The 130,649-nt window shown below is 41.9% G+C and overlaps 2 protein-coding genes across 2 annotated transcripts; one reads left to right on the top strand and one right to left on the bottom strand.

Moving 5' to 3' along the window:
- The first annotated feature begins 9,951 nt into the window (after positions 1 to 9,951).
- LOC124040337 (metal transporter CNNM1-like) lies at positions 9,952 to 79,003 on the top strand. The gene is made up of 7 exons (XM_046357447.1): positions 9,952 to 10,353; positions 10,457 to 10,559; positions 10,705 to 11,703; positions 18,600 to 18,743; positions 19,182 to 19,281; positions 19,925 to 20,073; positions 76,760 to 79,003. The coding sequence occupies exons 1-5, from the start codon at positions 9,952 to 9,954 to the stop codon at positions 19,184 to 19,186; spliced, it is 1,653 nt and encodes a 550-aa protein (XP_046213403.1). The 3' UTR covers positions 19,187 to 19,281; positions 19,925 to 20,073; positions 76,760 to 79,003.
- A 10,447-nt stretch (positions 79,004 to 89,450) lies between these two features.
- Positions 89,451 to 103,019, bottom strand: LOC124040336 (aspartate aminotransferase, cytoplasmic-like). The gene is made up of 9 exons (XM_046357446.1): positions 102,739 to 103,019; positions 97,066 to 97,247; positions 96,672 to 96,795; positions 94,846 to 94,958; positions 94,502 to 94,606; positions 94,241 to 94,391; positions 93,986 to 94,151; positions 93,477 to 93,619; positions 89,451 to 93,115 (listed from the first exon to the last, which is right to left on the bottom strand). Exons 1-9 carry the CDS (start codon positions 102,845 to 102,847, stop codon positions 92,976 to 92,978), a joined length of 1,233 nt encoding a protein of 410 aa, XP_046213402.1. The 5' UTR covers positions 102,848 to 103,019; the 3' UTR covers positions 89,451 to 92,975.
- Positions 103,020 to 130,649: the final 27,630 nt, after the last annotated feature.

The raw sequence follows: 130,649 nt of genomic DNA, 5'->3' as shown, positions 1-130,649 counted from the left end.
ACCGTAGCCACATTGTAATTTGTGCAGATCATTAAAAGTGGACCACCAAAAAAATAGTGGAGCAAATAAATCCCATGCAAGACATTTTCATATGCAGATTGCACTTGTTTTCTGTATTATTCAAGGAATGACATTCCATTGGCTTACTTTTTAAAATAACATTTGAAACGGGTCATTATTTGTTTACACAATCTCATTTGACTAAAAACATGGAGAAAATGAAAGTTTTATAGTAGGCGTATATGTATTATTTATGTCACATTCTTATAAATGAAAGGAATAGTTCCCATTAATTTAAATTACTGGAAATTGTACTGTAGCTTTAATGCAGTGTTCAATAATATTTTATGGGATTAGCATTTAGGCCTAACTTATTGTGTTGTTTTTGTAAACAGAATATAGCCCGACACATTCCATGTTGTGATTTTAGCCGAATTCATGCAGACTTGATAAAGTGCAATTTTGATGATAATTGTAGACTATTGTAGTAGTTAAATCACCTAGCTTTGTATTTTAATAATTGCCTTTTTATGTCTCTAAAATCCACCGACCGAGCAAAAAAAAAATGAATTTAGGCCATGGATTCAGGTTGCTTGAGCGGTAAAAGATCAGATATGACGATCACCAAAGTTTCCTCTAGGCCTGTTAATTCAAATATCGGTTCATATAAACGTCAACACTACATTTTAAGAAAGAAATCTGGGAGAAATGTTTTAGAAAAATGTGCATTGAAATAGTCAGTGAATACAGACAGAGGAAGGTAGTGAAAAGTATGAGCCAAAGTAAAACAAGAACTTGCTGGAAGGCTATAATTGTTTAATCACATGAGGGTGTTAATGATATTATGATTATTATGATTATGTTCATTATGCTAATCATTACCATTATTATTATTAAATTGATGCAGACAACATTTACTTGCTGAAGGTTGATACCATACAAATCAACCAGACAATACACAAACATTGAATTGACAGCATCGACTGAAGTTGTAGTTCCATATGATTGAAAGCGTTCTTCTATGAATATATGTTTTATCTAGTTAAACCCAGAATTCAATTTTTGCTAAAATCCTGACTGGTGAAAGTTCAATCTGGGAACGTTGCGCAATAGCTAAAGCTGATTGGAAGCTGAAAAGGTTTACTTCCAGGGCACCACATTCTGTGGCTCCAATAATATCTAGCCAATTCCAACTGTTTTTCAGGATCACAAACACGTCGATATAGAGTAATACAAACTGATACTCAATTGCATTTCTAACGAATCATTCTTAATTCATATAGCTACGTTAAAATGTCATGACCTCGTTCTCTCCTCCCAGACAATAACAGTGGACCTTTCTTTGGAAATAAGAAACCTATGTTTACGGAAAGTCTTTAGGGAGCCTCATATGCACCATGTAGACCTGCTACTCGCAATATAAACTATCCTCCTCCATACCCAACCTTTTGCGATGCAGTCGTGAACTATATATATATATATATAGTATTATTCCACTTCTAATCCTATTATTAACACCACCAGGTTAATAAAGAGATGTTTATAAGTTACATACTGTGTACCCACTTGGCACAGACTTGAATTCAACGTCTCTTCCACGTTTGTTCAACGTGATTTCATTTCAATGTCGTGGAAACAACGTTTATTTAACCAGTGTGTTCCCAGTGGGTCGGCTGATTCACTCATGCCACGGGAGAATGACGTCAAAAAGATGTTAAAATGTGTCTGAACTGAAATGAGAAAATAGGCGACTATACTATACAAACAAATTGGTAATGCCTCGATAACACCGACTGTGTCCTTGTGCAAAATGGTAAGCAGCTTCTTCTGGATATGTGTGCAACAGTAGTTCAACATTCACCTTCGGCTACCATTTCTGGCAAGCCGTCCTCGCATACAGTTTGATACCTACGTTCGATAAATTCAACATATGCACCACACAGAACGCCCTGCAACTGCCTCTGCAACGCAATGCTGCAGTTCAAACGCAGCGTTCCATTGGAAATGAATGTACTTCTGATGTACCAAAAGGCAAAACACTGTCGGTGTGATCGAGACGTAAAGCTCGACGACGTTATTAGGAAGTTAGGCCTGCTACAATCTCTAGCCCACTCCATATTTTCATATACCCCATATCGAATGTCACCTAAACAAAGGCCCGATGCACAAATCGACATCAACCAACTATCTGAAATGGTTTAAAGATTCCCCAAAATCATACTATAGTAATACAACTGAATCCGATCATTCTCAACCGAGACATCTAAACCAAAAACAATGCATTTGATCCAAACATGAGAAGCCGATGGTAAAGCCGATACAGCAGACAGAGTGATAAGGGAATCTACCTCAGGAAGTCCAGCCACCCGTCCTTTATAATGGACGGATCCAGCTGTAAAGAGAGGAAGTTGTCGTTAAGAACTTGTACTGGACTGCGGGTGTTGACGTCCAGCAGAATCAGCGTCCTCTCCATGAACCCCGTTCTCTTCCCCCCGCCGCCCGGTGCAGGTCTCCGGTAGGTCGACGAAGTGGAGATCACCGACTGCACCACCAGAGCAACGGATGCCAGCCACAGAGGGGAGCCTGGGAAGGGAAATGTCTTCGGTTTGGGCATCTTCCTGGCTTGGTACCACGGATGGAACACTGTTTTTAAAATGAAGGCCGTGCTCTACGGTTTGAGGGAAAGTGAGAGAAGCTATAGTTATACCGTATAGTCCGAATGCACTCTCCTTTTTCCTTTGAGGGAAGAGATCTGTCTTTCTTTCTGTCCGTCACCCGCTGCGCCCCCCCGCCCCTCCGTGTTTTTGAGATCTGGAATGGGTAGCGCACGCCCTGGGCCAGCCTTCCCGATAGAGAGGGCCATGAGCCGGAGAGGAAGCAGCACCGCCCCGCTCCAGGACACAGCAGTGTTTTTTTCTCTAAGGTACTGTATGAAGGCTCATACTAACCTTGAGGTGTAGGGGAGAAAACAGTGATGGGGGGGGGGGGGGGCTATTTATCAATATTCTAAGTGAGCTCAACAACAGGCTATTTCTTGTTTGTTTGACTTGTGAACTTGATGTGCCTGCCACAAAACATAAATTTTCATGTAAATTGAATTGTGTATAAAAACAAATGTATAATGAAATCATAACATTCATATGAATGTAGACCTATTTTGGATTTCAAAGTTATTTTTATGGTTTTCCCATGAGGGACTTGGCTTATACGCAGAACGTCAATAGAGGAAGAAACTAAATGGAAACACGTCAAATAACGGTGCTTATCAAAACAAACTGGGAGAGAGAGGGACGCCTTATTTGGCCCACCGTGCAGGCCAAATGACCATTTCCTCGTTTTACCAGTCAAATATAGGCCTCATTCCTTCTTGTAAATGGCAACAATATATTTTCATGTTTTGTCACTCTCGGACAAAACAATACCAACACATCCTTATAACAAATGAAATTATTAAAAACAAGCGTTATGAAAACCGTTTATTCAAAAGTATTCTCTAGAAATAGCCTACTTAGGCAAAAACTAGTGGACCATGGATCTTGAAAATAAGTGAGGATTTGGGTAAAAAAAAACAAATCGAATTAATCACGGAAATTACAATTGCAGGGCCACGTAGGAGCCTGATCATTTATATTTTCCAATTATCTGTGAATCACAAATCTCTTATGAAAGAAAGTTGAATGCCTAGGCCTTGTAAAACAAATACACGTCAAAGTAAATCAATTAAATATAGACCTATTGATGTTGTTAAACTTTTGAACGGAACGGTTTTTATACACTGTGATTGAAAAGTGAATTTATTTGGGGAACGGTCCTAGATCAGTAAGGCCAACAAGACAAGGCAAGTTACTAGTTGGCTATGCGATAACATATGTTGTTGTGTTGGTTCTACGCACAAGTAGGCTGTGTAATGACTAAATCTGTATTCAATTGTGTTTTATTCAAATAGAGCAGCTTCGATCACCAGGCTAATGTTTTATCATAGTGCTAATATGTTTACAGTTTAACCCGTGACTTCATCGCGCTTTACAGGCTTAACCATGATCAACCCTGAGCTTTGGAGAACACGACCAAACTGAGCCGTACTTGGTGCGCTTCCAAAAACATATTTAAAACCAATTTAGAACTCTACAGCCTACAGATTGAACATACATATAAAAAGGTTGTATAAAGTCTCTCTCCAGATGTTCTTTGATCAGAGGGCCTACACACAGCTTGGTCGCTGGTGGTTATCCCAACAACTTCGCCTCACCTCGGTCTGGCTCGTCTCAGCCTAATGGCTCTGGTCGTCTGAGGTCACTGATTGTAGGCTACTTCCGTGGAGAGAAAGTGCCCGATGCACTGTGATTTGGAAGACTAAGATATGGAAAGAACTTTGCGTAATCCCCTCTGTTAAAGTGAACAGGTTGTATTGTCTACTTAACCAACTTCATGTTGAACGCACCAACATTAATACATTCAAACAACTCTTAGAAATCTCGATATTACTTATTGAAAGTTCGTGAGGCCTGGTTCAACTCTATATGCTATTTAGCAGGCGCTTTTGAGCAAAGAAATGCACAGTCATACATGAATGTATAGGTGGCCCCGGAGATCGAACCCACTATCCTAGCGTTGAAAGCGCCATGCTCTACAAACTGACCGAAAGAGAACCATAGAAAAACAAAGGTAATGTGGAGACAAACATCGAAGGGACATGTACAACAACGTCTTTAGCAGCTAGGGCAACGGAGAGCAACGAGCCAGTTGCTGTTCATCGATCATGGGTCAGCAACTGTTCATAGATATGTGGTCCAGGATCAGACACGCACCCCAGGGTCCTATAAGACCCTGTCCATCTATTCCAAATATGCACCTCTAACAACGGGGAGCAAACCTCTGCCTCCCTTTCAGCCTCTCCAAACATCTCTACCTCTATATATCAATATCTTCATATCGCAGTGGGATCTTCGCTTGGATCATCACTTTACCAGGAAAAGGAATTAGTCGTTGATATGTCCCGCCACGGCTGTATCCGTCATATGGCAACCGAATAAAATCCCTCTTCAGGTTATGGTCTTTCACTGCATGTCTATGGCAGATAGACGTCATTTGGAGCCTTTTGATGTGCGTTTTAAGATGTCGAAGACATATTGTGTAAAGTGTTTGGGATTGAGAGGTATACACAGTATGTGATTTTCATAAAGGTTAGATTTGTTTCCCCATTAGTTGTTATTAAAATGTTAAATAGAACACAAAGGGATTTATAACAAGTATTTAGTGCCCCACTCCCTGGACAATATGGAGACGGATAGGCTATGGTGAATGCAATTTGTAAAAATAAAAAAAATAAAAAACATTGTTCTGATACTCAAATAGACGAGATAAAGCCACAGACTGTAAGATTTCCAGAAAGCACAACTAAATTAAATATAATATAAAGAGTACCTTACACGAAATAAGTAGCCTACAGCAAAACATTAAGGACCAATAAGGCTCGCTAAAGGCCTAGCCTACTTCATTGTTTATTTTCTCGTCATATAAGACTTGAATAACATTATAGAAACAAGTTGTTGCCTATGTGAAAATATATTTCAACTACATCAAACAATTGGAGTTCAATTGTGATAGCACATTATCAAAATTGAAGAACATTAAAGTTGTGTTTCTAAGATAGAAAAATCGTAGAAGATTGTTGTGCTAAAATCGATCTGCGGTGGGTGTGTTGGTGAACTCGCTACCTTCAGACAGACGTGCATTTCTTGACTTTATCGTGTTTCTCATCACTGCACGGAAAATTTGCCAAGTGTCAAATTCGTTTCGACATAGAAAATAACGTAGGCCAACCAACACTATTCTTCTGCTTTTAACACTTGTCGAATGTTTTCTCACGGAACCTTTTTCCTACTAACTTAAACTATTTACGCCAGTGGCATAAGCCATCGAAAGTGTGTGTAGCCTATCGTTGACTTTGAGTAATTACTTTCGGAAGGTTTTGACAAAATAATGACTAAATGTTAAATATTATGACTTTAGGAAAACTATAACTTTTCGACTCCATTCAACAAAAAATAAACGAAAGTAAGCCCTGGCCTTGTATCCAAGGTGAAAAAATCTATACAAACTGTAAACAACACCACCATCCTATACCCTAATAATAACATACTAATAATTATGACAATAATAATAACAACAACAACAGCTCTAATAGCCCAATAATATTATATTATAAACGAAAAATAGTAATTTACATGGAGGAAAGTGCAACAGACAGTAGAACAACGAACACATCTCTACATGTAAAAGCCATTTCGTCTGTGAAGCAATTATAGCCTATATGAAAAGGCATATTGTTGAAATGTATGTAGCTTTAAGATTTGAACATAATTTAAGAGATCAATAAGACCTTTACATTTTTGTGGTTATATGGCTTATTATTTCCTTAAAATGACTCATATCTGACTTCGATTATGCCTCCAAATGAAAATATATTTTGGCAAATAAAAGTGATTTTGGAGCATGGTAGCAGAGAGTGAGCGGGGACGAAGGAGTGAGAATAGGCTTTTTACGGACACACCACAAGCAGGATTTTAGACAAACTGTCTCAAACAGGTGAGGAAAGGGTCACGGCTTAAAAGGCACTGTTGACGCTCGCTCTTACGAATATTGACGAAGTGTGAGGACCTGAAGAGGGGAAGCGTGCTTTTGTGTGAAATCTGCTGGGTTAGGAGGAGAATAGCAGAGGCAGAGAGGTTGGCCTACCACTGGACGAAAGAGCAACCAAGGGCCGGCTCAGCAGGACACAACGTTTTGGAACAAGGAATATTGTCGTCTCTATGGTTTCTATTGTTTGATTCACTGTTAATCAAATGAACAGTCCCTCCGTGTTCTTATCTGTGTTTTGATTTATCATAGTATTAAACCAAATGAATGGCGTGCTTTGCTAAATCTGACCACATTTCTCGTTGTATGGCTTACATTAGTTACATTAGTTTAACCTTTAGGCTATACTAAAATCTGAAAATATATTTTAAATGGACTTTGGCACCAGGCCTACAATTAAGAAAATGTCGTTTGCCTAAATCTGATTGGTTCCTGAAAAGTCTAAATAATAAATCAATAATAATTGTGGTTATAAATAATTAGAACATTAGAAATAAGGCCCAAAACATTGACCCATAACCTATTATTGGCTTTAAAATGCAACTATGCATTTATTACTACACTAATTAAATCACTTTAATGTCTATAACCTATAATGTGAAATGAAATGACATTACTCACATCAGGAGGCTAAATGAACAGCTCTACTTCAGTTGACGTGCCCTTTCAGCGGAATTTGATTCCAGAGCTGGTGGAGAGTCTACACTGCCATCTCATGGAATACTCTTTAATAGTTTCTAGAACAAATCGACTGACCCAATGTGAAAATGACTTAAATGTAAATGTAAATGTAAAATGATGCTGATGATGATAATTATGATTAGGATGATAATTATTCTGGTAATTATGATGAGGATGATTGTGATGGTAATGACTCGGATGATGAGGAGGATGCCGATTGTGAAAAAAATAGTCTTTATAGACAAACAGGGATACAAAATGAACAAACGCACACGTACGCACTAGCCTGGCTGACGCACGACCCACGTGACTACAGAGCATGCTGTGCCTCAGTCTGGTGTTAGCGAGACTAGACATACAGCGGTGGAAAAAGTGCTCAATTGTCATACTTTAGTAAAAGTAAACATACCTTAATAGAAAATCACTCAAGTAAAAGTAAAGGTCACCCAGTAAAATAATAATTGAGTAAAAGTATCTGGTTTTAAATATACATTACATTACATTACATTATACATTATACAAATATACTTCAGTATATTGGAAAAAGTAGAGAAAAAAGTGGAAAAAGTACTCAACTGTAATATCAAATCAAATCAAATCAAATTTATTTATATAGCCCTTCGTACATCAGCTGATATCTCAAAGTGCTGTACAGAAACCCAGCCTAAAACCCCAAACAGCAAACAATGCAGGTGTAAAAGCACGGTGGCTAGGAAAAACTCCCTAGAAAGGCCAAAACCTAGGAAGAAACCTAGAGAGGAACCGGGCTATGTGGGGTGGCCAGTCCTCTTCTGGCTGTGCCGGGTAGAGATTATAACAGAACATGACCAAGATGTTCAAATGTTCATAAATGACCAGCATGGTCAAATAATAATAAGGCAGAACAGTTGAAACTGGAGCAGCAGCACAGTCAGATGGACTGGGGACAGCAAGGAGCCATCATGTCAGGTAGTCCTGGGGCACGGTCCTAGGGCTCAGGTCCTCCGAGAGAGAGAAAGAAAGAGAGAATTAGAGAGAGCATATGTGGGGTGGCCAGTCCTCTTCTGGCTGTGCCAGGTGGAGATTATAACAGAACGTGGCCAAGATGTTCAAATGTTCATAAATGACCAGCATGGTTGAATAATAGTAAGGCAGAACAGTTGAAACTGGAGCAGGAGCATGGCCAGGTGGACTGGGGACAGCAAGGAGTCCTCATGTCAGGTAGTCCTGGGACATGGTCCTAGGGCCCAGGCCAGTTGAAACTGGAGCAGCAGCATGGCCAGGTGGACTGGGGACAGCAAGGAGTCATCATGTCAGGTAGTCCTGGGGCATGGTTCTAGGGCTCAGGTCCTCCGAGAGAGAGAAAGAAAGAGAGAAGGAGAGAATTAGAGAACGCACACTTAGATTTACACAGGACACCGAATAGGACAGGAGAAGTACTCCAGATAAACAAACTGACCCTAGCCCCCCGACACATAAACTACTGCAGCATAAATACTGGAGGCTGAGACAGGAGGGGTCAGGAGACACTGTGGCCCCATCCGAGGATACTTGAGAAAAAGTACTGAACTGTAATACTTGAGAAAAAGTACTGAACTGTAATACTTGAGAAAAAGTACTCAACTGTAATACTTGAGAAAAAGTACTCAACTGTAATACTTGAGAAAAAGTACTCAACTGTAATACTTGAGAAAAAGTACTCAACTGTAATACTTGAGAAAAAGTACTCAACTGTAATACTTGAGAAAAAGTACTCAACTGTAATACTTGAGAAAAAGTACTCAACTGTAATACTTGAGAAAAAGTAAAAAGCACAAGTAAATGCGATACATCAAATTCATTATATTAAGCAAACTAGACAGCACCATTTACAGACAGACAGGGTCGAACTCCAACACTCAGACATAATTTACTAACACAGTATTTGTGTTAAGTGAGTCTGCCAGAACAGAGGCAGTAGGGATGACAAACGTTATATTGACAGGTGCGTGAATTTGACCATGTTGTTGTCCTACCTGAGCATTCGAAATGTTACAGTACTTTTGGGTTTCAGGGGAAATGATTGGGAGTAAAACGTACATCAATTTTTTTAGGAATGTAGTGGAGTAAAAGTAGTCAAAAATATCAACAGTAAAGTAAAGTAAATAACCCCCTAAAAACGACACACACACACACACACACACACACACACACACACACACACACACACACACACACACACACACACACACACACACACACACACACACACACACACACACACACACACACACACACACACACACACACACACACACACACACACACACACACACACACACACTAGAGTATACTATTTGGTGTGTTTCTATGATTGTGGTCTCTGCACGGAGCGACAGACAGTCACCCTGGGAAGTAGCTCTGATGATGGGGCATTTCCTGTCTTCTATTTTTAGATTGTAATGGCAAGGAAAATTACATTTCGTCATTGTACTGCATGGGATTTTGTAAGGCCCACACATGCCCGATCTCTCTCTCGCTCGCTCTCTCTCTCTCTCTCGCTCACGGCCAACCCTCTCTTCTCTCTTTCCTCGGTGTGTGGCTGTCCAGCTGTTATGCTGATTCAAGCAGAGCCAGCGTAAAAACCGTGACCACGTGACCCAACCTCCGCCAATGTCCCTCTGTAGTTTATTCAGCATGATGGCTGCTGATGCTGCGGTAGCTTCCTCCTCACCTCATCGCATCTCACCTCATCCCTACCGCCAGCTGTCGTTTCACCTCTTCACCCTTATCAGCCTCCTCTTCTTTCTCCCAGCCCAGGCGAAGGGATTGCTTGGCGTCCGCCCAGAGGACACTAAAGCCGGGGAGCTGTCAGTGCAGGACGGGCTGCTCCAGGCGACCGAGGGTACGCGCTTCATGCTGCGGGTTTACTACGCAGCATCCTCGGTTACACAGAGAGCCAACAACCACTCTGGGAGTAGGAGACCAGAAGCTGCCGCTGCCGCTGCCGCACCATGGATCGCCTTCATAGAAGAACCAGGTGGGGAGCGAAAGCGAGGGGAGGGGGAGAGACTGGTCAGTTTATTGAGTGTATTGACCATTTACCATTAAAGCTATGTATTAAATAGGTTTTATGAAATAACCTAAATATCGTGATAAAATATCTATTAGAATTTAGGTCCCTCCCAAACAGAACCCGTGCGTGGACGAGCATGCTCGGAGTTCTGACATCGAGCTCCTGGGTTCCTTCAGGTCTGCGTCCAGCCACAACTCTGTTCTAGGTCCGTTTATTTAGTCTATAGTTACGTTTTTATCGTTGTTCGATCTCAGTTTACATTAAAAAAAATAATAATAATCTTACATGTTATTGTGCGTTTTTCTTTTGTCTGATGATGACCTTCTTGGAATTTGATTCTGATTCTATAGTGGAGCTGCTCGCCAAAGACCTGCGCAAAGATGAGCGGATCAAATACTACACCATGTGCGCGTTTGACGGGGTGAAGTGGGAGCATTTCAGCACCAGAGACTTCTGGCTAGCCGTGGTGGAGCGACCCCCGCATGCGGATGTGTGGCTCCAGTTGGGGGTGTCGGTGATGCTACTGGGGCTCTCTGCGCTCTGCAGCGGGCTGAACATCAGTATGCTAGCCATGGATCCCGTCGAGCTCCGTGTTCTCCAAAACAGCGGCACCGAGAAGGAACAAAAATACGCACACAAGATCGAATCCGTGCGTAAACATGGCAACTACATCCTGTGTACTGTGGTACTCGGAAACGTGCTGACCAACACCTGTTTCGTGGTGTGGATGTGCCGGATTATAGGGATGACTCCCACCTCCCTTGCTACCTGCACTTTCGGGATTTTCTTCATAGGAGAGATTCTGCCTCACTCTGTGGCGTCCAGACACAGCCTAGCCATCGCCTCCAAAACCATCTGGGCCACCCGGCTTCTAATGCTGGTCTCCTTCCCCATCTCCTACCCCGTCTCCAAGCTCCTAGACATCATGCTTCACCAGGAGATCAGTAACTTCTACACCAGAGAGAAACTGGTGGCCATGCTGCGCGTCACAGACCCCTACCACGATCTGGTCAAAGAGGAACTCAACATCATCCAGGGCGCCCTGGAGTTACGCACCAAGACCGTAGAACAAGTTCACACCCCTCTGGCGGACTGTTATATGCTCTCCTCAGATGCTGTTCTAGACTTCTGTACTATGTCTGACGTCATGCAGAGTGGGTTCACCCGGATCCCGGTCTATGAGAACGACAGGTCCATCATCGTTGATATCCTGTTCGTCAAAGACCTGGCATTCGTGGACCCGGATGACTGCACCCCGCTGAAGACCATCACCCAGTTCTACAAACACCCCATGCACTGTGTGTTCAGAGACACCAAACTGGATGTAATGCTGGAGGAGTTCAAGAGAGGTAATAGGACGGGCTAGGGGCGGACGGGCCATCCGGCATTTCAGACCGGGCTAGGGGCAGACAGGCCATCTGGCATTTCAGACCGGGCTAGGGTCGGACGGGCCATCTGGCATTTCAGACCGGCTAGGGGCGGACGGGCCATCTGGCATTTCAGACCGGGCTAGGGGCGGACGGGCCACCTGGCATTTCAGACCGGGCTAGGGGCGAACGGGCCATCCGGCATTTCAGACCAGGCTAGGGGCAGACGGACCATCTGTCATTTCAGACAGGGCTAGGGGCGGACGGGCTACCTGGCATTTCAGACCGGGCTAGGGGCGGACGGGCCCCCTGGCATTTCAGACCAGGCTAGGGGCGGATGGGCTACCTGGCATTTCAGACCGGGCTAGGGGCGGACGAGCCCCCTGGCATTTCAGACCGGGCTAGGGGTGGACGGGCCATCTGGCATTTCAGACCGGGCTAGGGGCGGACGGGCCCCCTGGCATTTCAGACCAGGCTAGGGGCGGATGGGCTACCTGGCATTTCAGACCGGGCTAGGGGCGGACGAGCCCCCTGGCATTTCAGACCGGGCTAGGGGTGGACGGGCCATCTGGCATTTCAGACCGGGCTAGGGGCGGACGGGCCCCCTGGCATTTCAGACCGGGCTAGGGGTGGACGGGCCATCTGGCATTTCAGACCGGGCTAGGGGTGGACGGGCTGCCTGGCATTTCAGTCTGGGCTAGGGGCAGACGGACCATCTGGCATTTCAGACCGGGCTAGGGTCGGACGGGCCATCTGGCATTTCAGACCGGCTAGGGGCAGACGGGCCATCTGGCATTTCAGACCGGGCTAGGGTCGGACGGGCCATCTGGCATTTCAGACCGGCTAGGGGAGGACGGGCCATCTGTCATTTCAGACCGGGCTAGGGGCGGACGGGCCACCTGGCATTTCAGACCGGGCTAGGGGCGAACGGGCCATCCGGCATTTCAGACCAGGCTAGGGGCAGACGGACCATCTGGCATTTCAGACGGGGCTAGGGACAGATGGGCCATCTGGCATTTCAGACCGGGCTAGGGGCAGACGGACCATCTGGCATTTCAGACGGGGCTAGGGGCAGACGGGCCATCTGGCATTTCAGACCGGCTAGGGGCAGACGGGCCATCTGGCATTTCAGACAGGGCTAGGGGCGGACGGGCCACCTGGCATTTCAGACCGGGCTAGGGGCGGATGGGCCATCCGGCATTCCAGACCAGGCTAGGGGCGGATGGGCTACCTGGCATTTCAGACCCGGCTAGGGCCGGACGGGCCCCCTGGCATTTCAGACCAGGCTAGGGGCGGATGGGCTACCTGGCATTTCAGACCGGGCTAGGGGCGGATGGGCCATCTGGCATTTCTGACCGGGCTAGGGGCGGACGGGCCCCCTGGCATTTCAGACCGGGCTAGGGGTGGACGGGCCGTCTGGCATTTCAGACCGGGCTAGGGGAGGACGGGCTACCTGGCATTTCAGACCGGGCTAGGGGTGGACGGGCCATCTGGCATTTCTGACCGGGCTAGGGGCGGATGGGCCATCTGTCATTTCAGACCGGGCTAGGGGTGGACGGGCTGCCTGGCATTTCAGTCTGGGCTAGGGGCAGACGGACCATCTGGCATTTCAGACCGGGCTAGGGTCGGACGGGCCATCTGGCATTTCAGACCGGCTAGGGGCAGACGGGCCATCTGGCATTTCAGACCGGGCTAGGGTCGGACGGGCCATCTGGCATTTCAGACCGGCTAGGGGCGGACGGGCCATCTGTCATTTCAGACCGGGCTAGGGGCGGACGGGCCACCTGGCATTTCAGACCGGGCTAGGGGCGAACGGGCCATCCGGCATTTCAGACCAGGCTAGGGGCAGACGGACCATCTGGCATTTCAGACGGGGCTAGGGGCAGATGGGCCATCTGGCATTTCAGACCGGGCTAGGGGCAGACGGACCATCTGGCATTTCAGACGGGGCTAGGGGCAGACGGGCCATCTGGCATTTCAGACCGGCTAGGGGCAGACGGGCCATCTGGCATTTCAGACAGGGCTAGGGGCGGACGGGCCACCTGGCATTTCAGACCGGGCTAGGGGCGGATGGGCCATCCGGCATTCCAGACCAGGCTAGGGGCGGACGGGCTACCTGGCATTTCAGACCCGGCTAGGGGCGGACGGGCCCCCTGGCATTTCAGACTAGGCTAGGGGCGGAGGGGTACCTGGCATTTCAGACCGGGCTAGGGGCGGACGGGCCATCTGGCATTTCTGACCGGGCTAGGGGCGGACGGGCCCCCTGGCATTTCAGACCGGGCTAGGGGTGGACGGGCCGTCTGGCATTTCAGACCGGGCTAGGGGAGGACGGGCTACCTGGCATTTCAGACCGGGCTAGGGGTGGACGGGCCATCTGGCATTTCTGACCGGGCTAGGGGCGGACGGGCCCCCTGGCATTTCAGACCGGGCTAGGGGTGGACGGGCCGTCTGGCATTTCAGACCGGGCTAGGGGAGGACGGGCTGCCTGGCATTTCAGTCCGGGCTAGGGGCAGACGGGCCATCTGGTATTTCAGACCGGCTAGGGGTGGATGGGCCATCTGACATTTCAGACCGGCTAGGGGCAGACGGGCAATCTGGCATTTCAGACCGGGCTAGGGGCGGACGGGCAATCTGGCATTACAGACCGGGCTAGGGGCGGACGGGCCATCTGAAATTTCAGACCGGGCTAGGGGCAGACGGGCCATCTGGCATTTCAGACCGGGTTAGGGGCGGACGGGCCATCTGGCATTTCAGACCGGCTAGGGGCAGACGGGCCATCTGGCATTTCAGACCGGGCTAGGGGCGGACGGGCCATCTGGCATTTCAGACCGGGCTAGGGGTGGACGGGCCATCTGGCATTTCAGACCGGGCTAGGGGCGGATGGGCCATCTGTCATTTCAGACCGGGCTAGGGGCGGATGGGCCATCTGTCATTTCAGACCGGGCTAGGGGTGGACTGGCCATCTGTCATTTCAGACCGGGCTGGGGCGGACTGGCCATCTGGCATTTCAAGTCGGCCTAGGGGCGGACTGGCCATCTGGCATTTCAAGTCGGGCTAGGGGCGGACTGGCCATCTGGCATTTCAAGTCGGGCTAGGGGCGGACTGGCCATCTGGCATTTCATGTCGGGCTAGGGGCAGATGGGCCATCTGGCATTTCAGGCTGGTCCATTTTTGGGCCAGTGGGCCTGTCAATTGTTTTTTTTTTTTGCAAAATTATAATTATCTGGATAATAATGGGGTTAAAACAAAAAATGGGCCGATGTGGGGGCCTCAAGGAAAATATTTTTTCTGGTCCCAGTCTGCCCCTGGGCCAGGTAGATCCCACTCACACCTGAGCTCAGTATACACTGTTGTAAAGAGAAAAAATGTAATGCAAAATCAGATAAATATGTATGAAATGCACCACCATTTGGTAAGAAAATACATACATGTTACCAATCAGAGCATACAGACTAATGAGCTCACCGTTTATAAATCACATGATTACTGCCATTCAGTCACCTCCATGCTGTATCACATGGTCTATGAGAAAAAACAATGATATTGTTCAGCAGGTTTGACAGAATTGATCTATAGATAAGTGCAGTGGTCAAGTTAGCCTTTACCCGTTCCATTACACCACTTCCCTCGTCCTGAAAAGCAGAGACTCCAGGGTGTATATGAATCGAGTTATGCTCTGGACAGTCAGTCATATAAGATGACACAGGCTCAGCAGGTCCAAGTGGAGTTGAGTGGTATAGGCTTCTGTATGTCACAGAAAGTTATTATCCATATTCACAATCCATTAAACAACTTCCTTGAAGCTATAAAAATGTATAATAATATAGGTGCAGTGCATGTTGTTTTACAGGGTCAGCCATGGAAGAACGTCGCCCCTGGAGCAAATTAGGGTTAAGTGCCTTGCTGAAGGGCACATTGACAGATTTCTCACCTTGTCGGCTCGGGTATTCTAACCAGCGACCTTTCAGTTACTTGCCCTAGTGTTCTAACTGCTAGGCTACCAGAAGAGACATTTACATTACATTTAAGTCATTTAGCAGACGCTCTTATCCAGAGCGACTTACAAATTGGTGCATTCACCTTATGAGACATCACAAAGTGACTGGAAACGGTCCTTAGTGTCTCCATCCATGTAAGAATGTTGAAGGAAGCTGGAGGCTGGAATAATCTCTTCTAATTACCATGACAACCAGAATCATCGTGTTCCGCCGTCAGCCAGGGGAATGCGCAGGTGTGTGTGTGTGTGTGTGTGTGTGTGTGTGTGTGTGTGTGTGTGTGTGTGTGTGTGTGCGTGCGTGCGTGCGTGCGTGCGTGCGTGCGTGCGTGCGTGCGTGCGTGCGTGCGTGCGTGCGTGCGTGTGTGTGTGTATGTGAAAGGTTTGTGTTTATACTCAGTACATTCTTAGCAGCTAGGCATGGTTTCTCTCCTGTGTGTTTCATGGTAAACATAAGTAGATGTCATGTGCTCTGACAGTTAGCAGGAATCACACTGGAGGATTTGGGACGGAGACAGCAGTGTCCACTAGGACGAGAGCTTATTTAAAAGGACTAGGGCTTCTTTCATATGCTATTCAGATTGACACGGTTGGCTTGTCCGTGAGGGCTCAGAGATGGTCATCTGAACGGTTTAATTATGGAAATTAGTTGGATAAGAGGGCCTTATTCAATCAACATTCTTTTTGTGGAGTGACTCAAAGCAACAGTCACCATTTCAATGTAATGTATGTTTATCACATTCATCATCATCTATATATACAGGTTGTTAGCAGACGCTTTTATCCAAAGCGACTTACAGTCATGTATGCATACATTCTACGTATGGGTGGTCCCGGGGATCGAACCCACTACCCTGGCGTTACAAGCGCCATGCTCTACCAACTGAGCTACAGAAGGACCACACGGGGAGTGGTCCTTGTCTGTGGTCGATGGCAGTAGAAATGGAACTTCCAGAGCTGCCTGTCTCACCATTGCAGACGCAGTCTCCTCTTCCTCCAGGCCGGTGTCACATTTAAGCTGGTCCACACACATGATTACTGGGTTGCCCCTGCTGCTGGTTCCCTTCAGGTGGATGCCAGACGATCAGTTCACTGGCAGATATGTTCCATTGTCTGTAAGAGCATCTGAGGAGACCAGGGATGCTGGCCCATGTTGACTCCAATGCTTCACAAAGTTGAGTCAAGTTGGCTGGATGTCCTTTGGGTGGTAGACCATTCTTGGTGCAAACAGGAAACTGTTGAGTGTGAAAACCCAGCACTGTTGCAGTTCTTTACTCAAACCGGTGCGCCTGGCACCTACTACCATTCCCCGTTTCTCGTCTTCCCCATTCACCCTCTGAATGGCACACTGTACTGTCTGTACATGTCTCAACTGTCTCAAGGCTTAAACATCCTTCTTTAACCTGTCTCCTCTCCTTCATCTACACTGATTGAAGTGGATTTAACAAGTGACATCAATAAGGGATCATAGCTTTCACCTGGGTCCATCTGGTCATTCTATGTCATGGAAAGAGCATTTGTTCCACTTTTTTTTGTACACTCATTATATATTACTTTTGAGTTTCAGATTATTTGTATTTTTACAGGGACAGTGCACATTAATCAATGTTTTATTAAAAGTGCCAGTTTTAGCCATATAGCTCATTTTCAACCACAGTCCCTGGGCAGGTTGTTAAACACAATTCCAAATCCAATGCAGACCGACAATGAGCAGTGCGCACACGCAGAGAAACATCTCCTCCTCTCCCCCTCTCCCCTCTCCCCATCCCCTCCTCTCCTCTCCACTGCCCTCCCCCTCTCCCCTCTCCTCCTCCCACCTCTCCTCTCCTCTCCTCCCCTTCTCCCCCTCCCCCTTATCCCCCTCTCATCTCCTCCCCTTCTCCCCCTCTCCTCCTATCCTCCTCTCCTCTCCTCCCCCTCTCCTCTCTTCCCCTTCTCCCCCTCTCCTCCTCTCCCCTCTCCTCCCATTCTTCCCCTCTCCCCCTCTCCTCCCCTTCTCCCCCTCTCCTCCTCTCCCGCCCTCTCTCCCTTTCCCCCTCTCCCCCCTGTGATGGAGGCTGATTCAGGAAGGCAAGGGGGTTAGGAGGGAGTTGGGAGATGAGGAGTCTTACATGAAATGTAAGCAGGTAGCCTAGCTGTTAAGCGTTTGGCCAGTAACCGAAAGGCTGCTGGTTTGAATCTCCAAGACGACTAGGTGAAAAATCTTTTGATGTGCCCTTGAGCAAGGCACCTAAACCTAATTGCTCCTGTAAGTCACTCTGGATAAGAGCATCTGCTAAATTACTTAAATGAAACTGTAAAAATTATGAAATTTTTCACAAGCCATGGAAAGAAACCACAGTGTCTCCGATGTTTTAGCAGTGTAATTTATCAATTCTTAGCTAAGGTGCTGGCAAAGTCACTGCCTTTCATAGTGGACAGTTCTTAAAATATTCAGACAGACAGACAGACAGACAGACAGACAGACAGACAGACAGACAGACAGACAGACAGACAGACAGACAGACAGACAGACAGACAGACAGACAGACAGACAGACAGACAGACAGACAGACAGACAGACAGACAGACAGACAGACAGACAGACAGACAGACAGACAGACAGACAGACAGACAGACAGACAGACAGACAGACAGACAGACAGACAGACAGACAGACAGACAGACAGACAGACAGACAGACAGACAGACAGACAGACAGACAGACAGACGGCTACTTTCAGTAAGAATCTCCTGGATGGTGTTGATTTTTAATCTGCTTTGATAACAGCATAATCACGGAATGTAAATGCTGATTTCTATAACCTCTCACTCCTCCCCCCTCCTTCCCCGCTCCCTCCCTCCCTTCCCCTCCCTATTTCTCTCCTCCTAATCTCTCTCCCAGGTAAATCCCACCTGGCTATAGTCCACAGGGTGAACAGTGAGGGGGAGGGGGACCCCTTTTATGAGGTCCTGGGAATTGTTACTTTGGAGGACGTTATCGAAGAAATAATCAAGTCTGAGATTGTGGACGAGACAGACCTCTACAGTATGTATAACATCTCTCCTTCTCTCTTTATAGATACACTGCATGACCAAAAGTATATGGACACCTGCTCGTCCAACATCTCATTCCAAAATCATGGGCATTAATATGGAGTTGGTCCCCCCTTTGCTGTTATAACAGCCTCTTACTCTTCTGGGAAGGCTTTCCACTTCCCACTAGGCCTGGCTCGCAGTCGGCTGAAACAGGAAACAGCCTTCCCCAAATTGTTCCGCAAACTGTTGCCACAAAATTAGATGCACAGAATCGTCCAGAATATGCTGTAACGTTAAGATTTCCCTTCACTGGAACTAAGGGGCCCGGACCATGAAAAACAGCCCCAGACCATTATTCCTCCTCCACCAAACATTACAGTTGGCACTATGCATTCGGGCAGGTAGCGTTCCCTGTTTAATAGTCTGTCTGTGTGTTTTGTTATTGCAGGGTAAAGTTGAGGTGGAGATTGGTAAGGAGGCTCTTCGTTTTGAGAACGGAGCTTTCTCCTGTTATGGAATGTCAGCCCTCATACCACCATTGTCCATAGGTAAATACACTCCCGTCCCAACAACACACAATGGGATTTTATCAGCTGGTGTTAGTGATTATAATGTTGTTGATGATAATGGTGACGGTGATGACGTTGATGAAGAGGATTTATTGAATAGGACATTCTTACCCCAGCTTCCCCTGTTCTAAATGCTACAGTAGCACAGCGTTTCTATGTTATGTGTGTGCGTGAAATCCACTGTCGATTTCCCTGGAATCCGTGGGGTAAGATGGCTGCAGTGGAAACTATGTAACTGCAGTGATTAAAGCTGTTTAAGAAAATGGTTCTATAGAAAGACATGTCCTGACCTGGGTTATATAACACCCAGTTTACACTGATAAGCAGACACAAAAGGCCCAGCCTAGTGTGTGTGTGTGTGTGTGTGTGTGTGTGTGTGTGTGTGTGTGTGTGTGTGTGTGTGTGTGTGTGTGTGTGTGTGTGTGTGTGTGTGTGTGTGTGTGTGTGTGTGTGTGTGTGTGTGTGTGTGTGTGTGTGTGTGTGTGTGTGTGTGTGTGTGTGTGTGAACATGCATGTGCTGGTTCTGGTCTAATAGAGAGCAAGAGAGAGAGAGACAGAAAGAGCAAGAAGAGAGTGAGTAAGAGAAAAAAAAGGGACATAATCTAATCAAACTCATCTCCAGTCAACAGGTTTGGTTCTGGTAGCAGTGGGTTGAACCAGTCAGACTCTTTCCTATCAGGAGGCAGTGTGGGTCAGCTGAGTATAGGAGGGGGAGGAGTCTACCTACCTGACTTCTCTGTCAGACAACTCACTGACCTACAGATTATTAAGGTAACACACACCAGCAAAATCCACAAAATTACTCTAAATATATTAATGTGGCCATATAATTGAAACACACAGTTTTGTAATGAAGGTCTACAGTAGCCTCAACAGCACCCTGTGGGGTAGCACCATGGTGTAGCCGGAGGACAGCTAGTTTACATTCTCCTCCGGGTACACTGACTTCTCACCACCTTCCATAGACTTACATAGTAATTATGACAACTTCCAGAGGACGTCCTCCAACGTATCAGAGCTCTTGCAACATGAACTGACATGTTGTCCACCAAATCAAAGCATCAGAGAGTGAATTTAGTTCCAAAAGCATAAGCTACAGCTAGCTAGCACTGCAGTGCATGAAATGTGGTGAGTAGTTGACTCAGAGAAAGACAATAGTTGAACCGTTTTTAATAAATTAATCTCTTCCAGAATGAAGGAGAAGCAAGAGAGCGACAGTGCTAGCTATTTTTCAAAGCATTTTTTTTAGCTTTCACTTTCTTAGTTAGAGAATGAAGCTAGCTAGTTTAGCCTACTCAAAAACCTGGCTCAAACAGAGGGATGCTATGTTAGCTAGCTGGCAATGGCTATCCAATACTGGAACCCTTCCAAGTCAAGGTAAGCTTTTGGTTTTATAAATGTATTGCCACCAGGGCCTACGGGTGTAACTGCTAAACTGCTAGCTGTACACTGTACTGCATGATTGTAGCGGGTTTAGTAATGCGTTAGTTCTAGTAGCTATGTTGACTACTCTGACATTAGCTAATATGGTGACAAAGATGTAGGCTGTGCAGTGGTTAGTGGTTATGGTATAAAGGTTTGGCTCAGAAAGGGGTTTTCGCCTGGTCACAGACAGCTGTGGTGTTGTGGAGTCCACAAGCAATGGGAAAAGGGGAGAGGAGAAGCGCGAGTAAATGCGAGAAGGAATTATACAATGAGCAAAGTGATCATGCTGTTTGTATGTGGCTGCTATGCAAGTTATCTGTGTTTGCGGGTGATCAGGGGTGTATTCATTCCGCCGATTCTGTTGAAAAACATTTCTAAACGGAAGCAAATGGAACGAAATGGGGATGAACATACCTGAATTTGTCCAATAGAAACTCTCGTTTGCAACCATTCGACTAATGATTACACCCTATCAGCTAGATGCAGGCAAGAGTGTGCAAGGCTGTATTGAATGTGTCACTCTGTCACGTTGATTACTCAAATCTATCTCTCGACCTGTGTGCACCTACATTGTAAACTTTCATGGGTAGGCTAGGTTGTAGCAACCTCATGATGGGTATAGGGAAAATTAGAGTATCATGTTGTAGAAATAAGGCGTCCCTCATCTTTAACGTCACCGACCACCACTAACGTGCACGCACAACACCTAAAATAGACCTAAACTTCTAACTACCCAGAACCATACTGCTTCTCATTTTAATTTCCCTTTAAAACGTCTTAATCCCTGATTTTGACTCAACACAGACACATCCTCTCTCCCTCTATCCTTCCTTCCCTCTCTCCCTCCTTCCCTCGTTTTCCTTTTAATCTCTCTTAGTTTAACTTTAATCATTGGGGATAAATGACCTCCATTTTCAGTATGAATAATTTAGACTTAAAGTGATGGATGTACATCCTGAGAACACTCACACTCCCTCACCCCTCCCCCAGGTCATAAATATAGTTTGAGAAAGAAAGATCACTAGCACGCGCACACACACATACACACACACATAGAGAAACAGCTTGGTGGTGTGTGTGTGTGTCTATATATAGACATTTACTTATATTAGTTTATATTGTATGTTGATGATGATGTGTCAATACTGTATTTGTGGAGTGTGTTGATGATATATTGATACTATATTTGTGGAGTGTGTTGATGATGTGTCAATACTGTATTTGTGGAGTGTGTTGATGATATATTGATACTATATTTGTGGAGTGTGTTGATGATGTGTTAATACTGTATTTGTGGAGTGTGTTGATGATGTGTTAATACTGTATTTGTGGAGTGTGTTGATGATATATTGATAATGTATTTGTGGAGTGTGTTGATGATATATTGATACTATATTTGTGGAGTGTGTTGATGATGTGTTAATACTGTATTTGTGGAGTGTGTTGATGATGATATATTGATACTGTATTTGTGGAGTGTGATGATGATGTGTTGATACTGTATTTGTGGAGTGTGTTGATGATGTGGTGATACTGTATTTGTGCAGTGTGTTGATGATGTGTTAATACTGTATTTGTGGAGTTTGATGATGATGTGTTGATACTGTATATGTGGAGTGTGTTGATGATGTGTTAATACTGTATTTGTGGAGTGTGTTGATGATGTGTTGATGATGTGTTGATGATGTGTTGATACTGTATTTGTGGAGTGTGTTGATGATGTGTTGATACAGTATTTGTGGACTGTGTTGGTGATGTGTTGATACTATATTTGTGGCGTGTGTTGATGATGATATTGATACTGTATTTGTGGAGTGTGTTGATAATGTGTTGATACTATATTTGTGGAGTGTGTTGATGATGTGTTGATACTGTATTTGTGGAGTGTGATGATGATGTGTTAATACTGTATTTGTGGACTGTGTTGATGATGATGTGTTGATACTGTATTTGTGGAGTGTGTTGATGATGCTGTGTTGATACTGTATTTGTGGAGTGTGTTGATGATGTGTTAATACTGTATTTGTGGAGTTTGATGATGATGTGTTGATACTGTATATGTGGAGTGTGTTGATGATGTGTTAATACTGTATTTGTGGAGTGTGTTGATGATGTGTTGATACTGTATTTGTGCAGTGTGTTGATGATGTGTTAATACTGTATTTGTGGAGTTTGATGATGATGTGTTGATACTGTATATGTGGAGTGTGTTGATGATGTGTTAATACTGTATTTGTGGAGTGTGTTGATGATGTGTTGATGATGTGTTGATGATGTGTTGATACTGTATTTGTGGAGTGTGTTGATGATGTGTTGATACAGTATTTGTGGACTGTGTTGGTGATGTGTTGATACTATATTTGTGGCGTGTGTTGATGATGATATTGATACTGTATTTGTGGAGTGTGTTGATAATGTGTTGATACTATATTTGTGGAGTGTGTTGATGATGTGTTGATACTGTATTTGTGGAGTGTGATGATGATGTGTTAATACTGTATTTGTGGACTGTGTTGATGATGATGTGTTGATACTGTATTTGTGGAGTGTGTTGATGATGCTGTGTTGATACTGTATTTGTGGAGTGTGTTGATGATGTGTTAATACTGTATTTGTGGAGTTTGATGATGATGTGTTGATACTGTATATGTGGAGTGTGTTGATGATGTGTTAATACTGTATTTGTGGAGTGTGTTGATGATGTGTTGATGATGTGTTGATACTGTATTTGTGGAGTGTGTTGATGATGTGTTGATACTGTATTTGTGGAGTGTGTTGATGATGTGTTGATACTGTATTTGTGGAGTGTGTTGATGATGTGTTGATGATGTGTTGATGATGTGTTGATACTGTATTTGTATTTGTGATACTGAGTGTGTTGATGATGTGTTGATACTGTATTTGTGAACTGTGTTGATGATGTGTTGATACTGTATTTGTGATGTGTTGATGATGATTTGTGGAGTGTGATGATGATGTGTTAATACTGTATTTGTGGACTGTGTTGATGATGATTTGTTGATACTGTATTTGTGGAGTGTGTTGATGATGTGTTGATGATGTGTTGATAATGTATTTGTGGAGTGTGTTGATGATGTGTTGATGATGTGATGATACTGTATTTGTGGACTGTGTTGATGATGTGTTGATACTATATTTGTGGAGTGTGATGACAATGTGTTAATACTGTATTTGTGGACTTTGTTGATGATGATGTGTTGATACTGTATTTGTGGAGTGTGTTGATGATGATGTGTTGATACTGTATTTGTGGAGTGTGTTGATGATGTGTTAATAATGTATTTGTGGAGTGTGTTGATGATGTGTTGATACTGTATTTGTGCAGTGTGTTGATGATGTGTTTATACTGTATTTGTGGAGTGTGTTGATGATGTGTTGATGATGTGTTGATACTGTATTTGTGGACTGTGTTGATGATGTGTTGATACTATATTTGTGGAGTGTGATGATGATGTGTTAATACTGTATTTGTGGACTGTGTTGATGATGATGTGTTGATACTGTATTTGTGGAGTGTGTTGATGATGATGTGTTGATACTGTATTTGTGGAGTGTGTTGATGATGTGTTGATGATGTGTTGATACTGTATTTGTGGAGTGTGTTGATGATGTGTTGATACTGTATTTGTGGCGTGTGTTGATGATGATATTGATACTGTATTTGTGGAGTGTGTTGATAATGTGTTAATACTATATTTGTGGACTGTGTTGATGATGATATATTGATACTGTATTTGTGGAGTGTGTTGATGATGTGTTGATACTATATTTGTGGAGTGTGTTGATGATGTGTTGATACTGTATTTGTGGAGTGTGTTGATGTGTTAATACTATATTTGTGAACTGTGTTGATGATGATGATGTGTTGATACTGTATTTGTGGAGTGTGTTGATGATGATGTGTTGATACTGTATTTGTGGAGTGTGTTGATGATGATATATTGATACTGTATTTGTGGAGTGTGTTGATGATGTGTTGATACTATATTTGTGGAGTGTGTTGATGATGTGTTGATACTATATTTGTGGAGTGTTTTGATGATGATGTGTTGATACTGTATTTGTGGACTGTGTTGATGATGATGTGTTGATACTGTATTTGTGGACTGTGTTGATGATGATGTGTTGATACTCTATTTGTGGAGTGTGTTGATGATGTTGTGTTGATACTATATTTGTGGAGTGTGTTGATGATGATGATGTGTTGATACTGTATTTGTGGAGTGTGTTGATGTGTTGATACTGTATTTGTGGACTGTGTTGATGATTATATATTGATACTGTATTTGTGGAGTGTGTTGATGATGTGTTGATACTATATTTGTGGAGTGTGTTGATGATGTGTTGATACTATATTTGTGGAGTGTGATGATGATGTGTTAATACTGTATTTGTGGACTGTGTTGATGATGATGTGTTGATACTGTATTTTGTGGAGTGTGTTGATGATGATGTGTTGATACTGTATTTGTGGAGTGTGTTGATGATGTGTTGATGATGTGTTGATACTGTATTTGTGGACTGTGTTGATGATGTGTTGATACTATATTTGTGGAGTGTGATGATGATGTGTTAATACTGTATTTGTGGACTGTGTTGATGATGATGTGTTGATACTATATTTGTGGAGTGTGTTGATGATGATGTGTTGATACTGTATTTGTGGACTGTGTTGATGATGTGTTGATGATGTGTTGATACTATATTTGTGGAGTGTGTTGATGATGATGATGTGTTGATACTGTATTTGTGGAGTGTGTTGATGATGTGTTGATACTGTATTTGTGCAGTGTTTTGATGATGTGTTTATACTGTATTTGTGGAGTGTGTTGATGATGTGTTGATGATGTGTTGATACTGTATTTGTAGACTGTGTTGATGATGATGTGTTGATACTATATTTGTGGAGTGTGTTGATGATGATGATGATGATGATGTGTTGATACTGTATTTGTGGAGTGTGTTGATGATGTGTTGATACTGTATTTGTGCAGTGTGTTGATGATGTGTTATACTGTATTTGTGCAGTGTGTTGATGATGTGTTTATACTGTATTTGTGGAGTGTGTTGATGATGTGTTGATGATGTGTTGATACTGTATTTGTAGACTGTGTTGATGATGATGTGTTGATACTATATTTGTGGAGTGTGTTGATGATGATGTTGATGATGTGTTGATATTGTATTTGTAGACTGTGTTGATGATGATGTGTTGATACTATATTTGTGGAGTGTGTTGATGATGATGATGATGATGTGTTGATACTGTATTTGTGGAGTGTGTTGATGATGTGTTGATACTGTATTTGTGCAGTGTGTTGATGATGTGTTTATACTGTATTTGTGGAGTGTGTTGATGATGTGTTGATACTGTATTTGTGGAATGTGTTGATGATGTGTTTATACTGTATTTGTGGAGTGTGTTGATGATGTGTTGATACTGTATTTGTGGACTGTTTTGATGATGTGTTGATACTATATTTGTGGAGTGTGATGATGATGTGTTAATACTGTATTTGTGGACTGTGTTGATGATGATGTGTTGATACTGTATTTGTGGAGTGTGTTGATGATGATGTGTTGATACTGTATTTGTGGAGTGTGTTGATGATGTGTTGATACTGTATTTGTGGAGTGTGTTGATGATGTGTTGATACTGTATTTGTGGAGTTTGATGATGATGTGTTGATACTGTATTTGTGGACTGTGTTGATTATGTGTTGATACTATATTTGTGGAGTGTGTTGATGATGATGTATTGATACTGTATTTGTGGAGTGTGTTGATGATGTGTTGATACTATATTTGTGGACTGTGTTGATGATGATGTGTTGATACTGTATTTGTGGAGTGTGTTGATGATGTGTTGATACTGTATTTGTGGAGTGTGTTGATGATGATGTGTTGATACTGTATTTGTGGAGTGTGTTGATGATGATGTGTTGATACTGTATTTGTGGAGTGTGTTGATGATGTGTTGATGATGTGTTGATACTGTATTTGTGGAGTGTGTTGATGATGTGTTGATACTGTATTTGTGGAGTTTGATGATGATGTGTTGATACTGTATTTGTGGAGTGTGTTGATGATGATGTGTTGATACTATATTTGTGGAGTGTGTTGATGATGATGATGTGTTGATACTGTATTTGTGGAGTGTGTTGATGATGTGTTGATACTGTATTTGTGCAGTGTGTTGATGATGTGTTTATACTGTATTTGTGGAGTGTGTTGATGATGTGTTGATGATGTGTTGATACTGTATTTGTGGAGGGTGTTGATGATGTGTTTTTACTGTATTTGTGGAGTGTGTTGATGATGTGTTGATACTGTATTTGTGGAGTGTGTTGATGATGTGTTGATACTGTATTTGTGGAGTGTGTTGATGATGTGTTAATACTGTATTTGTGGACTGTGTTGATGATGATGTGTTGATACTGTATTTGTGGAGTGTGTTGATGATGTGTTGATACTGTATTTGTGGAGAGTGTTGATGATGTGTTGATGATGTGTTGATACTGTATTTGTGGAGTGTGTTGATGATGTGTTGATACTGTATTTGTGGAGTTTGATGATGATGTGTTGATACTGTATTTGTGGACTGTGTTGATGATGTGTTGATACTATATTTGTGGACTGTGTTGATGATGATATATTGATACTGTATTTGTGGAGTGTGTTGATGATGTGTTGATGATGTGTTGATACTGTATTTGTGGAGTGTGTTGATGATGATGTGTTGATACTGTATTTGTGGAGTGTGTTGATGATGTGTTGATACTATATTTGTGGAGTGTGTTGATGATGATGATGTGTTGATACTGTATTTGTGGACTGTGTTGATGATGTGTTGATACTATATTTGTGGAGTGTGTTGATGATGATGTGTTGATACTGTATTTGTGGAGTGTGTTGATGATGTGTTGATACTATATTTGTGGAGTGTGTTGATGATGATATATTGATAATGTATTTGTGGACTGTGTTGATGATGATGTGTTGATACTATATTTGTGGAGTGTGTTGATGATGATGATGTGTTGATACTGTATTTGTGGAGTGTGTTGATGTGTTGATACAGTATTTGTGGACTGTGTTGATGATGTGTTGATACTGTATTTGTGGAGTGTGTTGATGTGTTGATACAGTATTTGTGGACTGTGTTGATGATGATGTGTTGATACTGTATTTGTGGAGTGTGTTGATGATGATGTGTTGATACTGTATTTGTGGAGTGTGTTGATGATGTGTTGATGATGTGTTGATACTGTATTTTTGGAGTTTGATGATGATGTGTTGATACTGTATTTGTGGAGTGTGTTGATGATGATGTGTTGATACTGTATTTGTGGACTGTGTTGATGATGATGTGTTGATACTATATTTGTGGAGTGTGTTGATGATGTGTTGATACTGTATTTGGGGAGTGTGTTGATGATGTGTTGATACTGTATTTGTGGACTGTGTTGATGATGATGTGTTGATACTGTATTTGTGGAGTGTGTTGATGATGATGTGTTGATACTGTATTTGTGGAGTGTGTTGATGATGTGTTGATATTGTATTTGTGGAATGTGTTGATGATGTGTTGATACTGTATTTGTGGAGTTTGATGATGATGTGTTGATACTGTATTTGTGGACTGTGTTGATGATGTGTTGATACTATATTTGTGGAGTGTGTTGATGATGATATTGATACTGTATTTGTGGAGTGTGTTGATAATGTGTTAATACTATATTTGTGGACTGTGTTGATGATGATATATTGATACTGTATTTGTGGAGTTTGATGATGATGTGTTGATACTGTATTTGTGCAGTGTGTTGATGATGAGTTGATACTGTATTTGTGGAGTGTGTTGATGATGTGTTGATACTGTATTTGTGGAGTTTGATGATGATGTGTTGATACTGTATTTGTGGACTGTGTTGATGATGATGTGTTGATACTATATTTGTGGAGTGTGTTGATGATGTTGTGTTGATACTATATTTGTGGAGTGTGATGATGATGTGTTAATACTGTATTTGGGGACTGTGTTGATGATGATGTGTTGATACTGTATTTTGTGGAGTGTGTTGATGATGATGTGTTGATACTGTATATGTGGAGTGTGTTGATGATGTGTTGATGATGTGTTGATACTGTATTTGTGGAGTGTGATGATGATGTGTTAATACTATATTTGTGGACTGTGTTGATGATTATATATTGATACTGTATATGTGGATTGTGTTGATGATGTGTTGATGATGTGTTGATACTGTATTTGTGGACTGTGTTGATGATGTGTTGATACTATATTTGTGGAGTGTGATGATGATGTGTTGATACTATATTTGTGGACTGTGTTGATGATTATATATAGATACTGTATTTGTGGAGTGTGTTGATGATGTGTTGATACTGTATTTGTGCAGTGTGTTGATGATGAGTTGATACTGTATTTGTGGAGTGTGTTGATGATGTGTTGATGCTGTATTTGTGGAGTTTGATGATGATGTGTTGATACTGTATTTGTGGACTGTGTTGATGATGTGTTGATACTATATTTGTGGAGTGTGTTGATGATGTGTTGATACTATATTTGTGGAGTGTGATGATGATGATGTGTTGATAGTGTATATGTGGAGTGTGTTGATGATGTGTTGATGATGTGTTGATACTGTATTTGTGGACTGTGTTGATGATGTGTTGATACTATATTTGTGGAGTGTGATGATGATGTGTTAATACTGTATTTGTGGACTGTGTTGATGATGATGTGTTGATACTATATTTGTGGAGTGTGTTGATGATGATGATGTGTTGATACTGTATTTGTGGAGTGTGTTGATGATGTGTTGATACTGTATTTGTGCAGTGTGTTGATGATGTGTTTATACTGTATTTGTGGAGTGTGTTGATGATGTGTTGATGATGTGTTGATACTGTATTTGTGGAGTATGTTGATGATGTGTTGATACTGTATTTGTGGAGTGTGTTGATGATGTGTTGATACTGTATTTTTGGACTGTGTTGATGATGTGTTGATACTATATTTGTGGAGTGTGATGATGATGTGTTAATACTGTATTTGTGGACTGTGTTGATGATGATGTGTTGATACTGTATTTGTGGAGTGTGTTGATGATGATGTGTTGATACTGTATTTGTGGAGTGTGTTGATGATGTGTTGATGATGTGTTGATGCTGTATTTGTGGACTGTGTTGATGATGATATATTGATACTGTATTTGTGGAGTGTGTTGATGATGTGTTGATACTATATTTGTGGACTGTGTTGATGATGTGTTGATACTGTATTTGTGCAGTGTGTTGATGATGTGTTTATACTGTATTTGTGGAGTGTGTTGATGATGTGTTGATGATGTGTTGATACTGTATTTGTGGAGTATGTTGATGATGTGTTGATACTGTATTTGTGGAGTGTGTTGATGATGTGTTGATACTGTATTTTTGGACTGTGTTGATGATGTGTTGATACTATATTTGTGGAGTGTGATGATGATGTGTTAATACTGTATTTGTGGACTGTGTTGATGATGATGTGTTGATACTGTATTTGTGGAGTGTGTTGATGATGATGTGTTGATACTGTATTTGTGGACTGTGTTGATGATGATGTGTTGATACTATATTTGTGGAGTGTGTTGATGATGTGTTGATACTGTATTTGGGGAGTGTGTTGATGATGTGTTGATACTGTATTTGTGGACTGTGTTGATGATGTGTTGATACTGTATTTGTGGAGTGTGTTGATGATGATGTGTTGATACTGTATTTGTGGATGATGTGTTGATGATGTGTTGATATTGTATTTGTGGAATGTGTTGATGATGTGTTGATACTGTATTTGTGGAGTTTTGATGATGTGTTGATACTGTATTTGTGGACTGTGTTGATGATGTGTTGATACTATATTTGTGGAGTGTGTTGATGATGTGTTGATACTGTATTTGTGGACTGTGTTGATGATGATGTGTTGATACTATATTTGTGGACTGTGTTGATGATGATATGTTGATACTGTATTTGTGGAGTTTGATGATGATGTGTTGATACTGTATTTGTGGAGTGTGTTGATGATGTGTTGATACTGTATTTGTGGAGTGTGTTGATGATGTGTTGATACTGTATTTGTGGACTGTGTTGATGATGATGTGTTGATACTGTATTTGTGGACTGTGTTGATGATGATGTGTTGATACTGTATTTGTGGAGTGTGTTGATGATGTTGTGTTGATACTGTATTTGTGGAATGTGTTGATGATGTGTTGATACTATATTTGTGGAGTGTGATGATGATGTGTTAATACTGTATTTGTGGACTGTGTTGATGATGATGTGTTGATACTATATTTGTGGAGTGTGATGATGATGTGTTAATACTGTATTTGTGGACTGTGTTGATGATGATGTGTTGATACTGTATTTGTGGAGTGTGTTGATGATGATGTGTTGATACTGTATTTGTGGACTGTGTTGATGATGATGTGTTGATACTATATTTGTGGAGTGTGTTGATGATGTGTTGATACTGTATTTGATGTGTTGATGATGTGTTGATACTGTATTTGTGGACTGTGTTGATGATGATGTGTTGATACTGTATTTGTGGAGTGTGTTGATGATGATGTGTTGATACTGTATTTGTGGAGTGTGTTGATGATGTGTTGATATTGTATTTGTGGAATGTGTTGATGATGTGTTGATACTGTATTTGTGGAGTTTGATGATGATGTGTTGATACTGTATTTGTGGACTGTGTTGATGATGTGTTGATACTATATTTTTGGAGTGTGTTGATGATGATATTGATACTGTATTTGTGGAGTGTGTTGATAATGTGTTAATACTATATTTGTGGACTGTGTTGATGATGATATATTGATACTGTATTTGTGGAGTTTGATGATGATGTGTTGATACTGTATTTGTGGAGTGTGTTGATGATGTGTTGATACTGTATTTGTGGAGTGTGTTGATGATGATATGTTGATACTGTATTTGTGGACTGTGTTGATGATGATGTGTTGATGCTGTATTTGTGGACTGTGTTGATGATGATGTGTTGATACTATATTTGTGGAGTGTGTTGATGATGTTGTGTTGATACTATATTTGTGGAGTGTGTTGATGATGTGTTGATACTATATTTGTGGAGTGTGATGATGATGTGTTAATACTGTATTTGTGGACTGTGTTGATGATGATGTGTTGATACTATATTTGTGGAGTGTGTTGATGATGATGATGTGTTGATACTGTATTTGTGGAGTGTGTTGATGATGTGTTGATACTGTATTTGTGCAGTGTGTTGATGATGTGTTTATACTGTATTTGTGGAGTGTGTTGATGATGTGTTGATGATGTGTTGATACTGTATTTGTGGACTGTGTTGATGATGATGTGTTGATACTATATTTGTGGAGTGTGTTGATGATGATGATGTGTTGATACTGTATTTGTGGAGTGTGTTTATGATGTGTTGATACTGTATTTGTGCAGTGTGTTGATGATGTGTTTATACTGTATTTGTGGAGTGTGTTGATGATGTGTTGATGATGTGTTGATACTGTATTTGTGGAGTATGTTGATGATGTGTTGATACTGTATTTGTGGAGTGTGTTGATGATGTGTTGATACTGTATTTTTGGACTGTGTTGATGATGTGTTGATACTATATTTGTGGAGTGTGATGATGATGTGTTAATACTGTATTTGTGGACTGTGTTGATGATGATGTGTTGATACTGTATTTGTGGAGTGTGTTGATGATGATGTGTTGATACTGTATTTGTGGAGTGTGTTGATGATGTGTTGATGATGTGTTGATACTGTATTTGTGGAGTATGTTGATGATGTGTTGATACTGTATTTGTGGAGTGTGTTGATGATGTGTTGATACTGTATTTTTGGACTGTGTTGATGATGTGTTGATACTATATTTGTGGAGTGGGATGATGATGTGTTAATACTGTATTTGTGGACTGTGTTGATGATGATGTGTTGATACTGTATTTGTGGAGTGTGTTGATGATGATGTGTTGATACTGTATTTGTGGACTGTGTTGATGATGATGTGTTGATACTATATTTGTGGAGTGTGTTGATGATGTGTTGATACTGTATTTGGGGAGTGTGTTGATGATGTGTTGATACTGTATTTGTGGACTGTGTTGATGATGATGTGTTGATACTGTATTTGTGGAGTGTGTTGATGATGATGTGTTGATACTGTATTTGTGGAGTGTGTTGATGATGTGTTGATATTGTATTTGTGGAATGTGTTGATGATGTGTTGATACTGTATTTGTGGAGTTTGATGATGATGTGTTGATACTGTATTTGTGGACTGTGTTGATGATGTGTTGATACTATATTTTTGGAGTGTGTTGATGATGATATTGATACTGTATTTGTGGAGTGTGTTGATAATGTGTTAATACTATATTTGTGGACTGTGTTGATGATGATATATTGATACTGTATTTGTGGAGTTTGATGATGATGTGTTGATACTGTATTTGTGGAGTGTGTTGATGATGTGTTGATATTGTATTTGTGGAGTGTGTTGATGATGATATGTTGATACTGTATTTGTGGACTGTGTTGATGATGATGTGTTGATACTGTATTTGTGGACTGTGTTGATGATGATGTGTTGATACTATATTTGTGGAGTGTGTTGATGATGTTGTGTTGATACTATATTTGTGGAGTGTGTTGATGATGATGATGTGTTGATACTGTATTTGTGGAGTGTGTTGATGTGTTGATACTGTATTTGTGGAGTGTGTTGATGATGTGTTGATACTATATTTGTGGACTGTGTTGATGATTATATATTGATACTGTATTTGTGGAGTGTGTTGATGATGTGTTGATACTGTATTTGTGCAGTGTGTTGATGATGAGTTGATACTGTATTTGTGGAGTGTGTTGATGATGTGTTGATACTGTATTTGTGGAGTTTGATGATGATGTGTTGATACTGTATTTGTGGACTGTGTTGATGATGTGTTGATACTATATTTGTGGAGTGTGTTGATGATGTGTTGATACTATATTTGTGGAGTGTGATGATGATGTGTTAATACTGTATTTGTGGACTGTGTTGATGATGATGTGTTGATACTATATTTGTGGAGTGTGTTGATGATGATGATGTGTTGATACTGTATTTGTGGAGTGTGTTGATGATGTGTTGATACTGTATTTGTGCAGTGTGTTGATGATGTGTTTATACTGTATTTGTGGAGTGTGTTGATGATGTGTTGATGATGTGTTGATACTGTATTTGTGGACTGTGTTGATGATGATGTGTTGATACTATATTTGTGGAGTGTGTTGATGATGATGATGTGTTGATACTGTATTTGTGGAGTGTGTTTATGATGTGTTGATACTGTATTTGTGCAGTGTGTTGATGATGTGTTTATACTGTATTTGTGGAGTGTGTTGATGATGTGTTGATGATGTGTTGATACTGTATTTGTGGAGTATGTTGATGATGTGTTGATACTGTATTTGTGGAGTGTGTTGATGATGTGTTGATACTGTATTTTTGGACTGTGTTGATGATGTGTTGATACTATATTTGTGGAGTGTGATGATGATGTGTTAATACTGTATTTGTGGACTGTGTTGATGATGATGTGTTGATACTGTATTTGTGGAGTGTGTTGATGATGATGTGTTGATACTGTATTTGTGGTGTGTGTTGATGATGTGTTGATGATGTGTTGATGCTGTATTTGTGGACTGTGTTGATGATGATATATTGATACTGTATTTGTGGAGTGTGTTGATGATGTGTTGATACTATATTTGTGGACTGTGTTGATGATGTGTTGATACTGTATTTGTGGACTGTGTTGATGATGATATATTGATACTGTATTTGTGGACTGTGTTGATGATGATGTGTTGATACTATATTTGTGGAGTGTGTTGATGATGATGTGTTGATACTGTATTTGTGGAGTGTGTTGATGATGATATATTGATACTGTATTTGTGGACTGTGTTGATGATATATTGATACTGTATTTGTGGAGTGTGTTGATGACGATATATTGATACTGGATTTGTGGAGTGTGTTGATGATGTGTTGATACTATATTTGTGGAGTGTATTGATGATGTGTTGATACTATATTTGTGGAGTGTGATGATGATGTGTTAATACTGTATTTGTGGACTGTGTTGATGATGATGTGTTGATACTATATTTGTGGAGTGTGTTGATGATGATGTGTTGATACTGTATTTGTGGAGTGTGTTGATGATGAGTTGATACTGTATTTGTGGAGTGTGTTGATGATGTGTTGATACTGTATTTGTGGAGTTTGATGATGATGTGTTGATACTGTATTTGTGGAGTGTGTTGATGATGTGTTGATACTGTATTTGTGGAGTGTGTTGATGATGTGTTGATACTGTATTTGTGGAGTGTGTTGATGATGTGTTGATACTGTATTTGTGGAGTGTGTTGATGATGTGTTAATACTGTATTTGTGGACTGTGTTGATGCTGATGTGTTGATACTGTATTTGTGGAGTGTGTTGATGATGTGTTGATACTGTATTTGTGGAGTGTGTTGATGATGAGTTGATGATGTGTTGATACTGTATTTGTGGAGTGTGTTGATGATGTGTTGATACTGTATTTGTGGAGTTTGATGATGATGTGTTGATACTGTATTTGTGGACTGTGTTGATGATGTGTTGATACTATATTTGTGGACTGTGTTGATGATGATATATTGATACTGTATCTGTGGACTGTGTTGATGATGATATATTGATACTGTATTTGTGGAGTGTGTTGATGATGTGTTGATACTATATTTGTGGACTGTGTTGATGATGTGTTGATACTATATTTGTGGACTGTGTTGATGATGATATATTGATACTGTATTTGTGGAGTGTGTTGATGATGTGTTGATACTATATTTGTGGAGTGTGTTGATGATGTGTTGATACTATATTTGTGGAGTGTGATGATGATGTGTTAATACTGTATTTGTGGACTGTGTTGATGATGATATGTTGATACTGTATTTTGTTGAGTGTGTTGATGATGTGTTTATACTGTATTTGTGGAGTGTGTTGATGATGTGTTGATGATGTGTTGATACTGTATTTGTGGAGTGTGTTGATGATGTGTTGATACTGTATTTGTGGAGTGTGTTGATGATGTGTTGATACTGTATTTGTGGAGTGTGTTGATGATGTGTTGATACTGTATTTGTGGAGTGTGTTGATGATGTGTTGATACTATATTTGTGGAGTTTGATGATGATGTGTTGATACTGTATTTGTGGACTGTGTTGATGATGTGTTGATACTATATTTGTGGAGTGTGTTGATGATGATATATTGATACTGTATTTGTGGACTGTGTTGATGATGTGTTGATACTATATTTGTGGAGTGTGATGATGATGTGTTAATACTGTATTTGTGGAGTGTGATGATGATGTGTTAATACTGTATTTGTGGACTGTGTTGATGATGATGTGTTGATACTGTATTTGTGGACTGTGTTGATGATGATGTGTTGATACTGTATTTGTGGAGTGTGTTGATGATGTGTTGATGATGTGTTGATACTGTATTTGTGGAGTGTGTTGATGATGTGTTGATACTGTATTTGTGGAGTTTGATGATGATGTGTTGATACTGTATTTGTGGAGTGTGTTGATGATGATGTGTTGATACTATATTTGTGGAGTGTGTTGATGATGATGATGTGTTGATACTGTATTTGTGGAGTGTGTTGATGATGTGTTGATACTGTATTTGTGCAGTGTGTTGATGATGTGTTTATACTGTATTTGTGGAGTGTGTTGATGATGTGTTGATGATGTGTTGATACTGTATTTGTGGAGTGTGTTGATGATGTGTTGATACTGTATTTGTGGAGTGTGTTGATGATGTGTTGATACTGTATTTGTGGAGTGTGTTGATGATGTGTTAATACTTTATTTGTGGACTGTGTTGATGATGATGTGTGGATACTGTATTTGTGGAGTGTGTTGATGATGTGTTGATACTGTATTTGTGGAGTTTGATGATGATGTGTTGATACTGTATTTGTGGAGTGTGTTGATGATGATGTGTTGATACTATATTTGTGGAGTGTGTTGATGATGATGTGTTGATACTGTATTTGTGGAGTGTGTTGATGATGTGTTGATACTATATTTGTGGAGTGTGTTGATGATGATATATTGATACTGTATTTGTGGACTGTGTTGATGATGATATGTTGATACAGTATTTTGTGGAGTGTGTTGATGATTTGTTTATACTGTATTTGTGGAGTGTGTTGATGATGTGTTGATGATGTGTTGATACTGTATTTGTGGAGTGTGTTGATGATGTGTTGATACTGTATTTGTGGAGTGTGTTGATGATGTGTTGATACTGTATTTGTGGAGTGTGTTGATGATGTGTTGATACTGTATTTGTGGAGTGTGTTGATGATGTGTTAATACTGTATTTGTGGACTGTGTTGATGATGATGTGTTGATACTGTATTTGTGGAGTGTGTTGATGATGCGTTGATACTGTATTTGTGGAGTGTGTTGATGATGTGTTAATACTGTATTTGTGGAGTTTGATGATGATGTGTTGATACTGTATTTGTGGACTGTGTTGATGATGATGTGTTGATACTGTATTTGTGGAGTGTGTTGATGATGATGTGTTGATACTGTATTTGTGGAGTGTGTTGATGATGTGTTGATGATGTGTTGATACTGTATTTGTGGAGTGTGTTGATGATGTGTTGATACTGTATTTGTGGAGTTTGATGATGATGTGTTGATACTGTATTTGTGGAGTGTGTTGATGATGATGTGTTGATACTATATTTGTGGAGTGTGTTGATGATGATGATGTGTTGATACTGTATTTGTGGAGTGTGTTGATGATGTGTTGATACTATATTTGTGGAGTGTGTTGATGATGATATATTGATACTGTATTTGTGGACTGTGTTGATGATGATATGTTGATACTGTATTTTGTGGAGTGTGTTGATGATGTGTTTATACTGTATTTGTGGAGTGTGTTGATGATGTGTTGATGATGTGTTGATACTGTATTTGTGGAGTGTGTTGATGATGTGTTGATACTGTATTTGTGGAGTGTGTTGATGATGTGTTGATACTGTATTTGTGGAGTGTGTTGATGATGTGTTGATACTGTATTTGTGGAGTGTGTTGATGATGTGTTAATACTGTATTTGTGGACTGTGTTGATGATGATGTGTTGATACTGTATTTGTGGAGTGTGTTGATGATGCGTTGATACTGTATTTGTGGAGTGTGTTGATGATGTGTTAATACTGTATTTGTGGAGTTTGATGATGATGTGTTGATACTGTATTTGTGGAGTGTGTTGATGATGATGTGTTGATACTGTATTTGTGGAGTGTGTTGATGATGTGTTGATGATGTGTTGATACTGTATTTGTGGAGTGTGTTGATGATGTGTTGATACTGTATTTGTGGAGTTTGATGATGATGTGTTGATACTGTATTTGTGGAGTGTGTTGATGATGATGTGTTGATACTATATTTGTGGAGTGTGTTGATGATGATGATGTGTTGATACTGTATTTGTGGAGTGTGTTGATGATGTGTTGATACTGTATTTGTGCAGTGTGTTGATGATGTGTTTATACTGTATTTGTGGAGTGTGTTGATGATGTGTTGATGATGTGTTGATACTGTATTTGTGGAGTGTGTTGATGATGTGTTGATACTATATTTGTGGAGTGTGATGATGATGTGTTAATACTGTATTTGTGGAGTGTGATGATGATGTGTTAATACTGTATTTGTGGACTGTGTTGATGATGATGTGTTGATACTGTATTTGTGGAGTGTGTTGATGATGATGTGTTGATACTGTATTTGTGGAGTGTGTTGATGATGTGTTGATGATGTGTTGATACTGTATTTGTGGAGTGTGTTGATGATGTGTTGATACTGTATTTGTGGAGTTTGATGATGATGTGTTGATACTGTATTTGTGGAGTGTGTTGATGATGATGTGTTGATACTATATTTGTGGAGTGTGTTGATGATGATGATGTGTTGATACTGTATTTGTGGAGTGTGTTGATGATGTGTTGATACTGTATTTGTGCAGTGTGTTGATGATGTGTTTATACTGTATTTGTGGAGTGTGTTGATGATGTGTTGATGATGTGTTGATACTGTATTTGTGGAGTGTGTTGATGATGTGTTGATACTATATTTGTGGAGTGTGATGATGATGTGTTAATACTGTATTTGTGGAGTGTGATGATGATGTGTTAATACTGTATTTGTGGACTGTGTTGATGATGATGTGTTGATACTGTATTTGTGGAGTGTGTTGATGATGATGTGTTGATACTGTATTTGTGGAGTGTGTTGATGATGTGTTGATGATGTGTTGATACTGTATTTGTGGAGTGTGTTGATGATGTGTTGATACTGTATTTGTGGAGTTTGATGATGATGTGTTGATACTGTATTTGTGGAGTGTGTTGATGATGATGTGTTGATACTATATTTGTGGAGTGTGTTGATGATGATGATGTGTTGATACTGTATTTGTGGAGTGTGTTGATGATGTGTTGATACTGTATTTGTGCAGTGTGTTGATAATGTGTTTATACTGTATTTGTGGAGTGTGTTGATGATGTGTTGATGATGTGTTGATACTGTATTTGTGGAGTGTGTTGATGATGTGTTGATACTGTATTTGTGGAGTGTGTTGATGATGTGTTGATACTGTATTTGTGGAGTGTGTTGATGTGTTGATACTGTATTTGTGGAGTGTGTTGATGATGTGTTAATACTGTATTTGTGGACTGTGTTGATGATGATGTGTTGATACTGTATTTGTGGAGTGTGTTGATGATGCGTTGATACTGTATTTGTGGAGTGTGTTGATGATGTGTTAATACTGTATTTGTGGAGTTTGATGATGATGTGTTGATACTGTATTTGTGGACTGTGTTGATGATGTGTTGATACTATATTTGTGGAGTGTGTTGATGATGATATATTGATACTGTATTTGTGGACTGTGTTGATGATGTGTTGATACTATATTTGTGGAGTGTGATGATGATGTGTTAATACTGTATTTGTGGAGTGTGATGATGATGTGTTAATACTGTATTTGTGGACTGTGTTGATGATGATGTGTTGATACTGTATTTGTGGAGTGTGTTTATGATGATGTGTTGATGATGTGTTGATACTGTATTTGTGGAGTGTGTTGATGATGTGTTGATACTGTATTTGTGGAGTTTGATGATGATGTGTTGATACTGTATTTGTGGAGTGTGTTGATGATGATGTGTTGATACTATATTTGTGGAGTGTGTTGATGATGATGATGTGTTGATACTGTATTTGTGGAGTGTGTTGATGATGTGTTGATACTGTATTTGTGCAGTGTGTTGATGATGTGTTTATACTGTATTTGTGGAGTGTGTTGATGATGTGTTGATGATGTGTTGATACTGTATTTGTGGAGTGTGTTGATACTGTATTTGTGGAGTGTGTTGATGATGTGTTGATACTGTATTTGTGGAGTGTGTTGATGATGTGTTGATACTGTATTTGTGGAGTGTGTTGATGATGTGTTAATACTGTATTTGTGGACTGTGTTGATGATGATGTGTTGATACTGTATTTGTGGAGTGTGTTGATGATGTGTTGATACTGTATTTGTGGAGTGTGTTGATGATGAGTTGATGATGTGTTGATACTGTATTTGTGGAGTGTGTTGATGATGTGTTGATACTGTATTTGTGGAGTTTGATGATGATGTGTTGATACTGTATTTGTGGACTGTGTTGATGATGTGTTGATACTATATTTGTGGACTGTGTTGATGATGATATATTGATACTGTATCTGTGGACTGTGTTGATGATGATATATTGATACTGTATTTGTGGAGTGTGTTGATGATGTGTTGATACTATATTTGTGGACTGTGTTGATGATGTGTTGATACTATATTTGTGGACTGTGTTGATGATGATATATTGATACTGTATTTGTGGAGTGTGTTGATGATGTGTTGATACTATATTTGTGGAGTGTGTTGATGATGTGTTGATACTGTATTTGTGGAGTGTGATGATGATGTGTTAATACTGTATTTGTGGACTGTGTTGATGATGATATGTTGATACTGTATTTTGTGGAGTGTGTTGATGATGTGTTTATACTGTATTTGTGGAGTGTGTTGATGATGTGTTGATGATGTGTTGATACTGTATTTGTGGAGTGTGTTGATGATGTGTTGATACTGTATTTGTGGAGTGTGTTGATGATGTGTTGATACTGTATTTGTGGAGTGTGTTGATGATGTGTTGATACTGTATTTGTGGAGTGTGTTGATGATGTGTTAATACTGTATTTGTGGACTGTGTTGATGATGATGTGTTGATACTGTATTTGTGGAGTGTGTTGATGATGTGTTGATACTGTATTTGTGGAGTGTGTTGATGATGTGTTGATACTGTATTTGTGGAGTGTGTTGATGATGTGTTAATACTGTATTTGTGGACTGTGTTGATGATGATGTGTTGATACTGTATTTGTGGAGTGTGTTGATGATGCGTTGATACTGTATTTGTGGAGTGTGTTGATGATGTGTTGATACTATATTTGTGGAGTGTGATGATGATGTGTTAATACTGTATTTGTGGAGTGTGATGATGATGTGTTAATACTGTATTTGTGGACTGTGTTGATGATGATGTGTTGATACTGTATTTGTGGAGTGTGTTGATGATGATGTGTTGATACTGTATTTGTGGAGTGTGTTGATGATGTGTTGATGATGTGTTGATACTGTATTTGTGGAGTGTGTTGATGATGTGTTGATACTGTATTTGTGGAGTTTGATGATGATGTGTTGATACTGTATTTGTGGAGTGTGTTGATGATGATGTGTTGATACTATATTTGTGGAGTGTGTTGATGATGATGATGTGTTGATACTGTATTTGTGGAGTGTGTTGATGATGTGTTGATACTGTATTTGTGCAGTGTGTTGATAATGTGTTTATACTGTATTTGTGGAGTGTGTTGATGATGTGTTGATGATGTGTTGATACTGTATTTGTGGAGTGTGTTGATGATGTGTTGATACTGTATTTGTGGAGTGTGTTGATGATGTGTTGATACTGTATTTGTGGAGTGTGTTGATGATGTGTTGATACTGTATTTGTGGAATGTGTTGATGATGTGTTAATACTGTATTTGTGGACTGTGTTGATGATGATGTGTTGATACTGTATTTGTGGAGTGTGTTGATGATGCGTTGATACTGTATTTGTGGAGTGTGTTGATGATGTGTTTATACTGTATTTGTGGAGTGTTGATGATGTGTTGATGATGTGTTGATACTGTATTTGTGGAGTGTGTTGATGATGTGTTGATACTGTATTTGTGGAGTGTGTTGATGATGTGTTGATACTGTATTTGTGGAGTGTGTTGATGATGTGTTGATACTGTATTTGTGGAATGTGTTGATGATGTGTTAATACTGTATTTGTGGACTGTGTTGATGATGATGTGTTGATACTGTATTTGTGGAGTGTGTTGATGATGCGTTGATACTGTATTTGTGGAGTGTGTTGATGATGTGTTAATACTGTATTTGTGGAGTTTGATGATGATGTGTTGATACTGTATTTGTGGAGTGTGTTGATGATGTGTTGATGATGTGTTGATACTGTATTTGTGGAGTGTGTTGATGATGATGTGTTGATACTATATTTGTGGAGTGTGTTGATGATGATATATTGATACTGTATTTGTGGAGTGTGTTGATGATGTGTTGAAACTGTATTTGTGGAGTTTGATGATGATGTGTTGATACTGTATTTGTGGAGTGTGTTGATGATGATGTGTTGATACTATATTTGTGGAGTGTGTTGATGATGATGACGTGTTGGTACTGTATTTGTGGAGTGTGTTGATGATGTGTTGATACTGTATTTGTGCAGTGTGTTGATGATGTGTTTATACTGTATTTGTGGAGTGTGTTGATGATGTGTTGATGATGTGTTGATACTGTATTTGTGGAGTGTGTTGATGATGTGTTGATACTGTATTTGTGGAGTGTGTTGATGATGTGTTGATACTGTATTTGTGGAGTGTGTTGATGATGTGTTGATACTGTATTTGTGGAGTGTGTTGATGATGTGTTGATACTGTATTTGTGGAGTGTGTTGATGATGAGTTGATGATGTGTTGATACTGTATTTGTGGAGTGTGTTGATGATGTGTTAATACTGTATTTGTGGACTGTGTTGTTGATGATGTGTTGATACTGTATTTGTGGAGTTTGATGATGATGTGTTGATACTGTATTTGTGGACTGTGTTGATGATGTGTTGATACTATATTTGTGGACTGTGTTGATGATGATATATTGATACTGTATCTGTGGACTGTGTTGTTGATGATATATTGATACTGTATTTGTGGAGTGTGTTGATGATGTGTTGATACTATATTTGTGGACTTGTTGATGATGTGTTGATACTATATTTGTGGACTGTGTTGATGATGATATATTGATACTGTATTTGTGGAGTGTGTTGATGATGTGTTGATACTATATTTGTGGAGTGTGTTGATGATGTGTTGATACTATATTTGTGGAGTGTGATGATGATGTGTTAATACTGTATTTGTGGACTGTGTTGATGATGATATGTTGATACTGTATTTTGTGGAGTGTGTTGATGATGTGTTTATACTGTATTTGTGGAGTGTGTTGATGATGTGTTGATGATGTGTTGATACTGTATTTGTGGAGTGTGTTGATGATGTGTTGATACTGTATTTGTGGAGTGTGTTGATGATGTGTTGATACTGTATTTGTGGATGATGTGTGTTGATGATGTGTTGATACTGTATTTGTGGACTGTGTTGATGATGATGTGTTGATACTGTATTTGTGGAGTGTGTTGATGATGTGTTGATACTGTATTTGTGGATACTATATTTGTGTTGATGATGTTGATACTGTATTTGTGGACTACTATATTTGTGGAGTGTGATGATGATGTGTTAATGTATTTGTGGAGTGTGATGATGATGTGTTAATACTGTATTTGTGGACTGTGTTGATGATGATGTGTTGATACTGTATTTGTGGAGTGTGTTGATGATGATGTGTTGATACTGTATTTGTGGAGTGTGTTGATGATGTGTTGATGATGTGTTGATACTGTATTTGTGGAGTGTGTTGATGATGTGTTGATACTGTATTTGTGGAGTTTGATGATGATGTGTTGATACTGTATTTGTGGAGTGTGTTGATGATGATGTGTTGATACTATATTTGTGGAGTGTGTTGATGATGATGATGTGTTGATACTGTATTTGTGGAGTGTGTTGATGATGTGTTGATACTGTATTTGTGCAGTGTGTTGATGATGTGTTTATACTGTATTTGTGGAGTGTGTTGATGATGTGTTGATGATGTGTTGATACTGTATTTGTGGAGTGTGTTGATGATGTGTTGATACTGTATTTGTGGAGTGTGTTGATGATGTGTTGATACTGTATTTGTGGAGTGTGTTGATGATGTGTTGATACTGTATTTGTGGAGTGTGTTGATGATGTGTTAATAATGTATTTGTGGACTGTGTTTATGATGATGTGTTGATACTGTATTTGTGGAGTGTGTTGATGATGTGTTGATACTGTATTTGTGGAGTGTGTTGATGATGAGTTGATGATGTGTTGATACTGTATTTGTGGAGTGTGTTGATGATGTGTTGATACTGTATTTGTGGAGTTTGATGATGATGTGTTGATACTGTATTTGTGGACTGTGTTGATGATGTGTTGATACTATATTTGTGGACTGTGTTGATGATGATATATTGATACTGTATCTGTGGACTGTGTTGATGATGATATATTGATACTGTATTTGTGGAGTGTGTTGATGATGTGTTGATACTATATTTGTGGACTGTGTTGATGATGTGTTGATACTATATTTGTGGACTGTGTTGATGATGATATATTGATACTGTATTTGTGGAGTGTGTTGATGATGTGTTGATACTATATTTGTGGAGTGTGTTGATGATGTGTTGATACTATATTTGTGGAGTGTGATGATGATGTGTTAATACTGTATTTGTGGACTGTGTTGATGATGATATGTTGATACTGTATTTTGTGGAGTGTGTTGATGATGATGTGTTGATACTGTATTTGTGGAGTGTGTTGATGATGTGTTGATGATGTGTGGATACTGTATTTGTGGAGTGTGTTGATGATGTGTTGATACTGTATTTGTGGAGTTTGATGATGATGTGTTGATACTGTATTTGTGGAGTGTGTTGATGATGATGTGTTGATACTATATTTGTGGAGTGTGTTGATGATGATGTGTTGATACTGTATTTGTGGAGTGTGTTGATGATGTGTTGATACTATATTTGTGGAGTGTGTTGATGATGATATATTGATACTGTATTTGTGGACTGTGTTGATGATGATATGTTGATACTGTATTTTGTGGAGTGTGTTGATGATATGTTTATACTGTATTTGTGGAGTGTGTTGATGATGTGTTGATGATGTGTTGATACTGTATTTGTGGAGTGTGTTGATGATGTGTTGATACTGTATTTGTGGAGTGTGTTGATGATGTGTTGATACTGTAATTGTGGAGTGTGTTGATGATGTGTTGATACTGTATTTGTGGAGTGTGTTGATGATGTGTTAATACTGTATTTGTGGACTGTGTTGATGATGATGTGTTGATACTGTATTTGTGGAGTGTGTTGATGATGCGTTGATACTGTATTTGTGGAGTGTGTTGATGATGTGTTAATACTGTATTTGTGGAGTTTGATGATGATGTCTTGATACTGTATTTGTGGACTGTGTTGATGATGTGTTGATACTATATTTGTGGAGTGTGTTGATGATGATATATTGATACTGTATTTGTGGACTGTGTTGATGATGTGTTGATACTATATTTGTGGAGTGTGATGATGATGTGTTAATACTGTATTTGTGGAGTGTGATGATGATGTGTTAATACTGTATTTGTGGACTGTGTTGATGATGATGTGTTGATACTGTATTTGTGGAGTGTGTTGATGATGATGTGTTGATACTGTATTTGTGGAGTGTGTTGATGATGTGTTGATGATGTGTTGATACTGTATTTGTGGAGTGTGTTGATGATGTGTTGAAACTGTATTTGTGGAGTTTGATGATGATGTGTTGATACTGTATTTGTGGAGTGTGTTGATGATGATGTGTTGATACTATATTTGTGGAGTGTGTTGATGATGATGATGTGTTGATACTGTATTTGTGGAGTGTGTTGATGATGTGTTGATACTGTATTTGTGCAGTGTGTTGATGATGTGTTTATACTGTATTTGTGGAGTGTGTTGATGATGTGTTGATGATGTGTTGATACTGTATTTGTGGAGTGTGTTGATGATGTGTTGATACTGTATTTGTGGAGTGTGTTGATGATGTGTTGATACTGTATTTGTGGAGTGTGTTGATGATGTGCTAATACTGTATTTGTGGACTGTGTTGATGATGATGTGTTGATACTGTATTTGTGGAGTGTGTTGATGATGTGTTGATACTGTATTTGTGGAGTGTGTTGATGATGAGTTGATGATGTGTTGATACTGTATTTGTGGAGTGTGTTGATGATGTGTTAATACTGTATTTGTGGACTGTGTTGTTGATTATGTGTTGATACTGTATTTGTGGAGTTTGATGATGATGTGTTGATACTGTATTTGTGGACTGTGTTGATGATGTGTTGATACTATATTTGTGGACTGTGTTGATGATGATATATTGATACTGTATCTGTGGACTGTGTTGTTGATGATATATTGATACTGTATTTGTGGAGTGTGTTGATGATGTGTTGATACTATATTTGTGGACTGTGTTGATGATGTGTTGATACTATATTTGTGGACTGTGTTGATGATGATATATTGATACTGTATTTGTGGAGTGTGTTGATGATGTGTTGATACTATATTTGTGGAGTGTGTTGATGATGTGTTGATACTATATTTGTGGAGTGTGATGATGATGTGTTAATATTGTATTTGTGGACTGTGTTGATGATGATATGTTGATACTGTATTTTGTGGAGTGTGTTGATGATGTGTTTATACTGTATTTGTGGAGTGTGTTGATGATGTGTTGATGATGTGTTGATACTGTATTTGTGGAGTGTGTTGATGATGTGTTGATACTGTATTTGTGGAGTGTGTTGATGATGTGTTGATACTGTATTTGTGGAGTGTGTTGATGATGTGTTGATACTGTATTTGTGGAGTGTGTTGATGATGTGTTAATACTGTATTTGTGGACTGTGTTGATGATGATGTGTTGATACTGTATTTGTGGAGTGTGTTGATGATGCGTTGATACTGTATTTGTGGAGTGTGTTGATGATGTGTTAATACTGTATTTGTGGAGTTTGATGATGATGTGTTGATACTGTATTTGTGGACTGTGTTGATGATGTGTTGATACTATATTTGTGGAGTGTGTTGATGATGATATATTGATACTGTATTTGTGGACTGTGTTGATGATGTGTTGATACTATATTTGTGGAGTGTGATGATGATGTGTTAATACTGTATTTGTGGAGTGTGATGATGATGTGTTAATACTGTATTTGTGGACTGTGTTGATGATGATGTGTTGATACTGTATTTGTGGAGTGTGTTGATGATGATGTGTTGATACTGTATTTGTGGAGTGTGTTGATGATGTGTTGATGATGTGTTGATACTGTATTTGTGGAGTGTGTTGATGATGTGTTGATACTGTATTTGTGGAGTTTGATGATGATGTGTTGATACTGTATTTGTGGAGTGTGTTGATGATGATGTGTTGATACTATATTTGTGGAGTGTGTTGATGATGATGATGTGTTGATACTGTATTTGTGGAGTGTGTTGATGATGTGTTGATACTGTATTTGTGCAGTGTGTTGATGATGTGTTTATACTGTATTTGTGGAGTGTGTTGATGATGTGTTGATGATGTGTTGATACTGTATTTGTGGAGTGTGTTGATGATGTGTTGATACTGTATTTGTGGAGTGTGTTGATGATGTGTTGATACTGTATTTGTGGAGTGTGTTGATGATGTGTTGATACTGTATTTGTGGAGCGTGTTGATGATGTGTTAATACTGTATTTGTGGACTGTGTTGATGATGATGTGTTGATACTGTATTTGTGGAGTGTGTTGATGATGTGTTGATACTGTATTTGTGGAGTGTGTTGATGATGAGTTGATGATGTGTTGATACTGTATTTGTGGAGTGTGTTGATGATGTGTTGATACTGTATTTGTGGAGTTTGATGATGATGTGTTGATACTGTATTTGTGGACTGTGTTGATGATGTGTTGATACTATATTTGTGGACTGTGTTGATGATGATATATTGATACTGTATCTGTGGACTGTGTTGATGATGATATATTGATACTGTATTTGTGGAGTGTGTTGATGATGTGTTGATACTATATTTGTGGACTGTGTTGATGATGTGTTGATACTATATTTGTGGACTGTGTTGATGATGATATATTGATACTGTATTTGTGGAGTGTGTTGATGATGTGTTGATACTATATTTGTGGAGTGTGTTGATGATGTGTTGATACTATATTTGTGGAGTGTGATGATGATGTGTTAATACTGTATTTGTGGACTGTGTTGATGATGATATGTTGATACTGTATTTTGTGGAGTGTGTTGATGATGATGTGTTGATACTGTATTTGTGGAGTGTGTTGATGATGTGTTGATGATGTGTGGATACTGTATTTGTGGAGTGTGTTGATGATGTGTTGATACTGTATTTGTGGAGTTTGATGATGATGTGTTGATACTGTATTTGTGGAGTGTGTTGATGATGATGTGTTGATACTATATTTGTGGAGTGTGTTGATGATGATGTGTTGATACTGTATTTGTGGAGTGTGTTGATGATGTGTTGATACTATATTTGTGGAGTGTGTTGATGATGATATATTGATACTGTATTTGTGGACTGTGTTGATGATGATATGTTGATACTGTATTTTGTGGAGTGTGTTGATGATATGTTTATACTGTATTTGTGGAGTGTGTTGATGATGTGTTGATACTGTATTTGTGGAGTGTGTTGATGATGTGTTGATACTGTATTTGTGGAGTGTGTTGATGATGTGTTGATACTGTATTTGTGGAGTGTGTTGATGATGTGTTGATACTGTATTTGTGGAGTGTGTTGATGATGTGTTAATACTGTATTTGTGGACTGTGTTGATGATGATGTGTTGATACTGTATTTGTGGAGTGTGTTGATGATGCGTTGATACTGTATTTGTGGAGTGTGTTGATGATGTGTTAATACTGTATTTGTGGAGTTTGATGATGATGTGTTGATACTGTATTTGTGGACTGTGTTGATGATGTGTTGATACTATATTTGTGGAGTGTGTTGATGATGATATATTGATACTGTATTTGTGGACTGTGTTGATGATGATATGTTGATACTGTATTTTGTGGAGTGTGTTGATGATATGTTTATACTGTATTTGTGGAGTGTGTTGATGATGTGTTGATGATGTGTTGATACTGTATTTGTGGAGTGTGTTGATGATGTGTTGATACTGTATTTGTGGAGTGTGTTGATGATGTGTTGATACTGTATTTGTGGAGTGTGTTGATGATGTGTTGATACTGTATTTGTGGAGTGTGTTGATGATGTGTTAATACTGTATTTGTGGACTGTGTTGATGATGATGTGTTGATACTGTATTTGTGGAGTGTGTTGATGATGCGTTGATACTGTATTTGTGGAGTGTGTTGATGATGTGTTAATACTGTATTTGTGGAGTTTGATGATGATGTGTTGATACTGTATTTGTGGACTGTGTTGATGATGTGTTGATACTATATTTGTGGTGTGTTGATGATGATATATTGATACTGTATTTGTGGACTGTGTTGATGATGTGTTGATACTATATTTGTGGAGTGTGATGATGATGTGTTAATACTGTATTTGTGGAGTGTGATGATGATGTGTTAATACTGTATTTGTGGACTGTGTTGATGATGATGTGTTGATACTGTATTTGTGGAGTGTGTTGATGATGATGTGTTGATACTGTATTTGTGGAGTGTGTTGATGATGTGTTGATGATGTGTTGATACTGTATTTGTGGAGTGTGTTGATGTGTTGATACTGTATTTGTGGAGTTTGATGATGATGTGTTGATACTGTATTTGTGGAGTGTGTTGATGATGATGTGTTGATACTATATTTGTGGAGTGTGTTGATGATGATGATGTGTTGATACTGTATTTGTGGAGTGTGTTGATGATGTGTTGATACTGTATTTGTGCAGTGTGTTGATGATGTGTTTATACTGTATTTGTGGAGTGTGTTGATGATGTGTTGATGATGTGTTGATACTGTATTTGTGGAGTGTGTTGATGATGTGTTGATACTGTATTTGTGGAGTTTTTTGATGATGTGTTGATACTGTATTTGTGGAGTGTGTTGATGATGTGTTGATACTGTATTTGTGGAGTGTGTTGATGATGTGTTAATACTGTATTTGTGGACTGTGTTGATGATGATGTGTTGATACTGTATTTGTGGAGTGTGTTGATGATGTGTTGATACTGTATTTGTGGAGTGTGTTGATGATGAGTTGATGATGTGTTGATACTGTATTTGTGGAGTGTGTTGATGATGTGTTAATACTGTATTTGTGGAGTTTGATGATGATGTGTTGATACTGTATTTGTGGACTGTGTTGATGATGTGTTGATACTATATTTGTGGAGTGTGTTGATGATGATATATTGATACTGTATTTGTGGACTGTGTTGATGATGATATGTTGATACTGTATTTTGTGGAGTGTGTTGATGATATGTTTATACTGTATTTGTGGAGTGTGTTGATGATGTGTTGATGATGTGTTGATACTGTATTTGTGGAGTGTGTTGATGATGTGTTGATACTGTATTTGTGGAGTGTGTTGATGATGTGTTGATACTGTATTTGTGGAGTGTGTTGATGATGTGTTGATACTGTATTTGTGGAGTGTGTTGATGATGTGTTGATACTGTATTTGTGGAGTGTGTTGATGATGTGTTAATACTGTATTTGTGGACTGTGTTGATGATGATGTGTTGATACTGTATTTGTGGAGTGTGTTGATGATGCATTGATACTGTATTTGTGGAGTGTGTTGATGATGTGTTAATACTGTATTTGTGGAGTTTGATGATGATGTGTTGATACTGTATTTGTGGACTGTGTTGATGATGTGTTGATACTTTATTTTGTGGAGTGTGTTGATGATATGTTTATACTGTATTTGTGGAGTGTGTTGATGATGTGTTGATACTGTATTTGTGGAGTTTGATGATGATGTGTTGATACTGTATTTGTGGAGTGTGTTGATGATGATGTGTTGATACTATATTTGTGGAGTGTGTTGATGATGATGTGTTGATACTGTATTTGTGGAGTGTGTTGATGATGTGTTGATACTATATTTGTGGAGTGTGTTGATGATGATATATTGATACTGTATTTGTGGACTGTGTTGATGATGATATGTTGATACTGTATTTTGTGGAGTGTGTTGATGATATGTTTATACTATATTTGTGGAGTGTGTTGATGATGTGTTGATACTGTATTTGTGGAGTGTGTTGATGATGTGTTGATACTGTATTTGTGGAGTGTGTTGATGATGTGTTGATACTGTATTTGTGGAGTGTGTTGATGATGTGTTGATACTGTATTTGTGGAGTGTGTTGATGATGTGTTAATACTGTATTTGTGGACTGTGTTGATGATGATGTGTTGATACTGTATTTGTGGAGTGTGTTGATGATGCGTTGATACTGTATTTGTGGAGTGTGTTGATGATGTGTTAATACTGTATTTGTGGAGTTTGATGATGATGTGTTGATACTGTATTTGTGGACTGTGTTGATGATGTGTTGATACTATATTTGTGGAGTGTGTTGATGATGATATATTGATACTGTATTTGTGGACTGTGTTGATGATGATATGTTGATACTGTATTTTGTGGAGTGTGTTGATGATATGTTTATACTGTATTTGTGGAGTGTGTTGATGATGTGTTGATGATGTGTTGATACTGTATTTGTGGAGTGTGTTGATGATGTGTTGATACTGTATTTGTGGAGTGTGTTGATGATGTGTTGATACTGTATTTGTGGAGTGTGTTGATGATGTGTTGATACTGTATTTGTGGAGTGTGTTGATGATGTGTTAATACTGCATTTGTGGACTGTGTTGATGATGATGTGTTGATACTGTATTTGTGGAGTGTGTTGATGATGCGTTGATACTGTATTTGTGGAGTGTGTTGATGATGTGTTAATACTGTATTTGTGGAGTTTGATGATGATGTGTTGATACTGTATTTGTGGACTGTGTTGATGATGTGTTGATACTATATTTGTGGTGTGTTGATGATGATATATTGATACTGTATTTGTGGACTGTGTTGATGATGTGTTGATACTATATTTGTGGAGTGTGATGATGATGTGTTAATACTGTATTTGTGGAGTGTGATGATGATGTGTTAATACTGTATTTGTGGACTGTGTTGATGATGATGTGTTGATACTGTATTTGTGGAGTGTGTTGATGATGATGTGTTGATACTGTATTTGTGGAGTGTGTTGATGATGTGTTGATGATGTGTTGATACTGTATTTGTGGAGTGTGTTGATGTGTTGATACTGTATTTGTGGAGTTTGATGATGATGTGTTGATACTGTATTTGTGGAGTGTGTTGATGATGATGTGTTGATACTATATTTGTGGAGTGTGTTGATGATGATGATGTGTTGATACTGTATTTGTGGAGTGTGTTGATGATGTGTTGATACTGTATTTGTGCAGTGTGTTGATGATGTGTTTATACTGTATGTGTGGAGTGTGTTGATGATGTGTTGATGATGTGTTGATACTGTATTTGTGGAGTGTGTTGATGATGTGTTGATACTGTATTTGTGGAGTTTTTTGATGATGTGTTGATACTGTATTTGTGGAGTGTGTTGATGATGTGTTGATACTGTATTTGTGGAGTGTGTTGATGATGTGTTAATACTGTATTTGTGGACTGTGTTGATGATGATGTGTTGATACTGTATTTGTGGAGTGTGTTGATGATGTGTTGATACTGTATTTGTGGAGTGTGTTGATGATGAGTTGATGATGTGTTGATACTGTATTTGTGGAGTGTGTTGATGATGTGTTAATACTGTATTTGTGGAGTTTGATGATGATGTGTTGATACTGTATTTGTGGACTGTGTTGATGATGTGTTGATACTATATTTGTGGAGTGTGTTGATGATGATATATTGATACTGTATTTGTGGACTGTGTTGATGATGATATGTTGATACTGTATTTTGTGGAGTGTGTTGATGATATGTTTATACTGTATTTGTGGAGTGTGTTGATGATGTGTTGATGATGTGTTGATACTGTATTTGTGGAGTGTGTTGATGATGTGTTGATACTGTATTTGTGGAGTGTGTTGATGATGTGTTGATACTGTATTTGTGGAGTGTGTTGATGATGTGTTGATACTGTATTTGTGGAGTGTGTTGATGATGTGTTAATACTGTATTTGTGGACTGTGTTGATGATGATGTGTTGATACTGTATTTGTGGAGTGTGTTGATGATGCGTTGATACTGTATTTGTGGAGTGTGTTGATGATGTGTTAATACTGTATTTGTGGAGTTTGATGATGATGTGTTGATACTGTATTTGTGGACTGTGTTGATGATGTGTTGATACTATATTTGTGGAGTGTGTTGATGATGATATATTGATACTGTATTTGTGGACTGTGTTGATGATGTGTTGATACTATATTTGTGGAGTGTGATGATGATGTGTTAATACTGTATTTGTGGAGTGTGATGATGATGTGTTAATACTGTATTTGTGGACTGTGTTGATGATGATGTGTTGATACTGTATTTGTGGAGTGTGTTGATGATGATGTGTTGATACTGTATTTGTGGAGTGTGTTGATGATGTGTTGATGATGTGTTGATACTGTATTTGTGGAGTGTGTTGATGATGTGTTGATACTGTATTTGTGGAGTTTGATGATGATGTGTTGATACTGTATTTGTGGAGTGTGTTGATGATGATGTGTTGATACTATATTTGTGGAGTGTGTTGATGATGATGATGTGTTGATACTGTATTTGTGGAGTGTGTTGATGATGTGTTGATACTGTATTTGTGCAGTGTGTTGATGATGTGTTGATACTGTATTTGTGGAGTGTGTTGATGATGTGTTGATGATGTGTTGATACTGTATTTGTGGAGTGTGTTGATGATGTGTTGATACTGTATTTGTGGAGTGTGTTGATGATGTGTTGATACTGTATTTGTGGAGTGTGTTGATGATGTGTTGATACTGTATTTGTGGAGTGTGTTGATGATGTGTTAATACTGTATTTGTGGACTGTGTTGATGATGATGTGTTGATACTGTATTTGTGGAGTGTGTTGATGATGTGTTGATACTGTATTTGTGGAGTGTGTTGATGATGAGTTGATGATGTGTTGATACTGTATTTGTGGAGTGTGTTGATGATGTGTTGATACTGTATTTGTGGAGTTTGATGATGATGTGTTGATACTGTATTTGTGGACTGTGTTGATGATGTGTTGATACTATATTTGTGGACTGTGTTGATGATGATATATTGATACTGTATCTGTGGACTGTGTTGATGATGATATATTGATACTGTATTTGTGGAGTGTGTTGATGATGTGTTGATACTATATTTGTGGACTGTGTTGATGATGTGTTGATACTATATTTGTGGACTGTGTTGATGATGATATATTGATACTGTATTTGTGGAGTGTGTTGATGATGTGTTGATACTATATTTGTGGAGTGTGTTGATGATGTGTTGATACTATATTTGTGGAGTGTGATGATGATGTGTTAATACTGTATTTGTGGACTGTGTTGATGATGATATGTTGATACTGTATTTTGTGGAGTGTGTTGATGATGATGTGTTGATACTGTATTTGTGGAGTGTGTTGATGATGTGTTGATGATGTGTGGATACTGTATTTGTGGAGTGTGTTGATGATGTGTTGATACTGTATTTGTGGAGTTTGATGATGATGTGTTGATACTGTATTTGTGGAGTGTGTTGATGATGATGTGTTGATACTATATTTGTGGAGTGTGTTGATGATGATGTGTTGATACTGTATTTGTGGAGTGTGTTGATGATGTGTTGATACTATATTTGTGGAGTGTGTTGATGATGATATATTGATACTGTATTTGTGGACTGTGTTGATGATGATATGTTGATACTGTATTTTGTGGAGTGTGTTGATGATATGTTTATACTGTATTTGTGGAGTGTGTTGATGATGTGTTGATACTGTATTTGTGGAGTGTGTTGATGATGTGTTGATACTGTATTTGTGGAGTGTGTTGATGATGTGTTGATACTGTATTTGTGGAGTGTGTTGATGATGTGTTGATACTGTATTTGTGGAGTGTGTTGATGATGTGTTAATACTGTATTTGTGGACTGTGTTGATGATGATGTGTTGATACTGTATTTGTGGAGTGTGTTGATGATGCGTTGATACTGTATTTGTGGAGTGTGTTGATGATGTGTTAATACTGTATTTGTGGAGTTTGATGATGATGTGTTGATACTGTATTTGTGGACTGTGTTGATGATGTGTTGATACTATATTTGTGGAGTGTGTTGATGATGATATATTGATACTGTATTTGTGGACTGTGTTGATGATGATATGTTGATACTGTATTTTGTGGAGTGTGTTGATGATATGTTTATACTGTATTTGTGGAGTGTGTTGATGATGTGTTGATGATGTGTTGATACTGTATTTGTGGAGTGTGTTGATGATGTGTTGATACTGTATTTGTGGAGTGTGTTGATGATGTGTTGATACTGTATTTGTGGAGTGTGTTGATGATGTGTTGATACTGTATTTGTGGAGTGTGTTGATGATGTGTTAATACTGTATTTGTGGACTGTGTTGATGATGATGTGTTGATACTGTATTTGTGGAGTGTGTTGATGATGCGTTGATACTGTATTTGTGGAGTGTGTTGATGATGTGTTAATACTGTATTTGTGGAGTTTGATGATGATGTGTTGATACTGTATTTGTGGACTGTGTTGATGATGTGTTGATACTATATTTGTGGAGTGTGTTGATGATGATATATTGATACTGTATTTGTGGACTGTGTTGATGATGTGTTGATACTATATTTGTGGAGTGTGATGATGATGTGTTAATACTGTATTTGTGGAGTGTGATGATGATGTGTTAATACTGTATTTGTGGACTGTGTTGATGATGATGTGTTGATACTGTATTTGTGGAGTGTGTTGATGATGATGTGTTGATACTGTATTTGTGGAGTGTGTTGATGATGTGTTGATGATGTGTTGATACTGTATTTGTGGAGTGTGTTGATGATGTGTTGATACTGTATTTGTGGAGTTTGATGATGATGTGTTGATACTGTATTTGTGGAGTGTGTTGATGATGATGTGTTGATACTATATTTGTGGAGTGTGTTGATGATGATGATGTGTTGATACTGTATTTGTGGAGTGTGTTGATGATGTGTTGATACTGTATTTGTGCAGTGTGTTGATGATGTGTTTGATACTGTATTTGTGGAGTGTGTTGATGATGTGTTGATGATGTGTTGATACTGTATTTGTGGAGTGTGTTGATGATGTGTTGATACTGTATTTGTGGAGTGTGTTGATGATGTGTTGATACTGTATTTGTGGAGTGTGTTGATGATGTGTTGATACTGTATTTGTGGAGTGTGTTGATGATGTGTTAATACTGTATTTGTGGACTGTGTTGATGATGATGTGTTGATACTGTATTTGTGAGTGTGTTGATGATGTGTTGATACTGTATTTGTGGAGTGTGTTGATGATGAGTTGATGATGTGTTGATACTGTATTTGTGGAGTGTGTTGATGATGTGTTGATACTGTATTTGTGGAGTTTGATGATGATGTGTTGATACTGTATTTGTGGACTGTGTTGATGATGTGTTGATACTATATTTGTGGACTGTGTTGATGATGATATATTGATACTGTATCTGTGGACTGTGTTGATGATGATATATTGATACTGTATTTGTGGAGTGTGTTGATGATGTGTTGATACTATATTTGTGGACTGTGTTGATGATGTGTTGATACTATATTTGTGGACTGTGTTGATGATGATATATTGATACTGTATTTGTGGAGTGTGTTGATGATGTGTTGATACTATATTTGTGGAGTGTGTTGATGATGTGTTGATACTATATTTGTGGAGTGTGATGATGATGTGTTAATACTGTATTTGTGGACTGTGTTGATGATGATATGTTGATACTGTATTTTGTGGAGTGTGTTGATGATGATGTGTTGATACTGTATTTGTGGAGTGTGTTGATGATGTGTTGATGATGTGTGGATACTGTATTTGTGGAGTGTGTTGATGATGTGTTGATACTGTATTTGTGGAGTTTGATGATGATGTGTTGATACTGTATTTGTGGAGTGTGTTGATGATGATGTGTTGATACTATATTTGTGGAGTGTGTTGATGATGATGTGTTGATACTGTATTTGTGGAGTGTGTTGATGATGTGTTGATACTATATTTGTGGAGTGTGTTGATGATGATATATTGATACTGTATTTGTGGACTGTGTTGATGATGATATGTTGATACTGTATTTTGTGGAGTGTGTTGATGATATGTTTATACTGTATTTGTGGAGTGTGTTGATGATGTGTTGATACTGTATTTGTGGAGTGTGTTGATGATGTGTTGATACTGTATTTGTGGAGTGTGTTGATGATGTGTTGATACTGTATTTGTGGAGTGTGTTGATGATGTGTTGATACTGTATTTGTGGAGTGTGTTGATGATGTGTTAATACTGTATTTGTGGACTGTGTTGATGATGATGTGTTGATACTGTATTTGTGGAGTGTGTTGATGATGCGTTGATACTGTATTTGTGGAGTGTGTTGATGATGTGTTAATACTGTATTTGTGGAGTTTGATGATGATGTGTTGATACTGTATTTGTGGACTGTGTTGATGATGTGTTGATACTATATTTGTGGAGTGTGTTGATGATGATATATTGATACTGTATTTGTGGACTGTGTTGATGATGATATGTTGATACTGTATTTTGTGGAGTGTGTTGATGATATGTTTATACTGTATTTGTGGAGTGTGTTGATGATGTGTTGATGATGTGTTGATACTGTATTTGTGGAGTGTGTTGATGATGTGTTGATACTGTATTTGTGGAGTGTGTTGATGATGTGTTGATACTGTATTTGTGGAGTGTGTTGATGATGTGTTGATACTGTATTTGTGGAGTGTGTTGATGATGTGTTAATACTGTATTTGTGGACTGTGTTGATGATGATGTGTTGATACTGTATTTGTGGAGTGTGTTGATGATGCGTTGATACTGTATTTGTGGAGTGTGTTGATGATGTGTTAATACTGTATTTGTGGAGTTTGATGATGATGTGTTGATACTGTATTTGTGGACTGTGTTGATGATGTGTTGATACTATATTTGTGGTGTGTTGATGATGATATATTGATACTGTATTTGTGGACTGTGTTGATGATGTGTTGATACTATATTTGTGGAGTGTGATGATGATGTGTTAATACTGTATTTGTGGAGTGTGATGATGATGTGTTAATACTGTATTTGTGGACTGTGTTGATGATGATGTGTTGATACTGTATTTGTGGAGTGTGTTGATGATGATGTGTTGATACTGTATTTGTGGAGTGTGTTGATGATGTGTTGATGATGTGTTGATACTGTATTTGTGGAGTGTGTTGATGATGTGTTGATACTGTATTTGTGCAGTGTGTTGATGATGTGTTTATACTGTATGTGTGGAGTGTGTTGATGATGTGTTGATGATGTGTTGATACTGTATTTGTGGAGTGTGTTGATGATGTGTTGATACTGTATTTGTGGAGTTTTTTGATGATGTGTTGATACTGTATTTGTGGAGTGTGTTGATGATGTGTTGATACTGTATTTGTGGAGTGTGTTGATGATGTGTTAATACTGTATTTGTGGACTGTGTTGATGATGATGTGTTGATACTGTATTTGTGGAGTGTGTTGATGATGTGTTGATACTGTATTTGTGGAGTGTGTTGATGATGAATGAGTTGATGATGTGTTGATACTGTATTTGTGGAGTGTGTTGATGATGTGTTAATACTGTATTTGTGGAGTTTGATGATGATGTGTTGATACTGTATTTGTGGACTGTGTTGATGATGTGTTGATACTATATTTGTGGAGTGTGTTGATGATGATATATTGATACTGTATTTGTGGACTGTGTTGATGATGATATGTTGATACTGTATTTTGTGGAGTGTGTTGATGATATGTTTATACTGTATTTGTGGAGTGTGTTGATGATGTGTTGATGATGTGTTGATACTGTATTTGTGGAGTGTGTTGATGATGTGTTGATACTGATGTGTTGATGATGTGTTGATACTGTATTTGTGGAGTGTGTTGATGATGTGTTGATACTGTATTTGTGAGTGTGTTGATGATGTGTTAATACTGTATTTGTGGACTGTGTTGATGATGATGTGTTGATACTGTATTTGTGGAGTGTGTTGATGATGCGTTGATACTGTATTTGTGGAGTGTGTTGATGATGTGTTAATACTGTATTTGTGGAGTTTGATGATGATGTGTTGATACTGTATTTGTGGACTGTGTTGATGATGTGTTGATACTATATTTGTGGTGTGTTGATGATGATATATTGATACTGTATTTGTGGACTGTGTTGATGATGTGTTGATACTATATTTGTGGAGTGTGATGATGATGTGTTAATACTGTATTTGTGGAGTGTGATGATGATGTGTTAATACTGTATTTGTGGACTGTGTTGATGATGATGTGTTGATACTGTATTTGTGGAGTGTGTTGATGATGATGTGTTGATACTGTATTTGTGGAGTGTGTTGATGATGTGTTGATGATGTGTTGATACTGTATTTGTGGAGTGTGTTGATGATGATGTGTTGATACTATATTTGTGGAGTGTGTTGATGATGATGATGTGTTGATACTGTATTTGTGGAGTGTGTTGATGATGTGTTGATACTGTATTTGTGCAGTGTGTTGATGATGTGTTTATACTGTATGTGTGGAGTGTGTTGATGATGTGTTGATGATGTGTTGATACTGTATTTGTGGAGTGTGTTGATGATGTGTTGATACTGTATTTGTGGAGTTTTTTGATGATGTGTTGATACTGTATTTGTGGAGTGTGTTGATGATGTGTTGATACTGTATTTGTGGAGTGTGTTGATGATGTGTTAATACTGTATTTGTGGACTGTGTTGATGATGATGTGTTGATACTGTATTTGTGGAGTGTGTTGATGATGTGTTGATACTGTATTTGTGGAGTGTGTTGATGATGAGTTGATGATGTGTTGATACTGTATTTGTGGAGTGTGTTGATGATGTGTTAATACTGTATTTGTGGAGTTTGATGATGATGTGTTGATACTGTATTTGTGGACTGTGTTGATGATGTGTTGATACTATATTTGTGGAGTGTGTTGATGATGATATATTGATACTGTATTTGTGGACTGTGTTGATGATGATATGTTGATACTGTATTTTGTGGAGTGTGTTGATGATATGTTTATACTGTATTTGTGGAGTGTGTTGATGATGTGTTGATGATGTGTTGATACTGTATTTGTGGAGTGTGTTGATGATGTGTTGATACTGTATTTGTGGAGTGTGTTGATGATGTGTTGATACTGTATTTGTGGAGTGTGTTGATGATGTGTTGATACTGTATTTGTGGAGTGTGTTGATGATGTGTTAATACTGTATTTGTGGACTGTGTTGATGATGATGTGTTGATACTGTATTTGTGGAGTGTGTTGATGATGCGTTGATACTGTATTTGTGGAGTGTGTTGATGATGTGTTAATACTGTATTTGTGGAGTTTGATGATGATGTGTTGATACTGTATTTGTGGACTGTGTTGATGATGTGTTGATACTATATTTGTGGAGTGTGTTGATGATGATATATTGATACTGTATTTGTGGACTGTGTTGATGATGTGTTGATACTATATTTGTGGAGTGTGATGATGATGTGTTAATACTGTATTTGTGGAGTGTGATGATGATGTGTTAATACTGTATTTGTGGACTGTGTTGATGATGATGTGTTGATACTGTATTTGTGGAGTGTGTTGATGATGATGTGTTGATACTGTATTTGTGGAGTGTGTTGATGATGTGTTGATGATGTGTTGATACTGTATTTGTGGAGTGTGTTGATGATGATGTGTTGATACTATATTTGTGGAGTGTGTTGATGATGATGATGTGTTGATACTGTATTTGTGGAGTGTGTTGATGATGTGTTGATACTGTATTTGTGCAGTGTGTTGATGATGTGTTTATACTGTATGTGTGGAGTGTGTTGATGATGTGTTGATGATGTGTTGATACTGTATTTGTGGAGTGTGTTGATGATGTGTTGATACTGTATTTGTGGAGTTTTTTGATGATGTGTTGATACTGTATTTGTGGAGTGTGTTGATGATGTGTTGATGATGTGTTGATACTGTATTTGTGGAGTGTGTTGATGATGTGTTAATACTGTATTTGTGGACTGTGTTGATGATGATGTGTTGATACTGTATTTGTGGAGTGTGTTGATGATGTGTTGATACTGTATTTGTGGAGTGTGTTGATGATGAGTTGATGATGTGTTGATACTGTATTTGTGGAGTGTGTTGATGATGTGTTAATACTGTATTTGTGGAGTTTGATGATGATGTGTTGATACTGTATTTGTGGACTGTGTTGATGATGTGTTGATACTATATTTGTGGAGTGTGTTGATGATGATATATTGATACTGTATTTGTGGACTGTGTTGATGATGATATGTTGATACTGTATTTTGTGGAGTGTGTTGATGATATGTTTATACTGTATTTGTGGAGTGTGTTGATGATGTGTTGATGATGTGTTGATACTGTATTTGTGGAGTGTGTTGATGATGTGTTGATACTGTATTTGTGGAGTGTGTTGATGATGTGTTGATACTGTATTTGTGGAGTGTGTTGATGATGTGTTGATACTGTATTTGTGGAGTGTGTTGATGATGTGTTAATACTGTATTTGTGGACTGTGTTGATGATGATGTGTTGATACTGTATTTGTGGAGTGTGTTGATGATGCGTTGATACTGTATTTGTGGAGTGTGTTGATGATGTGTTAATACTGTATTTGTGGAGTTTGATGATGATGTGTTGATACTGTATTTGTGGACTGTGTTGATGATGTGTTGATACTATATTTGTGGGTGTGTTGATGATGATATATTGATACTGTATTTGTGGACTGTGTTGATGATGTGTTGATACTATATTTGTGGAGTGTGATGATGATGTGTTAATACTGTATTTGTGGAGTGTGATGATGATGTGTTAATACTGTATTTGTGGACTGTGTTGATGATGATGTGTTGATACTGTATTTGTGGAGTGTGTTGATGATGATGTGTTGATACTGTATTTGTGGAGTGTGTTGATGATGTGTTGATGATGTGTTGATACTGTATTTGTGGAGTGTGTTGATGTGTTGATACTGTATTTGTGGAGTTTGATGATGATGTGTTGATACTGTATTTGTGGAGTGTGTTGATGATGATGTGTTGATACTATATTTGTGGAGTGTGTTGATGATGATGATGTGTTGATACTGTATTTGTGGAGTGTGTTGATGATGTGTTGATACTGTATTTGTGCAGTGTGTTGATGATGTGTTTATACTGTATGTGTGGAGTGTGTTGATGATGTGTTGATGATGTGTTGATACTGTATTTGTGGAGTGTGTTGATGTGTTGATACTGTATTTGTGGAGTTTGATGATGATGTGTTGATACTGTATTTGTGGAGTGTGTTGATGATGATGTGTTGATACTATATTTGTGGAGTGTGTTGATGATGATGATGTGTTGATACTGTATTTGTGGAGTGTGTTGATGATGTGTTGATACTGTATTTGTGCAGTGTGTTGATGATGTGTTTATACTGTATGTGGAGTGTGTTGATGATGTGTTGATGATGTGTTGATACTGTATTTGTGGAGTGTGTTGATGATGTGTTGATACTGTATTTGTGAGTTTTTTGATGATGTGTTGATACTGTATTTGTGGAGTGTGTTGATGATGTGGTGATACTGTATTTGTGGAGTGTGTTGATGATGTGTTAATACTGTATTTGTGGACTGTGTTGATGATGATGTGTTGATACTGTATTTGAGTGTGTTGATGATGTGTTGATACTGTATTTGTGGAGTGTGTTGATGATGAGTTGATGATGTGTTGATACTGTATTTGTGGAGTGTGTTGATGATGTGTTAATACTGTATTTGTGGAGTTTGATGATGATGTGTTGATACTGTATTTGTGGACTGTGTTGATGATGTGTTGATACTATATTTGTGGAGTGTGTTGATGATGATATATTGATACTGTATTTGTGGACTGTGTTGATGATGATATGTTGATACTGTATTTTGTGGAGTGTGTGATGATATGTTTATACTGTATTTGTGGAGTGTGTTGATGATGTGTTGATGATGTGTTGATACTGTATTTGTGGAGTGTGTTGATGATGTGTTGATACTGTATTTGTGGAGTGTGTTGATGATGTGTTGATACTGTATTTGTGGAGTGTGTTGATGATGTGTTGATACTGTATTTGTGGAGTGTGTTGATGATGTGTTAATACTGTATTTGTGGACTGTGTTGATGATGATGTGTTGATACTGTATTTGTGGAGTGTGTTGATGATGCGTTGATACTGTATTTGTGGAGTGTGTTGATGATGTGTTAATACTGTATTTGTGGAGTTTGATGATGATGTGTTGATACTGTATTTGTGGACTGTGTTGATGATGTGTTGATACTATATTTGTGGAGTGTGTTGATGATGATATATTGATACTGTATTTGTGGACTGTGTTGATGATGTGTTGATACTATATTTGTGGAGTGTGATGATGATGTGTTAATACTGTATTTGTGGAGTGTGATGATGATGTGTTAATACTGTATTTGTGGACTGTGTTGATGATGATGTGTTGATACTGTATTTGTGGAGTGTGTTGATGATGATGTGTTGATACTGTATTTGTGGAGTGTGTTGATGATGTGTTGATGATGTGTTGATACTGTATTTGTGGAGTGTGTTGATGTGTTGATACTGTATTTGTGGAGTTTGATGATGATGTGTTGATACTGTATTTGTGGAGTGTGTTGATGATGATGTGTTGATACTATATTTGTGGAGTGTGTTGATGATGATGATGTGTTGATACTGTATTTGTGGAGTGTGTTGATGATGTGTTGATACTGTATTTGTGCAGTGTGTTGATGATGTGTTTATACTGTATGTGTGGAGTGTGTTGATGATGTGTTGATGATGTGTTGATACTGTATTTGTGGAGTGTGTTGATGATGTGTTGATACTGTATTTGTGGAGTTTTTTGATGATGTGTTGATACTGTATTTGTGGAGTGTGTTGATGATGTGTTGATACTGTATTTGTGGAGTGTGTTGATGATGTGTTAATACTGTATTTGTGGACTGTGTTGATGATGATGTGTTGATACTGTATTTGTGGAGTGTGTTGATGATGTGTTGATACTGTATTTGTGGAGTGTGTTGATGATGAGTTGATGATGTGTTGATACTGTATTTGTGGAGTGTGTTGATGATGTGTTGATACTGTATTTGTGGAGTTTGATGATGATGTGTTGATACTGTATTTGTGGACTGTGTTGATGATGTGTTGATACTATATTTGTGGACTGTGTTGATGATGATATATTGATACTGTATCTGTGGACTGTGTTGATGATGATATATTGATACTGTATTTGTGGAGTGTGTTGATGATGTGTTGATACTATATTTGTGGACTGTGTTGATGATGTGTTGATACTATATTTGTGGACTGTGTTGATGATGATATATTGATACTGTATTTGTGGAGTGTGTTGATGATGTGTTGATACTATATTTGTGGAGTGTGTTGATGATGTGTTGATACTATATTTGTGGAGTGTGATGATGATGTGTTAATACTGTATTTGTGGACTGTGTTGATGATGATATGTTGATACTGTATTTTGTGGAGTGTGTTGATGATGATGTGTTGATACTGTATTTGTGGAGTGTGTTGATGATGTGTTGATGATGTGTGGATACTGTATTTGTGGAGTGTGTTGATGATGTGTTGATACTGTATTTGTGGAGTTTGATGATGATGTGTTGATACTGTATTTGTGGAGTGTGTTGATGATGATGTGTTGATACTATATTTGTGGAGTGTGTTGATGATGATGTGTTGATACTGTATTTGTGGAGTGTGTTGATGATGTGTTGATACTATATTTGTGGAGTGTGTTGATGATGATATATTGATACTGTATTTGTGGACTGTGTTGATAATGTGTTAATACTATATTTGTGGATTGTGTTGATGATGATATATTGATACTGTATTTGTGGAGTGTGTTGATGATGTGTTGATACTGTATTTGTGGAGTGTGTTGATGATGATGTGTTGATACTGTATTTGTGGAGTGTGTTGATGATGTGTTGATGATGTGTTGATACTGTATTTGTGGAGTGTGTTGATGATGTGTTGATACTATATTTGTGGACTGTGTTGATGATGTGTTGATACTATATTTGTGGACTGTGTTGATGATGATATATTGATACTGTATTTGTGGACTGTGTTGATGGTGATATATTGATACTGTATTTGTGGAGTGTGTTGATGATGTGTTGATACTATATTTGTGGACTGTGTTGATGATGTGTTGATACTATATTTGTGGACTGTGTTGATGATGATATATTGATACTGTATTTGTGGAGTGTGTTGATGATGTGTTGATACTATATTTGTGGAGTGTGTTGATGATGTGTTGATACTATATTTGTGGAGTGTGATGATGATTTGTTAATACTGTATTTGTGGACTGTGTTGATGATGATATGTTGATACTGTATTTTGTGGAGTGTGTTGATGATGATGTGTTGATACTGTATTTGTGGAGTGTGTTGATGATGTGTTGATGATTTGTGGATACTGTCTTTGTGGAGTGTGTTGATGATGTGTTGATACTGTATTTGTGGAGTTTGATGATGATGTGTTGATACTGTATTTGTGGAGTGTGTTGATGATGATGTGTTGATACTATATTTGTGGAGTGTATTGATGATGATGTGTTGATACTGTATTTGTGGAGTGTGTTGATGATTTTATATTGATACTGTATTTGTGGACTGTGTTGATGATGATGTGTTGATACTATATTTGTGGAGTGTGTTGATGATGATGATGTGTTGATACTGTATTTGTGGAGTGTGTTGATGTGTTGATACTGTATTTGTGGACTGTGTTGATGATGTGTTGATACTATATTTGTGGAGTGTGTTGATGATGATATATTGATACTGTATTTGTGGAGTGTGTTGATGATGATGTGTTGATACTGTATTTGTGGAGTGTGTTGGTGATGTGTTGATGATGTGTTGATACTGTATTTGTGGAGTTTGATGATGATGTGTTGATACTGTATTTGTGGACTGTGTTGATGATGATGTGTTGATACTATATTTGTGGAGTGTGTTGATGATGATGATGAGTTGATACTCTATTTGTGGAGTGTGTTGATGATGTGTTGATACTGTATTTGTGGAGTGTGTTGATGATGTGTTGATACTGTATTTGTGGAGTGTGTTGATGATGATATATTGATACTGTATTTGTGGAGTGTGTTGATGATGTGTTGATACTGTATTTGTGGAGTGTGATGATGATGTGTTAGTACTGTATTTGTGGACTGTGTTGATGATGATGTGTTGATACTGTATTTGTGGAGTGTGTTGATGATGATGTGTTGATACTGTATTTGTGGAGTGTGTTGATGATGTGTTGATGATGTGTTGATACTGTATTTGTGGAGTGTGTTGATGATGTGTTGATACTGTATTTGTGGAGTTTGATGGTGATGTGTTGATACTATATTTGTGGAGTGTGTTGATGATGATGTGTTGATACTGTATTTGTGGAGTGTGTTGATGATGTGTTGATGATGTGTTGATACTGTATTTGTGGAGTGTGTTGATGATGATGTGTTGACACTGTATTTGTGGAGTGTGTTGATGATGTGTTGATACTGTATTTGTGGAGTGTGTTGATGATGATGTGTTGATACTGTATTTGTGGAGTGTTTTGATGATGTGTTGATACTGTATTTGTGGAGTGTGTTGATGATGTGTTGATACTATATTTGTGGAGTTTGATGATGATGTGTTGATACTGTATTTGTGGACTGTGTTGATGATGTGTTGATACTATATTTCTGGAGTGTGTTGATGATGATATTGATACTGTATTTGTGGAGTGTGTTGATAATGTGTTAATACTATATTTGTGGACTGTGTTGATGATGATATATTGATACTGTATTTGTGGACTGTGTTGATGATGTGTTAATACTGTATTTGTGGAGTGTGTTGATGATGATGTGTTGATACTGTATTTGTGGAGTGTGTTGATGATGTGTTAATACTGTATTTGTGGAGTTTGATGATGATGAGTTGATACTGTATTTGTGGAGTGTGTTGATGATGATGTGTTGATACTGTATTTGTGGACTATGTTGATGATGATGTGTTGATACTGTATTTGTGGACTGTGTTGATGATGATGTGTTGATACTATATTTGTGGAGTGTGTTGATGATGATGTGTTGATACTATATTTGTGGAGTGTGTTGATGATGATGTGTTGATAATGTGTTTGTGGAGTATGTTGATGTGTTGATACTGTATTTGTGGACTGTGTTGATAATGCGTGAATACTATATTTGTGGAGTGTGTTGATGATGATATATTGATACTGTATTTGTGGAGTGTGTTGATAATGTATTGATACTGTATTTGTGGAGTGTGTTGATAATGTGTTAATACTGTATTTGTGGACTGTGTTGATGATGATGTGTTAATACTGTATTTGTGGATTGTGTTGATGATGATGTATTGATACTGTATTTGTGGAGTGTGTTGATGATGTGTTGATGATGTGTTGATACTGTATTTGTGGAGTGTGTTGATGATGTGTTGATACTGTATTTGTGGAGTTTGATGATGATGTGTTGATACTGTATTTGTGGAGTGTGTTGATGATGATGTGTTGATACTATATTTGTGGAGTGTGTTGATGATGATGTGTTGATACTGTATTTGTGGAGTGTGTTGTTGATGTGTTGATACTATCTTTGTGGAGTGTGTTGATGATGATATATTGATACTGTATTTGTGGACTGTGTTGATGATGATGTGTTGATACTATATTTGTGGAGTGTGTTGATGATGATGATGTGTTGATACTGTATTTGTGGAGTGTGTTGATGTGTTGATACGGTATTTGTGGACTCTGTTGATGATGTGTTGATACTATATTTGTGGAGTGTGTTGATGATGCTATATTGATACTGTATTTGTGGAGTGTGTTGATGATGTGTTGATACTGTATTTGTGGAGTTTGTTGATGATGTGTTGATACTGTATTTGTGGAGTGTGTTGATGATGATGTGTTGATACTGTATTTGTGGAGTGTGTTGATGATGATATATTGATACTGTATTTGTGGAGTTTGTTGATGATGTGTTGATACTGTATTTGTGGAGTGTGTTGATGATGATGTGTTGATACTGTATTTGTGGAGTGTGTTGATGATGTGTTGATGATGTGTTGATACTGTATTTGTGGAGTTTGATGATGATGTGTTGATACTGTATTTGTGGAGTGTGTTGATGATGATGTGTTGATACTGTATTTGTGGACTGTGTTGACGATGTGTTGATACTATATTTGTGGAGTGTGTTGATGATGATATATTGATACTGTATTTGTGGACTGTGTTGATGATGTGTTGATACTGTATTTGTGCAGTGTGTTGATGATGTGTTGATACTGTATTTGTGGAGTGTGTTGATGATTTTATATTGATACTGTATTTGTGGACTGTGTTGATGATGATGTGTTGATACTATATTTGTGGAGTGTGTTGATGATGATGATGTGTTGATACTGTATTTGTGGAGTGTGTTGATGTGTTGATACTGTATTTGTGGACTGTGTTGATGATGTGTTGATACTATATTTGTGGAGTGTGTTGATGATGATATATTGATACTGTATTTGTGGAGTGTGTTGATGATGATGTGTTGATACTGTATTTGTGGAGTGTGTTGGTGATGTGTTGATGATGTGTTGATACTGTATTTGTGGAGTTTGATGATGATGTGTTGATACTGTATTTGTGGACTGTGTTGATGATGATGTGTTGATACTATATTTGTGGAGTGTGTTGATGATGATGATGAGTTGATACTCTATTTGTGGAGTGTGTTGATGATGTGTTGATACTGTATTTGTGGAGTGTGTTGATGATGTGTTGATACTGTATTTGTGGAGTGTGTTGATGATGATATATTGATACTGTATTTGTGGAGTGTGTTGATGATGTGTTGATACTGTATTTGTGGAGTGTGATGATGATGTGTTAGTACTGTATTTGTGGACTGTGTTGATGATGATGTGTTGATACTGTATTTGTGGAGTGTGTTGATGATGATGTGTTGATACTGTATTTGTGGAGTGTGTTGATGATGTGTTGATGATGTGTTGATACTGTATTTGTGGAGTGTGTTGATGATGTGTTGATACTGTATTTGTGGAGTTTGATGGTGATGTGTTGATACTATATTTGTGGAGTGTGTTGATGATGATGTGTTGATACTGTATTTGTGGAGTGTGTTGATGATGTGTTGATGATGTGTTGATACTGTATTTGTGGAGTGTGTTGATGATGATGTGTTGACACTGTATTTGTGGAGTGTGTTGATGATGTGTTGATACTGTATTTGTGGAGTGTGTTGATGATGATGTGTTGATACTGTATTTGTGGAGTGTTTTGATGATGTGTTGATACTGTATTTGTGGAGTGTGTTGATGATGTGTTGATACTATATTTGTGGAGTTTGATGATGATGTGTTGATACTGTATTTGTGGACTGTGTTGATGATGTGTTGATACTATATTTCTGGAGTGTGTTGATGATGATATTGATACTGTATTTGTGGAGTGTGTTGATAATGTGTTAATACTATATTTGTGGACTGTGTTGATGATGATATATTGATACTGTATTTGTGGACTGTGTTGATGATGTGTTAATACTGTATTTGTGGAGTGTGTTGATGATGATGTGTTGATACTGTATTTGTGGAGTGTGTTGATGATGTGTTAATACTGTATTTGTGGAGTTTGATGATGATGAGTTGATACTGTATTTGTGGAGTGTGTTGATGATGATGTGTTGATACTGTATTTGTGGACTATGTTGATGATGATGTGTTGATACTGTATTTGTGGACTGTGTTGATGATGATGTGTTGATACTATATTTGTGGAGTGTGTTGATGATGATGTGTTGATACTATATTTGTGGAGTGTGTTGATGATGATGTGTTGATAATGTGTTTGTGGAGTATGTTGATGTGTTGATACTGTATTTGTGGACTGTGTTGATAATGCGTGAATACTATATTTGTGGAGTGTGTTGATGATGATATATTGATACTGTATTTGTGGAGTGTGTTGATAATGTATTGATACTGTATTTGTGGAGTGTGTTGATAATGTGTTAATACTGTATTTGTGGACTGTGTTGATGATGATGTGTTAATACTGTATTTGTGGATTGTGTTGATGATGATGTATTGATACTGTATTTGTGGAGTGTGTTGATGATGTGTTGATGATGTGTTGATACTGTATTTGTGGAGTGTGTTGATGATGTGTTGATACTGTATTTGTGGAGTTTGATGATGATGTGTTGATACTGTATTTGTGGAGTGTGTTGATGATGATGTGTTGATACTATATTTGTGGAGTGTGTTGATGATGATGTGTTGATACTGTATTTGTGGAGTGTGTTGTTGATGTGTTGATACTATCTTTGTGGAGTGTGTTGATGATGATATATTGATACTGTATTTGTGGACTGTGTTGATGATGATGTGTTGATACTATATTTGTGGAGTGTGTTGATGATGATGATGTGTTGATACTGTATTTGTGGAGTGTGTTGATGTGTTGATACGGTATTTGTGGACTCTGTTGATGATGTGTTGATACTATATTTGTGGAGTGTGTTGATGATGCTATATTGATACTGTATTTGTGGAGTGTGTTGATGATGTGTTGATACTGTATTTGTGGAGTTTGTTGATGATGTGTTGATACTGTATTTGTGGAGTGTGTTGATGATGATGTGTTGATACTGTATTTGTGGAGTGTGTTGATGATGATATATTGATACTGTATTTGTGGAGTTTGTTGATGATGTGTTGATACTGTATTTGTGGAGTGTGTTGATGATGATGTGTTGATACTGTATTTGTGGAGTGTGTTGATGATGTGTTGATGATGTGTTGATACTGTATTTGTGGAGTTTGATGATGATGTGTTGATACTGTATTTGTGGAGTGTGTTGATGATGATGTGTTGATACTGTATTTGTGGACTGTGTTGACGATGTGTTGATACTATATTTGTGGAGTGTGTTGATGATGATATATTGATACTGTATTTGTGGACTGTGTTGATGATGTGTTGATACTGTATTTGTGCAGTGTGTTGATGATGTGTTTATACTGTATTTGTGGAGTGTGTTGATGATGTGTTGATGATGTGTTGATACTGTATTTGTGGAGTGTGTTGATGATGATGATGTGTTGATACTGTATTTGTGCAGTGTGTTGATGATGTGTTTATACTGTATTTGTGGAGTGTGTTGATGATGTGTCGATGATGTGTTGATACTGTATTTGTGGAGTGTGTTGATGATGTGTTGATACTGTATTTGTGGAGTGTGTTGATGATGTGTTGATACTGTATTTGTGGAGTTTGTTGATGATGTGTTGATGATGTGTTGATACTGTATTTGTGGAGTGTGTTGATGATGTGTTGATACTGTATTTGTGGACTGTGTTGATGATGTGTTGATACTGTATTTGTGGAGTGTGCTAATGATGTGTTGATGATGTGTTGATACTGTATTTGTGGAGTGTGTTGATGATGTGTTGATACTGTATTTGTGGACTGTGTTGATGATGTGTTAATACTATATTTGTGGAGTGTGATGATGATGTGTTAATACTGTATTTGTGGACTGTGTTGATGATGATGTGTTGATACTGTACTCTTTACTCTACACCTCTCTCTTTACTCTACACCCCTCTCTTTACTCTACATCTCTCTCTCTTTACTCTACATCTCTCTCTCTTTACTATACACCTCTCTCTCTCTTTATTCTACACCTCTCTCTTTACTCTACACCTCTCTCTCTGTCCTCTACTCTACACCTCTCTCTTTACTCTACACCTCTCCTCTAATCTACACCTCTCTCCCTTTACTCTACACCTCTCTCTCTTTACTCTACACCTCTCTCTTTACTCTACACCTCTCTCTTTACTCTACACCTCTCTCTTTACTCTACATCTCTCTCTTTACTCTACATCGCTCTCTCTTTACTATACACCTCTCTCTCTCTTTATTCTACACCTCTCTCTTTACTCTACACATCTCTCTTTACTCTACACCTCTCTCTTTACTCTACACCTCTCTCTTTACTCTACACCTCTCCTCTACTCTACACCTCTCTCTCTTTACTCTACACCTCTCTCTTTACTCTACACCTCTCTCTTTACTCTACACCTCTCTCTTTACTCTACACCTCTCTCTTTACTCTACACCTCTCTCTCTCTTTATTCTACACCTCTCTCTTTACTCTACACCTCTCTCTTTACTCTACACCTCCCTCTTTACTCTACACCCCTCTCTTTACTCTACATCTCTCTCTCTTTACTCTACATCTCTCTCTCTTTACTCTACACCTCTCTCTCTTTACTCTACACCTCTCTCTTTACTCTACATCGCTCTCTCTTTACTCTACACCTCTCCTCTACTCTACACCTCTCTCTCTTTACTCTACACCTCTCTCTCTTTACTCTACTCCTCTCTTTCTGTACTCTACACCTCTCTTTACTCTACAACTCTCTCTTTACTCTACACCTATCTCATCTACTCTACACCTCTCTCTTTACTCTACACCTCTCTCTCTACTCTACACCTCTCTCTCTTTACTCTACACCTCTCTCTCTCTACTCTACACCTCTCTCTCTCTACTCTACACCTCTCTTTACTCTACACCTCTCTCTTTACTCTACACCTCTCTCTTTACTCTACACCTCTCTCTTTACTCTACATCTCTCTCTGTTTACTCTACATCTCTCTCTCTTTACTCTACACCTCTCTCTCTCTTTATTCTACACCTCTCTCTTTACTCTACACCTCTCTCTTTACTGTACATCTCTCTCTTTACTCTACACCTCTCTCGCTGTCCTCTACTCTACACCTCTCTCTTTACTCTACACCTCTCCTCTACTCTACACCTCTCTCTTTACTCTACACCTCTCTCTTTACTCTACACCTCTCTTTCTGTACTCTACACCTCTCTTTCTGTACTCTACACCTCTCTTTACTCTACACCTCTCTCTTTACTCTACACCTCTCTCTTTACTCTACACCTCTCTCTTTATTCTACACCTCTCTCTTTATTCTACACCTCTCTCTTTACTCTACACCTCTCTCTTTACTCTACACCTCTCTCTCTGTCCTCTACTCTACACCTCTCTCTCTGTCCTCTAATCTACACCTCTCTCTTTACTCTACATCTCTCTCTCTACACTCTACTCTACACCTCTCTCTTTACTCTACACCTCTCTCTCTGTCCTGTACTCTACACCTCTTTCTCTGTCCTTTACTCTACACCTCTCTCTTTACTCTACACCTCTCTCTCTGTCCTCTACTCTACACCTCTCTATGTCCTATACTCTACCTCTCTCTCTTTCCTTTACTCTACACCTCTCTCTTTACTCTACACCTCTCTCTCTCTTTATTCTACACCTCTCTCTTTACTCTACACCTCTCTCTTTACTCTACACCTCTCTCTCTGTCCTCTACTCTACACCTCTCTCTCTGTCCTCTACTCTACACCTCTCTCTCTGTCCTCTACTCTACACCTCTCTCTCTGTCCTCTACTCTACACCTCTCTCTATGTCCTCTACTCTACACCTCTCTCTCTTTCCTTTACTCTACACCTCTCTCTTTACTCTACACCTCCCTCTTTACTCTACACCTCTCTCTTTACTCTACACCTCTCTCTCTGTCCTCTACTCTACACCTCTCTCTATGTCCTCTACTCTACACCTCTCTCTTTCCTTTACTCTACACCTCTCTCTTTACTCTACACCTCTCTCTCTCTTTATTCTACACCTCTCTCTTTACTCTACACCTCTCTCTTTACTCTACACCTCTCTCTTTACTCTACACCTCTCTCTCTGTCCTCTACTCTACACCTCTCTCTATGTCCTCTACTCTACACCTCTCTCTTTCCTTTACTCTACACCTCTCTCTTTACTCTACACCTCTCTCTCTCTTTATTCTACACCTCTCTCTTTACTCTACACCTCTCTCTTTACTCTACACCTCTCTCTTTACTCTACACCTCTCTCTGTCCTCTACTCTACACCTCTCTCTCTGCCCTCTACTCTACACCTCTCTCTCTGTCCTCTACTCTACACCTCTCTCTCTGTCCTCTAATCTACACCTCTCTCTTTACTCTACATCTCTCTCTCTACACTCTACTCTACACCTCTCTCTTTACTCTAAACCTCTCTCTCTGTCCTCTACTCTACACCTCTCTCTTTACTCTACACCTCTCTCTCTGTCCTCTACTCTACACCTCTCTCTCTGTCCTTTACTCTACACCTCTCTCTTTACTCTACACCTCTCTCTCTGTCCTCTACTCTACACTTCTCTCTCTTTCCTTTACTCTACACCTCTCTCTTTGCTCTACACCTCTCTCTCTGTCCTCTACTCTACACCTCTCTCTTTGTCCTCCACTCTACACCACTCTCTCTGTGCTCTACTCTACACCTCTCTCTCTGTGCTCTACTCTACACCTCTCTCTCTCTGTACTCTAGTCTACACCTCTCTCTCTGTTCTCTACTCTACACCTCTCTCTCTGTCCTCTACTCTAAACCTCTCTCTCTCTGTCCTCTATTCTACATCTCTCTCTCTGTCCTCTACTCTACACCTCTCTCTGTCTCTACTCTACACCTCTCTCTCTGTCCTCTACTCTACACCTCTCTCTCTGTCCTCTACTCTACACCTCTCTCTCTGTCCTCTACTCTACACTTCTCTCTCTGTCCTCTACTCTACACCTCTCTCTCTGTCCTCTACTCTACACCTCTCTCTCTGTCCTCTACTCTACACCTCTCTGTCTGTCCTCTACTCTACACCTCTCTCTCTGTCCTCTACTCTACACCTCTCTCTCTGTCCTTCACTCCCCACTCTCTCTCTGTCTCTACTCTACACCTCTCTCTCTGTCCTCTACTCTACACTCTACAAGTGATTTAAAATCTATTTATATGTGGCAGCAGCCTCTAAGGTGCAGGGTTATGTAACCAGGTGGAAGCTGCATAGTGATGGTTATTTAACAGTCTGTTGGCCTTGAGATAGAAGTTGTTTTTCAGTCTCTTGGTCCCAGCTTTGATGCACCTGTACTTACTTCGACATCTGGATGATAGCGGGGTGAACAGGCAGTGGCTCGGGTGGTTGTTATCCTTGATGATCTTTTTGGTCTTCCTGTGACATCGAGTGCTGTAGGTGTCCTGGAAGGCAGGTAGTTTGCCCCTGGTGATGCGTTGGGCAGACAGCACCACCCTCTGGAGAGCCTTACGGTTTGCTGGGACCCCATACCAGGCGATGTGATACAGCCCGACAAGATGCTCTCAATTGTACATCTGTATAAGTTTGAGGGTTTTAGGTGCCAGACTATAGTGACAGCAGGCATATCATAGCAACAGAACTTTGTGTTTTATCTTTCGCTGCATCCTCCAGAGAGTCTGGCATGTATTGTTTTATTTAATTTAATTTTTTACCCCCTTTTTCTCCCCAATTTCGTGGTATCCAATTGTTAGTAGTTACTATCTTGTCTAATCGCTACAACTCCCATATGGGCTCGGGTGAGATGAAGGTCGAGAGCCATGCATCCTCTGATACAAAACCCAACCAAGCCGCACTGCTTCTTACACAGCGCGCATCCAGCCCGGACGCCAGCCACACAGATGTGTCGGAGGAAACACAGTTCACCTTGCGACCTGGTCAGCGTGCACTGCGCCCGGCCCGCCACAGAAGTCACTAGTGTGCGATGAGACAAGGATATCCCTACCGGCCAAACCCTCCCCAACCCGGACGACGCTAGGCCAATTGTGCGTCGCCCCACGGACCTCCCGGTCGCGGCCTGTTACGACAGAGCCTGGGCGCGAACCCAGACTCTCTGGTGGCATGCAGTACCTTAGACCACTGCACCATCCGGAAGGCCTGGCATATATTGTTTAAAGACGAAAGAGCTCATGGGTTTCTGAATGACAAATTTGTTTTTAATAAAAGAATATCAAAATAGTATGTGTCATGTGCAGAGATTGACACTGTGTCCTACCCTTCCAGGTAACAAGAGGAGTTATTTGATGGGGGAACAAGGTGGAGGAAGGCATGGAGCAGTCATCGTCGACCACCCAGCACAAAACCAGAGAGAAGAGACAACAGGGAAGATCTAGCACAGATAATAAACTGTCTTGCTCTCTCTCTCTTTTCCCTTCCTCCCAGTCTTCTACCCACTGGGTACTGGGGTAGACGTTTAGTTGGGATCACACTGTAGTACTTAGACATCCAGAAGCTCAAGACCTTTCGCTGAACTGTCCACTCCCCAGACCCTAGATAACCTCTGTCCACTCCCCAGACCCTGGATAACCTCTGTCCACTCCCCAGACCCTGGATAACCTCTGTCCACTCCCCAGACCCTGGATAACCTCTGTCCACTCCCCAGACCCTGGATAACGTCTGTCCACTCCCCAGACCCTGGATAACGTCTGTCCACTCCCCAGACCCAACCCCCTAACCCTGGATAACGTCTGTCCACTCCCCAGACCCTGGATAACGTCTGTCCACTCCCCAGACCCTGGATAACGTCTGTCCACTCCCCAGACCCTGGATAACCTCTGTCCACTCCCTAGACCCAACCCCCTAACCCTGTATAACCTCTGTCCACCACTCCCCAGACCCTGGATAACCTCTGTCCACTCCCCAGACCCAACCCCCTATCCCTGGACCTCTGTCCACTCCCCAGACCCAACCCCCTAACCCTGTATAACCTCTGTCCACTCCCCAGACCCAACCCCCTATCCCTGGACCTCTGTCCACTCCCCAGACCCAACCCCCTAACCCTGTATAACCTCTGTCCACTCCCCAGACCCAACCCCTAACCCTGGATAACCTCTGTCCACTCCCCAGACCCAACCCCCTAACCCTGGATAACCTCTGTCCACTCCCTAGACCCAACCCCCTAACCCTGTATAACCTCTGTCCACTCCCCAGACCCAACCCCTAACCCTGGATAACCTCTGTCCACTCCCTAGACCCAACCCTCTAACCCTGTATAACCTCTGTCCACTCCCCAGACCCAACCCCCTAACCCTGTATAACCTCTGTCCACTCCCCAGACCCAACCCCCTAACCCTGGATAATCTCTGTCCACTCCCCAGACCCTGTCTAACCTCTGTCCACTCCCCAGACCCATCCCCCAGACCCTGTCTAACCTCTGTCAAACCCCCTAACCCTGGACCTCTGTCCACTCCCCAGACCCTGGATCACCTCTGTCCACTCCCTAACCCTGGATAACCTCTGTCCACTCCCTAACCCTGGATCACCTCTGTCCACTCCCTAACCCTGGATCACCTCTGTCCACTCCCTAACCCTGGATCACCTCTGTCCACTCCCTAACCCTGGATCACCTCTGTCCACTCCCTAACCCTGGATAACCTCTGTCCACTCCCTAACCCTGGATCACCTCTGTCCACTCCCTAACCCTGGATCACCTCTGTCCACTCCCTAACCCTGGATCACCTCTGTCCACTCCCTAACCCTGGATCACCTCTGTCCACTCCCTAACCCTGGATCACCTCTGTCCACTCCCTAGACCCTGGATGCTCTCTCTCCTTTGAGTTGTCTGGGTAACGGACTACTGAAACATTATGACTTGAATGAATTGATGTACTTTGCTGTATATTTCTGTTGAGTCACCTTTCATCCACCCATCTCTACAGGGGAAGAAGAAGAAACTAAATGAAGAGGAACAAAAGAGGGAAATAGCATGTCTAGACCTGAGCCGTATTAGAAATATTTTCATTTGTCAACCAAGAAGACGAAAATGTCTGTGTTCTACCATCAGACAGTTTTTTTTAAGGGAACTGTCCTTATCATAGAATACTTGTCATAGAATACTTATCCTAGAATACTTATCCTAGAATACTTATCCTAGAATACTTATCATAGAATACTTATCATAGAATACTTATCCTAGAATACTTATCCTAGAATACTTATCATAGAATACTTATCCTAGAATACTTATCCTAGAATACTTATCCTAGAATACTTCTATCAGTCAATCACCGATGGCTGGTAGGAGTCCTGCTATGTGAATGCCATCCTCACTGCCAGTGTTCTGGCCACACAAAGGGAAGAAACACACACCAGCCATGAGAACAAGCACAATGTCTACAACCACAGGGACTTTATACTGATTCAAAGGAGCAGTCTGACTTTTCTTTGGCACATGTGGCCACTGGAAGAAATGCACAAACAGTCAAGTCTCAGGCAACACACACGCACACACACACACGCACGCACACGCACACGCACGCACACACACACACACACACACACACACACACACACACACACACACACACACACACACACACACACACACACACACACACACACACACACACACACACACACACACACACACACAGTTCCATTGAAGTCAATGGACTCCCAGTCCTACCGGATCTATACTTGTTACCAGATGTTAAACTGCAGATGTATAATAACTGTAACTGAGTTCCAACAAACCTGCCACCTGAAACAAGGGATATGCAATATTTACAATCACCAAAACGTATGGCACTACGTTTTACCTACATTTGCAAAGGAATATGAAGAATATGGCACCACAACAAACCTGCCAAGAGACGGCCGCCCACCAAAACTCAAGGACCAGGCAAAGAGGGCATTAATCAGAGAGGCAACAAAGAGACCAAAGACAACCCTGAAGGAGCTGTACACTCCACAGAGCTGGGCTTTACGGAAGAGTGACCAGAAAAAAAGCCATTGCTTAAAGAAAAAATAAGCAAACAAGTTATGTGGGAGCCCCCCCCCAAAACATATGGAAGAAGGTACTCTGGTCAGAAGAGACTAAAATTGAGCTTTTTGGAAATCAAGGAAAACGCTACGTCTGGCGCAAACCCAACACCTCTCATCACCCCGAGAACACCATCTCCAGCATCATGCTGTGGGGATGTTTTTCCATCAGCAGGGACTGGGAAACTGATCAAAATTGAAGGAATGATGGATGGCGCTAAGTACAGGGACATTCTTGAGGTGAAACCTGTTTCAGTCTTCTAGAATTTTGAGACTGGGACAGAGGTTCACCTTCCAGCAGGACTATGACCCTAAGCATACTGCTAAAGCAACACTCGAATGGTTTAAGGGGAAACATTTAAATGTCTTGGAATGGCCTAGTCAAAACCCAGACCTCAATCCAATTGAAAATCTGTGGTATGACTTAAATATTGCAGTACACCAGCAGAACCCATCCAACTTGAAGGAGCTGGAGTAGTTTTGCCTTGAATAATGGGCAAAACTCCCAGTGGATAGATGTGCCAAGCTTACAGAGACATACCCCAAGAGACTTGCAGCTGTAATTTCTGCAAAAAGTTGCTCTACGAAGTATTGACTTTGGGGGGTGAATAGTTATGCACGGTCAAGTTTTCCGTTTTTTTTTTGTCTTGTTTCATGTTTGTTTCACAATATAAAATATTTTGCATCTTCAAAGTGGTAGGCATGTTGTGTAAATCAAATGAAACAAACCCCCCAAAAATATATTTTAATTCCAGGTTGTAAAGCAACAAAATAGGAAAAATGCCAAGGAGGGTGAATACTATCACAAGCCACTGTATTTAAGGACAACTCATACCTTGGAGACTGGGATGGGACTCAGCTTGATGCAGAGAGGAGCAGGACACAGACCTAGGCTTATGAAAAGCCAGGCTGAATTGGATGTGTAGTTTTAGTGGAGGAGTTATAGTCTATACAAATCTGATAAGCATGAGGGAAAAGACCTGTCTAATATAAGCTGACAGCTGAAGAGCACAGTCAGGATATCAGGACAATGTATAATTTTCAAGGAGGGACAGACACCCCTGTAAAGTCAAACAGGCTCAGATGAGAGGAATTGTTTGATAGGAATGTATGCCAATGTACACAGGGGTTTGGAGTTAGAGATGTATAGAGAGAGGAAGCGGTTTTATAGTGCCATTACTTTAATATATGGGTAGTCCGACAAATGGACTCTGTCCTATTAATTTGTAGCAATAATAATTCCCTAAAACCTGCCTGGGACCATCACTATTCACTACTGGTTAGCTGCTATTAGAATGAGCTGCTCTGGATTGTGCAATACTGACAGATGACTGATTTATAGACAGCATATACAGAGGGAGAGTGAGAGGGAAGTAGAGAGAAACAAATGAAGAGAGATCCTGCGTCACAGCGCTGCACTGCAGGGAAGGTGGGTGGAGATGTGATGCACTCTGACTTCAAGCCAGTGCTTTCCTTGACGCAAACAAACATGGGGCTGATCTATGGGGAGACTCAGTGGCCTGTAAGGACTCCACTGAACCGCTTTGTCCCTCCCACACACATCCTTATGACCTGACAAATAGCTGAGCTGGTGAAATCAAAGAACAGAGAAACCAAGCAACTCAGTCTCATGCTCTCAGAGAAGATATTTATTGGTGAGAGAGACAGAGATTCAGCAGATAGAGATGTATATATATATCAGAGATGAAGAGGTGAAGCGAGAGGGATAACTGGGTCAAATATCTATCTTCTCCAGCAGGTGGTGCTATTTTGTTTCTTTCACTCACCAAGCAAAGAGTTTTTGTATGGAGGTCAATGAGTGTGTTGAATTTGGCTAACAAACAAATGTATGGCTTATTTTCTACCTGACGTTTACTTGATCTAATCAAAGTTTTGTAATGCTTATGTTGTTATGAGAGTACTGATATAAGTAGGATACGTGAAATCCGGTCAACTTTGAGAAAAAACACTTTATATCAGTCATCTCGAGATGGCTATGCCTATTCATAACATGAGGCTAGCAGCATAGCATCTCTCGCCATACAGGCGGTTGACGTCAACAACCCTCATCAAATATTCTAAAAAGTATTAAAGTAACGAGATGTATCCACCAATCCAAAGAGAGGAATAGACGCTCAGCCGTCGTTCCACTCTGTGGACAAATCCCATTGTTAGGTTTGGACACACCTACTCATTCAAAGGTTATTCTTGATTTTTACTATTTTCTACATTGTAGAATAATATTGAAGACCAAAAAACTATGAAATAACACATCTTTATTTTATTTATTTAACCTTTATTGAACTAGGCAAGTCAACTAAGAACCCTAAGCCAAACCCTAAGCCAGATGACGCTGGGCCAATTGTGTGCCGCCCTATGGGACTCCCAATCACAGCCGGTTGTGATATCGCCTGGAATCGAATCAGGGTCTGTAGTCATGCCTGTAGCGCTGAGATTTTTTATTTAACTAGGCATGTCAGTTAAGAACAAATTCTTATTTACAATGACGGCCCACCCCGGCCAAACCCTAAGCCAGATGACTCTGGGCCAATTGTGCACAGCCCTATGGGACTCCCAATCACAGCCAGATGCCCGCTGGGCCAATTGTGTGCCGCCCTATGGGACTTCCAATCACAGCCAGATGACGCTGGGCCAATTGTGTGCCGCCCTATGGGACTCCCAATCACAGCCAGATGACGCTGGGCCAATTGTGTGCCGCCCTATGGGACTCCCAATCACAGCCAGATGACGCTGGGCCAATTGTGTGCCGCCCTATGGGACTCCCAATCACAGCCAGATGACGCTGGGCCAATTGTGTGCCGCCCTATGGGACTCCCAATCACAGCCAGATGACGCTGGGCCAATTGTGTGCCACCCTATGGGACTCCCAATCACAGCCAGATGACGCTGGGCCAATTGTGTGCCGCCCTATGGGACTCCCAATCACAGCCAGATGACGCTGGGCCAATTGTGTGCCGCCCTATGGGACTTCCAATCACAGCCAGATGAGCTGGGCCAATTGTGTGCCGCCCTATGGGACTCCCAATCACAGCCAGATGACGCTGGGCCAATTGTGTGCCGCCCTATGGGACTCCCAATCACAGCCAGATGACGCTGGGCCAATTGTGTGCCGCCCTATGGGACTCCCAATCACAGCCAGATGACGCTGGGCCAATTGTGTGCCGCCCTATGGGACTCCCAATCACAGCCAGATGACGCTGGGCCAATTGTGTGCCGCCCTATGGGACTCCCAATCACAGCCAGATGACGCTGGGCCAATTGTGTGCCGCCCTATGGGACTCCCAATCACAGCCAGATGACGCTGGGCCAATTGTGTGCCGCCCTATGGGACTCCCAATCACAGCCAGATGACGCTGGGCCAATTGTGTGCCGCCCTATGGGACTCCCAATCACAGCCAGATGACGCTGGGCCAATTGTGTGCCGCCCTATGGGACTTCCAATCACAGCCAGATGACGCTGGGCCAATTGTGTGCCGCCCTATGGGACTCCCAATCACAGCCAGATGACGCTGGGCCAATTGTGTGCCGCCCTATGGGACTCCCAATCACAGCCAGATGACGCTGGGCCAATTGTGTGCCGCCCTATGGGACTCCCAATCACAGCCAGATGACGCTGGGCCAATTGTGTGCCGCCCTATGGGACTCCCAATCACAGCCAGATGACGCTGGGCCAATTGTGTGCCGCCCTATGGGACTCCCAATCACAGCCAGATGACGCTGGGCCAATTGTGTGCCGCCCTATGGGACTCCCAATCACAGCCAGATGACGCTGGGCCAATTGTGTGCCGCCCTATGGGACTTCCAATCACAGCCAGATGACGCTGGGCCAATTGTGTGCCGCCCTATGGGACTCCCAATCACAGCCAGATGACGCTGGGCCAATTGTGTGCCGCCCTATGGGACTCCCAATCACAGCCAGATGACGCTGGGCCAATTGTGTGCCGCCCTATGGGACTCCCAATCACAGCCAGATGACGCTGGGCCAATTGTGTGCCGCCCTATGGGACTCCCAATCACAGCCAGATGACGCTGGGCCAATTGTGTGCCGCCCTATGGGACTTCCAATCACAGCCAGATGACGCTGGGCCAATTGTGTGCCGCCCTATGGGACTCCCAATCACAGCCAGATGACGCTGGGCCAATTGTGTGCCGCCCTATGGGACTCCCAATCACAGCCAGATGACGCTGGGCCAATTGTGTGCCGCCCTATGGGACTCCCAATCACAGCCAGATGACGCTGGGCCAATTGTGTGCCGCCCTATGGGACTCCCAATCACAGCCAGATGACGCTGGGCCAATTGTGTGCCGCCCTATGGGACTCCCAATCACAGCCAGATGACGCTGGGCCAATTGTGTGCCGCCCTATGGGACTCCCAATCACAGCCAGATGACGCTGGGCCAATTGTGTGCCGCCCTATGGGACTCCCAATCACAGCCAGATGACGCTGGGCCAATTGTGTGCCGCCCTATGGGACTCCCAATCACAGCCAGATGACGCTGGGCCAATTGTGTGCCGCCCTATGGGACTTCCAATCACAGCCAGATGACGCTGGGCCAATTGTGTGCCGCCCTATGGGACTCCCAATCACAGCCAGATGACGCTGGGCCAATTGTGTGCCGCCCTATGGGACTCCCAATCACAGCCAGATGACGCTGGGCCAATTGTGTGCCGCCCTATGGGACTTCCAATCACAGCCAGATGACGCTGGGCCAATTGTGTGCCGCCCTATGGGACTCCCAATCACAGCCAGATGACGCTGGGCCAATTGTGTGCCGCCCTATGGGACTTCCAATCACAGCCAGATGACGCTGGGCCAATTGTGTGCCGCCCTATGGGACTTCCAATCACAGCCAGATGACGCTGGGCCAATTGTGTGCCGCCCTATGGGACTTCCAATCACAGCCAGATGACGCTGGGCCAATTGTGTGCCGCCTATGGGACTCCCAATCACAGCCAGATGACGCTGGGCCAATTGTGTGCCGCCCTATGGGACTCCCAATCACAGCCAGATGACGCTGGGCCAATTGTGTGCCGCCCTATGGGACTCCAATCACAGCCAGATGACGCTGGGCCAATTGTGTGCCGCCCTATGGGACTCCCAATCACAGCCAGATGACGCTGGGCCAATTGTGTGCCGCCCTATGGGACTCCCAATCACAGCCAGATGACGCTGGGCCAATTGTGTGCCGCCCTACGGGACTCCCAATCACAGCCAGATGACGCTGGGCCAATTGTGTGCCGCCCTACGGGACTCCCAATCACAGCCAGATGACGCTGGGCCAATTGTGTGCCGCCCTACGGGACTCCCAATCACAGCCAGATGACGCTGGGCCAATTGTGTGCCGCCCTACGGGACTTCCAATCACAGCCAGATGACGCTGGGCCAATTGTGTGCCGCCCTATGGGACTTCCAATCACAGCCAGATGACGCTGGGCCAATTGTGTGCCGCCCTATGGGACTTCCAATCACAGCCAGATGACGCTGGGCCAATTGTGTGCCGCCCTATGGGACTTCCAATCACAGCCAGATGACGCTGGGCCAATTGTGTGCCGCCCTATGGGACTTCCAATCACAGCCAGATGACGCTGGGCCAATTGTGTGCCGCCCTATGGGACTTCCAATCACAGCCAGATGACGCTGGGCCAATTGTGTGCCGCCCTATGGGACTTCCAATCACAGCCAGATGACGCTGGGCCAATTGTGTGCCGCCCTATGGGACTCCCAATCACAGCCAGATGACGCTGGGCCAATTGTGTGCCGCCCTATGGGACTTCCAATCACAGCCAGATGACGCTGGGCCAATTGTGTGCCGCCCTATGGGACTTCCAATCACAGCCAGATGACGCTGGGCCAATTGTGTGCCGCCCTATGGGACTTCCAATCACAGCCAGATGACGCTGGGCCAATTGTGTGCCGCCCTATGGGACTTCCAATCACAGCCAGATGACGCTGGGCCAATTGTGTGCCGCCCTATGGGACTTCCAATCACAGCCAGATGACGCTGGGCCAATTGTGTGCCGCCCTATGGGACTTCCAATCACAGCCAGATGACGCTGGGCCAATTGTGACTCCCAATCACAGCCAGCCGCCCTATGGGACTTCCAATCACAGCCAGATGACGCTGGGCCAATTGTGTGCCGCCTATGGGACTCCCAATCACAGCCAGATGACGCTGGGCCAATTGTGTGCCGCCCTATGGGACTCCCAATCACAGCCAGATGACGCTGGGCCAATTGTGTGCCGCCCTATGGGACTCCCAATCACAGCCAGATGACGCTGGGCCAATTGTGTGCCGCCCTATGGGACTCCCAATCACAGCCAGATGACGCTGGGCCAATTGTGTGCCGCCCTATGGGACTCCCAATCACAGCCAGATGACGCTGGGCCAATTGTGTGCCGCCCTATGGGACTCCCAATCACAGCCAGATGACGCTGGGCCAATTGTGTGCCGCCCTATGGGACTCCCAATCACAGCCAGATGACGCTGGGCCAATTGTGTGCCGCCCTATGGGACTCCCAATCACAGCCAGATGACGCTGGGCCAATTGTGTGCCGCCCTATGGGACTCCCAATCACAGCCAGATGACGCTGGGCCAATTGTGTGCCGCCCTATGGGACTCCCAATCACAGCCAGATGACGCTGGGCCAATTGTGTGCCGCCCTATGGGACTTCCAATCACAGCCAGATGACGCTGGGCCAATTGTGTGCCGCCCTATGGGACTCCAATCACAGCCAGATGACGCTGGGCCAATTGTGTGCCGCCCTATGGGACTTCCAATCACAGCCAGATGACGCTGGGCCAATTGTGTGCCGCCCTATGGGACTTCCAATCACAGCCAGATGACGCTGGGCCAATTGTGTGCCGCCCTATGGGACTTCCAATCACAGCCAGATGACGCTGGGCCAATTGTGTGCCGCCCTATGGGACTTCCAATCACAGCCAGATGACGCTGGGCCAATTGTGTGCCGCCCTATGGGACTTCCAATCACAGCCAGATGACGCTGGGCCAATTGTGTGCCGCCCTATGGGACTCCCAATCACAGCCAGATGACGCTGGGCCAATTGTGTGCCGCCCTATGGGACTCCCAATCACAGCCAGATGACGCTGGGCCAATTGTGTGCCGCCCTATGGGACTTCCAATCACAGCCAGATGACGCTGGGCCAATTGTGTGCCGCCCTATGGGACTTCCAATCACAGCCAGATGACGCTGGGCCAATTGTGTGCCGCCCTATGGGACTTCCAATCACAGCCAGATGACGCTGGGCCAATTGTGTGCCGCCCTATGGGACTTCCAATCACAGCCAGATGACGCTGGGACCCTATGGGACTTCCAATCACAGCCAGATGACGCTGGGCCAATTGTGTGCCGCCCTATGGGACTTCCAATCACAGCCAGATGACGCTGGGCCAATTGTGTGCCGCCCTATGGGACTTCCAATCACAGCCAGATGACGCTGGGCCAATTGTGTGCCGCCCTATGGGACTCCCAATCACAGCCAGATGACGCTGGGCCAATTGTGTGCCGCCCTATGGGACTCCCAATCACAGCCAGATGACGCTGGGCCAATTGTGTGCCGCCCTATGGGACTCCCAATCACAGCCAGATGACGCTGGGCCAATTGTGTGCCGCCCTATGGGACTCCCAATCACAGCCAGATGACGCTGGGCCAATTGTGTGCCGCCCTATGGGACTTCCAATCACAGCCAGATGACGCTGGGCCAATTGTGTGCCGCCCTATGGGACTTCCAATCACAGCCAGATGACGCTGGGCCAATTGTGTGCCGCCCTATGGGACTTCCAATCACAGCCAGATGACGCTGGGCCAATTGTGTGCCGCCCTATGGGACTTCCAATCACAGCCAGATGACGCTGGGCCAATTGTGTGCCGCCCTATGGGACTCCCAATCACAGCCAGATGACGCTGGGCCAATTGTGTGCCGCCCTATGGGACTTCCAATCACAGCCAGATGACGCTGGGCCAATTGTGTGCCGCCCTATGGGACTCCCAATCACAGCCAGATGACGCTGGGCCAATTGTGTGCCGCCCTATGGGACTCCCAATCACAGCCAGATGACGCTGGGCCAATTGTGTGCCGCCCTATGGGACTTCCAATCACAGCCAGATGACGCTGGGCCAATTGTGTGCCGCCCTATGGGACTTCCAATCACAGCCAGATGACGCTGGGCTAATTGTGTGCCGCCCTATGGGACTTCCAATCACAGCCAGATGACGCTGGGCCAATTGTGTGCCGCCCTATGGGACTTCCAATCACAGCCAGATGACGCTGGGCCAATTGTGTGCCGCCCTATGGGACTTCCAATCACAGCCAGATGACGCTGGGCCAATTGTGTGCCGCCCTATGGGACTTCCAATCACAGCCAGATGACGCTGGGCCAATTGTGTGCCGCCCTATGGGACTCCCAATCACAGCCAGATGACGCTGGGCCAATTGTGTGCCGCCCTATGGGACTCCCAATCACAGCCAGATGACGCTGGGCCAATTGTGTGCCGCCCTATGGGACTCCCAATCACAGCCAGATGACGCTGGGCCAATTGTGTGCCGCCCTATGGGACTCCCAATCACAGCCAGATGACGCTGGGCCAATTGTGTGCCGCCCTATGGGACTTCCAATCACAGCCAGATGACGCTGGGCCAATTGTGTGGCCGCCCTATGGGACTCCCAATCACAGCCAGATGACGCTGGGCCAATTGTGTGCCGCCCTATGGGACTCCCAATCACAGCCAGATGACGCTGGGCCAATTGTGTGCCGCCCTATGGGACTCCCAATCACAGCCAGATGACGCTGGGCCAATTGTGTGCCGCCCTATGGGACTTCCAATCACAGCCAGATGACGCTGGGCCAATTGTGTGCCGCCCTATGGGACTCCCAATCACAGCCAGATGACGCTGGGCCAATTGTGTGCCGCCCTATGGGACTCCCAATCACAGCCAGATGACGCTGGGCTAATTGTGTGCCGCCCTATGGGACTCCCAATCACAGCCAGATGACGCTGGGCCAATTGTGTGCCGCCCTATGGGACTCCCAATCACAGCCAGATGACGCTGGGCCAATTGTGTGCCGCCCTATGGGACTCCCAATCACAGCCAGATGACGCTGGGCCAATTGTGTGCCGCCCTATGGGACTTCCAATCACAGCCAGATGACGCTGGGCCAATTGTGTGCCGCCCTATGGGACTCCCAATCACAGCCAGATGACGCTGGGCCAATTGTGTGCCGCCCTATGGGACTCCCAATCACAGCCAGATGACGCTGGGCCAATTGTGTGCCGCCCTATGGGACTCCCAATCACAGCCAGATGACGCTGGGCCAATTGTGTGCCGCCCTATGGGACTCCCAATCACAGCCAGATGACGCTGGGCCAATTGTGTGCCGCCCTATGGGACTCCCAATCACGTCCTGTTGTGATGCAGCCATTGAATAAGTGCATCCAAACTTTTGACTGTTACTGTAGTTCTCATCATTATATCCAATTCTCTGTTATATAGATTATGTGGGAATTTAGGGATGGTTCAACAGTTTACAAGATCTTCAGAATATCAGGGTTCAGGATATCAGACCACCCAATGAATGTTTTAAAAACTCCTCAATAAAAAGATGATTCTGGACTCCTGTATTGACAGTGTTCTTTGTTTCCTGCACTTTCATTCCCAATGTCATGAGAAACACTCAAAAAAAGAGAACTTGCACGAACAAAATATTATTTCTGTCCTGGCTCTCAGAAGAACTTTCCTAAGAATTACAACATACTGTGAGAAACTGGAGGGCAGTGACCTATACTGACTGGGCCAAAACACTACACACACGGATAACCACATAAAAACCCTGTTCTGATTCCAGGTTGTTTCTATGTTGTAACAGCATTCCATGACTCTGACACATGGTGGTGGGTAGATGTTTATTCAAGGCTTCAGTCAAAGCCCCTTGAGATACATAGGTATTCACTTACAGACACTAGCTGTGAGCGCATTTCATTTGTGCAATTTTGAACATTACATGTATATCATTGAGATGGTAGCTACTGATAATAGTGCAATAATAATGCTACAGACAGAGACAGCATCAGAACAGACTGATTGAGCAGACCCTTAATTTAAATCCTGAAAATAAAAAGTGATTATTGCTCTCTGATTGAGAACAGTCCTATTTATCCCTATTGAACGTACCCCGGGACTTTGAGAACAGTTCCATTTGTCCCTATTGAACGCACCCCGGGACTTTGAGAACAGTCCTATTTGTCCCTATTGAACGCACCCCGGGACTTTGAGAACAGTCCTATTTATCCCTATTGAACGCACCACAGGACTTTGAGAACAGTCCTATTTATCCCTATTGAACGCACCCTGGGACTTTGAGAACAGCTTCCCCAACAGAGCGCTCCATACAGCTAAGGTCTGAGGTAATACAGGATTTTTACTTCAAGTCCCGTTGCACTAAAATAAACTTGATTGTAAATATAACATCCTACATATATTTAGTGCGTGACTGATTTGGTCAATTGATTGTTTCACTCTAGTACTTTTTCCAAGTCAAATACGTTTTACTTGGGTCACAGTTCATATTTTGCGACATTCGCTCTCAAGTGGACCCAAACAACTCCTCCTATAAAACGTATTCAGGTGGTAAGTCAAACAGAATAGGGAATGTGCATTTTACAACCGGGTCGTTCTTGAATTGTGGTGGTATTTGCGTCTCTTGCAACCATGAAAATCACTTTAAAATGACAAATAGTTACACATCAATATAACCAAAAACGTTTTGAACTGTTTATCTATGATAAAACATTTGTCCTTAATACTGCAAAACTTTGTTTATGCTTTGTTTTTTAAAGTACTTAGGGTAAGCAAATTGGCTTGTCCCAGTAGTGATGTGTAGAGTTGTTTAGACATTGGTTTGTCCCAGTAGTGATGTGTAGAGTTGTTTAGACATTGGCTTGTCCCAGTAGTGATGTGTAGAGTTGTTTAGACATTGGCTTGTCCTAGTAGTGATGTGTAGAGTTGTTTAGACATTGGCTTGTCCCAGTAGTGATGTGTAGAGTTGTTTAGACATTGGCTTGTCCCAGTAGTGATGTGTAGAGTTGTTTAGACATTGGCTTGTCCCAGTAGTGATGTGTAGAGTTGTTTAGACATTGGCTTGTCCCAGTAGTGATGTGTAGAGTTGTTTAGACATTGGCTTGTCCCAGTAGTGATGTGTAGAGTTGTTTAGACATTGGTTTGTCCCAGTAGTGATGTGTAGAGTTGTTTAGACATTGGTTTGTCCCAGTAGTGATGTGTAGAGTTGTTTAGACATTGGCTTGTCCCAGTAGTGATGTGTAGAGGTGTACAGACATTGGTTTGTCCCAGTAGTGATGTGTAGAGTTGTTTAGACATTGGCTTGTCCCAGTAGTGATGTGTAGAGTTGTTTAGAAATTGGCTTGTCCCAGTAGTGATGTGTAGAGTTGTTTAGACATTGGTTTGTCCCAGTAGTGATGTGTAGAGTTGTTTAGACATTGGTTTGTCCCAGTAGTGATGTGTAGAGTTGTTTAGATATTGGCTTGTCCCACTAGTGATGTGTAGAGGTGTACAGACACATTTTGGGGATTTATATGTATTACTCTTAATGCTAGAAAGTGAGAGAGAAAAATGTATCATATACATCAATAAAAACAAAGAGGCTATTAAAATAACTATTTATTTTAAAATAGTATGTCTGTCCCTCAGGTGTCTGTCTTTGGGGTTCCTGCCTTGACAATCACTCATTGCAAATATAAACAAGAACCTTGAACATTCCCTCCAGTGGGGAACGTATCAGGGAGGGGTCTATATTGAAGAGAATTGTTAATGATTCACACCCAGTATGTCATACATTTGACAGATTCCATTGATACTTTGGTATGTCGAAATCCAAAGTGTCCCTCTGTGTTATTCAATTTAAAATGTAGGGAAATTACACTGTGAGCTAAATTATTAATTATGTCAAAAATGATTTTCAAAGAGCTAATGACTTTAGATTTGAGTATGTTGCATCAATTTAAGAAAATAACCTAAAATTTCTCATTAGTGTTACTACTCCTACCGATGGCACAATGTTATCATAATGTCATTAAGCAGTCATCTTAGTTGATGTTGAATGGGAGGATATACCAAAACACATTTAAATAAACAAAATCTAGAATAATTAAGTAGATTTTTTTGCCAAAACGCCAGTCCCCAATGCCACAGCAATTCAAGAACGACTCCAGCAATACTAACCACATTGTAATGTCAATAACATGATTAAGCAATGGAAGATCATAATCACCAGCTAATCTAATACACCCAGATACACTTGGCCTGTGTCTCAATAGTTTAAACACTATAGCTTATTTTACATACCTCCTTTCCTTGTGTCCTTCCCTCCATGATCACTGATCTGGCTGTATGTACATGACAGGTGGAAGAAACATCAGTTTCAATGAAGGAGATGAGGAAAGGAAGCCATTTCAAAGTGTCGAGAGACACCCAGTCAGTGCCTTAGTGTGGAACCACACAGCATCTACAATGTCCTGACAGAGACTGCTTATTCGTGACACCACTGAACACAAACACAAAAGGAAATGACACCCCTCTCCACTGCAAGCAGTATTGATGACAAACACACAGGGATGACAAACACACAGAGCCACAGACAAATGATTAAGACTTGTCTTTAACTGTTACGCTGCCTTGTGCATTAGTTTAAGGGTTAAAATAGAATATATCTGTACAGGCAGTGACATGATCAGCTCGGCGTACAGTGGTGCGCTGGGAGTTAGGAAGGGGGCTTCTGTGTGTTTGGTCTAACACAGGGGTGGGCAAACTGTCTCCAGTGACAAATTGGGATTTTGAAATTCAACGGAGCCGCATTTTTGGGGGGGACCAATTGTTTGTTAAAATTAATTTGCGGGGGCCTCCCGAGTGATGCAGCGGTCTAAGGCACTGCATCGCACTACAGACCTGGGTTCGATCCCAGGCTGTGTCACAGCTGGCAGTGACTGGGAGACCCATGAGGCATTGGCAGGCCCGAGATTTCCTTGTCCCATCGCGCTCTAGTGACTCGTTTGGCGGGCCAGGCGCATGCGCACTGACACTGTCGCCAGGTGTTCAGTGTTTCTTCAGACACATTGGTGCGGCTGGCTTCTGAGTCGGTCGGCTCGGTCGGGTCATGTTTCGGAGGATGCACGGCTCTCGACCTTCGCCTCTCCCGAGTCCGTACGGACGTTGCAGCGATGGGACAAGACTATAACTACCAATTGGATACCATGAAAAAAAGATTTCTAAAAATATATATTTAATTTTTCAATGTCTTGCAGGCCGGATGTGGCCCGTACCAGGCTCCCCCTTGGTCTAATACATTATACACACACACTGCTGGTGGTGGACAGGGGCCAGTGCTAAGGGTATTGTTGTCTTCTACTGGACGTTGACAACAGTCTCGTGGATAGACTTGGCCACATAGTCGATGTTCTTAGTGGTCAGACCACACATGTTGATACGACCGCTGGCCATTAGGTAGATACTCCTCTCCTTGATCATGTACTCCACTTGTTTAGCTGGAGAGAGACAAAATATTAAAAAGGTATGAACAAATCAAATGGTATTTATTCATCAAATGCTTCATAAACAACCGGTGTAGACTAGCAGGGCCCTTAACTGTAGGATTCCATATGTTATTTCATAGTTTTTGTCTTCACTATTATTCTACAATGTAGAAAATAGTACAAATAAAGAAAAACCGTTGAATGAGTAGGTGTGACCAAACTTTTGACAGGTACTGTACATATAGGTAGAGATAGAGTCACCAGTCAACAGGACAGATAAACAGTAACAGCACCATATGTGATGAGACAAAAGGTGTGTGTGTGTGTGTGTGTGTGTGTGTGTGTGTGTGTGTGTGTGTGTGTGTGTACTCACGGTTGAGGCCAGTGAAGCTGAACATGCCGATCTGCTGTGTGATGTGGTCCCATGTTCCTGGTGTTCCCAGAGCCTGCAGTTTAGCCTGGAGTGAAGCCCTCATCAACAACACACGGTCTGCCATGGTCTTCACATTATCCTTCCTACAACAGGGAGAAGGGGGGAGGGGATAGAAGAGGAGAAAAGGAAGATGGAGGGAGAGAGAGAGAGAGAAAGAGGAAGGGATGAGAGAACGAGAGAGAAGGGGATGAAGAGAGGATACATTTCAAATTACAGGAGGTTGCAGAGGGGAGGGTGCCTCATAGTAATGTCTGGAATGGCATCAAACAGGTGGAAACCATGTGTTTGAGGTGTTCAATGCCAATCCATTGATTGTCTTCCAGCCATTCCTCTGAGCCCGCCCTCCACAAAAAAAGGTTCCACCGGCCACCTGTGATTTGAACGTTTTGAACACTCATGTAGAACTGTTGTGAGTGGATACACTACTATGGACCTAAATGTGTTCCCACCATTCAGCGAAGAGTTCAGCTGTGTTGAGTGTGATGGCGACTAGCCTGGCACCCTGGGAGGGAGGGTTGGACCAGGTCACCCTGACAATCTTCTCCATCTGAGACAGAACCCTCCTCACGTTGTCAGCATCACGAGCTACGATGGTCAGGTTCCCCACACGTTCATCTGAAAGGAGACAGAATCTTCATTTCGGGTCTCTGCAGTTTACAGATTGCATTGTGGGGGGGGGGGGGGGGGGGGTCTGTCTGTCTCACTGTAAAGGCCAAAGTTCTTGGAGAAGGACTGGGCACAGAACATCTCAAAGCCCTGGGTGACAAAGTAGCGCACTGCCCATGCATCCTTATCCAGACAGCCTGACGCAAAACCCTGGTACGCAGAGTCAAAGAACACAAACAGCTTCCTCCTCTGGAGGGGGAGAGAGAAAAAGGACAAAGATTAAACATCTTCAGAAATGAGAAAAGATGTCAAAAACCAAAATGGTATTTTCTTATAATAACGTGAACAAACAGTCTTACCTTCATGACCTCAGCCACCTGCATCCACTCAACGTGTGTAGGGTCTGTGCCGGTGGGGTTGTGGGCACAAGCGTGCAAAACGAAGATGGAATGCTTTGGTGCAGTCTGGGACCGGGGTCAAAGGTCAGTGTTAGACTACAGGACAGCCAAATGACAGAGTACTGGGAGCTGATACAGGAAGTTGGTATCGTTAAAGCTAAACATTGTGTAAAAAGCTCATTTACTTTCAAGGTAGACATGACCATTTTTTATATTAAATATTCACTATTGTGAGGTCAACTCAGAGTTCGGGAGCCGGTCTGGTCTCCATGTCAACAACACCTGTTCAGAGGTCAGCGGCTCACCTCCAGGTCACCTAGGAAACCGGCAAGATCCAGTCCCCGCTTCTCTGCGTCCCAGTACTTATAGGGACGGACGTCCTCGAACCCAGCGTTGGCAAACACAGAGTTGTGGTTTTCTAGAAACAAACAGTAGAGCAGGTTTTACAACACACTGCCTTTTCCCTAACAGAGAATTATTTTCCAAATCATGTTTTTTGAGTCCTCCTTTGTAACATTAGCTGAAATTATTTGATGGCTCTATTGCAGAGCCATGAACCAAAATAAAAAGTAACATGCTGTATTTGTAAATCACCTAATAATTAAATATTAAGAGGACAACTCAGCAGTATAAGTTCCAGATAACATAACATATCAAGGCCTCTCGAGTGGTGCAGCGGTCTAAGGCACTGCAGAGGCGGCCCTACACACCCGGGTTTATTCCCAGGCTGTGTCGCTGCCGGCCACAGCCGGGAGACCCATGAGGCAGCGCACAATTGGCCAAGCGTCGTCCGGGTTAGAGGAGGGTTTGGCCGGTCCGGAATGTTTTTGTCCCATCGTGCTCTAGCGACTCCTTGTGGCTGTCTGGGCACATGCACGCTGACTTTGATCGCCAGTTGTACAGTTTCCTTCAACACATTGGTGTGGCTGGCTTGGCGGGGTTGTTTTTCGGAGGACACACGGCTCTCGACAAAAAGATAAATAATAATAGAATAAAACAAAGAATAAATACACAATGAGTAACAATAACTTGGCTAGTCACTGACCTCCCTGTAAGCCGTCTCATCAGCAAACTTAATGATGGTGTTGGTGTCACACAGTTGAGGGTGAACAGGGAGTATAGGAGGGGACTAAGCACACACCCCTAGGTAATTTCACCAATTCGGCCACTTGGGTACATTTGGGCAACTTGTGTGGGACACCTGGGTGACTTCATGCTAAATGTCATGTAGCTCACCCATTCCTGAAGTTATCAGTCTCACTTTGCACACCTACAGTTGCCCTCTTGTGTTATCCATCAAAATTATCTCCAGCATCCTATTCTAGTACATGTGAAAGATGATGCTACAACAATAAAAAACAGAAAACGTCTCTTTTCATCCACCAGATCTACTGTGTTATATTATCCTACATTCAATTAACATTTCCACAAACTTCAGAATGTTTCCATTCAAATGACACCAAGAATATGCATATCATTGCCTCTGGGGCTGAGCTACAGGCAGTTAGATTAGGGTATGTCTTCAGGCGGAAATTGAGAACAAGGGATGCAGCCATAAGAGGTTAAGGGTCAAAGTGGCAGATATGTTGTTGCCAGGATGTCTGGGATGATGGTGTTGATGTGAGCCATGACCAGCCTTTTAAAGCGTTTCATGGCTACAGATGCTACGGGACAATAGTCATTTAGACAGGTTACTTTGGCATTCTTGGACACAGGAACTATGGTGGCCTGCTTGAACCATGTAGGTAATACAGGCTGGGTCAGAAAGAGGTTGAAAATGTCAGTGAAGACGTTTTCCAGTTGGTCAGCGCATGTTCTGAATACACATCCTGGCCCTGCGGTCTTGTGAATATTAACCTATTTTAAGGTATTACTCACGTCAGCTACGGAGAGAAAGATCACACAGTTGTTCGGAACAGCTGGTGCTCTCATGCATGGTTCAGTGTTGGAATTTAGCTCGTCTGGTAGGCTTCAGTCACTGGGCTCCAGTTGGTGGCTGGGTTTCCCTTTGTAATCTGTGATAGTTTGCACGCCCTGCCACGTCATATCTGTCTGATTATACAGCTCCGGTTCAACCGTATGAGCAGAGATATAGACAGCTGTTTAAGTTGTCCTTCCAGTGTGTGCCTACCCCAGGTTGGCGCTGAGACGTAGACATGTGTTTTCATGTTGTTGTTCCCGTTGTACCAGCGTCTGAGAAACTCAGCCCCCATCTTCAGAGCACCTGTACCCCCCAGACATTGCACTGCTCCCACCTGACAGAGAGAGAGACAGACAGACATACAGAATGAAAGTGAGCAAGAGAGAGAGGAGGATAGGGAGAGAAGAGCGGGAAAGAGAGAGAGAGCGATAGGGAGAGAGAGAGCAACAGAGACCGAGGGGGTGGAGGAGAGACACTAGATAAGCGACTTAACTGCTTAAGAGCAATGTATCTCACAATTCCTAATTTAAATGCAAATTCAACTCAATATATGTACGATCGAGCACACAACACAACCCACCAACACAAACATAAACTACCCTACCCTGTTCTCCTGGATGGCAGGGCTGTCTTCTCCCAGGGCGATCTTGGATGCAGAGGACCTAAACTCAGGCAGACCCAGGATGGGGAGGTACTCATGGTTCAGACGGTTGTCTGCTACGATGAGCTTCTCCACCTTCTTAACCACAGGCAGCACCCAGGGCTGGCCCTCATCTGTCCTGTAGGCTGGAGGGGAGAGACAGGCTAGCTATAGCGGCTGAGGAGGGATACAGTGTTTCCAATATATGGGCCTAATATAGCCTACTAGCTAAGTGTTTTTACTAGAGTTGTGTTTACTTTATGTTGTACATTTTGCAGTAGCCCAACTCTAGCTTTCTCTGCAGCTGGCTTTACTGCCCTGGTGAGCAACCCACCCAGGAGGAGCATTACTGCCCTGGTGAGTAACCCACCCAGGGGGAGCATTACTGCCCTGGTGAGTAACCCACCCAGGAGGAGCATTAGTGCCCTGGTGAGTAACCCACCCAGGTGGAGCATTACTGCCCTGGTGAGTAACCCACCCAGGAGGAGCATTACTGCCCTGGTGAGTAACCCACCCAGGAGGAGCATTACTGCCCTGGTGAGTAACCCACCCAGGAGGAGCATTAGTGCCCTGGTGAGCAACCCACCCAGGAGGAGCATTACTGCCCTGGTGAGCAACCCACCCAGGAGGAGCATTACTGCCCTGTTGAGAAACCCACTCAGGGGGAGGATTACTGCCCTGTTGAGAAACCCACTCAGGGGGAGGATTACTGCCCTGTTGAGAAACCCACTCAGGAGGGGAATTACTGCCCTGTTGAGAAACCCACTCAGGAGGGGATGGTGCCAATGAACAACAGCCCCTGACAACCTGAAGAGAGTTTGAACACAGATGGAGATGTCACAAATACACACTACTACACTAGAAGTATTATCGCTCTGCAAGATCCAAGTAGACTGATGGGTAATTAGGCCTACCGTCGGTCTCTCCCTACCGTCGGTCTCTCCCTACCGTCGGTCTCTCCCTACCGTCGGTCTCTCCCTACCGTCGGTCTCTCCCTACCGTCGGTCTCTCCCTACCGTCGGTCTCTCCCTACCGTCGGTCTCTCCCTACCAACTTCATGTGTATTTTTGACTGTTAATTGTATGATATTGTTTAACCTGTGTGTGTTATACGTGCTGCACTCACTACCTGACAGGTCCACATTGTAAATAACAACTTATTTCCTAATTGACTTACCTGTATAAATAAAAGTGAAATAAAATTCCAACGTTGCAAAGGTTTGTTGTAGTGGTTTTATCGGATCAGGATACAACCGGATACAATTGTCAGACTACAGCCTTGCACTTTCCCCTGTGGTCCTAAACCCCAGCCAGCCACCACTGATACGACAGCAACACTAGTAACTTACTAGTGAACAGTGTTGAGCTAATGAGGACAGGGCACTCCTTTCAAACAGGCTTTTATCTGTTCACTTACTGACTGCAATAGTCTGTAGACATACTTCCATTCACATCCACTTTCTAACAGAGCACGAGGCCTAACTGTATCAGTTGTGACTGAAGTTCAAGAGAAAACAGATATTTTCCTAAGTGGACATGGGTCCATCTCCTCTATTGGGGCGGCAGGTAGCATAGTGGTTAGAGCGTTGGACTAGTAACCGAAAGGTTGTAAGATCAAGCCGAGCTGACAAGGTGCAATCTGTCGTTCTGCCCCTGAACAAGGTACTTAACCCACTGTTCCTAGGCAGTCAATGAAAATAAGAATTTGTTCTGAACTGACTTGCCTAGTAAAATAAAAATATATCTGAGCATGCTAACACATGGTGTAGCTAGGTTATCTAGGCTATTTTCAGCCACAGTGTTAGCCTACTACAGGAAGGGTTAACTTAAGCAATAATGCCTGAGAACCCAGGAACTCCTGGTTGTTCTGAGGCCTGAGGGAGATTAAGTTTATGAATTTCCTGCCTGGGCTGCAGGACAGTGGAATTATGAGATGAATATGTCATGGTATTTCTCTATCGTAGCGCAATGCTAACCCTGTAGTCCTGAGAGGCCAAGCAAGCAGTCACAGGCAGCACACACACCAGGACTTCAGCCTTTTGGCCTCTGCGCTGCAGTGTTATATATTAACAGCACTCCACACCAACATCCAGTAAGAAGAACAGTCACAAGGTGTGAAATGGCTCCGTTCCACCCCAAAGTGCACTACTGGGGTGTATTCTGGCTAGTGTTCTCATAGGATCAGCGTAGAGAGCGTGAATGGGAGTGAATTGCTCTAAGACCACAGTTCATTGATCTAGCTACAACTAATACTGATATGACCATGACGCATTTATCTACATCAACAACTACCGGCCTGTTCCAGTCTGTTCCTACGCCAGTGACAGAGCTACTTCATTGGATGACTGCCAACTACAGGTTATAGACCTTGCTATGCTATCTGTGCCGACCCCTCATGTCTCAGTCTCCAGTATATATGCTGCAATAGTTTATGTGCCAGGGGGCTCAGGTCAGTCTGTCCTATCTAGTGTAATTCTCCTGTCTTATCTGGTGTCATGTGTGATCTTAAATATGCTCCCTCTAATTCTCCAATCTCTCTCTCGCTTTCTCCCCTTCTCGGAGGACCTGAGAGTTATGACCCTGCCTCAGGACTACCTGGCCTGATGAACTTTGGCTGTCCCCATCCCCAGTCCACCTGGTCGTGCTGCTGATCCAGTTTCTGCTGTTCTACCTGCAACTATGGAACCCTGACTTGTTCACCGGACGTGCTACCTTGTCCTGGACCTGCTATTTCGACCACTGAATGTTCAGCTATGAAAGGTCAACTGACATTTACTCCTGAGGTGCTGACCTGTTGCACCCTCTATAACCACAAACTATTATTTGACACTGCTGGTCAACAATGGACGTTTGAACTTCTTGAAGAACGACATGGCCTTAATGGCCATGTACTCTTATAATCTACAACTGGCACAGCCAGATGAGGACCAGCCACCTCTAAGAGCCTGGTTTCTCTAGGTTTCTTCCTAGGATCCTAGCTCTCGAGTTTTTCCTAGCAACTGTGCTTCTACATCTGCATTGGTTGCCATTTGGTGTTTCAAGTACTTTGTGACTACTGCTGATGTAAAAAGGGCTTTATAAAATAAATGTGATTGAAATTTGACAGTAGATTCTGCACAATCAATCAGCAGAGCAAGCAAGGACATCATGCATGTCATGTCCAGCCTGAGTTCATCCTTACCTTCTCCCTCCTTTGAAGAAGTATGCTAGCCTAATCACTGATCTGGATGACATGATGGATTGGAAAGGTTTTACCACATAGAACAGATCCAGTCATGTCACAGGGAGGGATGAGGTCACATTTTTTCAAACAGGGAACAGCACCACAGCAACATTTTATTTAACTAGGCAAGTCAGTTAAGAAAAATTATAATTTACAATGAAGGCCTACACAGGCCAAACCCGGATGGCACTGGGCCAATTACGCGCCGCCCTATGGGACTCCCAAACACAGCCGGTTGTTATACAGCCTGGTTTCGAACCAGTCTGTTGTGACGCCTCTAGCACTGAGATGCAGTGTCTTAGACCGCTAGACAACTCGGGAGGTCTTTCGGATATTGTAGTTAATAGTTAGTCATACAGGATTAGCTAGCTAACTAGTAGCGTTAGATGGCTAGTTACCGTTTAGCATCTGTTTACTTGATAACTGTTGTGCCGAAAATCTTCCCCCACCAGAATACGCCCGACCCCCCATCGCATGAACGCACTACATTTTTCACCGCTATGAGTTGCTTGCTAGTTGAGATTTCTACTCTTCACTCCGTTGTCAGTTTAGCCTACATTCACTGATCTTAGTAGCAGAGAGCATTTTTTTGTGTTCTTCAAGGCAGCTATCAATGATCACGTTAGGCTGCGTTTTATTTTTTTTTTAATAAAAATCGTTAGCCTTGGTTTCTCAAATGATTGCTTCACCAAATTACTTCTCTGATAGAGTTCAGTGTGTCAAATCGGAGGGCCTGTTGTCCGGGCATCTGGCAGTGTCTATGGGGGTGCCACAGGGATCAATTCTTGGGCCGACTCTTCTCTGTATACATAAATGATGTTACTCTTGCTGCTGGTGATTCTCTGATACACCTCTACGCAGACGACACCATTCTGTATACTTCTGGCCCTTCTTTGGACACTGTGTTAACTAACCTCCAGATGAGCTTCAATGCCATACAACTCTCCTTCCGTGGCCTCCAATTACTCTTAAATACAAGTAAAATGAAATGCATGCTCTTCAACCGATCGCTGCCTGCACCTGCCTGCCCGCCCGTCCAGCATCACTACTCTGGACGGTTCCGACTTAGAATATGTGGACAACTACAAATACCTAGGTGTCTGGTTAGACTGTAAACTCTCCTTCCAGACTCACATCAAACATCTCCAATCCAAAGTTAAATCTAGAATTGGCTTCCTATTTCGCTACAAAGCATCCTTCACTCATGCTGCCAAACATACCCTTGTAAAACTGACTATCCTACCCATCCTCAACTTTGACGATGTCTTTACAAAATAGCCTCCAATACCCTACTCAATAAATTGGATGCAGTCTATCACAGTGCCATCCGTTTTGTCACCAAAGCCCTATATACTAACCAACAATGCGACCTGTACTCTCTTGTTGGCTGGCCCTCGTTTCATACTCATCGCCAAAACCACTGGCTCCAGGTCATCTACAAGACCCTGCTAGTTAAAATCCCCCCTTATCGTAGCTCACTGGTCACCATAGCAGCACCCACCTGTAGCACGTGCTCCAGCAGGTATATCTCTCTGGTCACCCCCAAAGCCAATTCCTCCTTTGGCCGCCTCTCCTTCCAGTTCTCTGCTGCCAATGACTAGAACGAACTACAAAAATCTCTGAAACTGGAAACACTTACCTCCCTCACTAGCTTTAAGCACCAGCTGTCAGAACAGCTCACAGATTACTGCACCTGTACATAGCACATCTATAATTTAGCCCAAACAACTACCTCTTCACCTACTGTATTTATTTAGCTCCTTTGCACCCCATTATTTCTACTTTCCACATTCTTCCAATGCAAATCTACCATTCCAGTGTTTTACTTGCTATATTATATTTACTTTGCCACCATGGCCTTTTTTTGCCTTTACCCCCCTTATCTCACCTCATTTGCTCACATTGTATATAGACTTATTTTTCTACTATATTATTGACTGCATGTTTGTTTTCCTCCATGTGTAACTCTGTGTTGTTGTTTGTGTCGAACTGCTTTGCTTTATCTTGGCCAGGTCGCAATTGTAAATGAGAACTTGTTCTTAACTTGCCTACCTGGTAAAATAAAGGTGAAATAAATCAAATGTTATTATGGCGGTTTGATCGAGTCGCAATAGTAATGTCTGCAGTTTTCGGTTTGGCTATTTGTTTGAAGTGTATTACTCTATAAATAAAACGCTTTGCCAAAAGTCGTAATCTCTCCCATGTCTTATTCGACTAGTAGTTGTTCTGAAATGTGTTTTGCTTGCCTACATTTGACTCCCTACTCTATGTTTTGATATAACACACATACAATCATTATTCATTTCGGTTGTCTATCCTGACGTGAAGTTCTTTCAACAGAAAGTATTTGACTCTAGTGACAAAGTTAAGGAAATGAGAAAGAGGGAGGACTGGTCATAATATCAGACGTCTTACCTCCAACACCGAGGTTCACCTTCATGGGGTTCGGGTCCTCTTTGAAATCATTCGACAGTTTGAAGACCGCCACTGGGGTGGCTTGGGGAACCTCACCGAATAATGACATGATGATGAATATTACCGAGGCGGAATTGTTAGCTAAAACGGGAAAACAACCGGGGACAAACCGCTGTTCAGTCTAATGGACGAAGTAGGAAAATAATTTCACCTTCAACTTGGATGGATTTGGTCAGTGGAAAATGGGTGTGAGAGATTTGACCAGTAGAAATTGAAAGCAACCAGCTTGATTAAAAAATCAGCCAATCTTAGCGACGATTGAAAAGGGGAAAATTATGTGACGTGGTTGACAGTTTGTGCCAATGATTAAACATTATTGGAGATCGACACGTTCATATGCAAATCTCGGTCGCTGAATATGAATATGAATAAACGGGTTTAACGATGTTTTGTTTTTTTCCTTCAAAAAAAGAGTGGATTCGATGAATACCCCGGGCATGACCGTGTTAGCGTTTATTGCGTTTGATTGGGAACCGTGAGCAAGGTACCCAGTTCTGACCAATTAAAAGCAAAGTAATTAATAGGATTCTGTGTTTTCATATGTAAAAGTTATACTTTCTGACAAAAATGCCTTGATGCTGGCATCGCCCGGTCACATGACGGGCCATAAACTCGTTCAACCCGAGGCAGTTTAATCGATTCCCTTCAATGTACAAACCTCCAGGAAATAGCTACAATGATATTGCATAGTTATGTAATAACATTTATTTCTAAGAGGTTTCTACATTTTTGCAGGGAAATACAACGCCTCATAACATCCACTGTAGATAAAGGCGTTCACTTCACAAACAGGCATCCTAATGAACTTGTTAATTCGCATTTTAATCAAAAATATTTGTGTCGTATTCCTCTGCTCATGCGTTGCATGCATCAATCAGTGGTTGCGTGCCACGTAATCGACGACGCCGTTGCGCACCAGATTGCTATAACATATCATGTGGTAAACTGATACGTAAAATTCCTGTCTCGGCGTTGTGAGATCTGAGCAGGGGAACACGACCTCTGCTACGCTTTGTCAAAATGTAACGTCACACACCCCAACCTTTTGAAATCACTTCTCTATCTATCCACAAGGTAGCACCCTAAGCTTGTTATTCGTGATCCACCATGATTTCTGCCCTGGGCCACATATCAACCTCTCTTTATACTTACTATATGTTGTCCAAGGGACATCATACCTTGGTCAAGGAACACAACATTAACCATAGATCAGTGTTTATGGCAACTTCTTCAACAGAGAAACATAATACGTTTTGCTGTTTCTTCCTCATTCCACCGAGTACCACCTTCACTGAACTGTAAGCTTTAGGTGCAGGTAGACTACTGAAGTACACCTTCATAATGATGACACATTTACAGCATGGCTCCATTGACAGGTTTAAAATCCCTGTGTCAACTCTGTTTGAATGCAAACATGCCAATGCAGATTTGAATCCAACTCAAACTGTGTTGATTCCAGAGTGTGTGTGTGTGTGTGTGTGTGTGTGTGTGTGTGTGTGTGTGTGTGTGTGTGTGTGTGTGTGTGTGTGTGTGTGTGTGTGTGTGTGTGTGTGTGTGTGTGTGTGTGTGTGTGTGTGTGTGTGTGTGTGTGTGTGTGTGTGTGTGTGTGTGTGTGTACTCTCTCCCTCAGCTGTCTGTCTGAGGTGAAGTGGTTGATAAATGAAGGACACTTTACTCTGCTCTGTCATCCCTCGGGTCTCCTGGACTAGAACGGAACATTTCTCAGATCTCAGTAGAAGAGTCACCATGTGTCATGCTTCAACGCTTTGGGTTACTTAAAATAACATTTTATTGACAGTACTTTTATTATTGGTATCTGGAAGGCTGGTCTGATGGCATACTAACCAACTCACGGTACTGTATAAGGTCATTTACTGTAGCTTACTTAGCATACTGGATTGCATTTGGTTGGTGCCACTAGTGAAAGGCAACATCTGACCCAAAAAGGCTTCTAGGTTTGGGGATTTCTATGGTTTTCACCTCACTTCCCGGGCCAGGTGCAGGGTAACCCCAGTGGGCCTTCCTGCCAAAAGAGGGTCTGGCTTTTTGAAGGCCATGGTGAACCCCCCCCCCCCTTCCCCCTCCTCAGACAATAGATGTTTTCATTATTTCCGACCAGGTGAGACCAGGTATCAGTGTGTGTGTTACCTGTCACTGTCAGGCCAGCAATTATAGGATTTAAGCTCCCTGAGCAGAGCAGGCTTCAGGCCTGGGGCCAAGAGGAGCCTGGAAACAACCGAGAAGACAAGGGGGGCCAAGGTCTGGGCTGTCAGTCCCTCCCCTGTCAGTCACTGGGTGTGTGTCTGCTTGTGGGCGTGGGCAGGTGGGTGGGTGGGTGGGCGTGGGTGGGTGTGAGTGAGTGAGTGAGTGAGTGAGTGAGTGAGTGAGTGAGTGAGTGAGTGAGTGAGTGAGTGAGTGAGTGAGTGAGTGAGTGAGTGAGTGAGTTTTCGTTTCTCCTCAGTCCAATAACATTTAGAGAAAGAATTATGAAGAAAATATTGTTTGTTTCATAGAGTGATTTTATTTGGGTTTCAGGTTATCAGGGACTGTGTCGGATGTCAGACAATGACACCAAACACTCACAGACACAAACGTGTGCCCAAACACACACACACACAAACGTGTGCCCAAACACTCACACACACAAACGTGTGCCCAAACACACACACACACACACAAACGTGTGCCCAAACACTCACACACACAAACGTGTGCCCAAACACACACAGCCACAACCACATTCCACGGGAGGTATAGAACACAACCACGAGAATATACACACACACACTGCTGAATTCTAGCGGGGACCTTTTGGCGTGGCTCACATGTTGTGTTGCCCTGTGTGTCTGTGGGTCAGTGATCTGTGTTGAGTGACTGTCTTTCAGCTTCCCGCACTGTTTGTTTTCCTGAGACAGTGTCATCAATTCTGCAACAAGGGATCAGACACACCAACAACAGAGACACAGGGACCTCCCTTGTATGCAGCGATCCTGAATAATGGTGCATCCATGCAGTAGCCAGACATGCCTCAGTGTGTGTGGGTGTGTGTGTGTTCAGTGACGGATGTTGCATCCATGCAGTAGCTAGACGTGTCTTCCCTTCCAGGGCCCATTGATCAAAGGTATGCAAACCTAGTTGTCTACACATTCCGTCACACCTGAGAAATCCCAGACATCACCTCACGCATTTACAACACACCATTTAACATGATTTGCAATGCAAATATAGACCAGGGGATGCTTGTATATTAGAATATATGGAAGTGACTCTGACAAACTTACCACATTGTTGCAATAGCTTCAAACCACATTAGATGACAATGGTTTACATAGGATGTTTACATGTATGTTGTAATACTTTTGAAAGTTTGGGATGGCTTTGAGAGGGATATTCAATGTAGCATACAGTAATGTTGGCCTGCAAGCCTCTCTTTCTCTCCCTCACTATTTCTATAACTGTCTCTCTTTTTCTCCCTCTCCAACAAATACCCTTCGTAAACATGTTTTTTTACCTGAAGTATTGCCTAGGCTTCAGGTCCCCAAGTGAACATAGTCTTGTGGAACGCAGGAAACCTGGATTTGAACCCAGTCGGTCACACTAGCCCTGACCTCCACAAGTGGGAAAGTAGTAGGCGTGGATTCCTACTAAATTTACTTCTAAAGTAATTGATTGATGTAGTGTTTAGTTTAGCTGACTCTGACTGACCAGACCTGAGATCAGTGTAGCTATGCACTGCTGTAACAATAGGAGGAAGTGGTAGGATCATGTCTGCGTTTCTACGTCCATCCTTTGACTGTACGTCTCTATGAATTATATTATATTTGACCTATAACCATGGTCTTCAACTCATCCTTTCGCTCCAAACAGCTCATAATTCAACCTGATTGATTTTAAACAATGAACAATGATGTTAATGCCTCATCGTTGCTGTATTGAAATTTACAGAGAGAGAGAGAGAGAGAGAGAGAGAGAGAGAGAGAGAGAGAGAGAGAGAGAGAGAGAGAGAGAGAGAGAGAGAGAGAGAGCACTGTGTGCTTCTCTTCCAGTTCTGTATTTATTTACAGAGTTAAATACTTAAGAATGGGACGTCATGACTTAAAGTAAATAAGCTGTCATAGTAATGGATCAACACAAGCATTTTCTCAGCAAGATGTTTACCTTGTGTGTGTGTGTGTGTGTGTGTGTGTGTGTGTGTGTGTGTGTGTGTGTGTGTGTGTGTGTGTGTGTGTGTGTGTGTGTGTGTGTGTGTGTGTGTGTGTGTGTGTGTGTGTGTGTGTGTGTGTGTGTGTGTGTGTGTGTGTGTGTGTGTGTGTGTGTGTGTGTGTGTGTGATTCATAACAACCGTGTTTGAGTGCAACCATTGCTATAAACTGTCCTACATGCCTGTGGCCAGATGAACTCAAGTCAACCTTTCGATTAGGTTCTACCATGGCTGTCCAGACCAGACAGATGTTTTTTTGATACAGAAACACAGCAGCAGCAGGCCAAAGACTGGGAACCTCTGTTCACACATCCTATGAACACATTTTTACATTTAATTTTGAGTCATTTAGCAGACCCTCTTATCCAGAGCGACTTGTATTCATCTTACAGTTTTTTTAAAATCGCTTTGGTACTATTTTCACAATTATGTGGTGAATTTTAAAAACTCTTAGCACAAAAATCCAAACTGGCAACACTTGTAACGCAGCCAGTCTTAGCTTCAAAACCGTTCATTGTGCATCATTTTGTTTCTAGACATCTTTCACCACACAATCATTGATCAAAAATGTGACTATTAAATAAAAGGAGTACACTGATTTAAACACCAAAACATAAATATATATTCTCAATGTAGAATATACATCGCCTTCAGAAAGTATTCAGACCCCTTGAATTATTCCACATTTTGTCAAGTTACAGCCTTATTCTAAAATGGATTAAATTGTTTTTTCCCCCTCATCAATCTACACACAATATCCCATAATGACAAAGCAAAAACAGGTTTTTAGAAATTGTTGCAAATATATTACAAATAAAAAACTGAAATATCACGTTTACATAAGTATTCAGACCCTTTACTCAGTACTTTGTTGAAGCACCTTTGGCAGCGATTACAGCCTCAAGTCTTTTGGGTATGACGCTACAAACTTGGCACACCTGTACTTGGGGAGTTTCTCCTATTCTTCTCTGCAGATCCTCTCAAGCTCTGTCAGGTTGGATGGGGAGTGTTGCTGCACAGCTATTTTCAGGTCTCTCCAGAGATGTTCGATCGGGTTCAATTCAGGGCTCTGGCTGGGCCACTCAAGGACATTCAGAGACTTGTCCTGAAGCCGCTCCTGCATTGTCTTGGCTGTGTGCTTATGGTCGTTGTTTTGTTGGAAGGTAAACCTTCGCCCCCAGTCTGAGGTCCTGAGCGCTCTAGAGCAGGTTTTCATCAAGGATCTCTCGGAACTTTTCTCTGTTCATCTTTCCCTCAATCCTGACTAGTCTCCCAGTTCCTACCACTGAAAAAAAAACACAGCGTGATGCTGCCACCACCATGCTTCACTGTAGGGATGGTGCCAGATTTCCTCTAGACGTGATGCTCGGCAGAGAATTTTTCGCTTTGTCGTTTTGGCGTATTGTGTGTAGTGTGATGAGGACTTTTTTCAAATGTAATCTTAGATTTTAAAATAAGGATGTAACATAACTAAATGTGGAAAATACCAAGTGGTCTGAATACTTCTCGAAGGCACTTTACATGTTTAAGCGGTCCTGTATGTAGCTCAGTTCATAAGAGCATTGCACTAGCAACACCAGAGCTGTTTTAAATATGTTTTTGGACCATAAACAGATTTGGATCATTAATCCATACAGTCCAAATAATGATGATCCAATACCAGACTCTATTATTATGGTGGGAGATTATAATATGGTTTTATATACCTCAATGGACGGTAAAGGAAATCAAACTAAAAATTATGCAAATAATGAAGATCATGGATATGGTGGATATATAATGAAGCTAGTGGATATTTGGAGGCTTAAATATTCTGACCTAGTGAGATATACATGGTGGAGGCTTAAATATCCTGACCTAGTGAGATATACATGGTGGAGGCTTAAATATCCTGACCTAGTGAGATATACACGGTGGAGGCTTAAATATCCTGACCTAGTGAGATATACACGGTGGAGGCTTAAATATCCTGACCTAGTGAGATATACATGGTGGAGGCTTAAATATCCTGACCTAGTGAGATATACATGGTGGAGGCTTAAATATTCTGACCTAGTGAGATATACATGGTGGAGGCTTAAATATCCTGACCTAGTGAGATATATATGGTGGAGGCTTAAATATTCTGACCTAGTGAGATATACACGGTGGAGGCTCAATTAAGCTAGTCTTCTTGAATAATTTCTTATGTCATTCTCTCTGGCACCTTCTGTAGCTCAGTTGGTAGAGCATGGCGCTTGTAACGCCAGGGTAGTGGGTTCGATCCCCGGGACCACCCATACGTAGAATGTATGCACACATGACTGTAAGTTGCTTTGGATAAAAGCGTCTGCTAAATGGCATATATTATTATTAAAAAACTTAATAAGTGTTGATAGGGGACAGAATGCGATCGGACCATCACATAATTGGCATATACTTTACTCTTACGGAATTTCCACATGGGCGAGGATATTGGAAACTTAATCAAAGCCTACTGGATGACAACTTGTTTTTAACAAGGACAGAAGTATTTATAACTGACTTTTTCCAACATAACATACAGTGGGTACAGCAGATCCCCTTCTTGTATGGGACACTTAAATGTGCCTTTAGAGCCCATGCAATTCAAGCCTCATCTTTAAAGCAGAAGCAATTCAAGTCACAGCCCCCACACCACTAGAGGGATATCTTCAACCACCAACTTACCATCCTGAGACAAGGCAGAGTATATCCCACAAAGATCTCCGCCAAGGCACAACCCAAGGGGTGGCGCCAACCCCGACAGGAAGGGTTGGTAGTGGTAGTGACACCTCTATATAGAAATGCCTGGAATATTTCAATTTTCTACAGGAATGACGGAGTCCATCCAAGTCATCTTGTCCACACATTTCAAGGCTGCGTTGAAAAAATGATCCAAGACCATCTCAGTAAATCCGGACCATTGTGACAATGAGTCGTCATAATGCTGCATCAAATGTACATGATCTTAGGGGCATTGGCAAACACAATGTAAGTAATTTAATGTATGTACCCTAATTGCACCGAATACATATGTTTATCCTACAGCTATTGTAAGCAGCAATCATGACACTATAAACCAGATTTACACTGTTTTGCGTCAGGCGTTGTGCAATAGTAGGAAGACCACTTTATGCAGCTCACCCTGCGCTATCAGCTCCAATGTAAATAACATGAGTAAGTCTACCTCTGATAAGCTTCCTAGAAAAGCATTAAAACAATCAAGCAACACAGAAAAGTGTTCAAAAATAACCCATATTAACATGTTGTCTAAGAAACAAGGTCCATGAAGTCAATAACTTGCTTGTAACAGATGACATTCATATTCTGACTCTCTCTGAAACTCACTTAGATAATTCCTTTGATGATAGTGGTACCAATACATGGTTATAACATCCACCGAAAAGACAGAAATGCCAACGGAGGCGGTGTTGCGGTCTATATTCAGAACCACATTCCTGTAAAGCTTAGAGACAATCTAATGTTAAATACTGTTTAAGTAATATTGCTACAGGTTCATCTGCCTCACCTAAAGCCCATTCTGGTGGGAAGCTGCTATAGACCACCAAGTGCTAACAGTCAGTATCTGGATAATATGTGTGAAATGCTTGATAATGTATGTGATATCAACAGAGAAGTATATTTTCTGGGTGATTTAAATATTGACTGGCTATCATCTAGCTGCCCACTCAGGAAAAAACTTCAAACTGTAACCAGTGCCTGCAACCTGGATCAAGTTGTCAGTCAACCTACCAGGTTAGTTACAAACAGCACATGAATAAAATCATCAACATGTATTGATCACATCTTTATTAATGCTACAGATATTTGCTTTAAAGCAGTATCCATAGGATGTAGTGATCACAATATAATAGCCATATCTAGGAAAACCAAAGTTCCAAAGGCTGGGCCTAATATAGTGTATAACAGCTCATACAAGAAGTTTTTGTAGAGATTCATATGTTGATGATGTAAAGAATATTTGCTGGTCTGTGGTGTGTAATGAGGAGCAACCAGACGCTGCACTTGACACATTTATGAAACTACTTATTCCAGTTACTAATAAGCAGCGCCCATCAAGAACATGACTGCAAAAACTGTGAAATCCCCTTGGATTGATGAGGAATTGAAAAATTGTATGGTTGAGAGGGATGAGGAAAAAGGTATGGAAATTAAGTCCCATCTGATTGGCAAACGTACTGCAAATTAAGAAATCATGTGACTAAAGTAAAGAAAGAGAAAATTAAACTACACTATGAAACAAAGTTAAATTCTATAAAGAATGATAGTAAAAAGCTTTCAGGGCACCTTAAATTAAATTCTATAAAGAATGATAGTAAAAAGCTTTCGGGGCACCTTAAATTAAATTCTATAAAGAATGATAGTAAAAAGCTTTCGGGGCACCTTAAATTAAATTCTATAAAGAATGATAGTAAAAAGCTTTCGGGGCACCTTAAATTAAATTATATAAAGAATGATAGTAAAAAGCTTTCAGGGCACCTTAAATTAAATTATATAAAGAATGATAGTAAAAAGCTTTCGGGGCACCTTAAATTAAATTCTATAAAGAATGATAGTAAAAAGCTTTCGGGGCACCTTAAATTAAATTATATAAAGAATGATAGTAAAAAGCTTTCGGGGCACCTTAAATTAAATTCTATAAAGAATGATAGTAAAAAGCTTTCGGGCACCTTAAATTAAATTATATAAAGAATGATAGTAAAAAGCTTTCGGGGCACCTTAAATTAAATTATATAAAGAATGATAGTAAAAAGCTTTCGGGGCACCTTAAATTAAATTCTATAAAGAATGATAGTAAAAAGCTTTCGGGGCACCTTAAATTAAATTATATAAAGAATGATAGTAAAAAGCTTTCGGGGCACCTTAAATTAAATTCTATAAAGAATGATAGTAAAAAGCTTTCGGGGCACCTTAAATTAAATTCTATAAAGAATGATAGTAAAAAGCTTTGGGCACCTTAAATTAAATTATATAAAGAATGATAGTAAAAAGCTTTCGGGGCACCTTAAATTAAATTCTATAAAGAATGATAGTAAAAAGCTTTCAGGGCACCTTAAATTAAATTCTATAAAGAATGATAGTAAAAAGCTTTCGGGTCACCTTAAATTACATTTCGGGGGGAAAAAGTTAACTCGGCTCATTCATTGAATCAGATGGCGCGTTCATCACAAAGCCCACTGATATTGCAAACTACTTTAATTACTTTTTCATTGGCAAGATGAGAAAATTTAGGGATGACATGCCAGCAACAAACGCTGACACTACACATCCAAGTATATCGGACCAAATTATGAAAGACAAGAACTGTACATTTGAATTCCATAAGTCAGTGTGGAAGAGGTGAAAGAAAGTGATTGTTGTCTATCACCAATGACAAGCCACCGGGGTCTGACAATCTGGATGGAAAATGACTGAGGATAATAGCAGACGATATTGCCACATCTTCAATTTAAGCCTACTAGAGAGCGTGTGCCCTCAGGCCTGGAGGGAAGCTAAAATCATTCCACTACCCAAGAATAGTAAAGCCCCCTTTACTGACTCAAATAGCCATCCAATCAGCCTGTTACTAACCCTTAGTAAACTTCTGGGAAAAATGGTGTGTGACCAGATGCAATGCTATTTCACAGTAAACGAATTGACAACAGAATGTCAGCATGCTTATAGGGAAGGACATTCAACAAGCACAGCACTTACACAAATGACTGATGATTGGCTGAGAGAAATTGATGATAAAATGATTGTGGAGGCTGTCTTGTTAGACTTCTGTGCAGCTTTTGACATTATCGATCATAGTCTGCTGCTGGAAAAACGGATGTGTTATGGCTTTACACCCCCTGCTATAATGTAGATAAAGAGTTACTTGTCTAACTGACACAGAGGGTGTTCTTAACCTCTTTGGGGTAGGGGGCAGTATTTTGACGTCCGGATGAAAAGCGTTCACAAAGTAAACTGCCTGTTACTCAGGTCCAGAAGCTAGGACATGTATTGGTAGATTTGGATAGACATAACACACAAAAGTTTCTAAAACTGTTAAAATAATGTCTTTGAGTATAACAGAACTGATATGGCAGGCGAAACCCTGAGGACAAACTATCCCAAAAAATTCTCATTTCAGCGTACCACTGTTTCCAATTGCTGTCATGTTTATTATGAGGCGAAATCCTCTCAGATTGAAGTTCCTAGGGCTTACACTAGATGTCAACAGTCTTTAGAAGGAGTTTCAGGCTTGGTTTTGGAAAAATGAGCTAGAATTTGTCGTTTTTCGAAGTGGCTCCCATTTTGGCTGTAGTGTTTTCATGCGCATGGATGAGAGCACGTTCTTTGTTGTTTATCTCCGGTAAAGACAATAACGATTCTCCGTCTTAAATTGTATAATTTATTTACGTATTATGGTACCTGAGGTTTGATTATAAACGTTGTTTGACATGTTTGGAGAAGTTTATTGGTAACGTTTGGGATTCCTTTTGAATGCATTTTGAAGGAGTGAAACCGGTGGATTATTGAATGAAGAGTTTTTGGGGATATAAAGAAGAACTTTATCGAACAAAGGGACCATTTGTGATGTAACTGGGACCTTTTGGAGTACCAACCGAAGAAGATCTTCAAAGGTAAGGCCTTTATTATATCGTTATTTCTGACTTTCGTGGAGCACCTGCCGGGTTGAAAAATGTTTTTCATGCTTTTGTAAGTGGAGCGCTGTCCTCAGATAATCGCATGGTGTGCTTTCGCCATATAGCCTTTTTGAAATCTGACACAGCGGCTGGATTAAAAAGAAGTTAGCTTTATTTTGATGTATGACACTTGTATTTTCATGAATGTTAAATATTTATATTTCTGTCATTTGAATTTCGCGCTCTGCAATTTCACCGGATGTTGTCGAGGTGGGTCGCTAGCGGAATGCCTGTGCCAGAAAGGTTCATGGAAGCCTCTCAAATATAATCCAGTTAGAATCAGGAATTTCCCGGGGTAGCTGTTTAGGCCCCTTGCTTTTTTACATTTTTACTAACGACATGCCACTGACTTTGAGTAAAGCCAGAGTGTCTATTTATGCGGATGACTCAGCGCTATATACTTCAGCTACTACAGCAACTGAAATGACTGCAACACTCAACAAAGAGCTGCAGTTAGTTTCAGAGTGAGTGGCAAGGCATAAGTTAACTCTAAATATTTCTAAAACTAAAAGTATTGTATTTTGAGCAAAATTCTCACTAAACCCTGAACCTCAACTAAATCTTGTAATAAATAATGTGAAAATTGAGCAAGTTGAGATGACTAAACTGCTTGGAGTAACCATAGATTGTAAACTGTCATGGTCAAAACATATTAATGCAGTAGTATCTAAGATGGGGAGAAGTCTGTCTATAATAAAGCGCTGCTCTGCCTTCTTTAACAACACTATCAACAAGGCAGGTCCTACAGGCTCTAGTATTGTCACACCTTGACTACTGTTCAGTTGTGTGGTCAAGTGCCACAAAAAAGGACTTAGGAAAATTGCTATTGGCTCAGAACAGGGCAACACGGCTGGATGTGCACAGAGAGCTAATATGAATAATATGCATGTCAATCTCTCCTGGCTGAAAGTGGAGGCGAGATTGACTTCATCACTACTTTTATTTATGAGTATTATTGACATGTTGAATGCACCGAGCTGTCTGTCTAAACTACTGGCACACAGCTCGGACACCCATGCATACCCCATAAGACATGCCACAAGAGGTCTCTTCACAGTCCCCAAGTCCAGAACAGACTATGGGAGGCACACAGTACTACATAGAGCCATGACTGCATGGAACTCTATTCCACATCAATTAACTGACGCAAGCAGTAAGTTTAGATTTAAAAAACAGATAAAAAAACACCTTATGGAACAGTGGGGGACTGTGAAGCAACACAAACATTGGCACAGACACATGCACAGACGCAGACACACAGACACACACACACGCATGCATGATACCATACGCACTATACACACACATGGATTTAGTACTGTTGATATGTGGTAGAGGTGGAGTAGGGGCCCGAGGGCACACAGAGTGTTGTGAAATCTGTGAATGTATTGTAATGTTTTGAAAATTGTATAAACTGCCTTAATCCCAGGAAGAGTAGCTGCTGCATCTAATGGGGATCCATAATAAATACAAAATACAAAATACAAAAATCAAGGTTGTCCACTATCGACTTAAATGTATATATTATGGCCATTGAAATGTCAGCTGTTAAAATCAGATCCAACACTAACATCAAGGGCCCAGAAATCCAGGGTTTAAAAACAAAGGTTTCATTGTACGCTGACGATTCATGTTTTCTTTTAAATCCACAACTTGGATTCCTCCACAGCTTCATAGAGGATCTAGATTGTTTTTCTAACCTCTCTGGATTACAACCAAATTATAGTAAATGCACTATATTATGTATTGGATCACAACAACAAAAAACATTTACAGTACTGTGTAGTTAACCAATAGCAATGTCTGACGGCGAAGTGGACAGACTCGGTTTCCATATCCCGAAAGAAAGAAAATATCTCAAAATCAAAGAAAGTTAGCAAAAATAGATAAGATCTTGTTACCGTGGGGGGATAAAAAACCTGTATATTTGTGGAAAGATCACCCTGATTAACTCTTTAGTCATATCACAGTTTATCTACTTGCTTATGGTCTTGCCTACACCTAGTGACATGTTTTTTAAATTATGAGTAAAAAGTATTCCATTTTTGAAACAGCAAGCCAGACAAAATTAAACAGGCCTATTTATATAATGAATATGAATTCAGAGGGCAGAAATGATTCAATATTAAAGCATTAGACCTCTTACTAAAGGCTTCAGTCATACACAATTTGTTCTTAAATCTGAACTGGTTCTCCAGCTGATTAAAGAACCCCATGTAAGTCGCTCTGGATAAGAGCGTCTGCTAAATGACTTAAATGTAAATGTAAATGTAATGTTCAAGAAGGGACCTTTTCCCTTTATTCCGATTACAACCTCTCACTGTTGGTTATTTGAAAATGAAATAATCTTCAAAGTATTGCTATTTTTAAAACAAGCCTTAGAAAGTTGGTTGCAATTTCAGTTTAATCCACCAGAAAAAAAAAACAGATCAAATATTCCAACAAATATTATGGTTCATCTTAAATATAGTAATTGATTTTTAAAAAATGTATTTTTTAAAGGTACAATGTTTGTAAATTATATCATAAATAGGACTGATGCAGTTATGTCACACATGCAGCAAACAAAAATACAGGACATTCAGAAAGTATTCAGACCCCTTCGCTTTTTTGACATTTTGTTACGTTACAGCCTTATTGTAAAATTGATTAAATCTTTTTTTCCTCATCAATCTACAGACAATAACCCATAATGGCAAAGCTAAAACAGGTTTTTATAAATGTTTGCAAATGTATACATAAGTATTCAGACCCTTTGCTATGAGACTCGAAATTGAACTCAGGTGCATCCTGTTTCCTTCATAAACACAGCAAAAAAAGAAACGTCCCTTTTTCAGGACCCTGATAATTTTTAAAAATCCAAATAACTTCACAGACCTTCATTGTAAAGGGTTTAAACAGTCGTTACGACACTAAGCAGTTTACAGACAGTAGGCAATTCAGGTCACAGTTATGAAAACTTAGGACACTAAAGAGGCCTTTCTACTGACTCTGAAAAACACCAAAAGAAAGATGCCCAGGGTCCCTGCTCATCTGCGTGAACGTGTCTTAGGCATGCTGCAAGGAGGCATGAGAACTGCAGATGTGGCCAGGGCAATAAATTGCAATGTCCGTACTGTGAGACGCCTAAGAAAGCACTACAGGGAGACAGGGCGGACAGCTGATCGTCCTCGCAGTGGCAGACCACATGTAACAACACCTGCACAGGATCGGTACATCCGAACATCACACCTGCGGGACAGGTACAGGATGGCAAAAAAAACTGCCTGAATTACACCAGGAACGCACAATCCCTCCATCAGTGCTCAGACTGTCCGGATTGGGCTGAGAGAGGCTGGACTGAGGGATTGTAGGCTTGTTGTAAGGCAGGTCCTCACCAGACATCAACAGTAACAACTTGCCTATGGACACAAACCCACCGTCGCTGGACCAGACAGGACTGGCAAAAAGTGCTCTTCACTGATGAGTCGCAGTTTTGTCTCACTAGGGGTGATGGTCGGATTCACGTTTATTGTTGAAGGAATGAGCGTTACACCGAGGCTTGTACTCTGGAGCGGGATCGATTTGGAGGTGGAGGGTCCGTCATAGTCTGGGGCGGTGTGTCACAACATCATCGGACTGAGCTTGTTGTCATTGCAAGCAATCTCACCGCTGTGCATTACATGGAAGACATCCTCCTCCCTCATGTGGTACCCTTCCTGCTGGCTCATCCTGACATGACCCTCCAGCATGACAATGCCACCAGCCATACTGCTTGTTCTGTGCATGATTTCCTGCAAGACAGGAATTTCAGTGACCTGCCATGGCCAGCGAAGAGCCCGGATCTCAATCCCATTAAGCACATCCGTGACCTGTTGGATCGGACGGTGAGGTCTAGGGCCATTCCCCCCAGAAATGTCTGGGACCTGTTGGATCGGAGGGTGAGGGCTAGGGCCATTCCCCCTAGAAATGTCTGTGACCTGGTGGATCGGAGGGTGAGGGCTAGGGCCATTCCCACTAGAAATGTCTGGGACCTGTTGGATCGGAGGGTGAGGGCTAGGGCCATTCCCCCTAGAAATGTCTGGGAAACTTTCAGGTGCCCTGGTGGAAGAGTGGGGTAACATCTCACAGCAAGAACTGGCAAATCTGGTGCAGTCCATGAGGAGGAGATGCACTGCAGTACTTAATGCAACTGGTGGCCACACCAGATACTGACTGTTACTTTTGATTTTGATCCCCCCCCTTTGTTCAGTGACACATTATTCAATTTATGTTAGTCACATGTCTGTGGAACTTGTTCAGTTTATGTCTCAGTTGTTGAATCTTGTTATGTTCATACAAATATTTACACATGGTAAGTTTCCTGAAAATAAACGCAGTTGACAGTGAGAGGACGTTTCTTTTTTTGCTGAGTTTATGACAAGGATTGAAAAGTAGATTGTCAACGTCATTCATGATGATGACTGCTTGTTTAGCTTACCAGCAAAGATTTTGAAAGTATGATGTTTACATGATCAGTCCAATCAAAGCTATGGTAGACATAATGTGATTTCACATAATTTTATCTGTGGCCAATGACCTTGAGCCTTCTTGGATGGTCACATCTAATGTAACTTTATGGCAGCACCCAAGGGGTTGAATTTTTGAGCTCTCCCCGTATATTTTGCAGTGACGTATTGTCCCCATGAGTGACAGAACACTGAGCCAATCAACGTGCAACTAGAGAACATTACCAACTCCCACAATTCATATTGTCCACTGGCTGCCCCACCACCACAGAAAGCACTGAGATAGGCTGAAACACCTGCATTTCAGAGCTGCCTTACTCAAGAAAGCTAAAAAGAGACCATGTTTTTATCCGGTTATTTTACTTTGTTTGCAAACTGATATGTGACATGTGTTAATGCCAAAATAATATGCAAAACAGGCAATATATATATTTTTAAATGTATATAATTATTTTGCTAAACAGGTGAGGCGGCTCTGCAAGTCAGAGCAAAACCCAAGCCATGAGGTTGAAGGAGTTGTCAGTGGACCTCCGAGACAGGAAAGTGTCAAGGCACAAATCTGGGCAAGGGTAGCAAAAAATGTAAGCAGCATTGAAGGTCCCGAAGAACACAGTGGCCTCCATCATTGGCTCCATCAAGACTATTCCTAGAGCTGAGCAATCAAGGGAGAAGGGCTTTGGTCATGAAGGTGCCCAAGAACCCGATGGTCACTCTGACAGTTCCAGAATTCCTCTGTGCAGATGGAAGAACCTTTTTAGAAGGACACCCATTAGCACTCCACCAATCAGGCCTTTATGGTAGAGTGGCCAGATGGAAGCCACTCCTCAGTAAAAGGCACATGAGAGCTCGCTTGGAGTTTACCAAAAGGCTCCTAAAGGACTCTCAGACCATGAGAAACAAGATTGTCTGGTCTGATGAAACCAAGATGGAACTCTTTAGCCTGAATGCCAAGCGGCATGTCTTTAAGCAACCTTGACAGCATGATGTTTTCAGCGACAGGGACTGGGAGACTAGTCAGGATCGAAGGAAAGATGGAAAGTATGAGCAAAGTACAGAGTAAAGAGAGATCATTGATGAAAACCTGCTCCAGAGCATTCAGGACCTCAGACTGGGGCGAAGGTTCACCTTCCAACAGGACAACGACACTAAGCAATTGCCAAGACAATGCAGGAATGGTTTCGGAACAAGGTTCTGGATGTCCTTGAGTGGCCCAGCCAGAGAACGGATTTGAACCCAATCCGACCTGACAGAGCTTGAGAGGATCTGCAGAGAAGAATGCCGTAGAAACTTCCCAAATACAGGTGTGTCAAGTTTGTAGAGTCATACCCAAGACTCAAGGCTGTATTCACTGCCAAAAGTGCTTCAACAAAGTACTGAGTAAAGGGTCTGAATACTTATGTAAATCAGATATATTTTTTATTTTTTATTTTGAACATCTGCAAAATTTTCAAAAAAAATGTTTTTGCTTTATTATTAAGGGGTGTAGATAGAGGAATTTAAAAAATGATTCAATCCATTTTAGAATAAGGCTGTAATGGAACAACATGTGGGGAAAAATCAAGGGGTCTGAATACTTTCAAATGCACTCTATATGTAAATGTCTGCTCTACTCAAATTACAACCAACTCATTGCAGCATTACCGCAAAAATGGAAGAGGCAAACGGAAGGGGGAGAAAGTAAGGAACTTGTCTATCGACCCTGCATTAAAAACTAATATTGTCTAAATACAATTGTGATAAATAAAAAAGTATACCAGTTTCATGTAAGGACCAAAAAATTGACAGCTGGGTCATATAGATTGTAAAATGTTCGATGTACCGATTCCATGGCATATAGTTTTGAACTGAGTTTTGCTATTTAAATGATTATACAAAATTCTTGCAACCAATATAATGTTATATAAATGGAGGATACAACCATCCCAGCTCTGCAGGTTTCGCTGCGAAGAGACAGAACCATTAGATCATTTGTTTTGGTACGGTCCATTTTTGGGGCTCCTGAGTGGCGCAGTGGTCTAAGGCACTGCATCTCAGTGCCAGAGTGATTGGGAGTCCCTTATGGTGGCGGAAATTGGCCCAGCGTCGACCGTGTTAGGGTTTGGCCGGGGTAGGCCGTCATTGTAAATAATAATTTGTTCTGAACTGACTTGCCTAGCTAAATAAAGGTTTAATAAAAAATTTATATAAGTAGCTTGTTTTTGGTTCAGGAATGGCCAAAGAATTGCGACATTTACCTGGAGCTAACTCTGCAAATAGCACTGGAGCTAACTCTGAAAATAGCACTGGAGCTAACTCTGAAAATAGCACTGGAGCTAAGTCTGAAAATAGCACTGGAGCTAACTCTGCAAAAAGCACTGGAGCTAAGTCGGAAAATAGCACTGGAGCTAACTCTGCAAATAGCACTGGAGCTAACTCTGCAAATAGCACTGGAGCTAACTCTGAAAATAGCACTGGAGCTAACTCTGAAAATAGCACTGGAGCTAACTCTGCAAATTGCACTGGAGCTAACTCTGCAAAGAGCACTGCTGGGTGATTTAAAAAGTCATAGCCAATCGATCAATAATAAAATAACACTCTTAGCAAAAATATTTCTCTTTTATTTACAATTTGTAGGAACAATGAGAATAGAAAGGTTCAGAACTTTTGTGAAACATCACAGCAAAGTAGAAAAATATATGAGAATAGTTATCAAAACTGGATGGTGTTTAGAGATAGATGGGAGGGGTTGTGTGGAGCTGAAGGCTGGGACTGGATGGTGTTTAGAGATAGATGGGAGGGGTTGTGTGGAGCTGAAGGCTGGGACTGGATGGTGTTTAGAGATAGATGGGAGGGGTTGTGTGGAGCTGAAGGCTGGGACTGGATGGTGTTTAGAGATAGATGGGAGGGGTTGTGTGGAGCTGAAGGCTGGGACTGGATGGTGTTTAGAGATAGATGGGAGGGGTTGTGTGGAGCTGAAGGCTGGGACTGGATGGTGTTTAGAGATAGATGGGAGGGGTTGTGTGGAGCTGAAGGCTGGGACTGGATGGTGTTTAGAGATAGATGGGAGGGGTTGTGTGGAGCTGAAGGCTGGGACTGGATGGTGTTTAGAGATAGATGGGAGGGGTTGTGTGGAGCTGAAGGCTGGGACTGGATGGTGTTTAGAGATAGATGGGAGGGGTTGTTTGGAGCTGAAGGCTGGGACTGGATGGTGTTTAGAGATAGATGGGAGGGGTTGTGTGGAGCTGAAGGCTGGGACTGGATGGTGTTTAGAGATAGATGGGAGGGGTTGTTTGGAGCTGAAGGCTGGGACTGGATGGTGTTCAACGATAGATGGGAGGGGTTGTGTGGAGCTGAAGGCTGGGACTGGATGGTGTTTAGAGATAGATGGGAGGGGTTGTTTGGAGCTGAAGGCTGGGACTGGATGGTGTTTAGAGATAGATGGGAGGGGTTGTGTGGAGCTGAAGGATGGGACTGGATGGTGTTTAGAGATAGATGGGAGGGGTTGTTTGGAGCTGAAGGCTGGGACTGGATGGTGTTCAACGATAGATGGGAGGGGTTGTGTGGAGCTGAAGGCTGGGACTGGATGGTGTTCAACGATAGATGTGAGGGGTTGTGTGGAGCTGAAGGCTGGGACTGGATGGTGTTTAGAGATAGATGGGAGGGGTTGTGTGGAGCTGAAGGCTGGGACTGGATGGTGTTCAACGATAGATGTGAGGGGTTGTGTGGAGCTGAAGGCTGGGACTGGATGGTGTTTAGAGATAGATGGGAGGGGTTGTGTGGAGCTGAAGGCTGGGACTGGATGGTGTTTAGAGATAGATGGGAGGGGTTGTTTGGAGCTGAAGGCAGGGACTGGATGGTGTTCAACGATAGATGGGAGGGGTTGTGTGGAGCTGAAGGCTGGGACTGGATGGTGTTCAACGATAGATGTGAGGGGTTGTGTGGAGTTGAAGGCTGGGACTGGATGGTGTTCAACGATAGATGTGAGGGGTTGTGTGGAGCTGAAGGATGGGAATAAAAACAAACAAAAGATAACTGTTGTAAAATATGTGTCCGTAAAATGTATATAGTTTGTATAAGCTGGAAGTAGAAGCATAAGAGTGGTTGTCCATTAGTTTACTCCAATTATGGGAGGGATAGAAGGGTAAGGGGAAAATAATAAAGGAAAATATATTACAAAATATTTATATATACACTACCGTTTAAAAGTTTGTAGTCACTTAGAAATGTCCTTGTTTTTGAAAGAAAAGCTCATTTTTTGTCCATGACAATAACATCACATTGATCAGAAATACAGTGTAGACATTAAATAGTACCTGCAACACACCCGTCTCAACGTCAACAGTGAAGAGGCGACTCCAGGATGCTGGACTTCTAGGCAGAGTTGCAAAGAAAAATCCATATCTCAGACTGGCCAATAAAAAGAAAAGATTAAGATGGGCAAAAGAACACAGACACTGGACAGAGGAACTCTGCCTACAGTGCTGTATTAGCCAATGAAATTTTAGTAAAGCAGTGTCAACACTGAATTAAGTAACAGTAAAATGTATTTTAAAAGAAAAGAGAATCATATCAAAAGTAATGTGAGCCTTGCATTGTGAAAGGCAATTACTTTACAATATATAAACATTGCAATGTGAAACATGGATTTCTAGATGAAACACTTATTAAGTTTGGTGAAAAAGTGTCCGTATGATTTTGTGTGTTGTACTTAGTCAATTGAAAATGATCTTAGACTGAAACAGCTGCCTTTTTGATGATCTGTTTTGAGTGTTGTACTAAGGGTTGTGAAAATGTATCACAGACTTGTGAAAACTGCACCAAAGCGATACAAAAAAGTAAGTTAGCTAGCATTTACATTTACATTTAAGTCATTTAGCAGACGCTCTTATCCAGAGCGACTTACAAATTGGAGGTACGAGCACCACATATCATCAGTAATGACATGTTTTCCTCAAAAAAGCTGTGAAAAGTCTGTGCTAGTAAGATAAGCCAAGTGCTAGCGCAGGAAAGTTCTGGGTGTTCATTGTTTTTGTTTTCCACACACACTCTACTGTGTTTTTCACAGCAGTTTCTGTATCTCTATAGCCCTGTAGCGAGGCAGTGGGGAGGATAAGCATATTTAGGTTGCATGCTTCCTCCTATACTACTGCATTCCACCCCCCAACCCCCGACCCCACACACAGACTGAACATGTCTCATTCCCAGTGTCATAGATCACAGCCTTACAGGCCTCACATCCCCTACCAGTGGGTCATATATACAAACACACACCTGCCGGACCAAGGCCGCCTGGAGACTACAGCTGCCTGAGTGATGAGTTCCACAGGGGCAGCGGGGTCTGGGGGGGGGGGGGTCTGGAGACCTAACCTCACTTCCTCCTCTGGTTTACAGACAGACCTCCGGCCCTGATGCTGTTCCGGTTGTGGTTTGTAAACTTCGCCCATGAGATTAACTTTTGACCTTTCTTCTTACCCACCAAATAATGAAAACTGTATTTCTGCTGTATTTCTACTGTATTGACACCAATCTACAACCTACAGGAACCAATCCCCAAGCCAGGATTGTTCTGCAACTCATCACACTCCCTACCCATCATTGGAGAACGGTTGAACCACTGGCTAGTGCAACCCAGGAGTGTGGACGAGAGCTGGGTTGCATTGCAACTCTGGTCCCAGGCCGAGTTCCCTTCCAGCCATGTCCTTTCCTCCAAAGAGACGGAGGCCATCCGTCATGCTGGTCCGTGCAGACACACAATGGCCTGGGCCTTTTACCCAGTGCTCAGCCCCTCTCACACACCCTGCTGATAACACACGGCTTCCGGCACCTTGGAAGGGGACTGGAAGTGTCTCAACCACAACAGATATACAGTCCGGTCTCTCTCATATTCACTGGGATGATGCCAAGGTAAAATTGCTTAGGAGCTCTTTACAAGGCCGGTCAGGGTTATGGAGAAGATACGTTTTGTGATGTATGTCAAATTATCAATGCCCACCTTTGCACTTCATACAATTTGAGTATTGCTCTTTAATAAGAAACCTATTTTTAGGGACATTTTGGGAACATTTCCCAATGCATTTACTATTTGATAAGAAGCTACTCTCCATAGGTGTAATGTATCTTACAGACCTGTTAAGTCCTCCAACCCAGATACCTCTCCCCCCTCATCACTCCTACAATCCATCACCCTGACGCTCTTTACATCTTCTTCTGGGAAAAGACACCACATATATGGTACTATTTCCGTCTAAGACAACGCAGACAATACTCTCTCTATAACAGACTATGGAACACTTCCCCACATACTCTTTAGTTGCTCCCGACGCCACTTGGGTACACTGCAGCATCCACCGAGAGCCTGTGCTGCCAAGGGAATGCCTGACAGCTTGAAAGACGTTTTGGACACTACAGTGAAAATGGTTAACTTTATTAAAGCAAGGCCCCTGAACACTTGTGTATTTTCTGCATTATACAATGTTATGGGCAGCGATCATGTAACGATTTTACAACATACAGAAGTGCGCTGGTTATCAAGGGGCAAAGTTTTGACATTTTTTTAATTGAGAGACGAGCTTAAAGTTTTCTTTACTGACCATAATTTTCACTTGGCTGACTGCTTGCATGAGGACGAGTTTCTCACACTACTGGCCTATCTGAGTGATGTTTTTTCTCACCTGAATGATCTGAATCTAGGATTACAGGGACTGTCATGCAGGTGAAAGAGGACCCAAAAGCGACTTAACAGAAACAGAGTTTATTCAAGTCCAAACAGGGAATAACAGAAATCCTCTAGTCTGTAGAGGGGAATAACAGGAGAAGCGGCCACAGACTGCAGGTCGCTTCGGGTAGGCGCAGGCCGTAGTTGACAGAGACACCTGCTCACACGCAGCATCTGATGAAGGCAAAAAACACGACAGGACAGGGCGAAACACAATCACAGCACGGTGAATACTAAACAAGGAACCGACGGGACAGGAACGGAACACAAAGGAATAAATAGGGACTCCAATCAGGGGAAAGGATCGGGAACAGGTGTGGGAAGACTAAATGATGATTAGGGGAATAGGAACAGCTGGGAGCAGGAACGGAACGATAGAGAGAAGAGAGAGCGAGAGAGTGAGAGAGGGAGGGGAGAGAGAGGGATAGAAAGAGGGAAAGAACCTAATAAGACCAGCAGAGGGAAACGAATAGAATGGGGAGCACAGGGACAAGACATGATAATAAATGACAAACATGACAGTACCCCCCACTCACCGAGCGCCTCCTGGCGCACTCGAGGAGGAATCCTGGCGGCAACGGAGGAAATCATCGATGAGTGAACGGTCCAGCACGTCCCGAGACGGAACCCAACTCCTCTCCTCAGGACCGTAACCCTCCCAATCCACTAAGTATTGGTGACCCCGTCCCCGAGAACGCATGTCCATGATCTTATGTACCTTGTAAATAGGTGCGCTCTCGACAAGGACGGGAGGGGGGAGGGAAGACGAACGGGGTGCGAAGAAAGGGCTTAACACAGGAGACATGGAAGACAGGATGGACGCGACGAAGATGTCGCGGAAGAAGCAGTCGCACAGCGACAGGATTGACGACCTGGGAGACACGGAACGGACCAATGAACCGCGGAGTCAACTTACGAGAAGCTGTCGTAAGAGGAAGGTTGCGAGTGGAAAGCCACACTCTCTGGCCGCAACAATACCTTGGACTCTTAATCCTGCGTTTATTGGCGGCTCTCACCGTCTGTGCCCTGTAACGGCAAAGTGCAGACCTCACCCTCCTCCAGGTGCGCTCACAACGTTGGACAAACGCTTGAGCGGAGGGAACGCTGGACTCGGCAAGCTGGGATGAGAACAGAGGAGGCTGGTAACCCAGACTACTCTGAAACGGAGATAACCCGGTAGCAGACGAAGGAAGCGAATTGTGAGCGTATTCTGCCCAGGGGAGCTGTTCTGCCCAAGACGCAGGGTTTCTGAAAGAAAGGCTGCGTAGTATGCGACCAATCGTCTGATTGGCCCTCTCTGCTTGACCGTTAGACTGGGGATGAAACCCGGAAGAGAGACTGACGGACGCACCAATCAAACGACAGAACTCCCTCCAAAACTGTGACGTGAATTGCGGGCCTCTGTCTGAAACGGCGTCTAACGGGAGGCCATGAATTCTGAATACATTCTCAATAATGATTTGTGCCGTCTCCTTAGCGGAAGGAAGTTTAGCGAGGGGAATGAAATGTGCCGCCTTAGAGAACCTATCGACAACCGTAAGAATCACAGTCTTCCCCGCAGACAAAGGCAGACCGGTAATGAAGTCTAAGGCGATGTGAGACCATGGTCGAGAAGGAATGGGGAGCGGTCTGAGACGACCGGCAGGAGGAGAGTTACCCGACTTAGTCTGCGCGCAGTCCGAACAAGCAGCCACGAAACGGCGCGTGTCACGCTCCTGAGTCGGCCACCAAAAGCGCTGGCGAATAGACGCAAGAGTGCCTCGAACACCGGGATGACCAGCTAACTTGGCAGAGTGAGCCCACTGAAGAACAGCCAGACGAGTGGAAACAGGAACGAAAAGGAGGTTACTAGGACAAGCGCGGCGACGCAGTGTGCGTGAGTGCTTGCTTAACCTGTCTTTCAATTCCCCAGACTGTTAACCCGACAACACGCCCATAAGGAAGAATCCCCTCGGGATCAGTAGAAGCCACAGAAGAACTAAACAGACGGGATAAGGCATCAGGCTTGGTGTTCTTGCTACCCGGACGGTAAGAAATCACAAACTCGAAACGAGCGAAAAACAACGCCCAACGAGCTTGACGGGCATTAAGTCGTTTGGCAGAACGGATGTACTCAAGGTTCTTATGGTCTGTCCAAACGACAAAAGGAACGGTCGCCCCTCCAACCACTGTCGCCATTCGCCTAGGGCTAAGCGGATGGCGAGCAGTTCACGGTTACCCACATCATAGTTGCGCTCAGATGGCGACAGGCGATGAGAAAAATAAGCGCAAGGATGAACCTTATCGTCAGACTGGAAGCGCTGGGATAGAATGGCTCCCACGCCTACCTCTGAAGCGTCAACCTCGACAATGAATTGTCTAGTGACGTCAGGAGTAACGAGGATAGGAGCGGACGTAAAACGTTCTTTTAGAAGATCAAAAGCTCCCTGGGCGGAACCGGACCACTTAAAACACGTCTTGACAGAAGTAAGAGCTGTGAGAGGGGCAGCAACTTGACCGAAATTACGAATGAAACGCCGATAGAAATTAGCGAAACCTAAAAAGCGCTGCAACTCGACACGTGACCTTGGAACGGGCCAATCACTGACAGCTTGGACCTTAGCGGAATCCATCTGAATGCCTTCAGCGGAAATAACGGAACCGAGAAAAGTAACGGAGGAGACATGGAAGACAGGATGGACGCGACGAAGATGTCGCGGAAGAAGCAGTCGCACAGCGACAGGATTGACGACCTGGGAGACACGGAACGGACCAATGAACCGCGGAGTCAACTTACGAGAAGCTGTCGTAAGAGGAAGGTTGCGAGTGGAAAGCCACACTCTCTGGCCGCAACAATACCTTGGACTCTTAATCCTGCGTTTATTGGCGGCTCTCACCGTCTGTGCCCTGTAACGGCAAAGTGCAGACCTCACCCTCCTCCAGGTGCGCTCACAACGTTGGACAAACGCTTGAGCGGAGGGAACGCTGGACTCGGCAAGCTGGGATGAGAACAGAGGAGGCTGGTAACCCAGACTACTCTGAAACGGAGATAACCCGGTAGCAGACGAAGGAAGCGAATTGTGAGCGTATTCTGCCCAGGGGAGCTGTTCTGCCCAAGACGCAGGGTTTCTGAAAGAAAGGCTGCGTAGTATGCGACCAATCGTCTGATTGGCCCTCTCTGCTTGACCGTTAGACTGGGGATGAAACCCGGAAGAGAGACTGACGGACGCACCAATCAAACGACAGAACTCCCTCCAAAACTGTGACGTGAATTGCGGGCCTCTGTCTGAAACGGCGTCTAACGGGAGGCCATGAATTCTGAATACATTCTCAATAATGATTTGTGCCGTCTCCTTAGCGGAAGGAAGTTTAGCGAGGGGAATGAAATGTGCCGCCTTAGAGAACCTATCGACAACCGTAAGAATCACAGTCTTCCCCGCAGACAAAGGCAGACCGGTAATGAAGTCTAAGGCGATGTGAGACCATGGTCGAGAAGGAATGGGGAGCGGTCTGAGACGACCGGCAGGAGGAGAGTTACCCGACTTAGTCTGCGCGCAGTCCGAACAAGCAGCCACGAAACGGCGCGTGTCACGCTCCTGAGTCGGCCACCAAAAGCGCTGGCGAATAGACGCAAGAGTGCCTCGAACACCGGGATGACCAGCTAACTTGGCAGAGTGAGCCCACTGAAGAACAGCCAGACGAGTGGAAACAGGAACGAAAAGGAGGTTACTAGGACAAGCGCGCGGCGACGCAGTGTGCGTGAGTGCTTGCTTAACCTGTCTTTCAATTCCCCAGACTGTTAACCCGACAACACGCCCATAAGGAAGAATCCCCTCGGGACCAGTAGAAGCCACAGAAGAACTAAACAGACGGGATAAGGCATCAGGCTTGGTGTTCTTGCTACCCGGACGGTAAGAAATCACAAACTCGAAACGAGCGAAAAACAACGCCCAACGAGCTTGACGGGCATTAAGTCGTTTGGCAGAACGGATGTACTCAAGGTTCTTATGGTCTGTCCAAACGACAAAAGGAACGGTCGCCCCCTCCAACCACTGTCGCCATTCGCCTAGGGCTAAGCGGATGGCGAGCAGTTCACGGTTACCCACATCATAGTTGCGCTCAGATGGCGACAGGCGATGAGAAAAATAAGCGCAAGGATGAACCTTATCGTCAGACTGGAAGCGCTGGGATAGAATGGCTCCCACGCCTACCTCTGAAGCGTCAACCTCGACAATGAATTGTCTAGTGACGTCAGGAGTAACGAGGATAGGAGCGGACGTAAAACGTTCTTTTAGAAGATCAAAAGCTCCCTGGGCGGAACCGGACCACTTAAAACACGTCTTGACAGAAGTAAGAGCTGTGAGAGGGGCAGCAACTTGACCGAAATTACGAATGAAACGCCGATAGAAATTAGCGAAACCTAAAAAGCGCTGCAACTCGACACGTGACCTTGGAACGGGCCAATCACTGACAGCTTGGACCTTAGCGGAATCCATCTGAATGCCTTCAGCGGAAATAACGGAACCGAGAAAAGTAACGGAGGAGACATGAAAAGAGCACTTCTCAGCCTTTACGTAGAGACAATTCTCTAAAAGGCGCTGTAGAACACGTCGAACGTGCTGAACATGAATCTCGAGTGACGGAGAAAAAATCAGGATATCGTCAAGATAGACAAAAACAAAGATGTTCAGCATGTCTCTCAGAACATCATTAACTAATGCCTGAAAAACAGCTGGCGCATTGGCGAGGCCGAACGGCAGAACCCGGTACTCAAAATGCCCTAACGGAGTGTTAAACGCCGTTTTCCACTCGTCCCCCTCTCTGATGCGCACGAGATGGTAAGCGTTACGAAGGTCCAACTTAGTAAAGCACCTGGCTCCCTGCAGAATCTCGAAGGCTGATGACATAAGGGGAAGCGGATAACGATTCTTAACCGTTATGTCATTCAGCCCTCGATAATCCACGCAGGGGCGCAGAGTACCGTCCTTCTTCTTAACAAAAAAGAACCCCGCCCCGGCCGGAGAGGAAGAAGGCACTATGGTACCGGCGTCAAGAGACACAGACAAATAATCCTCGAGAGCCTTACGTTCGGGAGCCGACAGAGAGTATAGTCTACCTCGAGGAGGAGTGGTCCCCGGAAGGAGATCAATACTACAATCATACGACCGGTGAGGAGGAAGGGAGTTGGCTCGGGACCGACTGAAGACCGTGCGCAGATCATGATATTCCTCCGGCACTCCTGTCAAATCGCCAGGTTCCTCCTGAGAAGTAGGGACAGAAGAAACGGGAGGGATGGCAGACATTAAACACTTCACATGACAAGAAACGTTCCAGGATAGGATAGAATTACTAGACCAATTAATAGAAGGATTATGACATACTAGCCAGGGATGACCCAAAACAACAGGTGTAAACGGTGAACGGAAAATCAAAAAAGAAATAGTCTCACTGTGGTTACCAGATACTGTGAGGGTTAAAGGTAGTGTCTCAAATCTGATACTGGGAAGATGACTACCATCTAAGGCGAACATGGGCGTAGGCTTCTCTAACTCTCTGAAAGGAATGTCATGTTTCCGAACCCATGCTTCGTCCATGAAACAACCCTCAGCCCCAGAGTCTATCAAGGCACTACATGTAGCACCCGAACCGGTCCAGCGTAGATGGACCGACAAAGTAGTACAGGATTTTGATGGAGAGACTTGAGTAGTTGCGCTCACCTGTAGCCCTCCGTTTACAGATGAGCTCTGGCTTTTACTGGACATGAATTAACAAAATGTCCAGCAACTCCGCAATAGAGG

The sequence above is a fragment of the Oncorhynchus gorbuscha genome, linkage group LG07, assembly GCF_021184085.1.
Source record: "Oncorhynchus gorbuscha isolate QuinsamMale2020 ecotype Even-year linkage group LG07, OgorEven_v1.0, whole genome shotgun sequence".
Lineage (NCBI taxonomy): Eukaryota > Metazoa > Chordata > Actinopteri > Salmoniformes > Salmonidae > Oncorhynchus > Oncorhynchus gorbuscha.
Note: the sequence above shows the minus strand (reverse complement) of the source record. Positions and strands in the feature narration are given on the sequence as shown.

Bases quoted from the DNA above. Each gene is read 5' to 3' on its own strand.
- LOC124040337 (XM_046357447.1), top strand. From the start codon at position 9,952: ATGTCCCTCTGTAGTTTATTCAGCATGATGGCTGCTGATGCTGCGGTA. The intron at 10,560-10,704 runs GTCCGTTTATTT...CTGATTCTATAG, and splicing joins CAGCCACAACTCTGTTCTAG to TGGAGCTGCTCGCCAAAGAC. The intron at 11,704-18,599 runs GTAATAGGACGG...TCTCTCTCCCAG, and splicing joins GCTGGAGGAGTTCAAGAGAG to GTAAATCCCACCTGGCTATA.
- LOC124040336 (XM_046357446.1), bottom strand. From the start codon at position 102,847: ATGTCATTATTCGGTGAGGTTCCCCAAGCCACCCCAGTGGCGGTCTTC. The intron at 97,248-102,738 runs GTAAGACGTCTG...TCTCCCCTCCAG, and splicing joins GGTGAACCTCGGTGTTGGAG to CCTACAGGACAGATGAGGGC. The intron at 93,620-93,985 runs GTGGGAACACAT...TCCCTGTTGTAG, and splicing joins GCTGAACTCTTCGCTGAATG to GAAGGATAATGTGAAGACCA.